This window comes from Sturnus vulgaris, chromosome 1, assembly GCF_052056855.1.
Source record: "Sturnus vulgaris isolate bStuVul1 chromosome 1, bStuVul1.hap1, whole genome shotgun sequence".
In the NCBI taxonomy this organism is placed as follows: Eukaryota; Metazoa; Chordata; class Aves; order Passeriformes; family Sturnidae; genus Sturnus; species Sturnus vulgaris.
Genome location: NC_142243.1, coordinates 21,035,964 through 21,154,355, shown reverse-complemented (window position 1 = coordinate 21,154,355; position 118,392 = coordinate 21,035,964). Strand labels below are relative to the sequence as shown.

Sequence of the window (118,392 nt, the reverse complement as noted above, 5' to 3'; positions counted from 1 at the left end):
CGACGCCGCCGCGGGAGGCCCGAGCGCTGCCCCGGCGTGTCCGTCCTGCAGAGCCCCTTGGGCCGGGCCTGCAGCCGCCGGGCCTCGGCGGCATCGACGCGCGTTCTGCCGGCTCCCCGTGTTTCCTTCTCACACCATAAACACTCGGACGCCCAAGTTATTTCATAGGTCTCCGTAGAGCTTTAGTAGTGAGTCAAGGTTTGCTGCTAGATGTAGACAAAATAACCAGTTGCTTATGGCAACAAACTGGAAGAAAGGAAGAGAGAAAGGCAAATAAATTACTTCAGGTGTAGCTCTGCCTTGCTGCTCCCACTACTGTCAGCCACCAAAGAACAGAGCAGTTTCCAGGGGACCCACCACACCACCATAAATCTCAGCTTTCTGCATCTTTCCTCATTATACCTTCCAGGTTCTGTCTCTCCCCAATTTTCCATAACAGAAGTAGTCATGGGTCTTTCATGGCTACACAAAATTAGCCAGTGTCTACAATTCAGAGATGCTTTGAGCCACCTCAAATGCATGTATGAACATAGGTCCAGATGCACAAATGGACCATTGCTATGTTTAACTTTTTCCTAGCTAACTTCCAGAAGAAGCTCCAAGACTTAAAATGAAGCTCTATGAACAAAATTTGCTGCTGGTGGAGGCTGCTGAGGCCACTAGGGAAATCCCAGCACTCACAGCACTTGGTGTTCTCCCCAAAGCCTTTTGTATTTCTACAGACTCCATGCTAGAAAACCTGGAACTGAGTGGTAATGATTTATACCCAGGAAAACAAATAAAGAGCAACTTGTGTTAAGTATTTGAACTGTTGCGATTTCCAGGGTCATACCAAGCTTTCTGAATGAGATCCAGAATTTCTGAGTGCTTGGTTTGGCAGTGCTGCCAAACGCCACATTAAAACATAAGAATAGGGTGCATCAGTTGTAATTTCTCTTTATCTTTGCACCCTTGAAAGCAATTTAACGTGAGGAAACTATTGCTTCCACCCTATTTGATTAAGGTTTAATCTGGATTACTTTTTTCCATTTTTGATTTGAGATGGCATCATACTTTGCTCTGTCGTGTATTGCAGGTGACATGTCAAGTAAAAGATCTCGATGGCCAAGCAGAAGAAAGCTAAATGTCCTTCCAGCTGTCAAACTCTGATAGTCTGTGTACTGAGCACTAGCCTGGGGCCACCCTTTGTCCCAAGGCACTTGGTCCTTTACAACTTTTGAGTTGCCACAGGAACTTGTGATTCAAATGCATGAAATGGAGTTTGTAATTTACATTTGGCCAAGTATGACCTCCCTGTGTCAAGCCGGTAGTAGTTTAGAGGGAAAATGTTTCTATCATGTCACTACATTTTGAAATTACTTTTAGGAGTAAATCTTCATTCAGTTGTAGTGCTTAGGAGAGAAATGACATCTCAAAACAAAGGCACAATACCCAATAGTTTTCAATTAAAAAAAGCAATTGTGAAGTTGTCCTGTAGTCTGGAGAGAAGTTAATCTAGTGATTATGAATTATTTTTTTCCCCTCATAATACTGTGTAAGAGAAAGTGAAGAACAGTATGTCAGTGACTAAACAGCTGTATTGAATCACTGTGTTGGAGAAGCTGTAGATTTCACTGTCTTCTTTCTTTTACCACAATTTTCCTCACTTGATTGAGACAAATGGAGTACAGGAAGCCTGGATCCTGACTCTTCTTGCATTTCATATTGTTAGCTGAAGAGACAATATTAATTTCTCCCAGCAAGCTACCCTGCTAGGCATCTCCCTGGAAGGGGGACTATAGCTGCAGAATGGCTGCTATTCTGTACTTCATAGCATGTGTGAAGAATAACCTTAAGCATAGTGCAGTTGATATCATGAGATTATTATCCAGGTTCAGCCGTTGCAAGGTCAAATGACAGCATTGGATTGTGCTTTGCATTTCATGAAAATGAAACTTTTGCTTATACCACAAGTAGAGAAGTTCACCAGAAGTGAGAGTTAAGCACCTATCCTGTACTGTGGATTTCTGAGGTAGCTTTGCATTTCTGAAATTATGAGATATATTCCCAGTGCATTTAAATTCACTCTGCAGACACTGCTCAGCAGTTACACTACTTGATAGATGCTAGCTATCACATGTATAGTTGTCTTCCGAAAATAGAGCATTGAGGTGAAAAAATGTACCTCTCAATTTCAGGACCCCAGATTCTCAGCCAGAGAGTTATTGGAGTATGTAACATTAGGACAGCAAGCAGCAAACATAGCACCTGCTGTGCCCGAAAAAGTTCCCTGTGGGCATCTGCACTTCCAAGATCTTTGCATGTGGGTATATCCAGGAACCCCCTAAAATGGTTCACACCAGTACTGCAGACGCAAGAGACACACACCAGTCTAAGCAGACCATCAAAAACCATCAGAAGCGTTTAAACTTAACCAGATTAAGAGCTTGTATTTGTGAAAGTGCAAACTTAGTGTTTTTAATTGATAAAAGAGACGTCTTCCTAGGTGTACAGGGAAGATAAAAGCAAAAGCCTTTTATTTTGTGAAGATTGAAAAGAAGAAAGCACAGCCATTTTGCAGAAAAGCTAAAAAATTATTAACAAAGGAAAACAGACTTCCTTTGCAGGAGATACACTTCACTTAATACTAAATGGCATATCATGAAATCAATTAAAATACTTCCAGCATGTCATGAATTATTCATCGGTTGGTTATTTTCATAGGTCTCCGTAGAGCTTTAGTAGTGAGTCAAGGTTTGCTGCTAGATGTAGACAAAATAACCAGTTGCTTATGGCAACAAATTGGAAGAAAGGAAAAGAGAAAGGCAAATAAATTACTTCAGGTGTAGCTCTGCCTTGCTGCTCCCACTACTGTCAGCCACCAAAGAACAGAGCAGTTTCCAGGGGACCCACCACACCACCATAAATCTCAGCTTTCTGCATCTTTCCTCATTATACCTTCCAGGTTCTGTCTCTCCCCAATTTTCCATAACAGAAGTAGTCATGGGTCTTTCATGGCTACACAAAATTAGCCAGTGTCTACAATTCAGAGATGCTTTGAGCCACCTCAAATGCATGTATGAGCATAGGCCCAGATGCACAAATGGACTTTGCCATTGCTTTGTTTAACTTTTCCCTAGCTAACCGCCAGAGGAAACTCCAGGACTTAAAATGAAACCCTACAAGCACTGAAATAGTTTGGGCATCTTGATGGCCAACATGAGTTCACAAGAACCCCAGGTTACTGAGGGAGGAGCCATCTAAGCTTGGCATTAAGAAATACTGGGGATTGGGAAGCCTAAATTCCCAGGACTAAATTCCCATGAACGATCAGGTGAGACTGTGCAGTACTTGGGCAGAGTTGTACCACGCTTCTCCTCGCTCTTCCGTGACTGAATAAAGGCAGCCAGGCACAGATACTGTTTCCCTCAAGCAGACAGGCATAGCCCAGTCTTGTTTACCTGCCTAGCAACACATATTACTTACATCCCAGTGAGCTGCTGATATGTAATCCTGCACTCAGGCTATTGGCATCATCTGATTAGTCTGCGAGTCTTGAGTATTAAACACTGCAGAAGAAAAACATCTAAAATTTTCATGTAGTCATAGGACTGCTCCTACCTTTATACAGCATAGTGAAATATTCATGGCATTTATAATTGAAAATGGATTTGGATTGCAAGCAACAACTTGGTGTAAACATTTTTAATCTTGTAAATTGAAAGCAAAATGGGTCCAATTTGAAAATTAGCTAATATTTTAGCGTTTCCCCTATTTTTCTAATTAACATTTAAATGTTATTGAGCAAATATATTTAGACTTCAGTTCATTCAAGTGTCTATTAGTACTACCTCACATTGTTTTTCTTCTAATTGGCTGCTCCTTATGATGAAAACTTAAATACTATCTTCCTCAATTCTGAATGAGAGGCAAGGATAAAAAAATAAGATTGAAAATAAACAGAAAAATACACCAGAACACTTCTGCATAGTTGTTAACAACAGCAGAAGTAGAAATGGTTAGGGAAGGAAATGAGCTTGTGATCCCATACGTTGCACACCTGTATCCATGTGAGATCACCCCTCTGGTCTTTATGGTTTGTCTCACCCACTCTACCTCTTTTTAGCCCCCCCTGCATACCCTGCTTGGGGAACTGCAGCCTTGCCTGTTCCCACAGCCCTCTTGCTGCTGGCCTGTATTGGCTGCAGTGGTCAAACTGGGCCAAGCACTCTCAAAATATCCCATTCTTTCTGCTGCACTCTCATTCAACTTTTTTTTATTCCATTTTCAAATGCAGCTCATACCTTAACCTCTTCTATTTTACAGCTTACCTTTGCACAGAACCATCTACTTCTCCATGCTGGTGCCTGCACTGGCAAGGGCTGTGGGCTATACACCACTGAAGAGGGTTAGGCATTTACATGCATAGTGAAAATATATCAGAGCATTAAAAAAATGTGTATGATAAACACCAACCTTTGTGCTTAAAGCTGTAAGTGATAATGATAGAAAGACTTTCATCCTGTTATTATTGCTAGTAGAGATTTCAGTTTTCCAAAGCATCTGTTTTTGATGATTGTTGGAAGCAGGATACAAGACTTGCATTAAACACAGGTTCAAACTGGTTCCAGCACTGCTCAATTCCTGCTTCTAGGGTCTCTAGCCCAAAAAGGTAAAAAATACTTCATAATCAAAGCCAACAATTAAATAATTATAACAAATATATAACTGTTTTGCATTTTTGTGTATTTTTATTCTGAAATCCTTCTCAAACTATGTATGTGAATGAGAATTAGTGGTGACAGATTTTTTGATAAAGTGTTGACACAGGTACTGCAGGAGCTGTGACTGATATTCAGCAATTACTTCTGCCCATCCAATCTCCAAATTAATCCAATTTACTCTCCTCAGCTCTACAATCAGTTTTCCCACTAGTCTTTTACACTTCACCCTATCAATGTGCCTGCTTTTTCCTTCTCTTCGCACGGAGACTGCAGGTACAGCCAAGCAGCTTTAATTCCCTCATTCTGGAAGAAGAGAGCAATAGATACATGAATTATTCTTTATCTCTTGAACATTTCAGTAGTTTTTCCAAAACGAAAATTTTTAGAGTTTTCTTTTTGTCTGTTTCATATAGTTCTTTACCCACAAAGAAGAAAGAATTCTTTCCTGTGACAGATGTGCCTTCTGGGTGGTTGGAAACAGATTAACAGCATGGTTCCAGATGCACATCTTTGGCATGAAGAACTACACTGAATTAAGAAGTGTCTCATGGACACAGTGTCTATGAAGACAATGGAAAATCAGACTCTATTATAATGCTTCAATTTCTATGCAGTTCTTTTAGATTTTACTGTAAGATTTTACCCTTCAGAATTTTACAACTCTGCAAAAAAGAAAAGACTCTCTCAAGTGTGCAACAACTTCAGAGTAACTTACTTAAAATATAGATACTAGACAAGCTTTAATCACAAAATTTATACATCAGGTCTAGGCTACCAGGCAAGTGTGAATAAATCCTGTGGAAGTTGGAGGTACAGCAGAAACTCAGCATCAAGCATGGTTTTGAACCTGCAATGTCAGACAAGGACAATTAAGTTAATTAATGCAAGCCTTTATGGGCTCTCATGCTGGTTCTTCCAGTCAGTCTGGGCGAGCGACCTTCACCATTGCTTCATGTTGAAATGCTGAAACCAGTATTTAAGCCAGCTTTTATATTAAATGCACTTCTATACATACATGTGAATGTGTATGCACGTGTGCGTGCACACACACACACACACACACACACTTATGTAAGTATACTTTCAAGGATTTCAAGGAATGAAAGACCAATCCAGATGTCAAGACAAATACATTTCTCATTGGGGGAACTTGGCTATCCGTGTTTTGCTTCTCTCATTTTTATTGTGTTATTTAATGCAGGATTGCAAGGTGTTAAATACAAGTTAGAGCAAATGGCATAGATAGAAAGAAGGCTTGCCCTTGCCAATACTTACCTAAAAGCAGCTTTACTGAAGTCTAATCTTAGGGTGTCACATTTTATGTCCCATTGATGTGTGGCCTCACAGCATGGCACAAAACTGAAATCGAAATTAGGGAGTTGGGTTTACAGAAGAGGCATTCCTTGAAGAGAGGGGGGAGAGAAGCCAAGGCCTATAGCCTCTCTCATCTCCCAGCTTTTTAAACTTCCTACAACCACTAAATCAGCAAAACCCTTTAAAAACAGTGCTTGTAACAGGACCACTTAAAATAAGTTCTTTCTTTAAATAAATTTTGATGCCCAACCTCTCTTGCAGCAGGACCAGCCATTCCTTTGAAAGTGGGATTTCTCATCCCACAGCATTATTTTAAGCACCATTTCCTCCCTTTATAATACAAGACTGTCAGAAGCATTCCTGAGTTGGGTTTATTGAGGAGACTGTCTTTCTAGTCATGTGAACACAAAGTCCTTCTCAGAATTACAAAAATAACCTGTAAACAAGTATTTCATTTGTACCTCTCTGTTGTCATCACATTTTCCTTCCCTGTGGCTGTAAGTTTCTAAGGCAGAATAGCTATTTAATGATCAAACAAACAAACTGGCACTGTTCACTCCTAGAAGAAAAATACATCAATAAAACAAGAAATACTTCAGTTAAGTGTTAATAGACCAGGTGCCACAGTTTGCAAAGTAATTACCTGTGGATACCAAAGGATTACAGCTGAAAAGAACGAGATATCCTTTCTGTTATTACTGACAGATAGAAGACAGTACCTGGTCTCAATTTAACAGTTGGAATTACATGAGTAAATGTAATAAAAAATGCTCCTCTATTCTTGCACTTGACAGCTGCCTGTCAAAAATTGCACTTGACAGCTGCCTGTTTGTTCACCTGAAGCTCCAATTCCAACTGTTTTGGAATGGAAATGAAAATAGCAGAGATGATGAAAATACAGTGTATGTAAGTATCTATAATGGATATGATATAGCATAGTATTATATATATTAAAAATCATGTGTGAGCATATATATATGTATACACAAACACACATAATAATGGTAACGTTTGCATTATGAGTAAGGTTAGTGCTGAACCTGCCAGTTTATCTGTCTTGTAAGTAGAGAACAGGAAAAGAATAATTGAGTTACTCCTATTTTTCTCAACGCTGGAAACAGTAGATAAATTCGGTTTTATTTTATTTTAATCTAAACCCAAGGTGCTATTCACAAGGCAGAATACAGAGCCATGAGTGATGATGAATTTTGATTTGAATGGAGATGTCATAAGCTGAATACTCCCCCATCAAAGAGGCTGGGCAAGGTCTCTCAGCTGACAGGGATCTCTGCACTTGGACTGACAGCCGGCCCAGGAAACAACTGATGATCCTGTGCCAGCTGCCTGCTGGTGTTACTGAACTTGTTAACTGTGCTTATATTGAAGTGATAAACTGCTTCACACACAGAGCACGTCTGGAGAAGCAGTTCACCACCAGGTGGCAGATACCACAACTTGAATTTCAAATGCTAAAGAGACCAAATGGCAGCACTGATTTAGAAAAACCCTATCTGATGCACATGTACTTTAGAGAAGTTAATAGACAATCTTCTTCTTTGACCAAGTCCAAGGATGTACTGCGTGGACCCTTCCATGCAGACTATTGATAGTTGATTATTGTGCTAGAATAAATTTTAATTCCCTGATGAATTCTTGTTAAGAAAAAAAAGCCTTTTTAGTTCACTACAGACCTTCCTTAGAGTAAGAATAAATATCTCATCCAACATTTGCTCATTTATACCTGTACTGTTCTATAGGCTAAACTCCACATAGGATATTGGATTTCTTACCAATTTCAAATATACTGGTTCAGAATAGTGAGATAAAATTAGTCCCTGAGAGCACTCATGGATAGAATGAAGGGCAGAAAATGAAAATATTACCAAGGTATTTCAAGAGTGCCTAATTCACTGTACTAAAGCTACTCAGTCCTCCCTGTAAGAAAAGAAAAGCATTATGAGCAATTTCCAAATGCTGGGCCTTCCTCTGTAATCTGTTCATCTCAGATTAGTACCACAAATTTGTATAATTTGTCTAACATGTTAGATTGCAAATGCTCTGAGGCACTAACCAGTTTTTGTCCCTGTATTTGCAGAGGGTTTAGCACGCTGGTACCCTGACAAAGCACTTAATCGAATGATAATAGATCATTATCACAGTAAGTCAAGGTGCTTTACAGATAGTTTAGTAAGCTTTGAGAAGGAAGTATTTGAGCAGTAACAAAGTGGGAGCTGGGGGACAACCATGAAGTGAATGGACTCTTAATGAGTGTATTAACTCCCAACAGTGCTAACATTTCAGAGTCTGTGATATAGATGAACCTGAACTTTGAAGATTTGTTTCTAGTATTTTTTTAAGACAAACATTTTCGTTACATTTGTAAGCTCTGTCATTACAAACTTGCATTTTTTTCCCCTACTAATATCTGCCATCGTAAAATAAGGAAACAATTGTTTTTTTAGGTGATCTTCTACATGAACTTGGAGCTGCTGATGCCAAGACCTATTCGAGCTATACTTTGTTCTCAATGTTTTATAAGCTTTTTTGGTACTTGCTTCACTCTGCAACTGCAATATACAAAGCAAGAAGATTTCTTTGTATTTTACTGATGTATCTTCCTCAGTAAGTTTTTGAAAATTAAAACATGGGATTTATCACTGGACTTTTCGATTAGGCACAGCATACTCTAATCTTAACTTGTTACCTGATCTGGGCTAATTCTGTTCCAGTTTTATTTAGCATATGGCCCAGGTGTGTAGAGAAATACATTTCATAAACTATATATTTTGCAAAATTAAACTATCACACCAATTAAAAAATGCTATTTTCAAGAAGATTTGAAACATACCCACATTGTATTTGTTCAAGTATATTTGCTTTAAAAGGACCACAAATCATCAAATGAAGTGTTTTGAACATAAAACCAACACAATTAAAGAAACAAACCACTGCAATTTAATAGCAACAATCTCACTTTACAAGATAGCAACGATGGAAACTTTGCAAAGGAATGTGAAAAAAGAATATAATTAAAAATGACAGATTTAAGACAACAGAAAACTTGAAATTAAACAGCACAATAATTCTAGTATGCGGAAATTTTATTCAGAATGTTTACTTATGCAGCATTCTGATTAGTAAGTGACACTGTATTACCAGCACTTACTGACATCTGATAAATACTATGCCCTTAAAGTAGTGTTTTTCTGTTCAGTGACCTTGCACAAACTGACAATAATAAGTAACCCAGAGCCCAAAACCAGTTCACAGGCGGTCAGTACAAAATTCCTAAACAGAACAGGAAACGACCTGGCACATACACAATGAGTAAAATGTAATTTAGTGCTAATATGGTGATTTCAATATTCAATGCACTCCACAATATTTTAGATTCCTTTTACAACATATACCACTTTCAACATGAACCAAAGCAAAAGGTGATCTGGCTTTGTGAATGGAAAGGAGCACTGAGCTGGGAACTAGGAAATCAGGATTCAACTCCTGGCTAGAGATCAGGTTCCCAGGTAACATACCTAGTAAGATGGAAATTACAAGACTCACTTTCTATGAAAACCTTGAAATTTACTGAAAATAAAGCAATGAATGTGAGTTGGGGCTTATTATTACAAATTAAATAGGAACTATATAGCACTTAAATCACTTTGGAGATTACTTATTAACTTTAGTAAGCATGACTGCTGCAAATCTGCATAAAAATAATGGAATGAAACATGATAAACTGAATGTATACAAAGGATTCCAAAAAAGTGGAAGTCACATACTTCCTCTTCTTTGAACCCAATTCATGAAAAAGTGAGAAGAGTGCAGTAAGTGTGAGTACCCACAGAAGTCTCAGAAAGAAAACTGGCCCACAGGAAGTGTGACTCCACAGGGAATTTTGGTGATACCAGGATTTCATTTCCAATGTCTTCAGTGATACTTAAGCAAATCATTACATATTTATCAGGATGCAGAGGATACTTTTCTGAAAAGGGGTCTAAATTTCAGTATTGCTTTAAGCTCATGAGAACTGTAAAAGAAAGTAAGTTACACGAGCATAAATATGCACAGGAAAATAAAACCAAAGTATTTTTCTTTTTAAATAACATGAAATAATGTGATAACCACTACCAGAGGAAAAGAATCCACAAAGATACTTTTTGCAGTTTATTTTCAATTATAATTTTTGGATAACCAAGCAGCTCTGTATGGAAAAAGCACAGAAGAGTAATTCTGGCACTTTTGGATAGTATATTTGTTTTTTCCCCAATTTTTTCTAGACACATTCAGTCCACTTGCTCAGTCGATAGTCCATTTCATATGAGCATGATTAGCCCATGTGATTCCAGAGGAAACTAACAATATATACAGTCAATGAAACTATCTTCTTGGCTACTCTGGGCCCTTTAAAATGTCTTCTAAGTCTATCCTGGCTAAACAGAATCCACAATATACATGATAGCTACAGAATACACGGTATTGAAATGAGAAATGCTCAGCACAAAATGGGACTCTTGGCATGCAGCTTAAAATAAAAGGTAGAAGTTCAGAAGTTTATAAAATCTCAAATGGGGTCAATTAAAAGGACCTAGCAAAAGAAGGGACTGTTCATTGTTACTGTAAAAAAGGCACTTTGAGAAAATGGTACCAGAATTGGAGGAATCTTAGTTGACACAAAGTTCAGTTTGGTTTCATAAAAAGGCTTCAATGCTAAGGGATGCTACTCAAGTTTCCTGCAGTTGTACATTAAAACAAATTGCTGAGTAGTTTATAATAAAGGACATAAAATGTTTACAACCAACTTGTAAAATTAAGAAAAGCATAGTATAAGCAAAATATTACTAAAAGCAGCAATGCATAGCCTTTCATTGAGATAATGCACAATTTTGGACACCATGTGTCAAACTCCTGTTTTTAAGATACTTTCAGTAGCATTATCAGCATAAAATTGGCCTACAAAACAAAAGCTTTACCAGCTCCCATTCATAAGGAGATTGAGGTCATAAACCAACCAAAACAATTTGTCAGTATTTTCAACATCCTGGATGACCAATATCAAGTATATGGAATAACAATCACACTCTTTGTTCAGCTACCTCACTGGAGGCAGCTGTTAAATCAGAGGAATGATTTTAATTCTTTTCTAACATTTACACAGTAATGCATTTAAGTTCTTTCAAATGTTGCTCACCACAGTTTGTTTTTCTCTTTTCTCTCCACAACATAAAAAAAAAAGAAGAAAAAAAGAAAAAATATCAAGCACTTCCACAGAAAGGATATTTGGCAATTTTATACTCCACTGAAGGGTGGATTTTCACAATAGCTCACTTTAGATTGAAAGTCATTAGTGGTCTTTCCTCTCGTTTCTGCCAAGGACTCTTCTTATCTTCACCTTGGTCATCTTCCTCATCCTCCTCATCTTCATCATCATCATCTTGAATGGATGTTCCATGTTCAGGACTAGTTAATGGCTCTGGTTTGGTATCCACAGTTCTGGTTTCCTCCTGCAGGCTGGGCAGCTGCACACCACTTCTCTTACTGGTGCCTTCTAGGAGGCATCGCAGAGCATTGTCCTCGGGGCTACAAACTGCTGTTCCACACTCGCTGCCACTTTGGTCCATATCATCCAAGTACACCAGCTGTGTGTAAGCTGTGCTATCTGAAACCTTCCTCTCCCTCTGCTGGTGCTCCTGCACTGGGGGGTGACTCTGTGGTGCAGACAGATGATCTCCTCTTCCCTTTCGGGCAGATTTCGGTTCATTCATGTCAACACCAGAGTCCAAACTGGCATCGTTACTCCCGTTCCTACCAGCTCTTTGGAGATCAATGTATGAATGTCTAACGTGAGCATTTGAACGCCCATCTAGAGAAACAAACCATGCTCGAGGATGAGGCAGTGGCTTTCCACCTCCTAATTCCATCAAAGCCTTTTCTGTAAGAAGCTGCACTTCGCTATTCATCTGAGCCAGGGATGCATCGTTAAGAGAGGCAGGAATGGAAATAGATTCAGACATGGAAGCATTTTGCTGACTCCACTCAGCTGCACCTGCATCTTGCAAGTGTTGCTGAGATATTGCTTGGGATGCCAACTGCTGGGGCTGCAGCTGCTGGGCAGGGTGTGGGAAAAGCCGTGCGTGAGGGTTAGGAAGCTCAGCCTGAAGTCTTTCTATATCAATCTGCTGGTCAGCTGGGACAACCAGGGGCTGGCTAACAAAAGGGTGTTCTCCAGGCAGCTTCATATAATGCCCTGGGATGACCAGTGCAGGCAAAACCTTTCTGTAAACACTGTCATTGACTTGGTCAACAGAATTGCAGCAGATTAACTGACCTGGTCGAGGGAAAGATGTGGGTCTTTCAAGGTGATCAACTGAACGAGACATCATACAATCAGTAGGTCTGCAGTCCAGCAGCTCTTTTTCAGGGGCTGAAGGTGTGGGGTATATTTGTTCCTGAATATTGTATTTACTTCCAGTAGCAATATGGTTCATAGATACTTGAATTTCTCTCTCTTGCTTTTCAAATAAAGGCTGAGACAGCATAGCATTGTAACTTCTCCTATACTCATCTTTGATAGGGGACTCATAGCCTTCAGCTGTTTCTGTAGATTTTCTTGTCTTTAGAGGAAAACTATCTGCTGACTTGTGGTAGTCTTTTCTTAGAGACCCACTGGGAGTCAGGTCATCCAAGGAAATTCTGCTCTTGTCTTTCTCCTTGTCAGAGAGCAGTTCCTCTCGGGAGCTGAACTCCTGGGAAGTACTGAAGGAGTGTTTGAGCATAGGTGTATGCATATCTGCTTCTCCAGTAGGTGATACCATCTCCATGTGGACAGCACTGATTAATTCCTTTGCCCCTGAGTTTTCAGCGTGTCCATTGCTAGCAACAGACAATCCACCTGGAAATTCTGACTCACGACGTGAAAATATTAAATTTATATGGGACATTGAGGTTGCTTGATCCTTCTTAGAAGTGTCCAGTGCTGTTGCAAGTTGCAGTTTCTTATGATGTTGACGTGGTCTTATGCATTTTCTTCTATAAAAGCCAGTAACAAAAGAAGTTATACATTTATGACTGTTGTACACAGAAACAAGAGAAGCAAGTGTGTCTTAACAGAAGATTTTTAAGCAGTGATTAGTATTAGGGGAATTGAACTTTTATTACATAATCTAAAAATTAAAAGCTTATCCCAGCAGCGAAGATAAAATTAAAGAATAACTAATGTCATTTGGGAAATATCTCAAGTACCAATTACAAACTGGAGTAAATGTCTAGAGAAGGGAAGTATAAAATCACTCATTATTGTAGGCATTTGCTGATAATTTAACATTCATTTTAATACAACGCCAATAGAAAGATCATTTGCAAATGCCTAACAGGTACAGAGATCTTGAACCTATACCCATGTTTGATAGGAAGTTACATGGAGAACACAGGTACAGATGTGTGTGATTCACTCAACTACCATCCTCCCAAAGGCAGGGATTTATATGCTGCATGTAACCAGGAACACAGGAAATTTGATCTCACTGTTCCTTTCTTCTTCAAGCGTTTGCTTGCCTTTCCCGCCCCCTCACAGGAAAAATGTTTCAATATAAAAGCTTTTAATTTCATAAACACAAAAAATTTGTATTTTCAACATGAACTAAATAACTAGGATGATGAATCTTACCTGCAATAATACAAAAGCAGACAGAGCAAGACTAGAAGTATGAGAGCCATCCCTCCTAAAATTGCCAAAAGAAACATTGTGTGATAGCTGGTAATGTCGTGTGTTACGACGGGACCTGGAAGACCAGAAGAGAGAATTTAGACCTGTAATAATCTGCAAATAGGAAGAGGAATAACAGTTGAACAAGGAGAGGGACACCTCCCCTTATTATGAGGGTGCTAAGCAACACTCCTGCTCATATCCCTGGTGCCTACTGAGCAGACCATCTCTGGAGAAGGGAGCAAGTTGTGGAGAAAGCATGTGTTGGTTTTCATGACTGCAAGTCCAACTAGCTCATTCTGTGGAAAAGCAGTTAGTTTCAATGGGAGCATGCATCAGTGAATGCTGCTTTCCAGATCCTGACACTGTGTGCCAAAGCTCTCCCCACTGGAGAAAATCCATCTGAGCATCTCCCAGCACTGTAATGCACAAAGCAACACTGTGGGCAACAACTGCTCTTTAACATCTGTGGCTCCTCACACCAAACAGTACAGACACTGCAGTACAGGATTCCCTGGAAAATGTGTTGGTGCTCTGAAGCCTAGGTTAAACCAAGCCAAGCAGATCTTCAGCAGCTTTAATTAACAGGCCACTAGTGAAAGAGTGTTGTAACTCCAGGTTTAAATAATGCTTAATACATGTTCTAACACACAAAGGAATGCACATGTGGACAACATCTGTTCACAATTATGCATGTGTGACCCAGTTGGTTTGTAAAATCAACTGTTGATGATTTTGAAATAAAGACTCAAATTTTCATCTGCAAGCAAGGAGGTACAGCACCAGCTGGCAGGCTAACATGCATGTACTGTGAAGGACAGCAAACTTGGCCAGTTTGGAGGGTCTAGGTCATAAGGTTTGCAAAAATTCATCTGTGGAACTTGAATGGTCTGTAGAGCCACTGCTAGGAAAACAAAGATGATTTTTGTCCATTTTTGAGATAAAAAATCAAATAGATTCAATTAGGAGATAAAATATGCAGAAATACATTAACTCATTAAAAGTAACATAAATTATATTGCGTTTGGGAAATCTAAATATTTATACATTCTGTCCCACCACTACCATTACATAATTGATGTTACTGTTGCTTTAGGACATTAAGCAAGAAGAAGACAAGATAAGACACTTGAATTTTTCATGAAAATGTTGCTCCCATTGCAACAAAGTTTTAGGAACTCAGATCTAGCCCTAGAGGGAAGGAAAAGGAAAATACAAGTAGAAACTCTGCCATACAAGGTAAATCAAAAGGACAAATAAGCCTTCTCCTGTTAAGAGTTACAGGCCTTGTAACCTCAGAGTTACAAGCACAATTCCATGACTAGTGTAACTTCCTTGCAATTTGGGACAGAGCTGTACTGGGAAATGTTTGGCTCAGAGGAGTTGCTTTTTCTTCAAGAACAATTATTTTGTAAAATTCCATTAAATTCAATATGATAGCTTATTCAGATCTGCACCTGCCTCTGAATTCTGATCAGCAAAGAATCAGCTGAATATCCCAGCATTTATTATCTATAATTTAATAGAACCTCAAATAAAAAGCTTGCATATTATGAAACAACTTCATGATATGCATGAGTAGACTTTAAAACCTGTCCTCTTGTAAAAGTTTGTTTCATTGGTTATATTTCGTTTATTGAGCTTGCACAGCCAAGGCAAGCATGTTTTCATTTCTGTTGGATTAAGTTTTAAGCTGGAAAACCTAATAAAGAAAATCTGTATGAAGTTGTGGGTTGTTTTGTTTTTTTCTGATTGACTGATTGATTGGCTCTTTTATACACAGAGACATCTCAGATTATTGGTGGCTGAAGAGCTAACACCAAGAAATTTGAGGCAGCCACAGACAGAAAGAAGGGAAGAAGTTGCAGCATTAATAATCTCCAAAGCACATAGAATTAATGTCTAGCTCAGAGCCATTTTTTACAGTTATGCCAAGAGGTTTGCAGATGGCAACCTGTAGCTCTGTAGTAATGCCACTCTAATATACCTCCTAGAACTTCTAAGCTAAGTTATTCACAGAGTAAATTAATCAGTCACCAAGATGATGCAAAGCATAATGCAGGGCAAAATGGGCATCTTCAGCACAAAAGGAAAAAAGTGTCAATCAATCAATCAATCAATCAATCCATCCATACATACATTAGTAAGTGTCTAACCCAGGATAATGCTGGTGTTAGGTGAATCCATATCTCTGTGAGTTTCTCTACAGAAACTTCACAGCACCGGTTTTTCTGCGTGCTGGAACATCAACACGCTGATGCTGTGACTGCCATCATTTCCTAGCAATGGCTGTACCAGGCAGTGGTGACACAAATGCATCAAAGCAAGAACACTTTGAAATGTTCCCCATTTAAATGATGCAGGTATTCTGAGTGCCAGGGTTGCCCCACACAATCCTGAAAAGATTTTAGCCTTTTACTTTCAGATTTCTAATAATCCATTATTGATCAAGCTGTGGCATCTCAGATGAGGTAATTCTGAAAAACATAAACATTATATATGATTAAATAATTACTCAGTGTTGCAAATACCAATAAAATGCAATTCCATCTTACCTGGGATAGTAGGTGACATAGCTGCAACCCAGTAGCCCAGCTGAGGTGCAATATAAGTCCAAGTCAACTGACTTCCTTCTTGTTGTACTATGCCCAAACTACTCTTCAGCCATGTCCCTGTAAACGTAGAAGTTGTAGGAAGATGTTACAGATACTCATGCATTCCTCTGCAAACGAGGAAAATCAAGCAGTAACAAAACCTATTCATGTGTGGTAGGGATTGTGTGTGTTACTGTGAAGTGGGAAGTTGTGCCTTCTGGTCACTGGCGTTTGAGAGTGCCCATGGCTTTCTCAGAAGCAAGAAAATCCCAAACCCCAAACCTTTAAGATTAAATAAAACCAGCAAATCTTCAAAACCTATTAGAAGGAGACATTTATTGTCATATTGGGTTACCCTATTTTGAAGATGAATATTCCTGAAGCTGATTATATGTAGACAGCCCACTTTAAAAATGTAGTTCAAGAGACTTCACATCTCAGACCACACTTGAGTTCTACACATCACCTTTCTACCAGCCCTGGCTGTCAACTTCCAGAAGACAGATGAAAATGTTCCCCCAAAATGGTTTTCCTATACAAAAAGCAAGCTTAGTTACTGCCAATGACTAGAGTTACATTGCACCATCACTGTGATTAACTCTGGTAATCTGTATAATACCCCCAAGAATACTGTTTGGTAACAGATTATGTGTTTTTTAAAACATTGTTCTCAAAGGAAACAAAATACTTTTTATTTAGAATTATGAAATGATAATTCCAAAGTAAGTAAGACAAAAAATTTTAAAGCAATATGTTTAAGTTTGCATAACTCTTGAAAACTGAAGTTTGAAGTTTCAGATTGAAAATCTGAACTATTTGAGAGTTTTTCTACTTCCTGAAGATTACTTTTATTCCAAGAGTTGGGTTATGAAAACCTTTACAACTGAATCAACTGAATGCCTTTTTGTTATTCATTAAGCCCTCACTCTGGGGCTCTCACCTTAGTTTCTGATGTAATAAATGCCCAGAATGGCTTCTAGACTGTTCCTGTATTCATCCTCTTTGAACAAAACACAGAACTAGTGGCCTTGACATGGAGTGCCATCACTGAGAGGCCACCCCTGGTGCCAGGCAGAGTCACCCAAACCTGCAGTCCTGATTTGGCATCTCTAGTGGGTGCCATAATAGAGGGCTTGGTCTCCTTAAGGCCTCACATATTTTGGTGGCCACTACCAGGATGCTGCTCTGTGTACAGAGAAGGGATAAACCCCTCTGCATTTCTGTGCTGAAGTGGGAAGAATGCTGTATTTCCCTTACTCAGCTTCAAATGCTCACTTGAAAGGCTAAAGCTGCATCATGTACTTGTGATTCCCCTTCCTTTCAGTAAGTCTTCTGTTTGTAATTCCCAAAATGGTACTTTCCATCAGATGTCACTTAGGATTAAGCAACAGCATTTTGGATGACAGTCATCTGAACACTCAGCAGTGAGTATAGAACACACAGAAGAGGTGCTGGGGCTGGGTTTGTTGTTTTTATAATATATTAAAGATCCTGATGATTTCTTCTGTGTGCCTTGTATTATCCACCTGTGCAAACCCTCTTTTGAGTATTTATTTCCTCCCTGCTACTTATTTTTCCTCTCCAAGACCACTGTCTTAGGCTAATAAAAACCCCACCTGAATACAGTGAAAGGTTTAGAAGAATACATGGTTGAGAGGATTTCTACATCTACGTGACTACTACTGCCAGCTATCAACTGTATTTGCAACTAAACAATTTGTGGGCAACAGGGAAAAGGAATTACTGATGTAATTCCAGTTTTCCAAGTATCATTTCCAGTCTGTAGACAGCAGTAATTATCTGTCATTTCAGAAAGTCGCACAAGTAATTTTGATTTACAGTACTAAAAGGACCAAAATCTGTGTACACAAATTTGCATATGTGGCATTCATAACTGCTGTAGCAGAACATCTTGATGTAGTCACTCATTTACCTCTCTTAGGGAAACATTGCAGGAAAAACAGAATGGAATTGTCCACAGTTATTTGTAAAGTTTCTGGAAAATATAGGGAAAGTAGATTTATTTTTCTCCACTAACATGGCCAGTAACCCTTCAGATTCTCTATCCATGCACTTTCAGGCAAGACATCATACGAATAACTAAACTGAACATAACTAACATAACTAATAACTGAAGGTGAAAAACAGGCCTTAAGGTCACAAATTGCTTTTATCTTGTCTCTAAAATGTCATTTGGTTAAAAAATTCTGTAACCTTGAACCTTGTCGTTTTTCTTTTTCTGCAAGATCTGGATGATGAGAATATGCACTAACTATTGAAATATACAACAATGTAAAATAAAACTTTAACAGAGATACAATGTGCTGATTTAAAAAAAAAAAAAAAAAAAGGAAGGACCTGGATGATGAATACAACAAGTTTCCCATATTTTTCTTATAATCTCTATGCCCTTTAAATTCACACACAAGCAGAACACGGACGTGTCATTTAGCCAAGTTCACTACCTTCGATGTCTATTTCTACAGCTGCCTCCTCGAGCAGAAGCTACTCCTGATGCTCTCACTAGGGGGAACTTGTGTCCAGCATGCCTTACCCACTGGATGCTGCACGCCAAAGAACGCGGTCCTGCTGCCTCCCGACAAGCCTTTAGCTCGGCAATACTCTGCAAAATGCAGCGATCAAGCAGCTCAGAGAGGCTGCAGGCTTATCGCCCATGCTGCCCTCCTGCCAAACCAGCAGCAGCCCAGGATTTTACCAACAACAGAAACCCCCTATTGGCAATGGAAGCAAACCAGAGTCTACTGCACAAGCCTCAGGCAGGTTTCATCCTTGTCTGCTGCTCACTTGGTTCACCCGTTCTTGCTAACCACTGGACATACTATGGGACATGTGCTGGTCTGCATAAACTAAGGAAAAATATAATTCCCTCTCTCTGTTATGGATAGTTAAGAATTTCAAATGCATAAAAGATGTACCTAATACTGATCATCTTTAAACAAAAGTGACACAGCTTTTGTTGACCATGCCCTACAAATTGGGGTATTATGACAGAAAAAAGTAACTTTTAAATGGCTCTGTCTCAAGTTCTTTCATCAAGACGACACCAAGTGTGGGTTCCTGTGAACCATGAGTACAAAATCTCATTGTCAGCCCTTTTTAATTCTTTCATGGTCCAACACTTTGGTGCTAAATTTGCCTCTTAAACTTTCACCTCTCCTACCAGTAGTCCACTAATAAAACAGAGCATCCTTCCACGTCATGGGATGAAGAAACTGAAGAACTCCATCCTTTACAACAGCAGCAACAAAATAAGTTTGAGTGGAAACAGCTGTAAACATAAAGTCCTGTATTGGTTCTTCTGTGATCAAATAGCTGAAAGCCAACCTAGTGTTACTGGAGGGAACTGACATACCTCCAGTATCCTGCAAATCCATCAGCATTTCCAGATCTCTCCTATTTCATCCTTTATAGGTTCTGATTTCCTGGTTGCTTTTCAAGTATCATTAAACAAGCAGTGTTCTTGCAGTTCCTTACAAGCAGTGTACCTTGCTGAAATGACTAATGTTGGACCTTCTATTGAGCAAAACCCAATTGCCTGGTAGTGACTGGCTGTGCTCCCACTATTTCACACTGCCTTATGTGACCAAGAGTTCATTGCAGTGCAGCCTGGAGAACGAATTCCCTGTCCTGCCTCAGATTCCTCCTTGGAGTGGAAAACAAGATGTTTTCCTCCTCTGTGTCCCCACACGCTTGCTGTCAGCAAAGGAGGAGACTGGGGCAGTCAGTAAAGAACTTTGTCCATTTTTATATCCATTCCTATGCAGTACCTGCAAATGGAAGAGCAAGCAGCATTCATTTTTTCTGTGCTGTCAGGATTACAACTGCAGAACTATGCAGGGGGATTTATAAGGGAAGAGAGGTCTTACCTCCCTGTATGCTGTATTCTAATAATTTAATTTGTTATTTCCCAAATATCCTGTAACATCTACTCCCCCCACCCAAATCAGCATAATCAATGAGCTTCACTGCTTATTAATATCTACAATTGATTTGTAACAAATGTTAAGTAACAAGCAATACAGGATTATTATAAAAATCCCCAAACCAGTCAAAAGAGTTGGATAGAATAGAAGTGATCATTTTTGTTCAAGACTGTGTCGTTCCAAAGAAAACTTGTCAATGCCTCTTTGGAGCAGAAACAGCAAGCTCAGTATAGTTTGTAAGCACTGCATGATTTGGGCCAATTCACCATTAATTCTTAAAGACTTTCTGGTGCTTTATGGAAAACTTTTATATATAGAGACATTCTTGCTTAAAGATCATTTATACATTTCTCTTCCTCTTTTTCCTCTCCTACTGCTCAGTGGAGCCAACACGCTGATCCAAGATTCAAGTCAGGGGAGCTGTCTCCTGGCTCAAACTAACAGCAGGGGGAGAACCTAGACACTTAACGCTTTTCTCACCAAAATGATACTGCCTGTTACCAACTTTTGGAATAAATGATATAATTTAACGAATTTATTCTTCATTCCTTCTTAAAAAGCTTTTGAAGCATCTGCCCATCACTCTTTCAGATACAGAACTCAAAAGCAAGGTAAGAGAACATAACAAATATCAAAAATCAAAGCACTGCAAAGACAGACAAATAAAAAAGGATCAGATAAAGAAAGCTGATGTCCATCTGACAGCAAAAATATCAGTGATGTTCAAGATTTCAGCAGAGCAGGAGAGAGAAATTCTGCTAGAGAGAATTTTTGCAGTAACTTTGTGCTTTTTTATCTCAGGCAGCTTTTAGGACTTGCCAACGGAGGCCAGAGGGGGGTTATCATGAGCAAATTTAACAGCAAATGGTTTGCATATTAAATCTCTATTTCAAGACACATTCAGCATTAAACAACACCTTTTTGTAATTTAATTTGGTTTACTTCTGAATCAGACTGAAAAATGGCACTTTCAGCCAGGAGAGCGTCTAGATGGGCAGCTATTGCAAAGAAGCCATTGAAGAACAGCTATTCTAGACTATCCCCCTGCACAATCAGGTCACTGCAGGTATGGCTGGTTTGCGCAGAAAAGAGACGTCCTGTTGTCTTCAAAGACATCAACTATTCGATGTGACAGCTTGCTGGAACCAGGCAGCATGAATGGATCTGCTTCCACAGTCTAGATACATGATGCTTCTGACATTGCTTCCCTATTTTAAAGCTAGACTTTATTTTTTTAAATTGATCTGTAGTGAAATCCAGGGAATCGTATGTCCCTCTGGCTTCCATGAGTGACTGTACATGCTGACAACCCCAATCCTCACTTGCTCAAGCAAATGGCAAACTTCCCATGGGCTCCTGTGAGGCAACAGTGCCCCACAGCACCACCTGTTCTAGGGAGAGATGCATGGGACTCTTGCAACAGCCAAGAAGAAGGGGGACAACCTCCCTTCCTGTGATCTGGCTGCAAGGAGAGTTCTCTTGCTGGCACCCCAGCACAGAGGTTGCCTCTCTGGGAGGATGTGTAATGCTGCTCGCTTCAGGTTTAACTTCCCAAGATGAGAGCCTTCCAGATCACTTCTGCTGACTCTGATATTATGTTCTTTCAATCACTGACCAAAATAGTTTTAGTAAGTGACTGTCAGATGAATGTGCTGCAGCCAGCAGCTTCCCCCAAGGACAGTCATAAAGTCTAAATATTGCTTATGTTTAAATATATGGTAGCCATGATGATTTATTTCCATAAATTACTTTTACATGTGAGCTTTTAGTCAAAAATTCTTCCATTGATGAAATACTGTTTGTTTCTCATTTTGTTTCTTTTAACTGGTAATAGGATCATCCAATCCCACTCAAACAGGGAACCAAAACCATGTTATTTACAACATGAATTATTTGCATCCAAGAGGTCTGACAAATAAAAGGATTTAATTAGTAAGAGAGCAAATTAAACATAATCCCATTATATTAATTTATTTTTAGTCACAAGATTATCTTCCTGGGACAAAGCACTTTGAAAAGAAAAGAAAGGTACTTTTAACTGTACTGCTTAATAGCATAGATGTTTTAAATAAATATTCCTTAATGAGAAGTGCATTTTTTTCAGCATGATCTCTTTTGTGCTGTCTACAATGTCTCATAAGATTGCCCTGCTTAGGCAGAGATTCTTGGTTAAACAGAGATATATGTGTCAAAAGGAATGAGGCACGTTGTTATCAGACAGTGTAGGACAGCAAAGGATATTCAAAACATACTAAAAGTGCTTCTAGAAGTAATTGATTTAGACACTGCAAATGGCAGCATTATTATGAAGAGTTAATCAAGGACAAGTTTGTGAGAAGAACTTCCTAAAGCATGTTATGACATATATAAAGTGTAGCTTTTCATTCTACCAGTTGAAAGCTGCTTATCAGATTTCTTCTTCCAACTGAAAATCACCTCTAATCTGCATCAGGAGGAGAAGTTTTACTAGAGAGGGATGGGATTTTTCGTTTTACTTTTGTTAATTTGCTAAAAAGCTAAAAGCCTGAAATGGAAGTTGAAAATTCCTTCCTGAGCATTGGTGGAGCCAACTCCCCTCCTCACCCTCCCCCCAATACACATGGGTTTAAAAATTCATAGTATATAAGTTAATATTACAATTTTGTTTTCAGGGTTGCTAGGCAACATCAAAAAATAAACGTCCTTGTTCTGAGAGCCCATACCCTCATTATTGTTCCACTCTTACAGAATGTGTTACACAACTCTTCCAAGGCTAAATCCTGCTCCTGTTCTAGCAGCACCACCATTATTTTGTTAACTAAAAGGGAAATATTTTTACCATCATACCTTGAAGATTTTGGCAAGGAAATCTATGAGTTCAATTTATTGTTTGTATCTGAGAAGCTCTGTGGGCTTTTTCATCTCTTCCCATTTTTCCCCTTAAAACACCTGTCAAGTGTTTAACAAAAGAACACACTGGTTTTCATTATTTAGTAATCTTTATATCTGGGTAGAAGGCAGGGCACATTGTACACACAACTGCTTGCATTGCTTTGGTCCCCTCAGTATCTCCTTCCAGAATGCCAGAACAGAATTGACTTATTAAAGAAAATTAATTCCATACATAATTACTGATTAGTAATTGTATTTCAAAAGGAAAAGCTTACTTATGCCTGTTGGACCATCATCCTAGTTACTGGTATACGTGAAAGATACTGCCTTTACAATTTGCTTTACCATGTCATTCATCGTATTCAGTCAGTTACTGACAAAATTATTAGAACAAGTAATAAATAAAAGCACATACACAAAACACTGTATGACTTTTCCTTCCTTCAGCCTCACATCACGCTCACAGTCAGTTTCTATTTTTTAAACGGGAAGTGAAGCAGAGGCACACCGGGATTTCATCTCATATTACAAGGCTGCAGAGGGAGGGGTTCCCAGGTCCTCAGCCTCTTCCAGCCCCATCCAGGCACTACCCACTCCTGCCTGGATTCCCACCAATCTCCAGGTCCTCTTCAACTGAGGCTGTTGCTCAAGCACAAAGGTCTTTTCTCCATTTCTGATGTTTTGATGCCTGCCTCTTCCCACCTTCTCCTGCCATGGCTTCTATAGGTGGAGCTACAGGGCTATCTACAAGATATTACATTATTAAAACCTGCTCCCAAAAGCCAGGGATCTGTTTGCAGTTTTATTTCCTTGACTACATATAAGTAGATTATTTGCACAAAGATGCACCAAGATACACTTTAGCATCAACCTGATTTCTTCAATGTTCATCATACCATACCTCATCCACTTTGCTATAAATGTAGCTTGAATGGTGTATGAGGTAGGCAGAGGATTAGACAATCTATTCATTCCCTTTCATATCTGTAAGCCACAACATCCATTTTGAAAACACACACTAATAAATAAGCATAACTGTCTTCTATGATCCTCTCCAGAGGAATCATGAGAGTGAGAATATACCTCAGTGAGCTATACTGTGAAGCATCAGAGGAAGAGCTGCTTTTCCTTTCAATATTTCAATGCAATGTCTAATACTCTGAAATGGTATCTGCACCTATTATGTAGACATTGTACATGGCAAAAAGATGGGTTTGGAGGCTGACATTTCTATGGCAACACACAAAATATGAAATTCTTTGACAGCAGCTAGTTAAGAACCTGCATTCTTTAGTGTCTTTAACAATAATTTCAGCTTTCCATTTGAGATTATAAAGGAAGTTAAAATCAAATTGTCAAGGAATTTTAAAACTACAGAAATAGCTTAACCCTGAACTTCTGTGGTTTTCACCTTTGCAAACCATCTCCATATCACTACTGAATCTGGTCTAGAACCATGTATTCTGGATCTGGTTATACTAAGCTCAAACCTTTGGGGGTGAGGAATGTGATTTTCTGAGCACGTCCATTTCTCATGCCCACTAAAACTCATGGAGAAGTGCATGAAGCTCCAGGCTACGTGTGCAGCTGCATGCACTCCAAATGCAGACCATCTCTCTAAGGTCAGAGGCACAAACTCACATCCAGTGTCATATCAAGGCTGCAAATGTTTCTGTTAAAGTATTATTTTTTTGTCAGTCACACATGGTTATGAATGTGGTGGCAGGCAGAAATTAATCAAATTCACAACAAAAATAAATGTTTTATTTTTAAACTATAAGACAGTATTTTCTTTGGGTGGATTATCAATGCTACCACATGGAAAGTTTAAATCTGAGGCTTTTATAAATCATCTTATTTGCAAACAATGCACAGTGAATGTACACAAGTACAGTAATCTGCTTACATTTTCTGCCTGACAGTAGCTGTTCACTCTCTCCCTATAAACACTATGAACAAAAAACAAGCATAATTCCACCTCTATGAAATTGCAGTCAAGTTTGAGTAGGCACCAATACTGCTTACACATAAATAAGTATCCTCATGACTTCTTCTGAGCACAGAAAACATTATATTGATTTTGCTGAGGAAGGAACATTTGAAAATTTTGGTTCTACAAAAATCAATACAAATTTTACCACTGACGGCAGAATGCCACCCAGAAAAAACAAGTAACAGACTTTCAAATGCATTTAAAAATCTATTATGGCATGAAATGCAGTCAGAAAGGGCCAATCAAGAAGAGCAGAGTACATAAAGTATTGTTTTTTTATGAAGTTACAAGGAGTTTCCAAAGATACTTTTCTCCATTCTCTGCCATCATTTTACACAAACACATGGCTGAAATTTCAGGCTCTGGGGAAACATCCTCCTCTGCAAAAAAGCCAATCATTTAAAGACAACAAGGTCACATCAAAGATGTAAAACAACAAAGGTGTACAAGTGTCTGGGAAGAAGGAAGAACAGAGACACAGTATCCTAAACTCCATTTACATGTCATGCACAAGAAATAACATATTTTAAGAGGTACAAAAGGGCTAAGGGTCAACTCTTCCACTCCACAGTCCTTTGCCACAGAACTAAAAATAATGTTGAAAATATTTTTCTATTATTTGATGGGAATAATTAACTAGCAGCTGCATCGTATTAGTAAATTTAATTTTCAAAATTATGCACACTGGAATATTTGGTCAAATTTTAGAATCTTTCATACAGCTCCAGATATGGATCTAGAGGTCTAGGTACACATAATGCCGTCATACCACAAGGAATGAAACTGAGGACTTCAAATGGAGAATGCTGGACTTACAGTTTTGCTCACTGAATCCAATGAAAACCAGACACCTTAACATAACATAAACCATTTAAATGGGGCTGAGGAGAACACAGCTGAGCAAGTGCTGTGTTATTCAGTCCAGCTGGTGGGAGCTGGAGATGACACAGGAGGCAGAAAGTTTCATTTCTGCTGGGATCTGTCGTATTTCTGACTGAAGAGGACAAAGCTAAAAAGAAGTTTTGAACAGAAATTTGGTGTCCAAGAATAGAGAGATTAATTATACTGATGTAAATCCTAGCCGACATCAAGGCAAATATACACGGAAGAAGTCATGATCCCAACCATCTGTTTACAGATAAAGAAAAAATGATTTTTTTCAGCTCCCTCAGATTTTGAGAAATCCAACACAGCACTAATTAGGAAAAAAACCACTCAAACCCCAGAAAACCCCACTGTGCACTCCTGATTATAGAAATGAGAATACCTGTCTCTATGTCCAAACCTTTTAAGTGCAGACTGTGAAATAAAACCAGTCCCACAGCAGTGTGAAACACAAGACATGGGTACACCCACAGCACGGAGTGATTAAGTTGCATTTCAGCATGTCATGTAATGCAATTCATGAAATGTCTCTGTAACATCAATGCAGCTGTGTTTATTACTGCCAACACTCAGAAATGCTGCAGGAAACAGGAGTGGACCAACACAAGAGCAAGGTTACATGTATTTGCTTACGCTTAAAACATCTCCAGGGCATTGACAGCTGATCTTCATTTTATTAACTACTCAAAATGGTACTATTGCTTTAATTTGCTTGCTGTGCACAAAAGGCAGTAGGTTTGTTTCATAACGAAAAATCTCATTTGGAACAGTATGAAATAGATGCAGCAGATTGTCTTGTTTTGATGTCAGCCTGTTTTTTCTGGCTGCTTGTTTCATCAGTGTCAGTGGAGCCACTCTCAGCCTTAAGCAGACTATGCTGCTTCTCCTGCTTCTCTCCCAAGGATAGAAAGTGTGGTCATGAAAATACAGATTGTTTATGGTAAACATCCTAAAAAGCCATTAGTTATTTTTGGCTGCCATAAGATGCGAATGCGCCTCATTTTTGTGGAAATTACGAAAATCTCTGCACTTCCAGTCAGATGCCTCTGAGTTCATATTAGTTCATCATGAGCTCAGCAAAACGTATGAGATACTAAGGATTAAAATATCTCTGTAGTATTTCTGTCACTTCTCCACGTCCTCTAAAAGCGAGAAGCACTTCTGCTTTTTAGAGCAGAAATTGTATTTCATGCAGTAATGAAGACAACCACAAGGACTCTAAACAAAAACAACGGCTTGCATGAACAAGTGTCCACTGTACTGTTAATCCACGAGAGAGAAGTGCTGTAAATGCCTGGTAAGACAGTCACAGTTTTCTATCTGTGCATTTACTCACTGTTCAGGTAAAAGCATGAAAATTTAAACCACTGGAAAACTATTAAAGAGAAACCAAAAGATAACCAGCACTGAAAAAAGCAGCCATGAAATGAAAGACAGAATCAGAATAATAAAGTTAGAGGCCCTGTCCTGACAAGGCACAGATCTGGCAATGCAAATGGGTTACACCACCTTACCCGCCAGCTAAGGATTTCTCCAGTATGGAGCCATCCCAGTCATTATCTATCCATCTCCCTTCACAATCCAAGCACAACAGGGATGTGGAATGACAGGATACCACCATGTTCATGCTACATATGGCTAGTTTGACAGCCCTTAGGGTGTTAAAGTAGCTTACACAAGATAGTGTGGCTGCTCTACTTATTAAATTAAGCTACTCTAATTTAAATTGGTTGGGATATGGCCAAAATTCTACTAGAACTGGCATGCTGCAGCCAGGGCTTAAAATGCCTCTTTGTTCAACATCTTTGGTTGCACAGAAAGATGCTTACTTCAGCTGAAGTGTGAGCTGGAGCCTGAGCATATCATCTTCAATACCTTGCTCTCCACAGCTTTGTGAAGCTAAGTGGCCTGACAAAGATGCATTTTGTTTAGCAGTCTTCATGCCTTCTCCTTCCAATAAAACAAGTGCTCCAGCAGTTTGTCATGAATCAAACAAGGCTGGACTTGTCTCAAGATTGGGAGCCTCAAGCCTGCAACACTAATTAATTAACCAACCCCTATTGATCTATACTAATATATATACTGCACACAACAGGGTAACTAGCTCTTAATATACAAAATTAAAAAACGTATTCCATACTAAGAGAGAGCTTTTGTGGCCTCACTGCAGGGGCATGGAAATTTGGCCATGAGAAAGTTCCATAATCAAAATCAGAACCATTTACTTGCAATGAATAACTAGCAATGAGGCAGGCTGCAGCTCTAGCACAGCTGACAGGAAGGACTGGGGGAGAATTGCTTCTTATGGGGAAAGTAAACTCAATCTTCTCTGTTTCTTGGTTTTGTTTTTTTTAACAAGGGGAAACAAAATAGTTTCTAGAAGAATTAATTATTCAGTTTCAGGAAGAATGTAGTGAAACTGATTTCCAGGTCAGTGCAAGAGACGTGTCATTTCCATGGTTAAGGGAAAAGCCAAATCCATCCATTGCACTCTTTTTCTACTATTGCATTTTATATCATATTCAAATTTCCTCTTCACTGAATCGTACTGCTTTACCCTCTAATACAGGAAACTTCTGACAGAAGATTCATGGGTATGCTGTTTGAAAATACACCATTTTTTTCAGCAAACAGAGGCAGGTAATGAACAAAAACATTATTTGCCCCTTCACCTCTCTCTTCCTCCAACACACTGCTTTCATGCTTGTTCCTCTACGTCTAGGTGTAATCATCAGCTGGCTCAAAACATTTGCTTGCAGGACAAACCCCCAATTATTTCCTGCACAGATCCGTATTTCTGGCTCCTTTTTCTCTCATCATCTACCTTTCTCACCTTCCATTCTCCTTTTTCTTAACAACCCTCTGGTAAATACTTCAGAAGGCACAGGACAATAACTGAAGGGGGATCACCAAGACAAGACTTATGCACTCCTTCGCCCTTTCAAATCTGAAGCTGTAAAGAAGGCCAGTGCCAGTTAGTAAAAAATAAAGAAAATAAATTTTAGAAAGAGCCTAAAACATGTATTCCTGGGACAATTTCCGTTCACAATGGCAAACAGTATTCTGTAATATGAAAATGAGTGCATTTTACAATTTTGTTTATTAGTCATTCTGTCCTTTTGAAATATTTACTGAATTTTTCTTTTTAACAATTCATTTAAATCATTTACATGTATTCTTCTGACAGTACTAGTAAATCTCAAAGTGATTTACAAAAGAAGTCAGTACTATATTTCCTATCTGGCAGGCAGGAAACAGAGCCTGAGCCAAGAGGGGGACTCAAGGTCAGACAGCTGGCTGCTGGCAAAGATAAGCCAAGTTTCCATTGCTACACACTTCCAATTCAGTGCTGTAGTGAATATGACAGACTCTTCTCAGTCTGTGGGTGAAACGCATTCCTCTGAAGTTTTCAGATAAAATATTTAATAATTTACATTTACAAAAACTTCTTTAAAATTGGCACACAACGCTAAGTCAAGTATATTTGCATATATACCATATATTACTTGATCAGTAAAACTCAGCTGTCTCTTCTTTTAGACAGAAAACAAAAGCCACCTAGGGAGCCACAATGAGATGCTACCTACCAAATTTTTGGTCGAACCTCCATGCTGGCACGTGTGCATTGTGTTTCAGGTTGCTGTTTGCTGGCAGAGGCACTGTTACATAGATGGGGCCGTTCACGGGGACGGGGGTGCCATCGCTGCTCAGGAGGTGCACGCTGACAGCAGTGACGGGGGTGAGGTCATACCTGGTGCTGTTTCCTATCGAGAGAGTGAATGAACACTGTGACTACAGCAGGTATGGAATGGAAGGGATTCCTGTGTGCTTCAACGCCGCAGAATCAATGTAATTCGCAAGGAATGGCAGCAGCAATTTCCTCCCTGTCTTTACAAAAGAACTTTAAACCAATCAACCGGCCAGCTCTCCCCCTGCCAAAAATACCAAACCCAAGCCACAAAACTGAAGGAAGATGTATATGGTCTATTTTTCACTTGATTTTGGAAAAATGTGAAGACAAGAAGACTACAGTGCAAAAATCTCCAGCACGTATTTTTTTCATGTTAATTCATCTTAAATAAACCTGTATGAGTAACACAGTTTCATGGCAAAAAACCCCATATCTTACAAGTCTTTATTATAACCTCAAATGCTCGTATTATTAACTAACAAACACCAAAATAAACAATGGCACTTCACAAATGACCGGCCACATGTTTAAGAATGCCAGGTTGCATTTCCTTTGGCCTTTCACTGAAAAGAACCATGCTAAATGGATTATTAGCATAACCAATGTTATCTTCTTATCTAAGACAGTAATGATTCTTTATGTTTAAACTGGATGCCAATCAATGTTACTTCATGACAACTTACTTCTAAAAAGCATTATAACCCTTCAATGATTTAATCAAATGAATCAATAACAGATAAAAAATCCCAGATGTGTGAACAGGTGAAAAAAACCCTCTTGAGTTTTAAAACTGAGATCTGCAGCTCAAAGCAATAGCAAGAGTAGTTCAAATTGGAAGAGGTCAAGCTTCCAGTTTTGCAAGGAGCTGGAGCCCCACAGGCTGTAGCTGCTAAAAGCACCATCCCTGCTGCCTCTCTCCTGCTGGCTCCGGGGCTCTGAGGCTGCTCTTGCTGCCAGGGGGCACATCAGGGAGAAGGAGGAGGGATGCCTGGCTGGCAGGGATGGGATACTGCTCCCACTGTAAGCCTGGTGCCTTACTCACACTGCCTGTGAGGGCATATTCACAGCCAGCAGTGGTGGCACACACGTGGCATTGGAGTATCCTCAGGTATCCTGGTGACTGCTCAACAGGATGAGGACACCTGAGGGAATGGTGGGAAAGCACTGAGACCTTTATGATTTCTCATATCTCTGGTTAAATCTCGAGCAATGACCTTTATTAAATTTGGTATCTCTGAGTAATAACTCACCAAATAAAGACATCACCAGGAAAGGGGTTGGGGAAGTGGCAAAGTGAAGGGGGAAAAAAATTTTGCCGAATTTTAAATTCCTTGCATTTTGCAAGACAGGCAAACTGAAAAACATGGAAAATAACCAGGAGTAATGTTGCATGTGGCTCGTTTATGAAAGCATCCAGTCTGATGCACGCTTTGCCCAGGCTTCCAGGTGGTTGTCAGTGTTACACAGCTGATATGCAAGGGACACACACGCTGCCTTCACTGACTGTGTATGGAGGGGTAGATGCTGACCTTACAGAGGGATTAAAGTACTGAGAAAACAGGCACTCTGGAGGTGGCCATGTAGGAGAGACACAGAGCTAACAGATTAAAAACACAAAGTAAGCTTTGAAAATTCAGCCAGGGTGTTGGGGAAGGTTGCCAGCCACCCATGCATCTGTAAACACAGGCTCCAATGGTGCACAATATTGTCCCCTTAACACCTTAGAATATAAAACAGCAAGACAGAGGAAGGAATTGGTGAGGGAAAAGTTGTTTCTTTATTCCTGATCATCCAATACACTGCCTCTACCAGCACCTCTAACTTGTGTCAGATTGATGCTTGACCCCAGGACATGGGCCACTAAGGTTCTCAGGCTGGTATCAGAGAAATTCCTCTTGCCAAGTACTGAGTCTTGATGACATTCTTTTGTATACAATTTCCAAATAAAAAATGGTATAACTTCAGATTTTGGATTAATATAAAGGATTAAATAATGCTTTATATTTTGCATCTTTCTAGATATTGAAAGTTTTGATTTTTTTCTTTTATTACTGTCTTGATATAGCATGTATCTGTAAAAATTACATTTCAGTCCCAGAAAAACATTCTGATGGTGAAATACAATTTTTAATTAAGATGCACTAATACTTTGCTCAGCACTAGACTGAATAATTTATATTTTAAGATGAAGAAATTTCTGAAATCCACTGACCTCTAGCAAGAAGAAATAATTTTCCAGTTTGCCACCTTGTACAGTATGTTAATGCTCATTAAAAAGATAAAATGTTTCTCTTTTTTGTTGTGAAGGCAAATTAAAATCAATGCTTATGAAACTCTCTCATCCTATGAAACTGATAAGCACACACACAGATTAAATGGGAATGGACTTCGATAAATGTCACCTTTCATTTATTTCTTGTCATTTTTGACATCTAGTGACCTGTAAAGAGCTTTAAAAATAATCAGATAAAATTCACTGTCAGTTCAGACATGATGCTTTATAAAGAACCAAGCAGCCAGGAAAAGCAAGAGGACTAATGGTTATCAGCCATCTTGGTCCATTGACGCAGATGATGGAAAGTTTCGTTTAGTTTTAGTTTAGTAAAAGAATAAGATTTTGTGAAACCATCCTCCTGCTCTCCAGCTGGTGATTAATATAAACAATAAGCTAACGCTATACAGGCTTGTCAGTACTTGCAGTGAAATTCTTCAAATTTTTATGTTTACAACATGCTGATTCATGCAATGAATTTTCACTGCTCTGTATTACTAATTCCACACCCAGCTGGGATTTTATGAAAAATGCTGAACTCATAGAGAACAGGTTTTGGCTAAAACCCACTCTGGAAAAATACTGAGGGACCTAAATGGAGGGACCTCACCAAAATGCTATAGACATAGTAAATAAACTGTGAAAGAACAGAAAATTAATTGTGGGGGAAGAAGAGGAGGGAGAGAGGGAAGACAGTGATCTGCGGAATTCCAAAATTACCCATGCAAATCAATGCTAAGTTTTTTTAGAATTCTGAATTTTAGAATTTAGAATTTGTAAATATTCTTTTTTCTCTTGAGAACAAAAACATTAAAATTCTCCAGTAGGTGTTGACCTCATTTTTTATGCTTTCCAAAGTTTTCCAGGCCAAGTCTCCACCACGTTACTTGCAGATGCAGAAAAGGATGTCAATTCAACTTCAGAGTTTTAAAGTTTTATGTTTCCACATCAGGAGAGGCTTCTACTAGAGACAGAGGACATTTCACTTCTACTATACTGCATAATAAAATACATTACATTTGTAGTCTGTGTTACACCAAACTGAATACTACAGTATTTGGAAAACAAGGCTCTTCTCAGTCTCTTAAACACCATTTCTTTGCCAGTCGTTTTGGTCTTTTACAACACAGTTTTACCTGAAAACTAAAAGTCAAATCCAGAATCCCTGTGCTCAAGCATAAACATTTCTGTCATGCAAGAATACAGGAGACTAAAAAACCTAAGGCTGCATTAATCTGTTTTATAGGGAGCTAGGAGGTAAAACAGAAGAAAGACAATACCCTGGTTGTGCAGCTCCCATGAGATGGGATCATATCAAGCCTTGGCAAGACCTGTGATCACTAAATAAATGCAAAAATGGGAAGCTGGGTTGCCGAGTACTTAGGAAAGATTTGGGAAAGAGGAATCCCACACACATCGCCAGCAGTTTGTTCAGTTGGTTTACAGATAAAAAGAAAGGAGATGAGAAAGTAGACAAATGAGGGAGATCAAATGCATTCCTTCATTTTAAAAAAGATACAGAGGTTTTGATCATGTCTGAGTATGAAAAGTCACAGAAAACTGAAGGTTGAAGATAAGAATAGGAAAATGACTGGGAGATAGAATGAGATAGGATGAGATGTACTCACTGGAGCAGACAGAAGGATTGGAGTAAGGTTGCAGACACATTTCTTGTTGAAATAGAAAAGGAGATGTGCAGTTTTGTACAAAGGGAAGAAGGGGGAAGCTAGCAAGCTACCATTTACACACATGATCTAGCATTCAAAGTCACTTAGATCAACACATCACAAGTAAATGAAACAGCAGGGAGAAAGACCTCAAGGGAATATTCAGGCTGCTTCAAAGCAGGCTCAGCTGTGTCTCTGCCATCCTCACAGGTGACTGTAACTCTGTCCAACACCCTCAAACAAGTAATTCTACAGCTTAAACTATCCTCACCATAGCAAGGTGTTCCTAATCACCAGCCTGAATATCTCTTGCTACACTGCATGGCCACTGATATCTTTCTAAACCATTACAGGCACAGAAAACAAATTATTCTCCTTTTAAGAATCTGAAGGCTTCTGCTCTTGATTCTGCTATTCTTCTCTTACCTATGAAACACCAATTATTTCAGTCAAGACTGAATGAAAAGTGGAAAAAGACTAGCAGGCAGTTGCAGTCATAAAAATGTATAACAACTTTGGATTTAACAGTTGTGTTTCTACTATGAATATTCATTGTTTTCTCTTTGTTGCTAGACGAATTTGCACATTTTGGCTATATTCAAAAGTATCAACAAAGCCAATGAACCAACACAGTATTAAATCCTTGATATGTAGGCATTTTATTTCTTTTTAGAAAAAAACATGAAGAATTTTAGGGCATCCTCAAGTTAAATTTTTTCTTGTTTCTTCACATTAATTTCCATCTTTTATGTCTACATGCAGCGTGTTTGGAGACTCAGCTCTGAACTAAAAGTGTGACCAACTCGCCTGATCTCCCAAGGCCAAGGTGTTTCCATCTTTGCTATTCAGTGGCCCCATTTAAGGGATAGCAGATCTTGCCCTCTTGCTCACTGGAGCAGCATATTGGTAAGGCAGTTCAAAGTATCACGTCACCCAAATTTGAAAGAATGTTTGCTGGAATAGGGAATGGAAAAAATTATAGGATCCGAAGTCAAGCCCTGGACCAATATGAAATCAGAGCAAAACCAAAGTAGTGGGTTACCTGTTCCATTTCCATCTAATCCCTGCAAATAAGGGAAACTGTCCACTTCCCAGGGTGAACTGGCTGCAGTCAGATATGCTGTCAAATCACTGTAGCTAGTGTTCTCTGGCAATTTCACAGATCTTCTCTGAAAGTGAACTTGTGGCTGAGTCCGTGCACCTAAAAATATTAAAAGTGACTTTATATACAAGGTGGGCAGAGTATTTTGATGTTCATATTCACAGAAGCAATTTTACATTTTTTTCATTATAAATTGCAGTAGCTTGAAAAGGACCGAGACATCAGAAGGCTATTATGAAAGATGGAAAAACAGCATTTTTACATTTCTTTTGCAGTTTCCATTGTATTTCCACAAGTGTTCCAGAGCAAAATTGTGGAGGCACCTACGGTCAGAAGCTTTTCTGGCTATGTTGTTTTTCCTCCACTTCCATTACATACCTCTTTTTATTAGTATAAGTGAAACCTAAAACTATGTTCAGAGGTAGGGTATGCAAAAGCTTAGGAAAGCATCCAGTTCACCATATTTGTTCAAATTTTGTTTTCCCTGAAATAGCAAGATAAATGTAGTTTATTCTTTTCAAAATTATTTTCTAAGAGGCAGTTTTACCTATAGTTTCAATGAAGTTATGTAACTTCTGTATTTATAATTTGCAAAGCTTTGGTCATGAAAACTAGCACTGAGACCAATCACTATTGAAATCCCTGGATGGAAAGGTTTACTTGACAAATCTTGGTTGAAAAGATTTTCCATATCTTCCCATGCAAAGAACACATCTAAATAGAACCAGATTACTTGGCACGTAAGATTTCTCTCTTTTCCTCTGTCTTGCACAGTACTATCATTTCGTTCAAGCTCACTAGGTGTGAATTGAAGGGTCTTTGCTGCAACATGATTTAAGACTGTTTCATGTACTATGGCATTTCATGTCTCATTTAAATCCCAGCTTATAAAGTCAGTAGTCTTTTTCAAAGGATACTCACCATTAACACTGTTTAGCAACGCACAGCAAGACTCCATCTCCAAGTTTGTGTGCACAACATGCAAATTAATTTTTAAATCAAAAGCTATTGTATTCTCCAGAGCTTATTTTGAATACACACAGAACACTTCCCACACAGCACAAAATCAAGAGGCAAGCAGTTTTCTTCTTAATTCACATTGGACTATGTGATTCAAAGATGTCAACTCAAAACAATTTTGCATCTTTTCCCCCATTAGTCTCTGGCAGCACTTTTAGGTTACATGTAGCTTCACTGTGAGAAAGAATAACGAGCTTGACTTGCTCCTAAGCTTTGTAACTGACAGTGTCATTAACCTAGAGACTGGAATCTTTTCTTGCATAATTTTCCAGCAGGAGCTCTAGCTGTGAGAAAACAAAATAGAACAAAATGTTGTATTGGCCAAGAAAAATGTCTGCGTACAGGAGTAAGCACCTCCAAAGAACTGATCATTGTTTAGCTGCCATTTCTTTGATAACTCTGCAAGAAAAAGCTAAAATTTTTTTTTTCATTTTTTAATTTCTGAAACATTTAAGTGTTTACTGCAGGGTCTCAAGACTGGCAGTATCTTTAAGTGCTTAATATAGTCATTGAACAACACCTGTGTGAAATGGGAAGAAAGCTCCCTTATCTGATTTCTAGATAAATGGAAAAATATATAAAAGATTAAGTTAATTGACTGCGACAAACTCAGGCAGGATTTATCTCCTGTGTGCTCTGCAATACTGTAGCAGTTTGCTGCACCTCAGGGATTGATGTGCTCAGGTACTTTGTAACCCTGACAGCACTGCTGAGTGGGCTCCTACAGCCCATGGGTATACATATCCACAGTAGCAACACAGGGAAAAAACCCACAACTATGAAACTGGCATTAGGGTTATCACCAATAGTTCAATGTAAAATTGTAGGATTTTCTGCTATCTAAATCTCTGCTTAAGATGCACTGTTCAAGTTGCCAAGAACTGGTGGTTTTTTTCCAAAGATACAAACTAAGCAAAAATGAGAAACCAAGTAATTGTTGTTGAGTCTGCAATACAGTAGTTTCTGGGTTTACTATTAAAAAAAATTGATGGATTTTAGCACTAAGAGAGCCATGAGCTGCCAAATTTTAACTAGATAAGGAGGACTCAGAGCCAACCTCAGTTCCTTCAATCCTACAAGTAGTACAGAGCCTTCTTATAGCTGTGCCTCAAACCTGGCAGGAAATCTGAGCAACAATGAATTCAGATATAAGCCTTGAGGGTAAAGAAACAGCTCGTCTCTGACAGTGCATACAGAGACATTTAATAAATCAGTGCAGAGTAGTTAATTCACACCCTAGAAAAACAAATTCTTCCATATTGATGTTCAGTCAAAACCTGCCACTCACCCTGACTCTCCCCTCAGTTCCTCAGTTGGGTCTCCCACACCTGGCAAGAGACTCCCAAGGGGCAGGAGACTGGGAGCTTCCAGAGAAAGGCCTGTGAGGGAAGCAGCTACCAAGGCTTTCACCTTCTGTCACCACCTTGCTGGAAGATAATCCAACGTCCTCCTTTACCAGAGGCCATAGTGGATTTTGGGGCATGTGTCTAGGGACAGATTTATTGAGGGAATTGGAAGTGGTAGAAACTTGTGCTGACCAAACTCTTATTAAAAATATTTTTCAACAAGACATCACTTATCACTGGGAGTGGGTTATTAGTATTGCTTCTATGAAGATACATAGTTTTTACATATAAAATCCAGTTTTTATTTATAAAACCAAAGCACATTCAAGTGTAAAATGCACATGTGAGCTCTTTCCACATGATGTGCACCATGAGGTAAAGAGTGCTGAGCACTGATCTTATCTTCTTTAACAGCCTCTTGTCAACACATCAGCCAGATTTAAATGCTGTCAGCTCCAGTTTGCCAATACACACCTGAGGATGTAACCTCAGGGAGTGCCTGTAAAGCACTTTTTGTCACATTGGATGTGTGACGTGGCACCACACCAGGATTTGAGGTCTAATCTATGTGAAGTAACATCTGAAGTCTCACAATTCATGCTCTGATTGCTCATAGGTCAGAGACAGATAGAGAGTCCCCACACAGCTTCCATTCACTGAACGCTGAAATTCAGCCCATCACTGTGCTGGTATTAAATAACTTAAATGACCCAGTGGTTGGCAAGCCCCATCCCTCACAATTACTGACAGAGCACAGCAGTGGATTGTAATGCCATCATGGAAATGAAGCTGCCTGCATCAACTCAGACAAACTTCTCAACTGCATAATACATCGTCTGCTTGATTAATTATTCAAATGCAATTGGTAACTTAGTGTACCAAGACAGGCCTTTCTTTCCCTTTGGTGCTTCAAACACCAGTGTTCCCAGCCTGTCCCTGGTATAATGAGTTCTGGTTTGCTCTCATTTTTGCACTAAGGTAACTCTTGATCAGCTCTTTTGAAACAGCGTGAGGTTACTGGGAAGTAAATCAGAGAAATAACAGAGAAAAACTAGGTCACAAGGATTTTGGATCAAGACAAGAGAGGCTCCATTCAAATACTGGAACAATGTCTAGGCTGTCTTTCTTTTAGGCTTCATCACAACAGAAGTCCCAAGAAAAGTTATGTGAACTGGACCCATAAAATAGATTTTACTGGGCAAGACTGCGAGTTCAAATCTCAATCCTTAGCATACTCCAGGTACCACTTTCTTCCTTTATCCTTTTTTTACAGCTATCCCAGTAGAAGTAGTGACATTATTTGAATTTACATATATCATTAACACACTGGATCAATTCACTGAAAGAAAGAAGATTATGCTGAAAGTATTTATGAGTCTCACTGAGCTGTTAAATGTCCCTCTAGTCCTTTAGCATCCCCTGTTCTTTTGAAGGAAGCTGTGAACGTGAAAATACTGTTCTTTTTCAGTTAATTGCATAATATTAGCACATTTGCATAAGAATAAGAGCATTTAATACAGCATGATAGTGGAATACTGTTGGTAAACAATGTCTCATGTCTTGCCTAATGGAATCCCTTGTATTTTAACACAGTTCACCGTCCATCTAATTTACCCCATTAGACAATGTCCAGCTCTCAGACTGCAGAATATATGGACAGCAGCTCTTTCTCCAGCTCCTTCTGAGCATTCCATCAGCTACCTAATTTGTTTAATGCATTTTCAGCTCCAGTCGTATCTACTGCTATCATTAATGAAAAGCCTATTTTGTCTGGATGGCTTCTAACTAAAAAAATATGTCAGGAAGGCATAATTGTATTATATTCTCTCACACAGAACAAGGTTATCTTGGAATACTATTGAGGGCACTATTCCCTTGTTTATTAGCTATCCAGTAGAGTTTAAAATTATGGCAAGCATAAGACTTACTGTGAATAAGACACCATTTATGCACTGTAAGAGTGCCCACAGGAAGGATATGGCCTTGTTCTGGATCAAAGTATCTTTAAAATCCTCTGCTTTTTTATCAACAGTTACCTAAGCCAGCACATCAATTGGACTAATTTACGTCAGACCCCTAAGTCAGATGAACATGTTATTCTTCACTGTGCACTTCAGCTCCAACTGATACTCCAGTTATTTTAACATCTGTGTTTGGCCTTATGAAAAGGTTATTCAAACTATATTTTTAATACGGTGGGTTTCAATGTGTAGGACTTAGGTTTGCAGGCAGTCTGACAAGGGGTCCACAGGAAAAGCAAGTTTATACAGGGTATACAACAATGCAGATACAAGAAATACTTCGTTTTTCTATGCCCTAAATATCTAAGTAATTTACACGAAGCAAAATAAAACCAGAGAAAAATCTTAGACATTAAGAACACCAGAAAATGATGGGTAAATGAGGCTAGATGAAAAAACATCCAACAGATAGCGTTAAGAAATTTAATCTCCAGCTCTCAAATGGCACACTAAAGTCCAAACTCATTTATTACCGAGTAACTTGAATTCCCTAGTCACAGTAGCTAGGGATGAATTCAGCTATTAATTTGGTAAAACAATCCCACAGAGAAGCATTCCTCAGGGAACTCAGAACTCCCCATAGAATACCAGTCTTACTCACAGGACAGAGTTCAGAATGCACTGGGCTGTCAGGCTTTTTCTTTAGTGTCCCTCAAATTTCAATTCCAACTTCCCAAAACCAGCATACCTTGAAATCCTGAGACTATCTGGACTACATCATCATAGACCATGAGAGTAGCTGAGCGTTCAGGAAGAAGGCCGAGGCTCAGTGAAGAGAACACTGTGGGAGAGAAGTGGTTTAAGTGGGATATATTTAATTCTTATAAACATAATCCAACAACAACAGCGCTTACTTTCTTCACATTTTTGCAAAAGCAGGCCACCCAAACTATTCAAATCATATTGTATACATGACAGAAACCACATGCATTTTCTGAACCAAACAGTTAAATTGCCAGAGTAACTACTGAACTAAACAAAATGTTCTACACTTTGACTCCTGCACGTCATACATGGTAGCTCAAAGCACTGAAGAGTGCAGTGTAAAGCAGGGTTTCATGCCTTACATGAAGCAATTCCCAGTTCCACAGAAAGACAAGAGAATAAAGAGAACTGAAATGCTAATTCTATCTGGCTGAGTTATTTTTCTGTGCAACAGCTATACTTCTTACCTCAGGAAGATTTTAAATTTAAGTACTTTGAGATGCTTACATAAGTTATACAGAAAGGCAGAGTACGATGAATAAGTCTGAATAATTTTCTTTAAAATGCAGCATGTACTTACTGAGTCACCACCTACACCAGGGAAGTGCTATTTATAGCAGAACTACTGTCATCCTACCAGTGGTGTGAAAGGGGATGGATAAATGGTATTTGCTGCAAGAAGTCTACCTGCAAGGACCTGCCCTTCCACTGGGTACTCACACTCTTGCAGGGGGCTGTGTCAGTATGCACACACATCTTTGCAGAGTGAAAAACAGGATATAATTTCATGCCAAGTTCTTCAGACCCAGAAGACCCAAAATATGGAAGGAATTAGCCACAAAGCCCACCTGCCTCCTGCATCTATGAAAACAGTAAAGAGCACGACTGCCTGCAATCCACATGTGGCTTTCAAAGGTAGAAGGAGAAGACTAATGCAGACTAGTTATTTTTGGTAACTGGGCAGCATCCCATACATGGACAGTACTCATCCTAGTCTGAAGTAAATGCAAGTTGAGGAAGGCATTCCCAGAAAGAGTCAACAGAACAATACAAACTCTTCTGATTATTTGGAATTTTATGCATTTCTTCTGAATTAATACACATTACTTAATCCAAGAGACCATATAGATGTTAGCTACCAACAGAGAGACTAAACTATTTCTGCTTTAAGAAATATATTCTCCTTTTAAAGATGGGAAATTTTAGTGTTTGGGAGAAACGAGAAAAAACAACAAGAAATACAGTGAAAACAGCTACCATCTAAAAGATGGTCTTAACAATATATATAAACATTAAAAAAATAAAAATTAAATATCATGTTATTGCAAGTATAGCTGGGAATTTTCTTTCCAATTCTCATCTTGTGAAACAGGTCTACACATTAGGCAACGTAAGTAAGAAAGCGTAGTGCAAGTAGCACTAAGGCCACACAATTACAAAATTTGTCTTTACTTCAATAACTTAATTTGTATGAAGAAAGCTAATGTAATTTAGACACCCTGGGGAGCTCAATACAATCAACCATGCCAATATCTTCTTCCATATATGCCAGATTATAACGAATATATAACCTCTAAACTTCCCTTGGGCTTTTCTGTACAATCTTTTCTCAGCATGACAAAGACAGAAAGACACAGCTTTTAAGGCCAGAAGGATAACAGTGATGATCCAGCCTTACTCCTGTATAACTACAGCTTTCCCTGAATTAATTATTTCTGCAGATTCAATAGTTGTACCAAAACCTGAAAACATCTTGTAGAAAAACTCCAGTTTTATTTTACAGGTGTCCAGTGGAAGAATGCACCACAACATCAATGTTCTAATAAATAATTATGAGGGCAGTTAAACTATGTGCCTCTTTACCCATCAAAATTTATAGAGGTTCAATTTTCAGCCATTTGATCTTCTTTTTATACAGGCCTGCCAGACAGAAGAATTCTCTCTTACACGTTTCCTGCTCTCTATGAGGGTATTGATAGACTATGATCAAATTACTCCATGAACTTTCTCACTAGTGAACAAAATAAATTAAGCACTTCCAAGTCTTTCCCTGTAAACTGTATTTTCCAATCTTTTAATCATCCCTGATAAAAGCCCACAGTTTTAAACGTTCTTCTTATAGTAAGGATCCAGAGTAGGCCACACATTTCCCTAAATGGCTATGCCAAGGACAAGTCCTGAAATACTATACTCTGCTTTCCCAGTTTTTAACCTTATTTTACAGGTAAACGATTCCAGATGAGCTCTTCTCTCCCAGAAATACCATAAGCATCATCCTAAAGCTCCTAAAACTGCATTTCACCACAGTGAATACCATGGTTTGCTTTGACTGACTGTCCTGGTTTCAGCCACGATGCAGCTCTTTTGCTCTCTGTTGCTGGTACAGTGCAGTGTTTTGGATTCAGGATGAAAATAATGTCAGTAACACGATGGTTACACATCACACATGATGGCGTGGATGTTGCTGAGTAGGGCTTAACCTAAGTCAAGGACTTTGCAGTTTTCCATGCTTTGTCAGTGAGAGGCTGCAGAAGAAGCTGGGAGGGAGCACAGCCAGGACAGCTGACCTGGACTAGCCCAAGGGAAATTTCATACCATGGAATGTCATGGCTAGTATATAAACTGGGGGGAGTTGTCTGGCAGGGGTCAACTGCTGCTCAGGGATGGGCTGGACAATTGTATTGTGCATCATTTGTTTTAACTGGATTTTACTCCCCGCTCTTTTTTTGTTAAGTCTCATTCTTACTCTAATAAAATGTTATTTCAATTATTAAACTGTTCTTATCTCAACCCATGGTTTTTACCTTTTTATGATCCTCCTCCCCACCCCATAGAGGCTGGGGGAGAGGAAGCAGATGGGTGGTACTTAGCTGATGACTGAAGTGAAACCATGACACTGCATCTACCAACGAAGTCTGGACTGTGCTGTCTCAGCAACTCCCTCTCTTCACTGCAAACACTGCTCCAAAAGAAGTTTCCTTTTAAATAAGGATTACCAGTCACAAATGTTTTCTTCCAAATTTTTTACAAAGAAAAATCTAAGCATAGTTAAGAGCAGACAGATGAACACATCTTCCATCATGAACACTTCAACAACTCAAGTGATGTTAAATTAATGAACTGTTAATAAGTGGAGTCATAGTTCTGCTGATAAATATTTTAATGGAAGAAGAGATTTTAAATCTTTTCCTCCTGCCATTTATAACTATGTAAATAAATAATCCTCCTGCTTGAGCAATAAAGAGCTAGTAATTATTTTCGTTAATATAAGAAAAGTTAATTTCTGCCAAATTATAAGAACAGAAAACCCTCGATGTTTACTCCCTGAAGCTACTACAATATGAAAAGTTCAGTGGCTGCACAGCTTTTCAGCATAACACTATTACCAATGCAAATTGCCTGTGGAATCCTGATCCTTTGCAAAGTTCTGCTACAGCACTTTAAACATTACCACTCTTCAGCTTTCAAACCTACTCCCTGCTCATGGTTATCATTTTCCCATTTGAGGTAAATATGGCCATAGTTCATTTACCACAGCACACAGGATGGCACATCAACTTAAACACTGCCCTGGGTGGAATGCTTCTCAGAATGGGGGATCTGCTCTGCAGGGGACAGCTCCTAGGACTGTTGACAAGCATTTTTGGGAAATGAGGATCCAGCTGCATGGGTGTGCCCAGACTGCACACTGCAGAATGAAGATTGAGATATGCTGCCTGTTCCCCATCATTCAAACCAACTTAAAATTAACAACAAAACAACTTGCACATTTCTCCAAAGTTCTATACTGTGCTAGTTGAAAGCATGATAGGCATTTAAATACAAACAGTTCTTGGAAGGTTTTTTAAAAGACTATAGGCATCTTAGTCAATTCAAAATATAAAAACCTAAGTATCTTAAGTTTTATGTCATGTACTTTTTCAGGACTAATTCAAAGAACAACCCTATCAAACCTACACAGGGCATATCGAGTTGTAACTTGTTGTTTCTTTAATCAAAGAAGGGAATAATTTCAAGGTATAGAAAGCAAAAGAAAGTACTTCCAAATAAATCAATGGCAAACTATCTACTAGTTTCAGTGGGGGAGGATCAGAGGTGAAACTAATCTACTTTCTGAGCTAAGCTCATGTTTCAGCCATGGAAAGAAAGATTTTGTAGAACCTATACAATTACTGCTCTTTAAACTTCAATGATCTACTAAAACAAAAGTGCCCTGTTTCATTCCCTTCCCTCAAAATCAATATTTGAGAAAACAACAAGCAAAACACCAGCTAAACAAACTCTAGGCTATGGAAGAGTACATCTCATTCAAAAGACCTAGGGTATGAGTCAAAAAGATGAGACACAAGGCAAGGTTATTGCATGCTTTAATAATTTAAAAGCACATGAAGTATGCTGAGAAAGCTGCATTTCATCTTATTTAAAGAAAAGAAAACCCAAAGGAAATTTCTAAACAGAGTCACAGAAGAATTCTGGCTGGAAGGGACCTCTGGATGTTACCTCTTCCACCAAGCAGAGGTTGTGCAGTTGAGTCCTGAATGTATTTAAAGGTGGAGATATCTCAACCTTTCTGCATGACCTATTCCAATTCTGCTGCTGCTGTAATGAATTGTTGCCTTTTACTTATTTGAAACTCTCCTGGCTGCAACTCTTTTCAGCTGCTTCTTATTCTTTCACTACATCCCAAAGACCTTGACTTAGTCTTTGGTGCAGCTCCATTAAGTAGCTGAAAAACATGGCAGAATACAGTACAGAAAATGTGGAAGAAGTCACTTTTATCTTATCTGAAGCAAGTGAAAGCAGATAAGTAAACAGCATGTTGAAATGCCTAAAGCACAATTCTGGGTTTGAAGAGATTCACGTTCCTTTCCCCTTCTGAAAATACATTTGCTACTTGACCTTGCAGCAAGTCACTCAGTCCTTCTAGCTATGTTGATATTAATAAGTAAAATGGAGCCAAGGCATGGAATTCAACACTGCCCTGGGAACGTATACACTATTTAAATATTACTGCACTTAAAACCTCACATGGCTTTGGCCCTGGCTAATTATCAAACCTGAGGCGTGTGTTATTCAGGTGTGATTTGGGTGTAATACAAGCCTGAGACCATTCCCAAATTATATGGACCTTAATTGTAGCTGAGGATTACAAGAAAGGCAAATGAAACTCAGGATGTGATGTTCATATAGATGTTACATCTCCAGGTTTGAAAGCCACCCTCATTCTGTTCTTTTTAGCAGTACAGAAATAGGTTTCATGACTCAATTTTTCCTCTTGTATAACTAATGTAAGGTTCTAAGGCATTCTGAGAAAAACTAACAAGTATTTTTAGTATATTTGTTTGCCTGTGGAAGAAGCAAACCTATGCTAATTAAGTTAGTAAAAAACCTTACATAGCTGCAGATTAAGTCTGTTTTATTGACATGGCTAACAACTAAAAGACCAGGACTTTTTTGTACACTACAGCCTATGGTGCAACAGTTGTTGCTACACCTTGGAAGAGAAGCAAGAGTACATCATAACTGCTGAAACAAGGTTCTTGGAAACAGAGTTCCAATAAAAATGGATCTGGAATAGATTTCTATTTTCTATGGAGCTGTAGGAGCACTAACAGTTGTTTGAAAACTGATGTAGCACTGTATCTCCAGAAGGAGAGTAAATCTCTGCTCAGCCTCAGTGCAGAGGAATAAATGTTTCTATTTTTGAAATGTGCATATTCTCCTCCTCCCACCCAGGATCCCAAGCATTGAAACACATCATACAAAACTGTGTAGCTTCCTTTAGATGCAATATCTTACCTCAGAACAAAAATAAAGATCTCTTACCAGGCAATCTTACAGGTTTCCATGGTGCAGAATTTGGCACATATGCATGTTTACTAGCAGTCACTATCAGCTGATTGCCCAACTTATACTGAAACTTGAGGAAGGCAGTGCCATCTGCTCCTGAGGTTCCAGATGCAATGGAGATCTGGTTGGTAAAAATCTCAATGAAGGCTTCAGTTACTGGCTGATGGGTGCTGGCATCGCTTACATGGACCTTCAGCGTTACTTCTGCAATGACAAACAACCACAGCAATTATTGTCTGAAAAGTTTCTGTGGGAGGCAGCAGTTAGAACATGCTGACACACCAATGACTAAAAAGACACCAGCTCTGACATTTTCGTGCCACGTATGACTTTTTATACTGGCCTGAAGTTCTCCACCTCAGGCAGTCACTATTCAGAGACACTGCAGATTCTGCTATAAGCCAGACCAGGTCCTGAATTATTGCCCAACAGCTAACTTCAGCTGTGGAGGCATCTATGCTCCTTCTATCTATCTTCTACCTGTGACCCACATCCAGCTGGGCAGCACACCTCTAGGGCAGGCAACACTTTCCTTGAGGGGTAACATATCAATCACAGAATACTGCTGTACTACAGCAATTCTAAATGTGTGCCATCAAACATCTTGTGTTAGTCAGGGACAGCAGGGCATGGAAACTCTCTGTAAGGCCCCTGCCTTGCTGTGCCTCTGCTCCAGCCAGCCTTCTCCAGCAGCAGTGGGGAGAGGAAAAGGCTGCAAGTGGGGTATGCTGCTCACTCCTTCCCAAAGCAATTCTGTGTAGCAATGGAATGGAGGAAATCTGCTGTGACAGAGGCCCAGGAAGAAAGTGGGCAATAGAGTAGGCTGTGCTACAGTTGGATATTTTCAGCTCTGGTGGGAGAGGTTGTCCCAGCTGGCACAGGACTTCCATGGTGATGTCTAACCAAGGTGGAGAATTCCCACAGGATCATGTCCATGTTCTCAAAGCACAGGACAATCAAGTGGGATGCAGAGTGCTAGCAGTGACAGCAGCAGCCCTGACACTACTGTATCACCTATCCCCACAATACTACTGGTGAGAAGCAAAGAAGTGATGGTTAAGGCAGTCAGGAGAATCATACATCCTGCAGATATGCAGTCTGAAGCCAACACAATGGTCTACATTTTTCTTGAGTAATTTGCCATTTTTCCAGAAACTAATTACTAGTTTAAATGTTTCCAGATGTACAATATTTGTGCACTCTGGGCACTCCTATGACTAAACCATGCATTGTGTCACCAGGCTTTTGTTACATAAAATGGAGCGGCTTGTGCAAGACAGTCCCTCTGGAAGGCATTCTTCTGTATCTATGATTATTTTTCTGTGCCTACAATAGTTCAAATGCCTCATGCTCTAAAGCAGCAGCTGTTGCCTTTCTGCAATAACCATGACTTAAATACAATGCTGTGTTGAAAAGACCCAGCAATGATCTACTGCTTCCACCAAGACACTCCTTGAATTCTTTTCACTTCCAGTTGCCTCTTCCTTTTAAATGGACACCTCCCTCCCTCTTTTCTGTCCAACTCTCCCTTTTCTCTCATTTCCATCCTAATGTCTGGAAATTCTGTTGTTCTTGCTTAAAGTTCCCTACCTCAGCTTACCCCATTCCCTAAGGTAGTAGATGGTATTTTGCAAATTCAGTTTTTTTGTTGGGAGACTTCAGCCTTTTGCAAGCAAGATCCTCCTGTTCCATGGGCAAACATTTCTGCATGTGAAGCCCAGAAAAGAGAGCATGCCATCCTGTTAATATATATTCAAAAACATTACAGTGATTTCTACATAACAGTACTGGTGGTACAGTTCTGTTCTATCACTAATGTCTCGTAAGAACTTATTTTGGTGTAAGCCCTGAGCCAGCAAGACACGACACCAAGAAGAAAATGCAGAACTTAACAAAATCTTTGTGGTGAGTTTCTACAGTGAAATGACACAACTGAGTATGCGGAGAAACACAGCAACCTAACAGTTTAACAACCTTAAAGTTTAAAAGGACATGAAGACCTAATACAAAAGTATCAGTACATCTGTCCTAAGGGCATTTCAGCCAAAAAGATCAATATCTTGGGCCCCTTCATAAGCACAGACCTTCTCTCTGAATCCTACAGTACTGAAAATACCAATATAAAGCAGCCCTAAACAAAAACTCCAACAGAGAAATTCATCATCATCACAGTCAATGCTTCAGAACTTGGCAACAGAGGATGCCAATTTAGATGGGATCAGCATGAAATACATTCTAGCTATTATAGATTCTGGACTTCTTCCCAGTTTTGCATTTAGTAGTCAAAGGAAGCAATGTACATTGAGAAGCAGTGTCCACATACTCTGGTGCCCAGTACCAGGGTGTCTCCTTAGAAACCTTGCCTTGACCACCAAGCAACTTGTGACATCTTGTGTATGTGAAAGGCAGGCACATTAATCAATGAAGAAAAAGATATATATTCATGTATTTACAAACATGAGGACAACAAACAGTGTAACTTTCAATGCTCAAAATGGAGAGATATGCTCAGATCCAAAGCCAGATAGCTGTGCTCTTAGCATTTCCCACTTTGAATTTCCTAGCAAAGAATGCAAGAATAGATGAGGTTAAGAATAATGGGTGATGAATTAAAGAAAAAGCAAGAGGACAAGCTTAACATCGCTGTTAGCAACTTCAGTAACATGAAATTTTAGCCTTCTCTAAAAAAAAAACACAGATAAGAAGGAACCAAGGAGCTCTTGAATATTAAGTACTAATTAAGGAAGAGGGTAACAAAACAACAGAAGTATCGTATCAATTAAATTCCTTATATATATCCAAAATTCTAGAATTCTAGAGAGTACTAGTAAAATTGATCACGAGAAAAATACAATAAAATTTTCCTGTATACACAAATCCAGCTTTCTCTTCCCAAATCAGGGAGCTAGCCATAGGTATCTCCAATAGGAAATTTCTTCATCTCTCACTTCATAGCTATATAAGGGCTTTTGTCTGCATACTTCTCTTTTTCTGATAAGGAAGGACAGGGGCTTCCAAAATCCTTCTTCGAAACAGAAATCACAAAGGCAATCACCCCAGACAGAGGACTGATGTCCTGAAAGGCAGCAGACTGGAACTGCTGTTCCAAACCACAGTCCCTAGATCAGACACTAGGCTTGTTTTCTCCTTATTTTTAACATGTTTTTTCCTGAGCAGATAGAGAAAACCCTAGCAGCCTGAACAATCCTAATTCCTTTCCATATGTTATCTTCCCTGACAAACATGTGAAATGTATACAACTTGCTTAATTCAGGGCCTTCTCCCACGCAACAGCTCCTTTTTCTTATCTAATGCAGCAGTGAAGTCACGAACACTAAACCTATATTATCACTGCAATTTCCACAGCAACTGAATGATTAAAAGCTTAAAACTGGAAAGAAATTGTTGAAGAAAACATCCTCTCAAACAGTGATGTGATAAAAACAACCTATAAAAAGAGACAGTAAGTATCAGAATTGATAGAATATATTCAGGCACTTCTTGAGGATCAGGGGAACTGGAGAAGGGAAGTAAGACAGCAGAGTAAGAGCAACAAGTGACCCAGGATCAGTCTGATGTCTAATTAATAGGGAGGTCTTAGATCAAAAGGTATAAGGTATACTAGATGAAATCAATTAGAAGCTGTTTTAAAAGACTTTTAACCAAGGAATAGAATATTTAAAACATCTGACAAACTCTTTATTTGGAACTCTCAGCAAATAGTGGGTATAAAGCAGGTAGATTATTCTTGGGTTTTACAGAGTAGCACAGCAAGGAGCTCACACTGAATCAAAGACACATGACTCAGAGAAGAAGCACAGCTGCAGATGAAGGCGGGGAACTGAAAGCACTGCAAAAGATGAAGTGTTAAAGGGAAGCCTGCTTCATTCTCACACTATTTTATATAGAGTATTTGCTAAGTTCTGGAGGAGCTTTGTTCTGTGCTACTAGTGAGGTCCTGGAGGGAGGAATGGGACATAAAGGTGAAGAGTGCTGATATTTCCTCATTTAAGAGCAAAGCAGAGATGGCTGAAGAGACAGTCCTTGGGCTGATGAACTCACCCAGGGCAGCTGGGGTCTCTCTCACGTCCTCAGACAAGCCAGCCACAGTCAGGACAGGCTATGCCTGAGCCATAGCCCTGTCTGATGTACCTGGCTCCCGACTGGCATGGTGTCAATGTGTCTCTTTCAGACCTCATCTGTCTGGCATGTACTTCCCTGTTGGCTGGTGGCACTGGTGGGCACAGGTTCAGAGCCAGAGTCACTTGTCTGCACCACTAGTGTGTGTCCTGCCATTATATTCTTACAGGAAGGATTTAAGTCCAAAGCAAGAACGACTTAGATAACTGTCATTTCCAGAAGATAAACCACAAACAAAAACACACTTTCTGGATGGACAAAAAGCCTGTGTCCTCGCTGTCTAGAAGTGCAGGTAGGAATGGGCCACTCACAGATGTTAAATAATGCAACACTTCAACTCTGCTTCAAGAATCCCAAAGGAAAGTGGGAAAAGATCAGTGGGAAAAGAAAAAATAAAACCAGCAAATGCAGGGGTAAATTCCACAAAGAAATCAAGGCTGGTATATAGGTATGCTCAAGCAAGTCTAGTGTAAATCTGTTCTTTTATAGTCCTTTGTCTTCTTTTAAACAATAAACCTCCTACTTGTTTTTCAAATGAGTGCAAACCAAAACTACTAGTTACTGTGAAAACAGCTGCTTAAGTGCAGCTCCCTCCCAGTTTTCTAGTACTAAATTTATTGTAAGGTATATAAAAAACTCCAGCATCTTCAAGGTTATAATTTAGGAAAGTAAAAAAAAAGACAAAAAAATACCTAAATGGTAGCATTCCAATCCAGAATCCCATCTGTCTTCTTAATCTTTTTGAGATTTTACTAAGTTTAAATTTTCTCTGAGCAATCCTTCCTGTGCCATCTGCTCTATGAACCCTACTGCCTCGTCTGAAATACAATTAACCTTAAGAAAACTATTTCTGCATTTGTAATCCCTTCTTATACTCACAACTGCTCTTTACATTGCTGTGAACTCTCACTTAGGGAATGGTTTTCTTCAGAACTAATATAATCACTGCTGTCTTCTATAACCAAACTTTTGAAAAGTGAAAAGCATTGATTTTAAGCGATTTGGGTCTTGGTTTGTTTGTTTCTTGTGTTTTTTTAAAGTCAGTAATACAACATACAAAGTAAAATCCTGAGCGACCTGAGCAAAGGCAAACTGTCAGATCCTACATAGTGGAAAAAACAGAGAAAAGTTATGACACAGATTGGATATCAAAGATCACAATCCTATTTAGATCCCAATCCTGCAATTTGGTTTCTGTGCACACACCCCTCTGTCAGGCAGACTCCCACTGACGTCTGCTGGACAGATGATCTCTTTTGGGACACAGGCAGCTGCTTTCACTTAGCTTTTCCTTTGGGGGTCCCTTATCCGTGGACAATGTCAGGATATTACCAAAGAAAGAGATATTTAAATTATCTAAGTTTTGATTAGGAAACTTCCTACTTATTTAAAAAATGCCACTATGAACTTTATGTAAAATTGTGTCCTCAGTTCTGATTGAGGTTACTGGCAACACGCCTAACTCTGAATCCTACGTGCCAAACGGATAAGCCTTTCTGTCTCTTAACCTTTTGCTCATGTGTGAGGTCAATCCTCAGCCAAACAATAGGATTTTCATTTATCTAAAGGAAAACATTTTCCTAGAAAAAGGAGTGTTCCCCATGCTTTAGCCACAGATGACAACTCCAGCATAGCTCTCAAGTAGCACCTCAAATACCAAACTACGTGTGCTTGAACAAGATTCACAGTGAAGATGATGATATCCTCTATTCAGAGCTGATTCTGGCCCTCACCACAGTTAAATCAATAGTGCTACACAACCTTCCCCTCCACCACCTGGTTTCACCTGGGGTGAGTGTCCCCCACTGATGTCCAGAGAACCCAACCATGCAGAGGGCGGGACACAGGAGGTTTGATCAGTGACTGTTCAGCAATGCTCCACATGATACCAAGGCTGCTGCAGTCCCTGGCATCAAGAGAAAAGTTCTACACTAGTCAGGAATCCAGTAAGGACTACACACCACAGCTTGGTTCTCAGACCCAGATTCAGAAGGGATTTAGAAACCAGAGAAGTTCAGAGAAGAGACACATAAAAACCCAGGGGACAGGGAAGCAGCCTTGGGACTGGCATCTGAAGAACATGGCCTCCCCTTCTTGCAAGAAAGGCTGGATCACTGTGCATAACAACAAAACTGCAAAACTTCAAGTCAGCTGAGGACTTTTAGTCTTGCTGACAGAGACAGCCAGCAGCTGTACACTGAACCTCAGCAAATTCAGGCCATTTCTTGCCAACAAGAGAACAGCTTACTAGATAGTAGACTCACTCAGGCTGTGAGAAAAAAAATTGGGTTAGTAGCTTTAATTTTAGTTCTAGGTGTTTAATTAAGGCTTACAATTAATGTTTAGAGTTAAGTGAATTAATGTTTGATCCTAGAACATTTATGAAGCCAGCCCAAGTGGTTGGTTGTGGTGCTTCTTTTTAGCACTGCAATCTGAATTTGCTAAAACTTTAGAGGTCAAGAGGATGACTATCAGTAGGGTCCTCCACACACTGAGTACTTGCAGTGTGAAGACTATAATTAACTCCACACCTCAGAAGTCAAGAGGGAACTTTGTTCCTCAAATGCACAATTGATTAATTTCTGAGTTTTTCTTTTATTCCTCTCTCTTGCTCTTCCTCAGAAACAGTGCAATGGCAACTGCACATTCCACTCTCTTGGCTGACACTAGAGAAGCCCCTATGTGATGCCTGACCAGAGCATTCTGTTCACCTCATCTCTGTGGACAATCAGGATCCAGGATTGTGGAGGAAGCTACACTTGGGTAGCACTTGAGGCTTTTTCACCCTTTTCTGCAGCTCAAGTTGATTCATCCGTATTTCTCATCTAACATTCCTTCCTGCTCCAAGTGCCTCAGGCATTGCTGGCACTGTGGCTGGCTCCCCTAATGCACAAGAATTTAATTTCCAGGGGATTAAAATCGTTTATCTTAAATAAAATAATTAGTCTTAATCCTCAATCTTCAAATAAAGCACAGTTGCCTGTGATACGAAGGTCAGACAGGTGCCCTACTTACCTCTTCAGGTTTAAAATCCATTAAACAAAGTGTTCATAAGCTAAAATGATAAATACATTAATTTATCTCACAATTCATTATCTCCAAGCTGTAATGCACAAAACTTTTAGTAAAATGTGACAAAAATAATTCTACTGTATGAACTAGAGCGATTTATGCCACATATGATGAAAACCAGGCTACTATACAACCCCTGTATTCAAGGGGAGGGAGGGGCAGTTAAGGGATAATAAAATAAAGACATCCATCATGCAACAGTCCAACATGTAAAAGAAGATTTGCATATCCTGACCTGCTAGAGCCTAGAGCATTACCACCATAATTAATTTCTTGGGAAAAAAGGTAGGAATTTGCTTTAATTAAAAGAAGTGGGAGCTATATGCATTATTTCCAGATGAGACTCCGATACCCTATTGTTAAGTGATTAAACAAGCATTTATAATTAACTTGAAACTCACACGGCTATGAAACTCATGAATAGCAATAGTTGCATTTACAGGTCTGCCTTTGATCTCTACAGGAACTGTGCATGACACAAACTAATTTCATTTCCAAACCTTGTCTCTTACACATGGAATTAAATAAAATACTGTCATGGAGCACAGACGGAAGTTGAGTTTCAAAGCTTTAGCTTGCCACACGCATAATGTAGTCTTTACAAGACATGAAAAAGTAATCCTTACTTAAACCCCTCTTTTTTTTATAATAGAGTTCTTTGAAACTCTGTTTGGGGATCAATATGGAATGAGAAGTTAATGCACTGATATTTTCCAGTTGCTCAGCATTAGAGTTCTCCATTGACTTAAGACCCTAGCTCATTTTGTGACATCAGCTCTGAGGATAACACCACACTGAGCTCAGCCATTTGGGGTTTTAAGCCAACTTTATACCTACTGCACCATCAGCCTAGTTTGGGGAGGGCAGAAAGGGAAAGCTTGGATTTGCTTAGCCACAAAGGCACGTGTTACATTTTCTCAGAACAACTTTAGCCTAAGTCTATCAATAAAAGCATGCATCTGATGAAAGCAATTTAAAGTAGATGTATTCTATGTTTAAGCGATCCAATGTATGTTCAATGGGGCAGTGAGGAGACAAGCACTTTTTTGTTTTTTTCATTTTCAATCAGCTTTAATCTTAGGTTTAATCTTTAATTTCCAAAGCCTGTTGTGAAAGCAAAGCCAGATATCACTTTGGAAGAAGGTATTTTTACTTGGGTTGTTTTTTTTTAAACAAACCACTTTAACAATTCAAACAAACCCATCTCAAGGGCCTCTCTACATTCCCATTGCAGCCTGGAGTGCAAACTTCCACTTTCATCTCAGTAATCCACTGACGTAAGCTCAAGCACATACAGAGGCGAACTAGTGAGCTAAAATTTTATCTGGGCACTTGCACGTTCCCTTTCTTCAAATAACTCGACAGTCGATTTATAATTGCTTCATTCCCTGAAGAGGTTATCCCCAGCTGGCAGACAGGAAAAATCAACTGTAGGTGAAGCTACACATGGTAACCATCTCATTCCTCCAACCCAGCCAGCCTGAGCACAGAGCTCTGCAGAGTGATATGGAGTGCAGCACTGCTGTTCAGCTACTCCACAGCAAAACCAGGAGCATCCCTTCCCTCCCCACCTCTGTGGCCTGGCTGTGGACTCTTGCTCCTTCCCTTGGGCTACTCCACTTCTCCTTGGACCTGCTGCTGTGTTGGTTTCCATTTACCATCCCAGCACTGCACCAGCCTAACAAATTGAGTGGCTCAATTCCAGGTTATCAGGCTGAACTGCTGAAGCAACGCAGCCCCACGTGCCAAAATCAGCAGAACAAGCAGGTGTGGGGGTGGAGAGTGGTGGCCAAGTGCAACACTAGCAGAGGAAAAGAAAGGATTTGGGACCACCCCTGCTAGTTCACAAGCAATTCAGTCAGCTCTGCTGCACGCCTATGGTCACTTTGGAAGGGTACCTGCCCATCTCCTGACCCAGGCAAGCTTAAGGTCAGTATTTGGCACGTACAGTTGCAGCAATTCTTTATTCTGCATTAATTCTAAATCCCATTCTGATTCTCCAGTAACTTCCCAACCTCTACCACTGCATATTGGCACCACAGCAGTAAAATCTCCTGGCTTGGTAAGGACAGGATGCTTGTGACAATGCCAGGAAAGGGTTGGTATGGAGCAGCAAAGACTTTTGCACAGGCATTACAGAGTGTTTACAACAGCTCTTGAACACCCAAAAACCTCTACAGTCAGCTGGTATTTGCGACTGGGTGGATGGAGAAGGTTACTGTTGTTTCCTCCCGACCCTAAAAAGCTTCCTTTTATTATCATCTCTACATGCCACTTCCTGTGACTTCTGTCACAATAGTACTAAGAGTAAATGCCATCCAGCTTGTCTATAATAATATTCCTATTTCCTCATTTGGAATAGCTTAAAAATTTAATTAACCTGTGATCTAGGTCTTCCTCTAGATAATAAATAAAAACTTTAAATAAAATAGGACCCATTTAGTTCTGGATCAGATAGTTCCCTTTATCCTAACACTGTAAAGCAACACCAGCTTAATACATTGCTATTACACATTGTTTTCTCTTTCATCCAATCTCAGTCACATAGAAGAAGCCTTCTGATCCAAGTCAATTAATTTTTCAATTAATATTTTTGAACCAGGCTGCTGTACTGTCTATACTTCAGTTATGATGACTGCATATATATGCAGTGCATACATTACTGACTCAGCAACCAAAACTTGTGCCAGTTTAAATTACTGTAATAGCCATGGTGATCTTAATTCTTGGCAGGGGATTAATTTTTAGGGCCATTATAATTTCATGAGAAAAATAATTCTGATCAGATTAAAACTGTGAATTTTGAAAAATTACTTTCTATTCCCCTACACTAGAAGTCAATTATGTAAATCAGAAGTTATTGGCTCTTCCACAAATTCACAAATAATGGAAAGGTACAATTACACTTGCAACATTCATCTTTCTAAGACTCACTTTATAAAAAACCTCGATGTGACAATCGGGGTTTGACATGCTGCTCACACGCCTTATCTTGCCTTCCAAGATGGGAAGAGCACTGGAGAATAGCTTTGTATTTCTTGGTTGCCTTGCAGCTCTGATTCCCAGAGCTGCTTATCACAGTCACGTGATTACCACTGTAGCTAGAAATGAAGGTTAGGAGGTCTACAAGCCAGGTTTTGGGAATGGGTGAAAGTAACTTGGGAGTAGCCTGTTTGTTTAGGTAGTATTTATAACTGCCTATCTAAGGGGAGGTCTCTAAAAGGGATGACATTCTGCTGAAGGACTCCTGGGGTTCACAAATCAAAATGCTAAAAACCAACGAATCACAGCTTATCAAGCAGATCAGTGAATTATCTGTTCTATTTAGACATCAATCTTGATGTAAAATGCTGTGACTGGCCAGTAAATGGCAGAGGAAGGCTGAGAGGAGATGGGCAAGGGCTATGTGCCCTGAAGCTCGGGAAATAATGCAGGGTGGGACTGACCACAACTGCTGCAAACAGGGCTGACTGTATCTCAACACAAATGGCACCCGAGGGTGGCCTTTGTATCAGATGAACAGCTACGTCATTTGACTGAATCAACTGACCACACCACTGCTGAGCAGATCAAATATTTCTCCAAGTTCATTAAAGAAGTGAGAATGTCTCCCAGACTAGCACAGGGAAGGCATACATACATGGCTCAGACCAGCAAAGCATGTAAGAACTGAACAATTAGCAACATAAATAAATAAATAAAATCAAAGACAGTTGTGGGCCAGTTTCAATCCATGTATTCCTTCTCAGCAGCTGGTGATGGCAAGCATCATGATGTGAGCCTACTACAGAGACCAAGAACACGTACCACATATTGGTGCAGTGACTGAATTATTATTGTTGTTAATGTATTTCATATTAACAAAGTACAAATTACATTGGCATTGTGATTTTGGTATATTTTTTATCATTGTGCTAAATAAAAAAGCGTAAGTTATAAGTAAAACAAGTAAACTTGGTATTACACACATGGCCTACCTAAAAGAGCTCAGTCAGAGCATACAAGATCCTGGCAAATGCTCACATTATTTACTAGTTTGTCCATTTGACAACATAGAAAGAATTACTACTTTTACTCTGGCATAAGCCCATTCCAGATATTTACAGCTGTAAACAGCACTCTGCTCAAGCTCTTTCCCTTAGCAAAGAATCCCTCAAATTCTTTCATTTTACCTCGTCTGTTTCTTATACTTGTGTTACAAAACACACATCTGCTTAAAAGTAACACCATCACACAAGGCTGTTGGTGTTTTCAGTTTCACAAATACAGCCCCTTTCCCATTTACAAGCATATATGCAGAACTGAAAACACTCCAGCGGCGTGCTCTGCTTCCTTGGCACAGACAGCAACATGAATATTTTTTAGGCTACTTAGTATATGCATTAAGCAAGCATTATAAACTATTATTATACTGGTTTAAACAAACAGCTGTATGTCTGGAAAGTGATCTACTGTGTGCAAACAATGCTTACAGGAGAAGCAGGAGGAAAGCCTTTCTAAATACCCAAATCACACAGACACTAAATTAATACACAGAAGTTGCACTAGCAGGATGTGTTGGGGAAATTTGCTGGAATGCAAATGAAAAAGGAGATAAACGAGACCAATAATCAACTTTTAAAAAGGTAAAATATGCTCTATTATACGCTGTGCCCAGAATGAATATAATGTTAGCACTTGGGGACATGGTTTTTTGATGAACATGGCAGTGCTTGGTTAATGATTGGACTTGATGATCTTACAAGTTTTTTCCAACCTTATAGATTCTATAATTAGCAGATAAAAAGTTCATGTATGTTATGCACGTATGTATGCATGCTAAGTTAAACTGAAGCTAATCACACTAAAAACAGCTAATCACACTAAAAATGACAGCATTTACTTAAAAGTTTTCTTGACAGTACCGGTCCTTATCACCTCTCTGAAACCCATTCAAAAATCAAGTTTACAGACACTTTCTTGAAGTTAAGAAAATATGTATTTCATGCATGGATATCTCGTCTCTGGACATTTGTATGTATTCTGCTCTCACATTTACAAAGGAACTGCTAAGAAAAGTTACAGTATTCAACAGTTAATAATGACTTTAAAGGAACTAGCCCAATAAACTTAAAACCTATTTTACCATACTTAGTCACAAACACAATTCCAGTGAGTAATACCAGAGTGCTAACCTTCTAGTAAACATGCAAAATAGAGATACAGATTCGTCATCTTTCCTTCTCGAATTTAACAGCTGTAGGAAATCTATAAATACCAATTTTTAGCAACATATTCAGTGTCACTTCATGCTATGTCTTATTTTGACATTCACTTCTCTAAATCACTATACATTTAATTTTAAAGTTCGCATAATTTCAACATGTCCTGAGATGTGGGAAATTAGCATTCCACAATAGAAATGTAGGGTATTCTTTCTGTTTCCCTGAGCATATGTTCTAAATCAAAATTGCTCCTTACTTTTTTTGCCCCTCTTCACACTAAGACTCTGAAAAAAAACCCAACCCACATAACTCAAAGGATGTGTATATGTATATACACTCACAGTCTGCAGCACACAGTTGTACAGGAAGGCTGATTTATTTATTTCAACAGGTCTAACAACACAAGTGGTCAGTTGTTCTCTTGAGGTGGCAAAATTACTAAAGGGAAGAGGAAAAAGGACAGTAGATTGGAATTACTGCTCAAAGCCAGCCTGAATTCCCAGCTTGCCTTGTGCTACCATAACACAAGGGAGACTTCAAGCCATCAGCTGGCTAAGCACAACATGCACCGCTTTAAAGAGCACAGAACGTGGACAGGTTAGGAAACTCCACAGCACCCGTTCTGTAGGAACCAGAGGACTACTGCAAGAATGACAACAACCAGTTCAGTTGGCTTAAATGTTTATAAAGACAAAAGGACTCTGGGTTCACTGCTTTACTACAGGATCAGCAACAAATACCACAGCAAAATTGTGACAGTTCTATGTACTTACAATAAATTATACAGACACATTAACGTCCTGTACCCACACACGTGGATGCAACATAGGAGAAACAAAATAATTAAAACTGCAATTGCATTAAATGGCAACTTAAAACAGCTTATCTGCAGATTCAAGTTTCTCAGAAAAATGGCGGAGTTACTCTAATGATGAGAGGTTCAAAGTGAACAAGAAGGATTTTAACTTCAGCTTTGAACCATTCAATCAGATACTCCCATCTGAGTTGGTAGCTAAATAAAAGAAAATTGAAGCAAGTAAGAATTATTACCTGCTAATTAATATTTGCACTTAAAATTCATCTTTCTAGCCATTAAATGAATATTAAAATTAGGCTGAAATTATTTTGTAGTTACATTCACAAAATGCTTGAGCAAATAGCACATAACGGCAAGATAATAGTTCAGCTAAGTACAGCAACTCATAGGGCATAGCTACTCTTTTAAAACATGATGATTCTCATGTCAGCTGCAATATCAAAGCCAAGCAAAATAAATTTATTCTTTTCCATGAGTGTGCTTGCATATAAAACACTACTGCCTACTTTGGAATTTGGTTTAGAAATTCATTTTTGTTGCTGCCATGCTAAAACTGCAGTGAAGTGGGTGGAATTTCTTAAAATCTCTTTTTAAATAGAAACCTCAGCCAAAATGTTTTTGAGAGCCACTGCTCCAATTCCCTTGGTAGAAAGGACTTTTAGAAAATCAAATAGGTAACTGTGAAGCAGAACGGGTGAGATTTCATGATCCACTTAGGGATGCAGTGCTAAACTCGCTGTCAACACAGACAGTGGTAGAAGCAGATGGCTCTGCAGGCCATAAGCCACTTTTGCACCATGCCTATCCTTTTCCACAAATTAAGAGGGGTTTCCTGGCAAAATGCCCTGGGGACTGCCTGCTACATTAGCAGTAACAAAGCCTGGACTCTGAAGATGTGACTTTCACCTTGATAGCGCTCCTGCTGCCCAGGCTACATCACGTGCAGAAAGGCTCTGTGAAAGGGAGCTGCACTCCAAGCCAGGAATCCTCTCTGTCAGGCAAAGCCATTGCACAGCATCTTCCCAGCCTGGGTCCCTGGAGCAGTGTAAGAATGTGCTCAAGCCTGAGGGTCTCACCCAGGACTCCTGGTCAGGGCTACTTTCTGCTCTTGTGCTGAAGACTCACTCACTTGGCTTAAAATCTGCCACCTCTTTGGCTTGATGACCTACTGCTGAGATAACTTCGTGAAGATGACATATTTAGACCCTCAGCTATTAAGTTTCAGAACTGCTTGTGAAACACCTCACCTCATATTTAGCTACCTTTGTCCTGCTGTCCTCATGTTCCAAGATTCCATCACTTACTAATACACATTTTTCAAAAAAGATAAACAGAGAAAGCTCTGTTAAATACAATTAACTGTAATAACCTGAAATAAACTGATTTATACTGGAGCAATATGTCTTATTTAAACTTCATTTTATTTAAGTAGCAGTGGTAGCAAATATATTTAAGTAGCAGACCTGCCACAGTATAAGAAACAAAACAACAAAACACATGTACTTTACTTTGGCTCTCTCTACAACAGTTTAGGACAAACACTTCCAAGATTCACATGAGACTGTATCAACATGCAGAGGGAAACAGGCTTCAGAAGTTCATTTTACAAAATGTACAGGGAATTTAAAATTACTTTCTAAAAGAAGAGTTTTCATTTTTCAACAGCTTCATTACAACCCTTGCTACATTGCTCCCCAAAAGTGTCCTTCTGAAAATATGCATCCTTTTTAGATCACTTGCAGTGACAGCAGGCACACTGATTTCAGCAGCTATAACAGCTCAGTTGTGAAGTTACAAACCTTTCTGCCAAATCAATCAAACCCAGTTACAAGAAGCCCTAAAGCATGCAGAAAAACACGTTGAATATCTGAAATGTAGTATGATCAGGAAGGTCAGAGCAGCAGGAAGGCCCCTTGGTATAGCAGAGTCCTGGAGCACCTTCCTCCAGGGTGAGGACGCAGGTTGCAGCAGACTCAAACAAAAGCAGCATTTTCCTGTCATTTTGTGTGGGCAGCCCCAATTGCTCTTGCCTATGACTCAATTGCAACAGTTAACAGATGGGACTTGATCTACTCCCTTTTGAAGAAAGCCATCACCTGCCAGTCTGTTTCGCTTTTCCCCCTCCCATGGCAGTTTTTTCCAGGCTCCATACAAGGCCCTTGAACGTATAGATTACATCAAGAGTTACGAATGACACCTGAAAAAGAGCAAGTCATGACGCTTGCCAGAGTTATACTGCCATTTTTTCTGTTCCTGGATTTTAAAATATATTTTAAATAGGATCCATAAAAGCAACAAGATTAATAAATACTGGTGAATGATGAAGGAAGTCTATTAAGATGGCAGTGGGGCTGCTTCTTGGTTTAGGGTTCTTAGGAAACAGTCACAGACTATTTAGATAAAGGAGCTCTGAACTCAGGGAAAGAAAACTAGTACAGTAACACAGTTGTTGGGGTTAGCTCCAATGAAATTGCAGAGGATCATGGCTTAAGGCTGTGGGAAAATCTTACAGTAGGAGTGAGTAAAAAATCACCCCCAGAATCCTCCAGTTCCAGTACGTTGATCATTGCCAGAAAGTTCTCTGCTTCCCTTGTTATCATTGGTTCCTTTTTGCTGCAATCATTTTAATATTCCTAACTGCCCTTTCCTATTGGACCCCCTCCCTAAACTCCACCCTAATTCCTCCCCTCCCCCAAGTTTATAAATATCCCTGCCATGCCCTAACACCTGCTTTTGCCCATTTGCCCTCGTGCATGGAACTAGTCTCCCTGCACCATCTTTCTGAACGTTTGTTCAGTACAAACTGTTCAGCTTGCTGTTTGTTATTTCCTAGTATGAATGTTTTTTAGTTCCCAAAAAATTTTCTTTCTGCATAAAATCGCCGAGTTCAGTGGAGCCACCGACCCTAACAGCCAGGCTAGGATCGGTTGGAGGCTACAGAGTGAAAATGTAATGAAGAGAGGGCAGTATCTAGATTTTGTATAAGTTTAATGAAAGCCTATAAATAAATTTATTCTAACAGTTTTTTAGCTTGCAGAGAATGGACAAAACGTTTCACATTCAGTGGGACTTTCCCCTCCTATTAGATTAGATAAAAAAAGATGAATGAATGTATCCTTGTGAAAGGCAAGGTCTTTGGGCTGAGCTGGCAAGAGTAGTAAATGGACCTTAACACCAGAGGCATACAGGTGGGAGCCTGCCTGCTTACCTGCCGTGTCTGTCAGCCTGGTTAAAATGGGAGGGAATAGGAGGACAGGGAAAGAGGTGGATAAACTCCATTCACTGCAACAGGGAAACTAGAGTGAGGAGAGACGTTTACACAAAAGTCACAGGTCCACAGATGTTGTCCCTCCATCTTCCTGAAGTTGAGAAAAAAACCTGTAAATGGGTTTTCCTCCTTGAACATCAGACTCTCCTTCCTTTTTAAGTCCTTATCACATTCCAGTAATTCCAGTCAGCTCTAGATTGACTGTTGCTATTTGCTCTTACTTAGACTGGCCTTAAAAGTGACTCCAAAGTGTTCAGAAAAGCAAGGTGCAAAGAAAGTTTTTACTGCTGCACCAAGGAAAAGTTAACAGCTACATGATGCCACAGGCCCTGCTCGCTGATACAGCCATCTCTCCATTTTTCCTGATGTGCCAGGTCTCTGGGATGGAGGTGTAAGGCAGCAGGGGCAGCACACAGCTGTGCTGCCAGCCAACAGCCAGGAGCTCTGCTGGGGAAGCTGCCCCATCCCCCAGCCTTGGGCCTGCGCACTTCATTGACATCATCCAAGATTCACTCCCCTTCCAGCACATCCACCCTAGATACTGACAACATCTGCTTTAGGCCAGAATACCCTCGCCTTTTGACTCCCATTGCTCCTTTCTCTTTGCAATCGTTTGCTATGTTTTATTTATTACAGCAGCTGGATGTTCAGGTTTAAGATCCTCCTGTGCATGTGGGCTTTGTATATGCCAAGTATCATCTCCCCTTGGATATGGGGGTGTTGGGCAGAAGAAGGGATGAAAAAGAAAAGAAGTTGAGTATTTCAAGCCACTCCCTTTGATTTGCAGAGTAAGTACATCACTGCTGTGTGCCGAGACACTTCAGTCCAAGGGCTGTACACAGCTGTCATGGTGCCAGGTCACAGAACCAGGGCAGCTCCACTCCAGCCCTAGCATATTCTACACACTTCTGCCTCTTCCCTCCCACAGACACCACCCTCAGCCCACCACCTCAGGGCTGTCAGCCAGCTGGCAAGGAACCGAGGTAGGGAGGGAAGACCCAAGAATCACAGGCTCTGCCTTCTCCTGTCACAGCAGTCAAGACAAGCTGAGATACGAACTCTTGCCTACCCACAAATTGTGCTGTGATGCTGCTCAGGGCTTGCAGGACTATTACACTCATCCCCTCACAGGCACACAGTGACTCACAGCAGCACTGACTTCACACCCTGCAAATATCAAAACCAGCAGCAGGGTATTGGGGGCAGGGGAAGGAATATTGAACAGCATGCTCCAAAGCCACCCGAGCCGTGCAAAACAGCAACTCCAGTCTTGTGGGATAGGACCCAGGGAAACCCTATGGCTCTGGGATCTGTACACACTGCTCCAACAGATCCCAGGCCCATGCTGGGAGGACACCTAGGAGCATACCATCCCTCTGACTTTTGCAGCTTGTTCTCCACAAGATGAATTTTGAAATGCTGTAACCCATCTGGGTCCCACCCTAGCGAGGACTGCAAAGCACATGGTGAACCCCTTATCCCCCTCAAGCTTTGGCATAGCATGTGTGAGAGCACTCAGCATCTGGGACACTTGCAAGATAAAACTAGAGCACACTGCAATCAGAAAGGCATCTGACACTAGCATGGCTCTTGCAAACACTTAAACAAACCACAGGTTAAGTAGCGACATAAGTGCTAGAAGATGATCTGCACACTGCAGAATATGGAAAAAAAAAGTCAAATGGAAAAGATTTGTCACTCAGGAGAGATGAACAGTGGTGGAGGACATCTATACACATCAGCAATCAGATACAAAGCAATACCTAAAAACATCCAAAGGGAAAACTAGTAAAATAGTATGCTTAAATGCAGTATGTGTGTTATAAATGCATTATGTCATATAGATGCTTTTTATATCCTGCCTTGCCTCCAAAATCTTTGTGGGTACCCTTTAAGTTAAATGTCTACAGATTACTTTTATTTTTTAAAATCAGTTTAATTATGTTACTTGTGGACAGTAAAATATTTGCAATCTTTTAGACAAGAATTTTCCAATAGTTTTATTTGGAATGCTCACTGCTTTTGCAAAGGACAGCTGTAGGACTCTCACTTGCACATTCAGCTACTTCAGAAACTGCAAGCTTCAGCAAGTCCAGAAAACGAAGTTTTCTGAGTAGTCTGTATATAACTCAATGATTCCAAAAGGCTGTAAGGATTCATGCTCCTGTGATATTAGCATACCTTGGATAAAACGTCAAGCAACATTTGGAGTATAGGTCTAGACTACTTTTGAATGCTCTGCCTTTATACATCTAACAAACTAGTTCTAAATTGTTGAGAGGTTAGTACAGGAAGAAAGTAGTTAGTTCTTAACACTAATACAATTTCACTTTGAAGTAGCAGAGATCATACAGAAATAAAGAGAGCTTACCAGGCAACTGTTTGGTTCTGTACCCTACTTATGGTCCAGCTGACAGACCACAATAAAATGAGCACCCAGAAAAGCAAATTTTTAAAGGTTCAAGCACATAGACAACACCTCCAAAGCCAATAGCATCAGAAGTGTGAATATCATATCTACCTTCTACAGACTTATAAGCTGCCTTTGAAGTATTTTGGCTTTTACTATACTGGGATTTTTGGGAGATTCACAAGAGCTATTGGTGAGGAGAGCTTATTAATAAAGAGATTATTCAAGTTTTATATACCACAACATGAAGATTTAATCAACATTTGTTTTTAAACAGAACACACACAATAAACTCATAGCTTACCAAAGAACTTCAAAACCCATATAAAACAGGTATTTAGAATTATTCTTACTTACATCTGGTCTAAAAAATTCTACAATAATTTCTTCACTGAATTGATCTTTATAAAATAGTTACAAAAAAACCCCTAAATCATCGGATGTGTATGAAACTTGATTCCAAGAACATCACTTTCACAATAGTTTTAATGCAGTAAAATGGGCTGTTCAGGTCACCAAGTGACCAGACCACTCCCATTGTCAGCCTGCATCCTGCCTAGACTTGGAACCAGAGGCAGGTAGGAAGGAGACTGGCTGAAGTTTTGTAAGGAAGAAAGGATGACAAGCACTCCTGGAGTTTGAAGGAATAGACTATAGTCAAGACATGGGAATAGTTTCTCAGTTCTCAACGCTCCTCATGCCAAGGAAACTGGCATGTTTAGCCAAAGTCCTCTTTCCCACATTGCTCCCCTCCAGGGAAGTTTGACAGATGCTACAGGAAACTGATGTTTCTATTAACTTCTCCTTTTTTGTTTTGTTTTGTTTGGGGGTGGGGTATTTCTTGTACTTCAAAAAAAGAGATTGATAAGAACTTGGTATTTTGTGAGCTGTGTGGTGACCACATAGAAGTATTTCTTCATTGTGCTGAAGGGAATACTGACTCCCTGGCAAGTACGTTCACAATGCCTCTTTATTCAAAGCCAGCTCAAGAGGGCTCACAAAGGGGTGAGTGGGCTGACGATGACAACCTCTGCAGAACAGGCAGGAATCTGGTGACGCACTAATCGCTGCCTTGTTTTTTTCACTGCAGAGCCCCTTGCGTGCCTGTTTCAGAAGCCAACTCTCACCCTGCTTTGCTGCCACAGCAACAGAGAAATCATCATGTGGGAGTTCTGGAAACAGTATTACCAAAACCAAGAGATCTGGCAGTAGGTGAGGAAGAACCACTTTTACCATCTTGTGGACTCATCACACTCAAGTCTCAGAGACAAAGCACAGTTTGAGGCTCTTCCCCTCATTCAGTCTTCAAACACATGCACACACACTCCTGCCTCCACAGGTAATACTAGAGAAGAAAAATACTCCTAACTTTTCCTGTTCTTTGAGGAGATGACTGTATTCTCAGCCTAGCCTTGGGCTGACTTGAAGATCTACAAACCTCCAGAGCATCTCAGTAGAAAACAAAGACTGTTACTGGGATTCGGGCTTGTTTGCAAGGATGCTCTTTTCACATTAAAGAAAAAAAGCACAGCGAAGGAGAAAGAAAGGCTGTGCAGATCACTGAGACATCTAATTACACTTTGCTTTTTTAACTTCGGGTAGATTTGCAGCTTTTTGACAAGTCTATAATGATACAGTTTTTCATTCTGCATTATAAACGTTAACAGTCAATACCCCGACAGCTACTGAAACAGATAATAGGTCGCTGAAATTCTGTAAAGTAGAAAATTCCATCTGTGGGTAGTGTTTTAAAAATAGTAGTTTCCCTCCTGTGCTCATAGGGAGGTGAAGGTAATAGCAGGACACTCACTAAAAGCCCACTGCTTCTCTCATGCTCTATGCTACAGACAGAGCATAACTTGGCCACCACAGGAATCCAACACATTTTATCACTACACACCCTCACATAGCTCACAGCTATCAGTGATACTACCACATGGCCTATCTTAAAATTGCATTTTCATACAGGAGAAGGAAAGAATGTTTAAGATGAGACATTTACTTAAAAGGAAACAGTTAAATGGGAAATTTCTAATTTCCTTCAGCCAAGATAGAATTGAAACACATGAAAATCAGAGTACCACTTAATTTCACTTCCCCAGTGTATTCTCTTACTTGGGTGACTATTTTCCTACAAAATTTTGTGGGGTTTATGCATTACACTTCTTATGCATTCCCTCTTTAATGGAAGTACTGGCTCAGAGGCCACTAACTTCCTTGCAGTTAAATCAAGAAATGAGAGTTTCCACATCACGTGGGCTTTGCTTCAGGGCTGGAATAATCCATCATATGGTATTAATACTGAGCTAAGAAATCCAATCAGAAAGACCTTAATCATACTACAGTCGCAGGCACACTTTAGTTCAGCACCGTTCAATTTGGTGGTTGTTTAATTCTAAGTGGCAAGTAAAAACTTCTTGTACCTCATATTCCGCCTAGAAGATTCCAGCTGTAGCTCAAAACCAGGAAGGAATATTTATTTATCACCATAGGAACATAACATGTTTAAGAATTGAAGTATGTCATCTCAGAAGAGATACAGTACTGTGGTGTGGCTGCTGGAATCACCATCTATGCACAGCATGCCCATTGATAAAAAAACTACTTTGATGCAAAATGTTAGTGAGAGAGCCAGAAGCAGAACTCTGTGAAGATTCTCCTTTTCCCCTGGCCAAGCAGACACCACATCCTGGTGATTGTCAGACAGTGCTGGGAGCAGGATGATTGTACCACAATGGTCTTTGGTGACCTCCAGGTCCACTGAGGTCATTCCCCATGACTGGAACTCCTCAGGGGCTCTGCAGGTTTCACTACCACAAGAAAGCAGCAGGACTGCTCCATGCAGAATTGCTACTCCTAACATTTGGCTTGCTTTTCAGATCTTTCATCTTACTTTGACTTCTTTTCTTCATGGATCTAAAGTGCTGCAATTATGAGACCAAGCTCCACAAGTGTAAAAATGCCACACTGAGGGACATAATGAGAAATTTTATATGACATGTTTTATGTTGCCAGAAGCATTCAAATCCAACAATTCAGGGAAGGTCAATATTTCTCCAGTGACAATACAGAACACAGTATGCTTTTTTTGGTACTTCTATTTGCAAGCAAGTTATACACCCATACTAGCTTAAAAGTGAGATGGAAAAACATTACATATACCTACATAAAGATTTATGGAAAAAAATCATAGAGCAATTGGAAAAAAGTTTATGGTCAAACTGTCTCTCCAAGGAGTACTTGGAATGTAAAGGGAAAAGGAGACTGATGGAGCAGCATTTCCTTTAGTTAATTAAGTTCAGCTATATTAATTTATTAAACAGATGTCAAAGACAACAAATCATTATTTGTCAGTTTAGAACAATTTCACAAAGCAATCTCCCTTTGCTTTCTGAACACTACAAAGCTGCTAAAAATGCAATCAATCAGCCTGCTATCAATGTTGATACCACTTTGAAGGTGAAAGTGCATAAACTGCTTAGCTTTCTACGAAAATTATCCAAGGCAATAAAATTAAGCAATACTATAGTTTTCAAATGTTTCAGTTACAGATTTCCTGGAATCTCCATGAAATCAATCCAAAACACACTGGTAACAATAAAACCTCCTTAGAAAATTAAGACTCCTGCATTTGATATGCTCACCTCACCTTTTAACTACCCCTAAAAATGAAGAGGGTTGAGATTTTAATTGAGATGTTCCATGTCTTCTCACTGTATGTTTTTTTTTTTGCCCACTGTCCACTGTGTTTAAAAGAGAAAGTAGAGTGAATGTTGTACAATTTTATATAGCAAGAAACATGCCTCATACAAATAGGACTAAATTATTCTAAAACATAGTGGAAGAGAGCTTGCTGAGAGAGGTACTTTAAGAAAACATGGAGAGAGAATTCCATGGAAAAGACAGACACTAAAGCAGCCTGGAAATTGATATAAAAATGCAATCTGTTTTTTCTCCAAACTTAACAGAGAATATCCTCATCAAGCCACTTTTTCAAAACAATTGGATTCCATTTCTCCTTTGAGTGCTTTCATTCCTGATGCCTCCTAGTGACTGCACCTCAATTTCCTTTGACACTTAACCTGCACTAAATACTAGCTGAAGGTGAAAGTATCTTACTTAACAATTCCTATATATGAAAATAAAGGATAAATCACCTGAATTACAGCCAATCCCCTTCCCAAAAAACAACCAAAAAAGCCCAACCACAAGCAGAAGCCAGAGCTGTAACAGTGCATTAATTTACCACAACGTCATAAACAAAGGACAGTAGCGGGCAAGCTTTCAAAGTACAAATTTTTCTACTGTGAGAGTCCTCCTGTTTTCAATCTGTTACAGCTAAATGCCCATGCTCATTAAAAGCATGCTTCACACAAATAGGCCTTAAAGAGCAATGAAATATTTACTTTCAAGTAAAAAATGTGGTTGCCCACAAGTCAACATGATACAAGAAAGTAAGATGCAAAAGCAGTATCACTTACCTGTCAAGAATACTATAAATCAAAAAAACCCACATTGTTCCATTGTATTTTTTCCAGTACTACCTAGAATCTTTCACTTTTAGCCAACTTAAATTGGCTTAGATAACTACCATAGTTTTTGTGTCCTTAAGGTTCTTAGCCAATTTAAGCATTACAATAAATTATCAAAATTTTAGTAATCCATAATTTTGGTAATTATTTAAGAAAGTTATTCAATGCATGCTTTCAATTAGATCTCCTTGATGAATGTAGAAAAGGCTTACTACCTACCTTAGTTTGCATTTATAAAATACACAGTACACATGACTTCAGACAACCTACTTATAGGAAACAGAGAGGGGAAAAACTACAGGAGTGAAAAAAAGAGCAAATTTAAATCTTCAGAAAATGTCCTCAGTTAACTGCATGAACATTTGGCTGAAGGGATGTTTTTTCCTGAGTATCCAACATACAAGAATATGGAACCCAACCCTTACCATCATCTGCCTTTGTGCCTTGGGCTGGGGAAGGGGACAAAAGGAACAAACGTACACGGTTTTCTTCTGAGGATAGAAAGCTCCTCTGGCACACACCACTGGAAAACAGCACTGATGCAATTATCACATGGAAGCAAAGCACACAGAATTTCAAAGTGCAATTTAACCACTTTCCCATTTTTTAAAATCACTTTTTTTCTCCAAGATACTAATTTCTGGTAAGTACAAACCTAATTGGCATTATAAGCACGTAAACTTGTAATGGACAGAAGTTCACATTTAGTTGTACCAGAACTGTTCTGAGCTCCTTTAGCAATAGCATATTGATGCCACCCATTTTGGGACTCTGGATTAGGCAACACACCCCACAGAAAGGATAACATTACAGAAATTAACCATTAAGGGGCCCTTTTCTCTAAAGGAAGCTTGGTTAGAAATTCTGGAAGGTCTGCAGATTTGTCCATTCAGTACCTCTCTTGGTCTTTATCAGTGCCACTGGAATATGACTATAATGTCTGGATAGGAGGGGAAAAACTCTATTAAGAATGTTAATACTTATGGGAACTTGAAGCAAAGACATTTACATTCTTAGTAGCCTCATGACCCTGTGTAACAATTCTTCAACTTTACAGGAAGTAATGCTACAAGGAAAGTGTTCCTTGGATTCAGGAATGCTGGTTATTACTTTCTCCAAGCCTTGGCTTGTTGCTAAAAAGAGCGAGTGTGAGCATATGTCTGTGTAGGGGAGGAAAGGAGGGAAACCTGCTATAAATACTGATGCATGATGACCTTCAGAAAGTACCAGATGATATTCTAACTTGGTCTAAAACTACTTCATTTTTTCTCAAGAGAAAGATATATTTCCTCTCTCTTCTTGTTCCCAACTATCAGCTTTTTGTCCCTCTACATCTTAGCAATATCATTTACATTAAAAAGCAGCAAAAAGTCAAGTTCTTCTTCGGTTTTACTCAGATTGCTGCTTCCCTGGTGCTGATTGTACCCATAGTCTTCATGTGTCCACTCTATAGATTTACGTCTCTGATAAGTCATGATAGCTGCTTTACTGTCTTTAAACATCAACGTTTTCATAATCCACGTATCCTAATTATCTTGCCAGTGAATCTATCTGCAGCAGGTTGGGAAGAACACAAAACGAACACAATTGCTAGTATAGAAAGACAACCAGACATCACAGTTCCACTGAGACAGAAGGTGGTTGTAGCCACTTAAGCCATAAGAATTTTGAAAAGTGCTTTTCCTCAAGATAAGAAAACTATCAGAAGACTCTTCTCCAGGCAGTTCTAGGAGTGTCTGAAATGAAGTTCAATGTAAGCCACTGTCAAGCATGGTTAAGTTATATCTTGACAGCAAAGGCAAAATCTACAATGGAGCATGAATTACCATCAACCTCCTCAACTAACCACTTAAAATCAGAGAGCCTCTTAAACGGCCACCCATTTTATATTAGTTAAGATATCAACAGAAATTATGCATAATACTAGAAGTCAACCAATTCCACTACTGAATGAACTTTTTTGAAAAACAGGACTGTATCATCCTGAAAAAAACCAAACATATGTCAATTATTCCCCCACTACAATGCAGGGTATGGTGTCCTTTAACAACAAGTGAGGCAGAGAATTGACTAACCCATTGATTTCTGTCTGTGTGTTAGAGATGGGTTTTAGCCACACAAATTTAGGGTTATCCAGAGCCAGAGGGTAGGTACAGCGTACCTGATAGATTCTCTGTGACAGAATTCAGTCAGTGCTTTGACTAAAGCTAAGTATCAACGCTGGGAAATGAGGCTGAACCACTAAAATGTGCCTTTAGGCAGTTTGGGTGGTTTTTTTTAATGGCAGCTGAAAATGTTACTTTACAGATCAGAGACTCCTGAATGATGTACATGGGCTGAACTCAAACCAGTGATCCTATAAACTGCATTATCTTTTGCTGTGTTCTGCCATTTATTAGTGTGACTACTGAAATAATTAAACCTATTCACCTGATTAAACCATTATATTGACATTCCCAAAGGCCACACACCCCTTATACTTTTAGACACAGCTTAATCTACACTCAGCCTCAAAATACACAATTATTATAAATTAGCAATATTTTACTGTGGTTTGGATTAAGTTAATCAGACTTTAAACTAACAGATATATTAAAAAGAAAAAAAAAATTAAAGAATGAAAATAGGATTTGCCACACCAGATCAAGCCCCTACTGTATCTAACGTGGTATTTGCCTTCAGCATTGGCTCGATACTGTGGACTGGCAAGCAAGTGACAAAGTCAGTCTAATTAGAAAAAAAAATTACATAACATACATATATGGAAGTAAAAGAATAAAGGATAGTGTAAAAGGCAAAGTGTATTGTCTTAGATAAAATCGTGTAATACATCATGCATTTGTCCAAGACTTAATTCACTGTTCAAGGTTATAACTCTGCAAGCAGTCCAAGGAACAATTAAGAACAATGTCAAAGTACTCTCACAAGCACTGCAAGCAAGAGCAAATTTAGAAATACAACAGATAATGGTAAAATGACAGATGGGGCTCCGTCTGTCAAGCACTTATATTTGATAAAGTAATTTCAAAAGAACTAATGGAGATGAAAATTTTCCAGTGGGTGCAAGAAGAGACACTCTTCAGATGTCATCCCAGAAGAGACTTATCCTGGATATAGTTGCACTTGTACATTTATATATATATATGGGTATATATGGGCTGGTTAAAAGACTTTAGCTAAAAAAATTAATTAAGAAGAGAAGAATAATTTCTTTTTTTAACCCAAATCAAGTCACTGACATGGTGTGATGGTGGGCAGTGATGGCCTTAGTACAGCCAAATGCTGGTAAAGGCATATGAGTGACTGGGGCCAAGAACAGTGGAATTGTACCCTGATTTTCAAATTTCCAGAAGTACCAGTATATTAAATTTTCTTATGTAGTTTTGCATTGTGTAAGGTGAGAATAGTTGCTCACAATGTAGAGACGTTAGGATGTTTCGTGGTTATCAAGCAACTCTCCATTAGGGGCTTATTTAGATCATCAGGAAACAACTCCTATATCCATGTTACTGGAAGGGTGTTTTTCTGGCAAAAAATTGCTCAGTTCAGACTGAATTAGGTTAAAAATCCACATTTCTTCTAGACAGACACAACAGCCATTGGATGGCATAGTATGGCCTGTTAAGGACCAACAAAATTCTTAAGTAAAGGATAAAGAGAGAAGAAAATGAAACCAGGAAAAAAACCCTCAATCCCTTCCCCTGTGCCACCTCTTTCCCTCTCCCCTGACAAAAGAAAAATCTAGGAAAACACTTGAGAAAACTAGCCAGAAAAAGATCAGCTTGCCACTTAAGCCATAGTGGTATAATATGTACCACACTGGAGCAGTAAGCAAGGCACAGGACAAGGCCACACAGCAGATTGAGAACTTGTGCCTGGTATCAACTTTTATTGCCATTTCACTTTGAAGGGTTTCCAACTAACAACCTAACAACTAACAACAACAAAAACAAATGTAAAAACAGGACAGTCTTTGATTAAAAAATTGCTAAAGCATTAAATATTATTGAAAATAGTTATTTGCAGTAAACTTGGACAGACTTAGCTGTGTGGGGTGACTTTGTGAAGAAGGATATTCCATAACCCAAAACATTCTCACAAAATTCTAAGGTACAATTTCCACTAAGAAGCAGACAGAAAAACTGAGGTAAAATAAAATATTGAAATAAAGGCAAAGGAACATGCAGACGGGATTGAATTTCCCAGGACAAGGTACAATATACTAAACAGAAAGACTGCCATTAGCTATTTCCAAGATCATGATTTTCCAAAGACAAAATCTAGAGGTTTCTGTTGCTGTCCTGTGAAACTCAGCAATATGATGTACCCAAGTGAATACCTGTGCCAAGGTCCCATTTTTGGCACTATGAAAGGCAAAGAAAAAATTACTATATTCTGGCAGCTTTATGAACTGCTTGAAACAAATCAGACCACTTCCTTTCCAAAGCAATTTGATTTGTATACTAAATGAGCTGAGATTCATTAAAACTTTATAGATTTTGCACAAAAAAACCCCTAATGTTTCTACAATTCTGAATTACTTGAGTTGTTGGTCAAAACACTATAGCCAAATATGACATAGACTAGCTTATCTCTGTTCTGCAAGAATACGTGGATAGTCTTCTTAAAGCTACCACTTATGCTGCTTTATCATCCAAGCCTTTTACACTAAAAGGAGCACACAAAGAAACCCACAGGCTAAAGTTTTGCAAGCAGATTTGCTGGAGAACACAGGCACCATTAAATACATTTCACTCCAACTCAAAAGGCAAGGTGTGCAGAAGTCACATCTTTATGTGTTCCTAGAATAGGCACTTAACAGACATTTAACTCTTCCCAAAATTAGGAGCTAGATTTGCAAGTTTCCTTTGCTTTTCAATTACTCTTGCTATCCAGTGGTGGTTTTGTATTAGTGTTTAACAACCGAATCCACCACAAACAAGAAAATAAATTCTTCCATATTCAATAGTCATTCACATCAGTCTTGAAATCCACTTACATGTTTTGCCTTTCAATACCTTATCTAACATATTAATTACTTTCCATGTACACTGAGAATAAAACTGTAACTACTTTCAGTGGAGGACAAGTTCTTTTGCAGGAAGAATGGAAAAAATTACTTCGAAAATAGTAATCTGTATAAAAATTATCAAGGAATACTAACATACAATTCCTAACTGCAACACAAGAAAAAAGAAACTGTAAATCTCAAGAAATAAGAGTCACTTTTTCCACTTCTTGTGCTGACTTTAGTTTATTATTTAAATACTGAATCACCTCAGGCCATTTTTAGAACAGGGGTTCAGCATTCCACTGAAAAGCAAAAACTAAAAACAAAGGAAAGTATTTTCGCTGGACCTTCACTGTACTATTGCCTTTTTTTGTGTTTCTATTCTTCTCACTTGTTCTTAGTAGAAATGTTTTCAATTAGAATAAAGAACATAAAGGAAATCTTGTGGGTAGTCAGATACTGGCCTCTGTTACCAGAAGAAACACGCATCATACAAAAAGTCAAGATTTTCAAGTTCTGTCTTAAAAAGAGGTAATTACTTATCTTCTACACCCACACAACTGGCCGCCTTCCAGAACCCCACTCCTCAATTGCTACTTTTTACCTGCCTATTTTTCTCAAGGCCAAACTGTCAAGTCCTATTCCTTCCTTAAACAGGTCTTTCTATATCTGCAGAGAGAATCACTGTTCATGTTTATAACCTGTGATTGACCAACACTCTTGTGTCTGTTTCTCCTCTGTAACTAAGAGCTAGTAAGCCTCCAACTTAGAAATTGTTATTGATCCCTAAATAGACAAATTTATACTGTAACATAGTTGTTTCATTTTGTAAAGACTGTTATAAAAATCAAAGCTTTATAAATATTATTAGAAAGGTGAATGAAAACATACTAATATAAAAATTCAGCATCTGTTCACAGGCTACTGTGTTTGGTCACATAGAAATACTTTTACAATGCCAGAAGTTAAGCAAGATCTTTATGAAACACTACTAATAGCTTTATTACTACAGGTTTGGGGACATAATCTGAAGAGGAACAACACTTATCCCATTCAATACTAACAGGAGCTTATGTGCAATGTTAATATGTTATAGAAAAAAGATCCAAAACAGCTTCTGCAACAGTCTATCAAAATTTCAGCTCTGTAAGAAACAACAAACAGTCCTGAATGTTCTTTGCAACAGCCATTTCCCACCCCTTACAAATAAAGAACAAAAGTAGTATAAAATGAAAGCCAAATTCCCTAACAAAACAGTCAAGAAACATGAACAAGAAATCCCAACATTGAAATGCAATTCAAGCAAGATAGGGCAGCAGGTCATATGGATTAACCTGGGGATGGCAGAGTCTGGCCTTCAACCAACCAGCTTGATTAAGAAACACCAAGAAATCTTCCCCAAGGCCTCCCTCCTCTTCCCACCCCTCCCCCTTTCCCTTCTTTGAGAGTTTCACAAGTACCGGGATGAAGTGTTAGGTCACAGAAAGCTGAAATTGAAAACACAGCAATCTGTACTAGACAAAAACTAAGTTAATTATGCCACGAGTTAAAAAAAGGCATGACTGAGCAAGTTCATGTATAGTTCAAAAGCTAGGTAGGAATGAACATTATACAAACAAAACACAACGTTTAATAATTCATTTATCATTTCCAATCATCACACAGTGATGTTTAGATGAGTATTCAGGGCCTGAAGTGTCTACTTCCTTCTTTCTGGGAAAAGACGAAAAAATTGAATGCAAGGGAGCTGTGCCAGGTGGCACAAACTGATAGCAAGACAATAAAACAGTCCCACAGGGCTTCATCAAGCTGGGAGCTCAGGCTAGCTATGACAACCTTTTCTGTACAGGTACATAGCATTCACCTCTGATTAAGCAAAGAGAAAGACTGCTGTTTGACTGGGATCAAATACTGCTAGAATGACTGCTCACCACAGATACTGAAGGTGCAGGAAACTGTAATCAAACAGCAGCAGCAGATGAAGATGCTCATGCTCAAACTGCATAGCAACATCCCTCATCTGATGATTATTCCACAGCTGAAGGACTGCAGAGTGCCATGTGAGCACACCTCATCCCAGTCTGTGCAGCCAGGACAGTGACTCCATGCACCAACATTGCTCAACAGTTTTGGTGAAAACCAATTGGAGTTATCCCAGGTGTGGAACAGGGATCTTGCAGTAACTGCTGCAACAGCCAATGCTGACTATGCTAGATCTGAAACGAAAATACAGTAATATTTTAAATTTAAGGAGGAAATAGCACAAGGAATATGTTATAAAACTGCTTATCAAATAAAATATAGATGCCAACACATATGGCATTAAAAGCATACAAGGCAGGGCACTACCACAGCTCAGTATATATTAAATTCTATATAGCCAGAGCACTGAGTATACAGATGAAGTGTGAAATCAACATCCCTAAGACCACAGGCAAAGGTAAAACATCCAAAGTTTCTGGCAGTTCACCTGCAATCGTTGCTGTTCATATTTTAACAACAAATGCTATGAAAGCAATACAACTCTACTCAAAATAACCTGGCATACTGTATCCTTCTTGGCTGTGGTATGGAATTAATTTTGAGGAAACATGCAAGGCTTGATTTCCCAGACAGGTATCCTTCTACTGAAAAAGCAGTAAGTAAAAGTTTGACAATTTTCTTAAACACAGAAGTCTTTCCACTCTTTCTGGTCTTAACAGTAGCAGCACCTTCCAGCCAAATACAACTCAGAAAAACGAGCTTTGACTGCGACATAATAATGATATTACCACATGTCACAGGTTTTCCTCACTTCCTACTTCACTGGGAAGAGGATGGAGTCAGGCTCTTTTAGTAGTGCTCAGTGACAGAACAGAAGTAGTGGGCACCAACTGAAATAAAGGAGGCTCCCTATGAACATCAAGAACCACATTTTCACTGTGAGAGTGCCTGAGCACTGGCACAGATTGCCCAGGGAAGTTGTGGAGTCTCCATCCATGGAGATTCTCAAAAGCTGCCTGGAAATAGCACCAACTCTAGATGGCCCTGGCTAAGCAGGGAGATTAGATTGGACCAGAGGTACCTTCCAAACTCAACAATGATGTGATCCTATCTTGACACTATTTCAATGCCTACCTTTCCCCAATTTGATGGATCCTTATTTCCCTCCTTCTACTCACCTCAGTATTAACTTAACAAAATTAAACTCAAAGCAATTACACTAAGGTATATGCAAGTTGAAAAACTAACTTTGTCAGAGAAATGGATAAAATCTTCATGCCTGCAAGCTGCTCTCTTTTTCAATTTTCCAAGGTGGTCTAAAATATTATTGTTCTAAGTAATAGGACCATGTGCAAGCTACATTCATTTCACCAATACTAGAGAAGGAAAATGTAAGGGATTATCAGGTTCTAATTATCTTACCACCTGAATAAAATTTATCTTACCATACCAGCTGAATAAAAATTAATTGGTTTCTTTTCTGAACACATGACTCTGTACTGCTAAGTGTTTTCAGCATCTCTGTTGGTAATGACCCCACGTGCCCAATCTTTAGCTTATAAAATTTTAAATTTAATTTTTTTTTTTAAGTGGGTATTTGTGCAACTGCAGCTTTCACTGAACTCAACCAGATGGATCAAGCTGTTTGGTTACAACCCTGTCTATCCAAATGGCAGCAAAATACCATATTTCATGGACTTTAATATTTCAGTTGCTCTGGCAGATAAAAAGTACTGAAAGTACTGAAAAATTTGCACAATATTACTAATAACAGTGAAATCCTTGGAAACATACTCTGACTCACAATGGTGAAGTCAAGCAGAACTCAGTTTTAAGATGAGGTCAGTAAGATTCAAAAAATGCTTACAAAGTATTTGCTGAAGAGATGAAAATCCAGTCTGTTCCAGTACCACCCTCCTACACTTTCATAGGATTCATGATTCATATTCAGAACTGTGCTCCAAACATAGAAGTTAACATATTGCTGCACTTCATTATCTTTCTCTACAAAGTGAGTTGTGGGCACATCTTGCACATCACCTGTAATTTCTGCAATATTACATTCACAGATTGGAGGGCAGAAGGGCCACGTAGTATGATCCACAACATAGTACTAAGGAATTTCACCTAGTCCCCACTTCTGTTCTACATACAAGCACCAACTGCAACCATACAGACCAAGCTACTCACTCTGGAAACAACATGCAGTCATTCTGCACACCAGAAAGAAGAAATAACACAGCCTCCCTTTACTTTCAGCTCACAAATATTTGCTTTCCATGTTCAGCAGGTAACAATTATCCTGCTCCAGGCTGAAAGCAAAGCAGACAAGGTAGACTTATAAGACCAAAGCAGTGGGGAAAAAAAGAGATAAAAAATTTAAAAAACAGTAATCCAAAAATCAAGTACAGGCTATTGCTGGTGACTATAATAGCTTTCAGAAAGTCAAATAAACACAGATGACTAGCAAGGAAATCTGAAGTTTATGTAATACACAAAATCTCAAGACTATTAGCAAAAGTTAAGTGTTCCAAAGTCTGCAAGTGGCTCCTGAGGAAATAATTCTAAAATAATAATAATAAAAATTAACCAGAAATCACAAATTGCATTTATTCTGGCATAAGACCTGTATATTTCTTGGAATTAAATATCTGTCTATTAAAAACATCCATGTCTGTTCATGCTGGGTTTAAAACATAACCGGAAGACATTTGCAACATTAACACCCTTACTATCATGTTTTAATCCTTTTAAGATTCACACATCTGATTCTCATCAGTTGACAGTAAGGTCAATTTTTTTCATTAAAAAAAAAAATTAACTTCATTCCTCACTCATAATATAAACCAAGAAAGAAACGAAGGAGTTAAAGCTGTTTGGCAGCTGTTATTTAAACTCCTTTGGGTTTTGTAATTTGCAGAGCATGTCAATTCCTCCACATTGGAACTTTTCTAAAACACCCAAGCAGAGGAATGTCACAGCACCATCATCTGCTGTAAGTACAACAGTCAGAGATATGATACAGCAGAGGACCTCCTCCTCCAAATCTGTCACTTGTAATAAATTATGGTGTAGCCAGGAGCTGGTTGAGACCAGACAGACAGAGAAATCAAAATTAAGAGAATATGTACAATCAGACATGACCTATATAGAAGTGACGGGTAAGGCTGAAGAGAGCAGTATGATTTCTTAGAGGGAGAAAATATGTATGGACGAGAGACAAGGACAGAGCCAATGACTACTCAGTGAAAAGGACAAAGCAGCATAAAACCTTGAGTACTGTTATTAAAAAGTAGCAGTTTGAAGCTGTATTCAAGCACACAACACACTGGATTCTTGCTAAAGGCGCTCAAAAAGTAAAGTCCAAATATGGCACTAAAACCCAGCCACAGCACATTTAGCTCAGAGACAAGGTCTGCATTGCAAAACCTGCTGGGCAAGTGTCACACAGCAATCAGATACTGCCTTGGACCAGAATACCTAGAGCAGAATGTTTGCACAAGTAAGAAAAAGAAATGCTTATGTTTATAATGCTTCAAACAAATGCCCTTTTTCCCATAAGCTCACCTTTTCCACACCTATTGAGAAAGGCAATGACACAAACATCCATTCACTACATCAAGTCCCTACATCTGGGCAGTAAAAACCCTCTCTCAAAGAGATCCAATGTGAATTGAAAAAAGAAGTTAGCATTTAAAGATAGATAAAATGCTACCCCATCATTTCATAACCTTGAACTAAGTTTACTTCCTCTATTAGTATCCACTTCCATTAAGTCCAAGCTGTCAACACGAACTAGTAAACAGTAAACTACCCTCCAGTTTATACTCAGTACCACAGGACAGCAGTTCTGAAGTGCTCCAGAGCATGCCAGCCTTTGGCAAATAAGGGTGGACACCTTCACTTACCAGCTTAGAACAAGCAGGCAAAACCAGTAAGACACCAGTAAGTATCTTCCACATTTTCTATTGTGCTTACCTCTTTCAACTATCTGCATCTTCAGATGAACATTTTTCCTGTTTCTACATTACTTGCTTTTCTCTGTCACACAGCTTACAGCGTTAAAAGGGGTCCAAAAGTAGAACTTCTAGTATTTAGCTTCCTGGCTATTACTGTGGCTTTAATGAAGGGATGGGACTATGATTGGGCTAAAGATGATTTATTGCTCCAAAATGCATCAGACTTGAGGTCGTGAGGTTTAGAGAAGCAAGAATTCAGCCATAGCTAAAGTAGTCACAGGTTTCTTCATTACAAGGCAATATATAACATTTGAATCCAATAGAAAGTTGCTACGAAGTTTATTTTGCTTTTGCAACCTATCACCTTTACTTAATTCTGCCACATTGTGGATACTTTTCTCTAATAAGCTACTGTCACACGTACACACGTACTTCCATTATAACACCTAAACTACATTATGAAACTCTTCACCATTTTATCTAATACAGTTTCTTACTTACTTAAGGCATATTCTTACTTACAACTACAGAAACATAAGCCTATAATTTTTCTACTTAATGTCTGTGTACTTTTATTTTTACATCAATCCAAGTTTCCTCCAAAGCTGTAAATCAAACCCTTCAGTATCTGTGGAAGTTTCTACCTGTCCGTTCCCCACACCTGGCAATGGAAAACATTAAAAGCCACAACACCTCAGCAGATTACAGCCCAGCAGAACCCCAGTCACAAGTTGGGCCCTTGTGCACTACTGCTATCTACAGGTATCTAACAGCCAAGGAAGAAGTTACAACAGTGATAAGCAGTGAAAGCCCAGCATCTGCAAGTACTGAGAGCAAAACAATGAGACATTTGTTCCAAGCTCACACAGCAAGGCAAAAACAACTGCACAGCAGCCACCATTCTTCTGAACAGGAGCCAATAAGATGAACATTTCTTCATTTTCCCCAATGAGTTCACAAAATGTTTGTAAGAATCATCTTTTTATTTTAATTATTGCACAGATCCATACAATATGGATACTTTTCCAAAAAAGCAGCAGCAGTGGGGAGTGGATGAGGGTAAAGAACAGGAGCACAGCCTGCTCACTGCTCTACATTCAGCCACACCAGCCCACACCGAAGACGCTGCAGTTTAGGAACCTCAGCTGACAGAAACCCAACACAACAGACCCTTTAAGTCTGGATGCAACATGTCAAGAACACAAAGGACTGGCCAACATAACAGCAGTTGGTAGCCATGAGATACTGCCACGGCTGTCAAGCTAACCAAGCTTCCCTCAAGAATGAACAACAAAGAAACACAGTGCTCACTACAGCCTCATCTCTGCACATCCCTCTGTGTGAAGGTCAGTAAAATGCCTCATTCCACCTACACATTAAACATCTCTGTCCAGGAACTACTGAGCAACCAAATCATTCTCAATCTCTTCTGATGGGGATTAAGAATCTGGGAAAGGAACAAGACACATGGATTAGGGTCCTTCAGAAGCTAAAATGCAGTTATATTTCAAGCAACTGGAACAACAAGTTGAAACATTGTCAAGTTGTCAGAGACTTGCATTTATCAGCAGAGACATAACTAAATCCTTCATGAGATGTAGATGTGGCACTTAGGGACATGGTTTAGTGATGGACTGTTGTACTAGGTGATCTTTTAAAGGCCTTTTCTAAATGATTCTATGATTCTTTGAGTAAACATCCAGGTGAGGGAATTTCTGCAACACACAGCTGGAAACACAGGTCAGAGGCAAGTTCAAGTGAACTTGATAATGCACAAAATGTCTCCAGAATCAACAAAAGGATGTGTCTGGACAGCCTCCAGAAAAAACAATCAGGAAATAACTAAACAACTCTTAGCAAAATTCCTTGATAAACTACTTATTCATCTCCTCCCTACTTTGGCCTGAGCATGCTCCTTGCTCTAAAATAGCAGCACACTGAGGATGACACATGTTCGTCTCCTTTGAAAGTCAACGTCATCATAACTATGATGTGGCCACTCCACAAGGTGATTATCTACACCAGAACCGCTGGCGACTGAAGTCCTCTTGTCAAAAATTACAGGTATGGCAGAAGATTCCAACTACCAGACATATTCTAAAGAGATGGCTTGGAGTGCTTACAAACCATCAAAAAAAAGTCAAAGTACAAGACATACCATGTTACCTAAACATGTATCTTTTTTTTGGTTGCTTTATAAGTCCTGATAGAGAAAAATGACAGCATATCAGTTACAAAGAAGTATATAGGAACAGTTAGAATCCAAGGACCTACTATGACTACCAAAGAGAAAAATCCACCAGTACTGACTTTCAGTAATGTAATTTACAGAGTAAGACATTTGATTCAGCATCTGGTCAATATTTAGGGTATCATAACCATCTTATGTATCCTAATACATATAAAAATATAAACAGTAGGTCAGTTCTCCATTGTAATGCTAAATGTATTTGTGTGTCTAGAAAAGATAACTTTTAATAGTATCAAAGGGACTATCACAGTCTAAAGGCTGAATTGTCTTGAGCTACTAGAACAAGAGAAAAAAATTCTAAGTGCTATAGCTTTACATAAAAGATCTAAAAGTCTAATATTAAAATTCACTTTTTCTGATAAAGTTAGAAATTTCTAAGAACTCCCAGCAATAGTATGAGATACCATGAAAATGGCAGAAAAAAAAAAAACAACCAGGAGCCAGCAATGTTTAACTAGAGGTCTCCGATTGTTTAAAAATCCTGAACAAGGGAGTACATACACTCATACACTCAATTAGTTCACATGCTTTCTATCTGCTAGCAAGGGTTTGTTGCAAATCTACTGCCATGAACAAGAAGGAACAAACACATCTGTATGCATTTGCAAGCCAAAGCTGCTTTGAACAAAGCCAGTGAGCAGAAAAGACGACACAACTTCTGGTGTTATTGAAATATCCGCAGCAATCCAAGGACAAAATTGAAGCTAAGTATCCTGGAGAACACATTAATTTCACAGAATAATGTCCATTTACAAAGGACAATCTCTGGAAGTTGTTCGAAGTACAGAATATCATGCCATGAACACGTAACTGAAAATGGTGGAAAATGCATTACAGTTTTACTACAGTGAGGTAAGCTTTGATTCATACCATATGGCCTTACAAGACAAGCATATGTGCACATCTGCACATGTGTACATGAAGGCTGAGGTCTCCTACCAACTGCAGCCATCTCAGTTTCTTAGTAGAAGTAAGAAGACAGAATTCCAACAAATACGTAGTTTTTCAAGAGTTATTCAGAGAAACTAATCCTATTGACTCACAATTTTTGTCTCAGAAACCTGGTAATTAAGACAAGCTGAGAGAAACTCGGGTGTGAAGATAACTAGGTATTATAGTAATACTAATTATTATGCTCATATTTGCCTTCCTCTTTACCAGGCTTAAAAAAATCCCCTAACAAAAGCAATCACGCTAATATGTGAATAATTCATGACAAGGGAAGAGATCAATGTACTTACAATTAAGTTCTTTTCTTTTTCCCTACTCTTTTTAAGGCGGTATAAAACACATAGTTTATTTCGCCCTCAGGCAAGGTCCAATGAATACAGAGCTACCTCATAAAAATCACAGGTCATCAGTTTGGGTTTAAAGTAACAAAAATGTTAAACTAAATATTATACTGTAAGCATGGAGAACATTGAAAAATGCAACTGGTTATCAGCAAAAATCCTGAAATTCACATTTATCACTGTCGTCTCACTCTCTGAATTAAAAATTGCTTCCTATGTTATTTTCTGTGTTGTAACTACAGACAAGTATTGACTTTTTAAAAACACCTTGAATTTGAGGTGTTTTATCCTCCTGCTGCTTCAGAGCATGAAATGAGATTCTGATGTTATCTGCAATGTCAAGTTTTGTGAGTATTTTTGAAATACAAATTTGTTTACAAGACTATGTTTTAAAATGTAGGTTATCTTCTGTCAAAATGAAATAAAGTTAAAAATTAAGCTCAACACAGAAAGAAAGGGAAGGTGAAGGGAAGTGCAAGAAGAAAAGGAAGAAGGATCTTAGTACTCATAGCTGGAATCCATTCAAACTTCATTTCCTATGTAGGAACTTTCATGCCTTCCTATCACCTTTATGCTTTATATTTTCACCCCCTTTTTAAAAACCTTCTTAGTTTCATATATGTTTACATACATATATTCAGAAAGAAAACTTGCCATTCATTTTGAGGACAAGTTTCTGTGTAAATAAAAAAACCCCTCAGATTACATTAGTGTAACAGGTGAGGACTCTCTGCCTTCCCAGGAGGCTGAAAGCGAGCCCAGACTGCTGACACACCACTGTGCTGCCCACTGCCAGGCAACTTTCTGGCTTTTACTCTTTACACTCATGAAAGTGTGACAAAGCAAAGCATGGAACTGTAAGGAGAGGTGGAATAAATCTGAACATTATTGCACAAGGGTTTAAGCAGAAGTTTTATTACTAAATATCACTTAATTCATTAAAAGTTCCCTAACCACTGAAGTAAAAATGGCATGAATTAAGAAGAAACCCTTGTGTGGACTTGATTTACTTCCCAGCCTTGACCCAGACAGTGTATCATCACGGTCACTGCACTTTCTCTTTAACTCCTGACCTTATTTTATGCACAACAGGCATACCCTCCTCATCCTGTGACTAGAGAACAACCAACGAGCCTTCCTTTTGCAAGGAAGATAGACTCTTTTATTAATTTGAACTTATTACTTTTATTGTACACTCAAGAAGCTTTAAGACTAACTTAAAAATTGAACTTAGCAAGAGAAAGTGCTATTCTTTCTGGCAAACATACCCATCGCCTTCAACACCTTTGGGCTGTTAAAAGCTCTTCTGAACTTTAATATTTGGAGTAATGAAGGCTGCATTCTCCTATCTCCATGAAGACACACCAGAAAGTAAGCAATGACCTGCAGTCCAAGAATGTCAGATACCATTTGTTTATAGCCAGCTCCTCGATGCACCAAGGCTCTGTCAGAACGGACTGTTTCTAGTATATCCTTACTAGCTGTTAGCCTGTACAACAGTAGAATGGTATGAAGTTAGAGTGATGCCATGAGATTTTCTGCCCCGTGTCAGCATCATGGCAACGAAACAGTGCTGTGCATTTACTTTTCCTCCCATTCAATACATTCCTCTCTTGGAAATGCTGACATCACCATAGGCACGCAGGTTACCTGAGACAGCTTGGCCATAAGAATTTAAGCTTTAATATTTTCCCCCATGCAGTCAGGCTAGGGGTAAGGGAAGATGACATTTGATTACCCTGAGCAGCTAACCGATGCAAGACTTGATCTTCAAATGCATCAGATATTAAAAAGCATCTTTGTTTACGTGCAATTATCTATGGTAAGCAAAGATTCTCTACTGCTCTGAAGGAACCTACAGGTCTATCATTTATTAATGAGTTTCCCCTTGAGAGCTTATATAAATTTTTTAAAAAAAAAATTTCACCACAGAAAAATGAAAGTACACTTTAAAGCATGCATTAACTTGCACATGGGAATAACTATTACCTTTCTAGGAGCCTACCACAAACAGTGCTCTACTCTGTTTGCCTAGCCCCTCACCCCTCAAAACTCAAGGCTACTTTTCTGTACATAGAAAGTCTTGAGACATGACACTACTCTGACCCACTCTCTAATGACAACATCTGCTGAGAGGGCTCACTCAGCTCTTTATGCAGCAATAGAAAACCATGCCTTAAAAAAAACCCAAACAAATGAAACAACCCCTCTAAGATTCTCTGAAAGATTATATACAGGTAAAATTACTAATTAAAACAACATCTTCACATAGACTCTGAACACAGCTGAAGAATGGCAAGTAGTTTTTGCTGAGGTAAAGCTTCATAGAGCAGGTAAGTATTCATATCCAACCTTAAAAAGCCGAATCAAATGTCTGGAAAAACGAATGGTTTTCAACAAGAACTTTAGTGTGGCAGATACTCTTGCTTCAACAACTGATTTTTAAAGCACTTTTACTAATTTAATATTCTAAAGCACATTGCAGTTAGAGCTTACAGCAATAAGCAAACTTGAAATTCATCCCATTTTAAGTTCTAGCTCCTACTGCTTCAGGCTGCTTGAAGCAACTGATATTTAATTTTCATGTAACATGCTAACAACAATATTTACATTGACTAAGTTTAATGCCATAGTTCCCTCTAAAAAGTTTCAACTACCAGTATACTAAAGAATGAAATAAAAATTCCTTTGTTCTTGTAGGATAGTTAACTTTTGAAGAAAATGAGTGTCTTTAAGATTTTTACAGTAGGGAAAATGTAGTAGTCCCCATACACAGGTTCACCACAAAACAATGAAAATACAGCTCCCATTCCAAACGTGTATTCCTGGGTCCTGTAAATCATACCTCATGAACTGGCCCAAGCTTAAGTTATTTGCCAGGACTCCAAATGCTGACATAAGCTGTGAATATTGCAAGAATGTTCTGGGTACCAGCAGTAAAGAAAAAAGAGTACGTATATTGCTGTGCTATACTGTGTCTGTCAATGTTTGTTATTCCCTTACCCCTAGCCTTTTTAACTACAGGTCAGCATACTACTCCGCAGCTTTCAAATCGTGCCAGGATCACAATGCAGAGAGAAGTAAAGAAAGCTCCCACGTTGAGCTGATGGCTCCCATTCTGCAAACACCATGCAAAGCCTGGACAAGTTTATCCCCTCCTGCCCAGCGGCGTGCTCCTGCCCTCACCCACCTCACCCCCCTGCAGACTATCAGCCCCGTCTCCAGAGCTCCTGGATACATTTATTTCCCTAGCAATGCTTGCCCAACTCAAACAGAAACAAGAAAAGGCCATGAACACTCCCTAGCACACTTTCCTGCCTGTCATTAGCAAAAACAAATCAAGCCTTTCAAGATACAGGAGGGCCAACACAGGGACACAAGAAGGAAGGGTAGGATAAAGATTTAAAAGTTCTTATCTCTCAGCAGACAATCTAATCTTGGAGACATCAATGCAAAAGTGCAGTAACTAAGGAAAGTAAGGCAATTAGCTGAAGGAAGGTGGGAATCACTCTTGGAAGGCAGACAGATCAGAGAGGAGTGACCAGACACTACCAGGCATCATGGCTAATCATGTCAACTCCTATGCTGACAACTTGCTGGCAGAAGTTACTCTACCAGAAGACTATGGTGCCAGTACTGCCCCCACGATTCTTTATCATTCAAATGAACTAAAATATATAATTTCCTCTCAAGCCGTTTAGAACATTCAGAAAAAAGATGACCCAGGTACTAACTCACCTGTTGCCCTACAACTGGAAGAAAAACTTGTGAGACTTGAGTTGTCATAGTGCATGTCACAGTACACTTGAGCTGAAACTGTTTAAGCTTCCATGCAGGGTACAAACTGAAAATCCTAGGCAGGGACAAAAACCTGTTCTGACAAGAGACAGCTACAGCTGAAAGCGCCTCAAATCATCCACAAGCACCCAGGTCCAGATCTGCCAGTACTAACTGTACAATGCAGGTTATTTTCTACTGTAAGCAAATTGGTTTTTCAAAAAATTCTTTATGCTTTTACTTTGAGCAATGGGACGGCATTACATTTCCATATAAGAGCAGCTTCCTTTAAGTAGTAACTTTTAAAACAGTTACCTTTCTAAATGCTGTGCCTTATCTTGTGCTTTAGCTCTACAAAAAAAATGTAATCCTGCATCAACTGGCACTGCACCCATGACATCCTTGTTTTCCCTTACCAGCTCCTCCCAGCCCTTTCTGCTGCACCAGCAATAGCATTTGTGTAATTTCTGATGAATTTAGTAAGGGAAATGATCCAGGTGAAGACTGAGCTGATGCACACAGAAGTTTTCAGTTGGATAACTTCCTTGATTTGGTTTACATTGCTACACAAAGGCCAGTGTGAGAAAACAGACAAAGATGAGAGTAACGATGCAATTTAATTCAGAATAAATCAACCCCTGGGAATACAGAGCTAATTAAACATGGCAAAAACATATAGGCAAGTCCAAACAACTCTACAAGCCTCCTTACTTGTTTCTGAACTCTTCTTCTTGTTTACTTACTCTTGGGAACAAAACACCTAGGTTCATAAGCATAATGCTACAAAGACAAATGGTTTAAAATGTAAATACACAATAACTCTTGTCTGAGTCTTGCTATGAAAGGCACATAACCCAGCCAAGTAATCCAAGAGTATGTTCCTTCACATAGTTTATTACACTGTATATATTCAGTAGCTCAAGGCCAAGCCAGAGGGCAACACTGAGGGAGGCAACAGTGAGGGAGGATTCATCTGACTAAATGGAAACTCAAATAAGTGTTGTGTAGGCTGCCATGCTTGTCAGTGGAGATTCACACAGTGGATATTCATCAACCCAAATGTGCTCACTCCAGGTGACAGGAATGATACTTGGCTCCATTAGCTGAGATTAAATCTTCTTGTCTGTAAAAGGTCCGTGGGCAAGTCACTACAATGCAGACACCCAAGTCAGACGAGATGCCTCCTACCCTGGATGCAAACTGCATATCCCTCACATGAGGAGTACCTGATATGTACAGGCTGAGATATGAGATATTTGGATCTTAACCTTTCACAACTTTTCACAGTATGTGAAGAGCAAGAGGGCTGGACAAAACTGCTGATACATTAATTTCTTTGCAGCACCAGTACAAATGCAGCTTTTACCTTAATTTGGGGCTGTTTTCTTAGCAAGTCTCACAAAATCATCTGAGAAATACTTGTTGCTGTGTTGCCTTTGCTTATAAAGGATGAAAGACATCATGTTTCCATACAGACAATCACAAACGGGGGGATGAAACAAGAGGAAGAACTCAATACCACTACCACTTCTGTTAATCAATGCAGGAAGAAGAGCTATGTTTTCTTTAACAAAGCAGAAGTGCTTCATCTACCTCTACCTCCTATTTATCTCAGCATTCACGGACTGTCAAGGTGAGCTCCCAAGAACAGTTACTGTATTATACCTACCACAAAGTACAGCAGCTCTCAGCAGTCCTGCACCTACAACTAACTGGAAGCATTATGTACCTCATTGGATTCAGCTTCTTTGTTGTCCCCAAGTTGAAAGGATGCTGCTACTTCCTTCCCCTTGGCTTCCGCTCCGTGCTCCATTTCCTCTCTGCTAACTTCAGCTGCCACTGTGTCTCCTCAAAGCCCTAAGGGCAGAGAGGCTGAGGGTGGCCCCTACAAGTGACTCCAGCTCCAGCAAGGCCTTTGTGGTGCCTTCTATACTGTTACGTGCTCTTGCTTCTCCACCTGGAAAGCACCCATGACAGCAGCAGTTTGCCATGGTGCACTGCCCACTCACGGCAACAGGGAGGCTTCACCTGCCAGTGCGTGAGCTGTACAGATAATGAACAAAGACAGGAATTCACTCCCTGGGATGCCTCCACTGAATGGCACAGGCAGGGACAGCTCACAGAACTGTGAAAAGTAAGAGTAGGAACAATTAAAATACAATAAAATAAGCAATAGTTTCAGTGTCAGATTTCCAGGGACTTTTATGCCCTGCGTGCACAGACTGCTTCTACTCAAAACATACTTTTATATCCACAGTAGCTCTGTTTAAATATACCTAGTGATGACCCCTAACTAATAGGGAGTCAAATTTAGAGACTATACTGTACATAAATTAATTTTTCCTTCAGTTTTTCCTGAAGATCTGTTGCTCTTCAAGCGACCAGGAGTGGCACGGGTATACTTGAATCAGAACATTAGCATTTTACAGAAATGAAAATGCTCCTTTCAAGGGCTCAGACACATTATGTCAACTGCGATTCTGTCTTACCATTTTAAAGTGGAAGATCCAATGCACTTAGAAAAAGCAACAAGAAACTACAGTATGTTCACATTCTTATGGCTCTGTATTAAAAAAGGCATACATATTTTCCAGTTTCTAATAAAACTAAAAATGGTATTTGTAAAAAGCATGTGTTTAATGCTTATTACCCATGCACAGCAAGCCAGATATTACATTAACTGAAAGCTTAATGTAAACCAGCCTTCAGGATAACGTTTCTGGAATTTCTGAAGGAAAAAGAAAACAAAAAAAAATCACTCAGTGCTCTGTGGCACTTCCTAAAACAAAATGTTTTAGCGTACATTATTAACATGTATTATATTAGTATTATTACACTGATTTTTTCTAGTAAATACAGCCATTTATACAGACTTCTTGCTTTGCTTATTTTCGCTCCCTGGCATGTATATGGTAAAACCATTGGGACCTGTGGGAGAAGCAGAATACCAACAGCACAGTTCTCTCAGGAGCTGCCTTTCTTTGTATCTAAAGGCAGAACAGATATATATACTGGAGTAAGGGTAAATTGATCTTACCAAAAATGCAGCTTGCATAAGGTAATAAATGTATAAGCCAACAGAAATACTGAAAGTCCATTGTTTTGATTTCAAGTTGCATGTATTTCTGAGAGATTACTTAGTTTGCTTTTGGTTGACTGGAAGAAGAACACTCTCTGAATTATAAGCCTGAGGTTCACAACTGTGCTCCATCCAATGTACTGGAATTTGAAATGTGGAATAGAAGCATCACTCCCAACCACACTGCTATTCAATTGTGAGACTTTAAGCAGGGCTGTTAAGAAATGCCATTTAAGCTGAATCTCCAACCTGCCAGGTACAGCACATTCCTATAATGACATGACAAAAGCATAGCATTTCCTTGGCATGCATTTTCTTCTTGGTTTTCTTCCTGTGCCAAACCTAGCTTTGCCCACAGAAGACGAGAGTAAAAAAACTAATCTGAAGTTTGTAATAACAGGAAGTGGAGTGATATTTCTGTTTTACCATTTACCAAAACCACTGGAGATTTCTGATATTTTCCAAAAAATCTAAAATGCACAATTCTTCTTCCTTCCCAGCACACAAATACATATAGCCAAGCTTCTGTTAACTGTTATAATTAAAAATTCTAAAATTGCATTTCATTGCTACCAGAAACTGCTATTTGAAACCATTCACTCAGCCAAAAGTCAACACAGGCATCCATAAAAGCTTCACAAACCCATTTTACTCTCAAGCAGAAAAAGGCATCAATGTGGTGCTAAAAAAAAAAAAAAAAAAGACAAAAATAAGAAGAGAGGGAGAAACACATGGCAACTAACAGTATCTCAAGACACAAGTGGGACTGCAGGGAAAGCCAGCATATGAATTTGTCACATCACAAGTGCATATAGGCATTATTAAAGGTAAGTTGAATCACTTAGTGCAAGGTATTACAAGCCAAAAGGGTGAACACAAATGCTCAGGAGAAAAAGACTGCAGTTTTAAATCCTCATATCACCTAGGTAACTTGTTCATCTGACTGAGGGAAATCAGTTACTAGGCATTTGCAGGCATTAGTAGTTCAAGACAAACATGAAAAAATCCAACCAAAACCTAGTGCTTACTTGGATCTGATAATTGATAAAAATCAACAAACTCCTCATCTTCATTAACATTTTACACCACCATCTAGTACTGAGTAAACAATTGGCTCCTCCACTAAAATAAAGCAACGTCTTTTGTACTGCTTTACAGCAATTTAGCTTCTACTCTGAGGATTCCATTTGTGGTCTCAATGATATAAACCTTCGGATTTGATGGTCATTAGTAATTTGCAGCTGAATGAGAAGAGACAGTATGGCAGTGCAAGAGGAAAGAGAGAAAGACTAAAGACTATTCCTGCAGCATTTAAACTTTAGCATCATTGTTAAAACTGCAAGCTTGAGATAACCAGTTTAAAAATAAACCAAAAAAAACCCAGCATAGAACTGGAAGGTCTTCTCAGAGCTGTTACTGTGCTGTCCAGAAAAGCAGACTTTGCAGAATGTCCAGCTGAAATGGTTGTGAAGTTAGCTTCCATGAAGTAATGGAATGGCTGCTTGCAAGAAGGCAATTTCAAACAGCAGCACTCAAGCACCAACCCTCCTGTCCTCCATGCACAGAAAGGGGAAAAACACAGCAGATTCCAACTACACAGCAACATCTGAATTTTCATTCACCGTCATACTGGAAAATAATTATCCATCTAATCTCATTCTGGGATTGTGAAGGTGGGATACCCTGAGCATATTCATCTATTAGTAGGCTAGTATTTGCTATTTATTATTCAAATGTTATTCTATTATTCATAACTTCTTAATTTTAAACAACTAATAAAATAGGAAGACCAACTGAAATACCAGTTAGAACCAGTACACACTGCAGCAGACAAAAACAATGCCAGATTTCAGGTCTAAAACAGAATGTTCTAGGATTTCTCTAAAAAGACCTCCCTAGTAGCTACAAATGAATGATCCTCATCTTCTACTGAGAAGCAAAGTTTACAGGTGAAAAAGAAATTGAATCCCTTCCCAAATTACACTGATTATGCTTACATTCTCCCTGGGTTAACGTGACAACTTCATATAACTCTTAAATTTCGATTTGCCAGGGGTCTGTTGTTAGTTTTTACACGAGTCCTATTCATGTGAAAAACATGCACCGTGTATTTTATGTACTCACCAAACAAATCACTAGTGCCAATAGGAATTCAGCTTAAGGGTTAGTTGGGGGCTTGTTTGTTTTAAAATTTGCACACATTCATTTCAGCACTAACAGAAACTTAAGTTCTGGAATACCTGTTGGAACAATTAAAAAAACCCAACCAAAATCCCACAAAACCATAATTTAGTCCTCATCTGCAATACCTGTCAGGTTTTATGTACTTGAGAGAAGTTATAGAGGTAAAGGTTCTAAAGGGTACCTTCATGGACATCTAACAGCCTCACTGCTGGGGTTCCAACTTTTCTTGTTGACAAAAGCAAACAACTCATCAGTGAGAATTTTATTTAATTTTATTAAAGCAAGTAAGTTACTGAAACTTAAAGGGTACCTCTGTGACCTTCAGAGGCCACGAGAGATCTGCATAAAAAAGTCAGTTTTCTAAATATGGCACTAAGTGCAGAGCTTAATAACCAGTACTTCCATATTCACAAATTATGTAATCAGTCTGGCTGCAGAGAATTTGAAGCTGGGACTGTCTGAACATATGTCTGAGACCAATGAAGGAGAGAAACGCTTGATGCAAAGCATCCCTCCTCATCCCTTCCTTAAACAGAACACTGACTGGAAATCCCACCTCTAAAAAGCTCCAAATCCAAGACCTATTTACTTGGCTTGTTAATACAGACATGGAACATCTTAAGACTTAACCAAGTCTCGTTTGATCTGTCCCACCATGAGGAGGGTTCTCTACCCTAGTCTCATGTAACCTGTCCAACAATAAATACTGCAGCTTAAGCAATTATTCCCTAATGGCAGGCTCTGGCTTTCTAACCTCTACCTTTATTTCAATCACTTGGTTTTTAACTAGTCCATTCACAGCCACAAAGGGAAGGACAGCCATCTGCAAACATCCCTGAACTTTGGCAACGGCCCTTTACTTATACCTACAACAGTGACCATGGTACTAAAAGGGCAAGAGGGAAAAACAGCTAGTTTAGGTTTTACAATGATTTACAACTATTTACTGTGCTATGTATATATAAACTGGGAATGTACCTGGCACTAAAACTCTTCTCCCCAGAAAATCATCACACCTCATGTTCAGGAAGTTATTCAAGGCTACAAGCTGGCATCACTTAAACTTTGAAAAAAAGATTTACAGTAATGAGGTGGCAATTAGGAAGCAGAATACACTTTGATGTAAGATCAGCTCTAAGTATCCCCTTGTACCAATGCACATGTCCAAAGAGTAAAGACTGAGCTTGCAATCAGGCTTTGGAAAGTGATATTACAAAAACTCAGATGATCTTACATGGTAGACAAAATTAGACATTTCTATTTTGATAAAGATGTTCTCAACTCACTGACATAGCTATTATTACTCAAATAATCAGCCATCAGTCTTGATGTGGATGTAGCAGCTACAGACAAGCCTTTCCATGACACCTGAATTGGGCTTGACAAAAGAAGACAAGTTCAGCAGGGCAGATGAAAGGCACTAATTCTGCAAATACCTTACCACTTTGATCATATGAAGGAGATTTTCCATATGATACAAAAATTATAGCAGATTTTGATATTACCTTGGTATCTGAAGTGCTAGCTTCAAGGGCCACACACAGCTCTGGTTTTCTGGCATGCTTATCAATAAACTCAGTATATCCTGAGTTTAGTGGCCTTTGAGTTTTAGTTAGTAGTTCTTGCTCCAGAACAGCTATTTTTATTTGTCCTTTAAAAAGGCAGAAACTGGTATTACATTTGATGTCAGATTACCTGGTGTGGTAGGTTTTCCTACAAGACGCTTTTGCCTTTTGACTACTCTGTGTGTGAACACATGCCCACCCAGATTCTACTTAGTGAACCTAAATACAATCATGATAGAAGGAAATCAAAAAGGTTACTTTTAATGCTTGACTTCTTACAGATGGCATTGCTCACTGATTGTTACAACCTGTGTGAGATAAGGAAAGCTCTGAGGACACAGAGCAGAAATGCACCCTTCACATGGTGCACATCCACCCCAGCGCAGCGGGAAGGATGCTGCCAGCCCGCTGCCATGAAGGCTCAGCTGCTGTATGATCGCTCATCCCAGATGACACATTTAGCCATTTGACAATACACGCCGCAAGGCCAACGCTGACCACACGGGAGGATGCGTTTCCTTCTAACTCGTCTTGTACCCCTATGTACACAAGTTTTCTGTACCCTGACATACCCGTGGTCCCGGCAGGCGCGATGCAGCATCCCTGCTAAAGCCCGACGGAGAGGTTGCCCTCCTGCCACCAGACGCAAGGCCAAGGGCGAGGAGAGCACGGCGGCGTCTCCCCCCTCGCCAGGATTCCACACGGGGGAGGGCAGCAGGGCAGGTGCACCCCGCCGGCCGAGGGGCTGCCACACCACGGCAGAGGTGAAGATCAGGGCTGCACAGCCCAGAGCAGGACCCGCAGCCCGGCACAGGAGCATCAGAAGCTGCTCCAGGTGCCCCCGGGGCGCTCGGGCACTGGCTCGCTGCGGTTTCTGCGCCCTCCCGGGCGAGGGCGGAGGACGACCGTACCCGGCCGGGGAGCGTCTCTGCCCGGCTGCCCAGGGGCAGCGGTGACAGACCCCGCCCGGCCGGCGGGAGCCACCGCGCCGAACAAAAGGCCGGAGGAGGCCCGGAAACGTCCCGGGGCCGCGGCCGAGCCTCGCCGTCAGCCCAGGGGGCGAACCCCAGCCCGGCGGCCCCGCACGGCCTGCGGCCGCCGGTGCCCCCCACCCGCCTCTCACCGCCGCGTCGGGCCCTGCAGCGGGCACGGTGAGGAGAGGGGAAACCGGGGGAAAAGGACGCAATGCAACAGCTCCGGAGGCGCCGAGGGACGCAGGGAGGAACGGAGGGGGCAGCACAATGAGGCCAGCGCAGCCCCTGCCCCTGCCAGTAACAAAAGCTCCCGAGCCGCGGGGCTGCCTCTGCTTCTGCGGGCTAGGGGGTCTGCGGCGGCCGCTGCAAGCCGGGAGAGGTCTCACATCACCGACCCGCTTCCCCGCCATACCCTCGGTCCGGCCCCCCGCACAATGCAGCCCCCGCCGCCCCGGGAACCGCCGCACAAAGCGGGCCGGTCCCGCCGCCCATCCCGCACCGACCTTGAGCCGCCTCGGGCGCCCCTAAGGTTTTGGTCACCGCCTTCCACACGTTGCAGCCCAGCAGGCAGAGGAGAAGCGCCGCCGACCTGCTCATTTCCACCCGCCGCCGCCAGCCGCCGCCAGGGAGAGAATCGCCGCCGGAGCCGCTGCCCGGAGGAGGAGGAGAAAGAGCCGCATCAGGGGCTGGCCCGCTCCGCGCCTCCCTCCATGTTGCCGTGCGCTGCCCCTCCTGCTTTCTCCGCCTGCTGCATTGTCGTCCCGCCGCTGCGCCCCGGCTCCGCGTCCCGCGCTGTCCCCCCGGGCGGGCGAGCGGCGGAGGCGAGGGGGAAGGAAGAGGAGGCGGGAGAGCTCCGCGGCCCCGCTGCCTGTCCGTCCGGGTTTATTCTTCAATTCTGCTCCCGTTTATCCCCCCGCTCGCCCCGCGGGAGCAGCCGGGGCTCCCCGCCCGCCCCTTAACCCTTGGCGGCACCCCCTGCCCTGCCCGCGCCCGGCGGCGCAGCGCCCCCTGCCGCCCGCGCCCCGCCCTGCCCCGCCGCGGGGCTCCCCGGCAGCGCCGGTGCTGCCCCGGCCCGCCCGGGGCGGCCGCACGTTCCGCCGGGCAGCCCGGCCCGGCCCGGCCCCGCTCACCCCGCGCTCACCTGCCGCGCTCACCTGCCGCGGGGGCCGGGTCCCGCCCGGCCGCGCCCGCCGCCCGCTCTGCCTCCCTGAACGGCTGCAAAATGGCCTCCCCAGCCGTGCCGGCCCCGCTCGCCTCCCACCGCAGGCAGCGGGAGGGACGAGGCGGAAGGCGGGCGCGGTGACCTGCTCTGGCACGGCTGGGATGTGTCGGGTCGCAGGGTCTCCCCCGGCCCCGCTGCCACGCGTGACCTCTGCCGGGCCCCTGCCGCTGCTGGAGTATTTAAAACGAATTCTAGAAACAAAACGAACCAACCAACCACAAAGCAACAGCAAATGCGCCCATCTACTGGTTTTAATACAAAATAGTTTTTTAAAACGCTATAGCAAACTGCACAGGAACGGTGAACTCCGGTCTGGAAATCGTGGCATTGAGACCGGGCACGGTGCCTGCCGCCCCGCCCCGTGCGGAGCATGGCAAGGGTAGCACTGGGGACAAGGTACTCTCCCCGGGGGCTCCCTCACTGGGGTGGTTTGCATCTGCCCTAAGAGCATCTCTCGGCTTGCTTTCCTCCAGGCTAGCCGAGGCAGAACACAAGGGCACAGCAGTCACTCCTCCCTTCCCGGTCTCTGCTGAGCATTACGCGTCCTCAGGGAGCGAGAACAGGCGCTCCTCATGTTTCCTCCAGCACGGAGATTGCTGCTCCAGACAGCTATTATGGCAAGTCTTTACACAGCTGTGCAAAGCAAAGCCTTTGCCCCACTGCCTCACGGATTTCCCACGATCTGCTCCCAAACACTGCCAGTGCTTCACTTGGCCTCTAAGACTGAAGTTTCTATACCTACAAATTTAATCTCTCACTGAGGTGTCTTAAAGTTTCAGGATTTATTTGTAAATCTATTTTTAAATAAAATCTTCCAATAAAACCGTGATATGTTATAGATTGATTTTTAGAAAGCAGTACAGTTGTTTATTTTGCCATTTCAGTATTTGACCAGAGTAGCTACATCACAAGCTACAGGTTTTATGAATTTTGTGAAATTCTGCTACCCCAGAAGTGTTAAAACTGATTTAATATATCATTTTCAGAGACACTCCAGTTGATAACAACATATTTCACTTTAGTTTTTCTGTTTTCAAATATATTTTCTGAGAACTGATAAATACTGTGTAGACTCAGCAACTTTATCCTTTTATCCTGAGAATTTGGAGGATTTATTTGTAAAGTTCAGTCCCATAGGAAACCTGAGTACAAAAAGGCTATTCAGTTCACAGAGAAGACTAAATGAACAAATACAGATCATGTGATCTTACTCCTGCTTGTCAGGATTTCAATATTGTAAACTCATGGCATGTCTTAACTGTGAGGCAACTTGTTCCTAAAGAAAGGAGGTTGGCCATGTGGCAAATAATATAGCTTTTTTTTTTTTTTTTGAGATCCCATTTCCCATTTTTGAGATCCCATTTTGAGATCCTATTCTCTGGATGTTCATGAACTTAAATTAGCATAGGATGAGCTCAGAGCTAGAAACTTACATAAAACCTATTTCTGTCCATAAGGAGAGGTAGAGCATTTTATTACAAAGAGGAAAATGCATTTTCCTGAATATAGTTGTATTATTTTCACAAAAACCAAACAGATACAACAATTCTTGCAACATCAGTGGATAACACATGATGACTAAGGCTGGAAAGAAATGAGATACTGCACAGAGAAATCACAGAATTATCAAACGGTTTGCCTGTAAGGGACGTTAAAGATCATCTAGTTTCAATTCCCCTGCATAAGCAGAGACAGCTTCCACAGGTTGCTTAAAGTCTCATCCAATCAGCTTTGAATACTTCCAGGGATGGGGCATCCAAAACTTCCCTGGGCAACCTGTTCCAGTGTCTCACCATGCTCACAGTAAAGAATTTCCTCCTGCTACCTCATCTAAATCTGCCTCTTTTGGTTTAAAACCATTCTCCCTTGTATCACTACGTGCCCTTGTAAAAAGTCCTTCTCCAGCTCTCTCTAGCAGCTCCCTTTAGGTACTGGAAGGCACTATACAGTTTCCCCAGAGCCTTCTCTTTTCCAGCTGAACCACCCCAGCTCTCTCAGCCTGTCTTTACAGGAGAGGTGTTGCAGTCCTGTGATCATCTTCATACCCCTCTTCTGGACTCCTAATTTGGGGGCTCCATGGCTATTCACAGTACTCCAGACAAGTCCCATGAGAGGAGAGGGCAGAATCACCTCCCTCACTCACTCTCCTGGTCACTTCTTGTGATGCAGCCCAAGGTACAGCTGGACCTCTGAGCCGCAGATTTGGGAAACACAAGCTGTGTATAGTACCATGCACTCCCTGCGTTTCTCTATATTTCAGCCCAGATATCCTTACAAACTATGCTGGGCACACGGGGCTTGTCTCTTACCTGAAAAGGCTAAATTTATCTATATAATTACATGGTAACACTCTCATAAATGCTGCTATTCATGTAATGAAACTGAGCTATTCCTCCAGATAGCTTCTCTTGAAATTATCTTTTCTTTGTTGCCCCAGTGAGCACTGAAGCATCTAACACTGACACACTGGTAATGCCATTGATTCCTGGATGAAAATTCCCTGTGACTCAAGGGATAGTTGATATCTTATAGCTCAGTTCAAATCCTCTTCAAACTTAAGCAAATACAAGTTATACCCCAGTCTCGTTTCCATGCCTTGTTTGCTGACACTCATTGGCTAGACACCCTTAAGGAAAAAAAGGACACAGTTTACTGCAGCCTGAGTAAACATTACAGGAGAAGTGTCAATAAATAACATTAATACAATAAAATTACCTAAGTCAGGCTGTAGTGAGTGCTTAGTCCTAATTTGGGTATACATGAGCCAGCAGAGTGCTCTTAGAGCAAAGAAGGAGAATGGTGTCCTAGGCTTCATTATTCAAAGCATTGCCAGCAGATCAAGAGAGGTGATCCCTCTCCCCTACTCAGCACTGGTGAGGCCACACCTGGAGTGCTGTGTCCAGTTCTGAACCTCCTCAATCCAGGAGAGACACAGACACACTGGGGAGAGTCCACCAAAAGGTCATGAAGATGATAAAGGGACTGGAGCATCTCTCTTATGAAGAAAGGCTGAGGGAGCTGGAACTGTCAGCCTGGAGAAGAAAAGGCTCAGAGGGAATCTGATCAATGTGTATAAATAGCTGGAGGGAGGCTGCCAAGAGGATGGAGCCAGGCTTTTGTTGGTTGTGGCCAGTGACAGTACCACAGGCAATGGATACAAACAAATGCAGGTGGTTCCCTCTGACCATCAGGAGCCACTTTTATTGTGAGAGTGACTGAGAATTGGCACAGGCTGCCCAGAGAGGTTGTGGAGTCTCCATCCATGGATCTATTCAAAAGCCATCTGGACACAATCCTGGGCAACTGGCTCTATGAGGCCCTTCCTAAGCAGGCAAGTTGGACCAGGTGACTTCCAGAAGCTCCTTCCAACCTCAATCATTCTGTGATTTCTTTTCAGAAAGAATACTTGAGCCCTAGCACTGGAGGTGCAGTGGTGACTAGATGGCTGGGCCTATTCCTAACCCAAGGTGGATATTTTTCCTTTCCACAGCATTTCCTATTTGTCCAGTCCATGCTGATGCTATACACAATATATTTTTACATTGTAAAAACAATGTAAATTGTATTTTAAATTGTAACACATTTTCAATTAGTTGACTATTCAAGTACTAACATACTTAGAACATGAGTTTTAAGTATATAACCTATTAATGTGGCTCTCTGTACCAATCATTAGTAGACTGACACATTCAATGACTGCCTTGGAGACCATATGAATTAGTTTGCAGGTATCCCTACAGTTAAAATTTCCAATTTTTAATTCTACAATATTCAGACACCCTTGAAAGGTATGCTGAATATGCTTAAGCAAAAAGTTGGGCTAATTAGTTCTTTTCTGTTCTTTCTCACAATGTCTACTACCATATTTTTTGTGATATTATTTCCACATAGACAAATACAAGTTATGAGAGCAGTGCTCAGACAGCCAATGACAAATCTATAATGGAGGATTAACAGTTAAATATTTCATGTATGGCAAGTGAATTCAGTGAACCAGAAGGTGCAAATATTTATGATAAAGACATAGCTCTAGAAGGCTGTTATCTAGTCTTTCTGGTTGGCAGTAGCAGTGTGTGCATTTGAGAATTGCTTTGAAGTACTTTTATAATTTCTAGAAGAGTCCTTGTTTACCAGTGCACAAGTCACTTTACATATGGAAGATCACAAAAACCTAAATCTAAAACAAACAAACAAAAAATGAACATCAGATATAAAGCCCTGAAGATTATTTTGCAGTGCTCTTGGTAAATTGAGCCAGCTACAGATTATGTGGTATTAAACATTTTACATAAAAATTATAGAAGCTCTTTAGTACTGGATCTTTCAAAGAAAAAAGCAAAGTTTTATGACCATGACAACAATTATTTCATATCCTTTTGAGAAATCTAGCAGTGATTGAGTACTACTGTTGTTTTAGTTGTAGCCATGCTGAGCATGGATACCAAAACATAATGCTGTCTTTGGCATAAATACCTTTCCCCCTGAAGATCTCAGATCATTTCAACATTGACATACACATGCTGTGCTATTAATATGAGTCTCAACTACTGCTCATAAGGTAAAGAAATGTTTGGCTCAGCAAGACCTTAGTACATGTTTACATAGGGAAACCAGTGTGAAACAGTTATGTGTGAAATACATCCCCATACCTGACTGCACATTAAATCCCTTAGTAGACAGCTGGATGTGGACCAGCTCGAGACTTCAATAAATATTAGAGCCAAAAGTAGCTTTTACTGCCCTATTTCTGTATGAAATAAAATTATATTTATCTTATGGGAGCTGCCAGAATGGGACTAGGCTGAGATTTAAAAAAAAAATATCTGTAAGCATTGTATGAAGGTCGCAGAGGAAAAGCTGGCAGGGAGTCCTGAAGTTAATTATGAGGGTTTTGGAAGCCAGGCTCAGCAGCTGAGAAGGGACTGGAAGATCTGAAGCAGGGATGAAAGGATGACCAAGGAGTCAGTGGGTTTGGGGACAAGGGACGGAAGAATGAAGGAAGGGTTGTATGGGGCCTCTGGAGCTTTTGGGAGCTATGGGAAATATCAGAACATTTTGTGACAGGCAAGGGGGTTTTTCAAACTCTAAGGTAGTCCCGTTTTCCAGATTTTCCTGCATTTCTGAAAGGTGAGTTTAAAACAAACAAAAATATCTGAAAATCCCAGATGAATCCCTGACTCTGAGAGTTAAGGATTTAGTAAGAACACCAACATTCTGAATAAAATAAGAAAAGGTGACAACACTCATACTAAGGATTATTATAAGGTTAACATAGACTATAATTAAGAAGAAGGTGTTATTCAGCATTAAAATCCTTCTTTGCCCTTTTCTGTTATTTATGGCTCCATTCAGATGAAAGGATGTCTGTCATTTGGACATCAGCTAGGCGAACATAAAACTTTTTCTGAAGGTTTGATTTAAACTCTGCTGGATATTATTTACATGATAGTCTGAGCTGCCACAAAACTCTTATGATACAACAAAAAAGTCAGATTAAAACAAACCAAACTTTCTTTAAGCTACACCAAGTGACAACAAAATATACCAGTAAAATAGAAGCTTTCTAAAGTATATTTTCATATAAAACCACTGTCTTTCCTAAAGCTCTTAATAACTAAATCTAAGAGCCTTTCCTCTCTGTTTAATCACTTTGCTGAGATACACTCAAAGCAGTTTAGATCTGAATTCCTCACCACCAAGTCACACCGTTGCTCTCAGTTCTCTCCTGGAGGCCACCACAGCACTACAGCTCTTGTGGAAGTCGATAGCAACACGAGCACCCATCCAGGCACAGCTCTGTTCACAGAGTTTGTGAGTGTTTCTGCTTCCTTGTGCCTCCTGATGACAGTTCATTTGAGTCAGCAAATATAAAATGCAAAAGAGTCATGCTTAATGGCCTTGAGCTGTCATTACAAGTCCTGGACTAAAATCTTTGAGGGGAAAACAAAAAGAAACCACTTTATAAATCAATAGAAAACTGGCAAACATTGTTCTCAGAAGCCATAATCTTACTAAGATTTTTTTAAAATATTTTCTCTGAAGTTCTAAAGTCAATTATGTTTTTCTCTGGCTCCTCTTCCTCTTCTCTGCTTGTCACCTCTGCTTTCACATCTCCTGTCATCCAGGACATTTCACTTATTCTCATGGTTTCGGCTACTGCCTATATTAGCCAAAAGCTGATTTATCTTTCTGCTCCAAATATTATTTACTTCAAACTTCAGTTTCAAGGATATCAGTTTTACAATTGGAAATTATAGCATTCTACTCAAAAACTTTGACTTTTCTTTACCATTTAAGACCTGATTATTGTTCCTTCTCACCCAAACTTCTAAACAGCACTTGCTTTTTTTTCTTTGTCTTTTCTTCCAGTTGTTTTATCTTATGCATTTATACCAGTTTATATTTCTGAACTTTGCCATACCTGCTGCCATAGTCTTGTTGAAGCAGTTTCATGTAATCTCTATTACTACAGGTACTCCCACCTTCCTACTTCAACCTCTTTCCTCCCTTAATGTAAATTGAGGAATAGGGATTTTTTTACTTATCAGAACCCATCCCTTATCTTTGGTTGGTCAATACACCTGCTGAGTCACACAGATAATTCTGCATCAATATGAATCATTGTTTCTTCATTAGAGGTGGAGACTTGCCATTTTGAAAGCTCAGGGTTTCTTTCTTCCAAATGCCATTATGCAGCAGCTTTTAAATAGCTCAAAGTTATTGGCAATTTGCAAATACCTCTGTTCCAGAATAGACTAGAATAGGATATCCTAAGTTGGAAGGGACCCACAAGGATCATCAAATCCAACTCTATCTAAAAAGTTCGAATTATAAAACATTTCAGGTATTCCTGAGATAATATACAGTATTTCACTGTATTATGCCACCAGTTCTCACTGGAAGTAATTTTGGGAATATTTTAACTACCTAGTTAAAAACCCCAAAACACTGTGGCACTTATTGATATAATTTTTCTCAGACGACTGTTCTGCTGCATCTGACTGCCACACACATCCCATCACGCCTTAGTAATCCCTTCGACAGCTACAGCTGTGCCAGCAAATATAAGGAGTGTCTTAGCTCCCAAGGGCTCATCTTTGAATTAGCAAGTGCTAAACACTGTCCCTCCCACAACAATTTATATAATGCATTTTGTGATGGCTTTTGTTTTCCTTCTGTCACTAAACTCAAGCTCAGAGTTTGCAACCAAGCTGTTTTCGTGTGACACATAAGTAGTTAAATTCTACAATATTAGTATGTGGAAACTGCTTGGCTTTTCATGTGTTTATGCTTATAAATGGCTCTGATGGTTTCTTTGCTACTATTCTGAGTCTTACGGGTCCCAGGATGTCTCAATGTCTCAGGAAGCATCTTGGTGTATTTGTGCTTTTTTCCTTGTCCTGCCATCTCCCAATATTTTGGAAATAACCAAAAGCCAAATCCAATCTCCTTAAGATTTTTATCATTCCTTGCAACCTTTGTTCCTGCAACAGTCCTGCTGTTTTCAGGTTGCTGCTGAAGACCTGGAATGCACTTGTTCTCTGTGCATAGCACAGAGTGGGGGAGCAACAGAAATGAGTTTCTATATGAAGCAAAGTATCAAAGGAGCATCTGACAGGGAAGGAAGGAAGACAATGTCAGAAACCTGTTGGAGGAAGGTGACCAAAGGACCAAGGGATGAGCAATGCAAATGTTTTTGTCATCTGGGGGAGGAAGATATGACTATGTTCTCTATGCCAGAGTTTAGGAGAAAATTAACTTAGTCCCTGCTTATATGAAGAGGAGATGGCAGATCTTTCTCTATGCATTTAAAATACAAATGATAGTATTAAAAACAAAGGATGTGCACCTGAAGACTAAAAGACAATTTAAATACTAATCTCTCTTTCTTTCTTTTTTTTTTTTTTTTTTTTTTTTGGCAGCCCATGGCTTTTCTTTTCGGAGTGCACTGAGACAGACAGAACCCTATTCTATTCTATTCTATTCTATTCTATTCTATTCTATTCTATTCTATTCTATTCTATTCTATTCCATTCCATTCCATTCCATTCCATTCCATTCCTGAATAGTCTGTTCATTTTAACTGTGATACTTTTCACAGTAAGTTTGTATTATTCTTGATATACAGTAGATCATACTGACTGAAGACATACTGACAGAACCCATCCCTGACTTCTAATTAAACCTGATATCTGTGCTGTTGATTACAGATATATTAGAATGGAACATCTGTTGAAATTTTTATTAAATTACATTAAAAAGATAGGAGAGTGGTTCTTGTTTCAGTTGCTATCTGAGAATCATCTCTTCCCAACTTTTTGGAGGACTGTATATCTGAAATATATACAGATTTCCAAGGGAGGGGAACAGGAATGAGAGAAGGACCATCTGCAGATGGTTTTGCCTAAATTAATCATCATCTGAAAAAGACAGCGCTTAACTAGTGGAAAACACAGTGAAATGTGACATGCTGAAATGATGGGCAGGACTGTATTATTTGTCTCATGAGTGAATAAGACCAGGCATGGTAATTAATCAGAAATAGAACTGGCTGTGAAGACTTGTCTCATGACTACTTAAGAAAAAATTGAGGCTTCCTCAAGAGGTACAAGCCTCAAGAGATGGGGGCTGAAGTGTTGTGAAATGCTTTTGTCTCTGGCATTCCAAATCCTTTGAACACCCATGTGAGCAGGCCTGGCTCTGGGAAAGGCAAAGTGGGTAGCTGTCTATTGGAACAAACTCCTGTGAGCAACAAGCTGCTGCTGTTCACTGAAGCAGAGATCAGCTGCTTCTAGGTAAGGCAGCAAACCTCTGGTTTTCCCAGGCCCTTCCACTTAGCTTGGCAAACAGGCTTTGCCTGATCTGTTGGTATTTCCCACCATGCTGACACACCATATGCTTACTTGATTATGGATTACCCACTTTAATTTTACACCAAACCCTGTGCTGCTTCCTGAGGAACATCCACTGAGTGCTCATACACCTCAGGATGCTCCAGGAACAGTTGCCCTGCTGAATGTATGCCTTGTATAAATTAAAAATTAATTAAAAAAAATGTTATTATTAATTCCTGCATCCAGCACAGAGAAAACTAAGGCAAGAGTGTTTGTGGCCCTATGTTGGGTAGACAGGATAGAGACCAACAAGGTATCTAAAAATGTGGTGAGTTTTTTTCCCCAGGATGGAAGAAACTTATGGGTCTGCTGAGTGTGGAATTGTGGAATAATGTCCATAGATACAAGCCAGGCTATCCCTGTAGTGCAAGGCTCAAAGACACAACTCTTGTACACTGAAAAGGAGTATGGGAGACAGGAACTGGGAAAATTTATTGAGATCACTTATTGACAAAGGTGGTATGGCCATCAAACAGAGTACAGAAGTATTGTGCCACAAAACCCAGGATGATGGCAGTTTCTGTTTTTAACTGAAAAAATTATGGAAATAAAGACTTTAATTGCAATGTGCTCTCCAGAGTACAATGAATGTAGCTTTTTTTGGGAAACCTAGAAAATGAGAGGTGAGCTCACTACATGTATCTTATGGTGCTGTGATTTTAGCTTGAAGCTTGAGAAAATGAAGGCACAAATGCATGGGTTTGACCCAGAAAAATAGTCAGACCCCTAAGTGGGTCACATGCTTGCAGAGAGAGATGCTCAGGAAGCCCTGCATTTGGCCTGTTGTAGGGACATTATTTCAGCATGAGAGTGACTCAGACTAGTCCCAGAAGTTAATCTGTCCAAATGTACATTGAATTTGTCTGCCTCTGCTTCAGACTGGCCTAGCACTTGGCAGCCTGCTTTTGAGATGTACTCGCTTTGCATTGAAGGAATTCAGTACCTCCATCAGACACAGTGTTCACAGGAATATTTAGACACACAGTTCCTATTGAAATGAAGGACTCAGGCTAATGAACACTAACAAAATGTTCCCTGTTGGAAACTGAAATTCTTCAAATGTTAGACTTAACCATGCATGCATGCATATGTGTGTGGATACACACAAACTACTGAAAATGGAAATCCAGTAGAACTAAGACAGAAGTTGTAAAATTTAAGCATGCTTTTCTTGAATTTCCTTTCCATGAAAAACATTTATGTGTTTACAATGCCACCATGAAAAATTGTCCTTTTTCAATCTTTCTGTGCATATTATAAAACAAAATGTAGCTATATATCAAGACATAAATACATACACCTAGGCATACAAATGTACCTGTGCATAGTAGGTAAATATAATATATATAAACATACAAGGGAAGTATTAACTGAGTAAAAGACTTTTATTCTTTGTTTAGTTTAAAATCTCTGGAGTTAGTATAATTATTTTAAAATTTCTATACTGTGTAAAGGCACAAAAATACCACACATTCAGCAAAAACAGCTTGACAAAACAAAAGCACATTGGTACAATCTTAGAGCTCATGTTCTTACTTTCCAGTCACTAAGGTGTGCTTCAGAATAATGACATTAGAGGCTAAGAATGGCTGTGACTGAAGTCAGGCTAGCAAATCCTGCTGGGATAATTAGCATGACTTCCCTACTATTGCCATTAAGAGACATTAAAATGAGGGAATGTACAAGGAGTAAAGAAGAAGTGGAAAGGACCAGCCAAAGATGAATTCTAGGGATTGGGAAAGTGGAGAAGGTGGTTGCATGGAGTTTCAGCTACAAAAATGTTGGGAACAATGGTTTCATATTCTGCAATATGGTCTAATGGTCCCAGCTGGTCTTAAACCCGATGAAAAGGCTTTGTTTTAGAACTATAAAAACCTTCATTTTTTTTGTAAACTCTGAGTAATCTGGGAAAAGAGAGACTTTGTCTGATCTGAATGATGCGGTCTTTGTTCACACTGTATTCCTCACTGAATCTAGGGAACAATATGAGAGCCCTCCTGTGGCCAGCTGAACACCTGTAAATTCCCTTGATTGCAGTCCAAGACAAGACAGACCACTAGATCATTACCTAGTGTCTGATTTCTTGCTCAATGGGAGTAAGTTGTTATTACCACACTATTTATTGTATAGAGGTGTTCAAGGCTTTCTCAACAGTAAATCAAAGGCGACTGTCCTCAAACATGGATGTTAGAGCATCTAAGAGCACAGAGTGAAGTGAAACACAGAGGTAATACTAGTACAGAACATAATGATTTATTATCTACTGCTCTAAGTCAGCACAACTCCACCAACACAGACAAAAGAAGATAAGTGGATTGAAGAGGTAGCCATATGGAACACTTTAACAAAAGGCAGTAGACTTGAAGTGGAAAGGATGGCTCTGAGTGCCAGTCTGTGTCTTCATTCACAATGCACTGACACTTACACCAAGATGGAAAAGATGTGAAATCCTGTGCTCCTACTGGGTATTTTTGATATTTCCTTTCGAAGAATGTAGCTACTGCACAAGCTACTCAGCAGGATTTTTGTTAATAGTGTGCCACTTCTAGACAACTTGGACTCTACCAGGTTAATCCTCACTCACATCAACTTGGTTTACAGAAGTATTAGAACAAAAGGATTCAACAGCATAAGAAAGGCCGAGAGATCACATTTTCAACATCCATAACTTTTCCAGTAAAAAAAAATACTTCTAGTAAAGGGGCAGAAAAAGATTCTATGCAGCCTCTCAAAAAAAGTGGAAAAGTAAGTAGCTGGTCTAAGTACATATAGACCTTGAAAGGTTAGGAAAAGAATATGAACCAAAATAATCCCTTTAAAGCTAAGACATTTGATACCAATTTATCCCTTTAATAACTACAAAAATGAAATAATCTTTATTTTATAAAGTCAAATTCAAGAGGACAGCTTAGCTCCTGTGAACAAATATGCTCAAAGCTTAGCCTGAAGAACCAAGTGTGTGCCCTATGCAATGCAATGCATTATTTTACTGAGCTCTTTAAATGGACACAGGCAACTTTGGGAGAGTTGTCAAGGGTAATTTATACAATATTGGTGATGATTTTCATTAGCATGAGTAAAAGTGGAGGAAAAAAGCACAGTATTTTATCCTTTCAGTGCAACATTAATCAGCGTTGCCTACCATCAGGTTACCAGTTTTACATGTTTTGTAAGTCAGAGCAAAATGCTGTTCAAATAATCTATATCTGCAGTTTTCCCAGGAGCAGATCAGCATTACCCAAAACCCCTAAATAGTTGCTCCCTGAAATTTTTTTTTGGTTTTATGATCCTTCTAGACTTCTAAATTTAGCTGTCTTTGCTCTCCTTGTCAGGCACGTGCAACACGTGACAAACTCGGGCTCAGTACAAGAATTTTAACTTGTGAATTAAAATCTGCAAATCCAAATCGGTCCAAGTGGGGGCCTTTATCTCTTGGTAGTACAGCCCATTGATCAGTAGATGGTGGTGGTGCACTGTCACCTGATGCAGCTGCCCGACGACAGTAACCAGCTGTTAAACCATTTTTATCATGGGCAGTGAGCAGACCAGTAACAGTCTTATACATGACTGATTTGTTAATATATCAGAACATTAAGAAACGAGAAATACTATATATATATGTGTCTCATAAACGAGGAAAAGTTGTATTATCTTTTCTGTTTTTCCCCCTAGACTCCTAGAGTTTCAGCAATCTTCTAAACTTCCTTTTCCTTATCCTGTGTTTTAATTCAGTGAGAACAGAGTCCTTTAGCTTTTGCTAAAGTTTTCATATACGAAATATAATTCTAGAAACAAGGAGAAATAAAATGAAGAGTGGGAAGATGCCTAATGAAATTGTCAAACTCCAGAAATCCTTTCAACATGGTTATTTGCCGCTTTCCCTCCCACATTGACTTTGCCATAGCAGCAACTCTCTGGCAGTGAAGAAGGGACAGAAGGAGCTGGTTTAAGTTTCCTTTTCCCAGACAGGTAAGAGGGAGAGGATGAGCACTGGGGACATCCTTCACCTGTTCAGATACAGGATTCTGGCATGCCTTTATTGCCGAGTCATGATCTGTTTGCACTGCTGTGGGTATTTTAGGGCTTCTTTCTGGGGATATATTTGCCATTATGCACCTGAAGCCAGGGTGCTTGTCATGGGCAAGGACTGTATTGATCTTGGGGCTTCTACTGAGGAAGGAAGGAATGAAGTCTTGGAGCAGGACCACAAATGAGTGAATTAGAGCTATCTTTCTGAGCAGTACGAGGGCTGAAGCTTTACAGCAGGACCTCTGATAGGAGTGACATGCTGAAAGCAGTTAGGAAATGTTGTAGGCTGGGAGTCCCATAGCAGGGGCAGATCAGATTTCCAGTTAAACACGTTTGCCACCCGCTGGCCAGGCTGCAGATTTGCTGCTGCTGCAGTGGGAATTAGCAGCTTGTAGTTATCAGTATTTACGTGTGATGGATGATTAGGATGTAGAAAGCATAGTTTAACAGCAGAGCATAATTGAATATTTATAGGCTTTTGTTTACAATTTTAAATGTAATGACTCCAGCACTGGGCAGTGACAGGGCCATATTAATCCTTTTAATTTGCAATTTGCTTCTGCCATTAAAAGCAATACTTTCTCAGTTCCTAGGTCATACTTCCTAGGCTGACTGACAGATTATGTGCATGAACAATCAGAGCTAAAGGAGCAATTTCATTTGGGCCTTGCATAAAACCTATTATGAAGGTAAAATCAAAAGTTAGTTCAAAATTGAACTAGTACTTGAGAAGAGGGTGAGAAAGCTGGTCCAAACTGTTCCTTTTCCTCAACTATCTGGTGCCAGAAGAATCTGGTGTCAGAAAAGAGAATTGAGGGGGAAGTCCAAAAGACTTGGCTGAAAGTGTCTTCCAGCAGAATTAGTTCCTAATCAGTTTTGGTTTTGGTCCTATTTTCATCCAAAATCAGAACTGCATTGTGGGGGTGGATGAGTCTTTACCTCATCTCAAAAGGACCAGTACAAGCTGGGCAGAGAAACAAAGAAAAATGTGCCCCAAGGCTAGCAGGCCAGAAATGAGAAATCACCTTTTCAGATTTACCTAACAACATGAGTCAGATTATTTTTCTCCTTTCCTCTCTCCCTACTTCACTGTAATTTTTCTATCACCTAGAAAGAAAAGCATGTTTAAAGATGTAATATAAAAAGTAATTCCCATGCTGCCCCTTTTGGATTTGAAACCTGGTAAGAATTTATTGCTCAGTAACTTAAACCTGATACTGTGACATTTCTAAGGGCAATGGTTATGTAAATACATCCTTATACTATCCCTGGGGTGCCACTGCAAACAAAAAACACAGTCCCCACAGGGTAATGATATCACCTTTACATGACTGAATATAGAAAATGGAAGACCATAAAAATAATCTTCTATGAACAGTTTCTCTTTTATTAGGTCCTAGAAAAATATGTATTGTTTTAAAAGAAAACAAACTAGTGAAGGAGTGAGAAATTTAAACAATTTTTCATGTTACTTCAAATATTAAAAAGGGAATACAATAAAATACAAAGAAATTAATAAACTCTGATTGCCCAGACATAGTTAATTTTGCAGTATGAAGGTGTCAGTGCAGAAATATTATCCATGTCAGAAAAAAAAATCAAATCTCAGGATAAAATTAGTATCTTAAAGAAAAATCATACCCCAGCTTGTACATTATGGCTTAGTTGTTAGTGAAGTTATTTAATATAAGTGTTTCATACAGTATAATTAAAAGAATAAGTTAACCATAGTCATGACAGTTCTTCCTTGATTGGTGTATATTATTCTTATATCAATCTTAGAGTCGCAAACTTTTGGTAAATTTGGTCTGGAATCTCCGTATGGATTCATGAGGGTTGCATGCAGATAGAACTTCTTACCCTAAAAAGACTGAAGAAAATTTACCTAAACCTAAGTATCTCCAGTAACCAGATGGAGCAAATAGTCCTTTAAGGCATATGAAAGGCATATATATATATATTTGATGTAGTGTTATATTAGTAGTGTTATGTTAGTTATCACATCTGTCCATGTAATGTGAAATCTCTATTTTTCTTACCTAGATGCATGACAAAAGATTCAGGGACAAGGTAATACCTAAAGAAAAATATCACTGTCAACACTGCTATAAAAAAAAATCCAGGTCCCTCCGTTCTGTCCTGTGTTATAGGGAATAGTACTGCAATCCCTGATTCTGTAGATGATGCCTATAGGTAAAAAAAGGCAGACAATAGAAGTCAAAATTCGGTCTTTGACTTGAATGCAGTAATTTATTTTGTGCAGACTATTACCTCACTGAGACTGTTTCCAAGAAAGCAACATTTAGGATTAAAGCTGAATTTCATGCTTTCCAAGACATGCTGTGGGAACTTTCCTGTTGCTTGAAGAGCTAATGAATTTTTCAAGATGACATGCCACTCAGCTGATTACCTCTTTTTACTGCTGTTGATAGACTTACAAGCAGTACTGGGAAGACTTCCAGTTCTGGGAAGAACTCTTCAAGGTTGCTCTTTCCATTCTTCTGCCTTAGGCTACACTCAGTCTCTGCAGTTCAGCCCAGTTTTCCAGACCATGTGTCCCAAGCTATTCCCCAGGGAAGATGATTCGTATGCTTCACTGCTCTGCCTGTTCAGAAACACTTTCTAACATCTAACCTAAAACTCCCTCCGTGACACATAAAGCTGTTAGGTTTTTATCCTGCACAACATGAACATGGCAAACAGATTACTTCCTTTCTTTTGCAGCAGCAACTTTTTACAGGTCAGAAGCTTATGTCTGTCTCCCTCCCCATTCTTCCCTTCTTTTGGCTGTCAGTCTTTGCAGACAGTTAATCATTCTTACTGCCCTCCTTTGGACCCTTTTCAGATCATTCACATCTTTTCAAAAATAACTGGAGCTGCCAAACATCCCTTATAATGTGGGATTTCCCATGTATAACCCTCAAATCTCACATGCCCTATTAAAAATATGTGAAATATTGCCTGCTTGAATATTTCCTCTTTATTTGAATAGGTGACATGGGTTCTGAGAAATACAGAAACTTGCAGCTGCTTTCCTGCCCATTCTTCAGAGCTGCCTTTGGCAGCACAGAGCCGTGACTTGGATGTGGCTGTGACAAAAGTAAAAACCAAAGTGTCCCTAAAGGAGCTGGGGAGGTCTGAAGAACAATGCACACCCTGAAGCACCAGGAAGGTGTATCAGTGTTTTAAAATTCAGAACTCACCAATTCTGAGATGCTGCCCTGCATCAGATGTAATCCTTCACCCAAGGACTCACCAACATAATAAGAAAAGAAATACTCCTAGGTTTTGTAGACAATGCTTTGTTTATACATCTCATACATTTTAGGTCCCTGACTTCTGCTTTTCTTGGGATTCTCCATGCTCTGTTCTCTGCAAAATGCTGTCCAGCAAGTCATGCTTCATCCTGCATTTGCTCAGTTCCTTATACCTGATTACCTAAGGACCTTGTCTTCACAGTACTTTCTCTTTTTCTTATCAGAACACTTTTTAAATTTGCCAAGGTCATTCTGAGTTTTGGTCCTGCCCTCCATTACTCTTGCTGTTTCTCCCTGCCTGGTGTCATCCGTGAATTTAATGCCTGCTCTCTTTTCAAGTGTACAAATTATTTTTAAAAAGCCCCAAACCAAAACTATAGCCAGACCTTGAATAGAACTTTATCTGATGTATCTTTAATTTCAACAAAATCATCTGCTATGTTATTTGGAGCAAGTCAGAAGCAGAACAGACTCTACTCCCCAGACACTATTTCCATGGATACGATGCAACACAGAGGTATGAGTTTCCTTCTTCCACTTCCAGTCATTCAGAAGTACTGTGTTGTTTGTAGAAGCCAGTATCAGCTCTTGTCTCTGGAAGGAAAGACTGGAGAGTGACTCTGAGTGTCCTTAGCCCTGTCCACTGTGGGAGAAGCCCCGTTTCAGAGATGTGAGTGCACATTTAGCTGGGGCAGAACATGAGATCAACCCAAAGGAATAAACATCTCCTTTCAGAGCTAAGAATACTCCAGTGCTAAGAATGTCCTCTGCAAAATATCTACTTCAGCAAACAGGAATGCTTTTCTTGGAGTCCTTAGGTAACTGATAATAACAAGAGAGAAAGTACACCTTTTTCAGGCTCTAAGACCTGTGACATTCAACTGCAGCAGTGTCTATCACCACTAAAAATATAAACTGTAGCAGATCCCTATAGCATGAGAAGAATTTCCTTCAACATCATCAAAAGCTCTAGGATCTCTCACTTCGTGAAGAGTTTTAGAGGAAACTTTTAATAATTTTCTGTGAATATGAATTAATCTTTCCGGTCTGAGCCTATCAGAGGAGTGAAGCTTGGCATTTAGGAAATACTTGAACCCAACTCACTTCATTTTTTTCCCCAGCACTCTGACTGATGACATTTCAGTGTAAAAGAAGGCTTCACAGCTGACCTTTCTATTCCTGCCAGAGAGACCTTACAGGCAGTGGCAAATTCTGTCATTACCCAAGGTGAAAAAGATCTTATTCATCACTATCCACTCTGGATATCTTGGCAGGATTGGAAATATATTTCTAGTTAATTTGGTCCCAGTGCAAAGCTTTCAGTGACCAAAGTGGGTGAAAGGGAGTGAAGAAAAGCAATTAGAACTAAGTTTGAAAGTTAATTTTGCTCACTTATGCTATTTCCAACGAAATTTCTAACTTTCAAACCAATTTTTATTATTTTCCAGACCATTAAAAAATGAATTCCTGTTGAAAAGTGAGATGGTGGTTTTTACCATCCACTCGCCAACAGTGAGAGTAGAGGTGGCTGGAAAGATATGAAATGTCTAGCCTGTGCTGATAGAACATGGGTTCACAGGATTTATATGCACTCAGGGACCACTTACAGGACTCTTTTGTGCCTGTGTGGCCAGCCGTGTGAATGTCATGGGCTAGTTTTTCTTTGCAATGATGCAAGGAGATAATAATTCCCACATTTTTTCTCAGTGAACAGGGGAAGGTAGCTTTAAGAGCTGGAAGGCTGAGGACTGGGACCTCTAGTTTCTCTAAGGTGATTTTAAAAGATTCTGTAACCCCAGACACTTCCTATTACTAAGGTCCTTAAAGATTTATGATGTTTATGACAATCATTTTTCCCTGTGAAATTTCCTTTCTGCTCAAGTATTTACAGGAAGAAAAAGTTTTCCTTTTTCTCCTGTCAAGTCAGCAAAGCTTATCTTGTAAGGATTTCTGTATGAAAGGGGGAGATTAGTGTTTTAGGAATATACCTTAACTCACTTTAGAAGCATTTACTGGACTTTCTGCCATGTCTCCTATCCAGCTGGTTGGGCAGTCACTGCCCTGCCTCCCTCTGGGCTTCAGCTTTATTTTATTAGAAGGAATTGGGGAAAAAAAAATCCACAAACAAGCTTTGAGATGCTTTGTGTCAAAAAATCCCACTTGGGATATGATTTTTTCGACTAAAGAAGGGAGCTTCACTTAATGGGATTAAGGAAATTTCCAACTGCTTAGAGATCCTCCTTTTCTCTGCCTCTCATTGACAGGGGAAAAAAGTTCAATCATAATTGTATTTCAGGATAATACATCCAGTGGCTTTTGACTCAGTGCCCACAGCTACCATTGCCTCAGCTGTACAGAAGGGAGCCAACTGTCCTCAGGGGTTGTACCAAGACCTATTTCTCACCACGACAGAGACTATTTATTTTGGTCCCTAGATGCACTTTGACATTTATAGAATCATAGAATATACTGAGTTAAAAGGGACCCATCAGGGTCATCAAATACAACTCCTGGCCCTGCACAGGATCCCCCAAGAACCACACAATCTGCCTGAAATTAATAGCCCCTTTTTTATGTCCTGCTCAAGATGTTTGAGAAAAAATGCAAACCATCTTACTTTTTTTTTTTTAACATTAGCTTTTCACAGAAAATCACTTGAAACTAATTTTCTTTCCCACATCTTTCAGTTTTGGAGTATGTTTTGCTGTGATAATGATGGACCTGCAGAGTAGGATCACACAGCTGTTTTGTTAAGACAAAGTAAGATGCAGAAAGACAGCAAAATACAGTAATCAATCTTCAAAATAATGACTCCCACACCACTGCACAAATTACTTACATTATGTTTTTGAGATTAGCACAGTGTGCTTCAGAAAGTCAGTTACCCTATCACCCTACTCTACAAGTTTATCTACCTTCATTGAGCTTTGTTTCCTCAAAATATTTAGAGGGGATATTAAAAAGGGGCTTTTTTGAGATTGAGAACTACATGATCAATATGCTGTTATTGGGCTTTTTCTTTTACAGTGTAAGTAACCCTTAGTTGTACTTTTGACATGTATGTTTTGTTAATATAATTGTACCTGGCAGTAAATCCACAGTTAGAAAAATAGCTCTATCCATAATGGTTTCTAAAATCAAACCAGTCTTAGAGGATGGTGTAATTTTAAAAAGCAGATCAGTACAATTATCTGCCCAAACATGTGCCATTATTTAAGTTATTTGGTATTTAATACCATCAGTGAATTTTTGTGAGGGGAAATTAAAATTCTGAGCCCTAAGGAGCTTGTGAAAGGTTTCATCAAAAGAAAAAGGTGCAAATATTCATAACTATGCCTGGTCCAGTTTGAGGCAGAGAAAATATGTGTGACACTTTATGTACTTAGAAATTATCTACTTTGTCTTCTACTGTCCAAAATCTGCTTTACGTTTACTTTTCTCTATCAAAGTCTGTTATGCAGGCCTATGCCAGTGACAATCTCTCTGCATGAAGGAGTAGAACCAGCCATGCTGATCATCACCAGGATGCCAAACACACTTGGTGCAGGGTGTGGGCAGGGTGTGAGTGCTCTATGCCCTCCTCCCTCTCCTTCATCTATGGGCCTCTACACAAATATGCATGATTTCTGTATGTGTGTTTTATCTTTGATATTTAATTCAATACATGAAACTATTAAACAAATTCAGTTGTTTTAACGAGTACACCAGCATTTTTTTCCTAGATGGATTTGAAGAGAACTTGGTAAATTTTATTTTTACTTTAAACATTTTCAATTGAAACTTGTATTTTCAAAGGAACTTTAAAGCTTGCAGAAATTCTTCAACAAAGTGAAGCATTATCTTCTAAATATTTTTTCATTTTTTCCTAAGAAATCCAAAATATTTGGAAAGTTGAAATTAATATTCTTTGATTTTGCTGTAAGACTTGCAAGAAGCCTTGAGGATTTTTATTAGGAGGTCTGTCACCTTAACTATAACATTTCTTTATGTAAATGAAGCTCTTGTTAAATGCTAAGTAAGGTTAAATCATGCTCTGCTGAGATTGCTAAGAAGTTTGACTTAAATTGTGCCCTCCTCTTGATTATCTGATTTTCTTTGGAATTCATAATTTCCAGTTGCCATGGAACCTAAACAACTTATTGAAATGAGCCAGAGTTTTTAAAAAAACCCCAAAACTGCAGAGAAATAAAACAGTAGCAAGAAGAGAAAAGGTTTTGACTGCTAGGTAGGAACAAAAATTTAATAGTGTATTCCTCAGAGTGTGTCTCACTTGCACATCATTCTTTTAATTAATCAGTGCTGTAAGAATATCAAGAAAAAATAGCCAACCTCCATATTTCTTAAAAAAGAAATATACAATATTACATTACTTTTCATTAATATGTTACTTTTCAGTGCTGTCTCTTCACCGTTTTTTTCACCATATTCTCCAGCTTTCACCACAAGCCAGCAAGAGGGGCCTCAGGGCTCCAAAGTACAGCTTGAATGACACATTAATCACTATTGGAAACTTACAGACTTCATACTCACTTGGTTCCTTGGTACCTACATTATTTAAGTACATTTTTAATCCAAGCATCTCCTAAATGAAGCCCTCCACAGATTACATGCTTCCCAGAGGAGGAGGTTTGTTATTTAGTTCTTGCTAAGGACTGTGGACCAACAGGAAAATGTATATCTGAAAACCTTAGGTTATGTCCATATGGACAGGTTGAAAATTTGATTAAATATTAGAAAATAACATATCCAAAGTGTTCAGTTTCCATATACAGCAGGGTCATGCCCAGTATCTCCAGAACACCAAGAGAGAAAAGACGCAACAGTAGATTTTTTTTATGTAGAAAAATACTTAGCAAATATAGAAGCCTGCTGAAATATTGTCTGAGAGGCTAAACAAATTTCTACTTGTCATTCTTTTTTTGCTCCTTTAAGATGGTATTTTCTCCGCTAAAGACAATGTTGAAATTCTACTTTTAGTATGTTTATAAAATGAAAATTACATTTTCAAAACTGAAAAAGAAGTCTCTGTGAATAACTACATCTCGAGAACTATAGCTACAGAGCTGCAGATACAGGCATTATACCACTCAAAAGTTTCAAAAAACACAGTGTTTGAGCTTAATACAGCCAGCATCACCTGCAAGCCAGATTGGTAAAAGGGTATGGTCTCCTGCCAAACTTCAGGGAAAACTCGTATTTTCAAGAGTTCGTAACTCAGTTGTAAAATGTTAACAACTGTTTTCCAGACTTCTCTTTAGTACACAAGTTTCAGTCCAGAAATCCTTCCAAATATAGTTCACGTTAAGGGACAGAGAAACTAGCATTGAATCTTTTTACAGTGTTTTGCTTATATCACTGAAGTTTTACCACTGGGAATCAATGTAAGACATAGAATACAAACAATTGTGTTTATTTGTAAAAATTGAAGGAACAATGTTAATTACATAATTACCTAGTTTTGTGTACTTCTTTTCAACAGTAGATTTCATGAAGTCGGATGTCATACTCATGTTAATCAGATGAGCACCTATTTTTTGCAGTACTTTTTACCAGCAGTTGCCAAGAAGTCAGGATTAAGGCCTCTGATCTACAATCAAAGACACAAGTTGAGTGACATAAAAGCTGATCTACCAGATTGGGAATTGAGGTAGGAAAACCATCTGGGGATCTTTACTCCTAACTTGGCCTGCTCACCACAAAGCAAATTCCATATGCAGTAAAAAGTACAGTGCACTATCTTCACACACGAATGTGTATTACAAAGCCAGGTCTGTAACAGGCTGTTCACC

At 39.6% G+C, this 118,392-nt stretch overlaps 1 protein-coding gene across 2 annotated transcripts; it reads right to left on the bottom strand.

The window, feature by feature from the left end:
* Nucleotides 1–8,949: 8,949 nt before the first annotated feature.
* FAM171A1 (family with sequence similarity 171 member A1) lies at nt 8,950–96,157 on the bottom strand. Of its 2 annotated transcripts, none has more exons than XM_014875637.2 (8): nt 95,705–96,157; nt 45,660–45,887; nt 39,817–39,909; nt 34,682–34,840; nt 29,597–29,773; nt 16,278–16,394; nt 13,684–13,798; nt 8,950–13,046 (listed from the first exon to the last, which is right to left on the bottom strand). In XM_014875637.2, the coding sequence occupies exons 1-8, from the start codon at nt 95,796–95,798 to the stop codon at nt 11,342–11,344; spliced, it is 2,688 nt and encodes an 895-aa protein (XP_014731123.1). In that variant the 5' UTR covers nt 95,799–96,157; the 3' UTR covers nt 8,950–11,341. The 2 variants fall into 2 exon arrangements, with proteins under 2 accessions (XP_014731123.1, XP_088017323.1); XM_088161197.1 differs by having other exon boundaries at nt 45,633–45,887; nt 95,705–95,819.
* Between the last annotated feature and the right edge of the window lie 22,235 nt (nt 96,158–118,392).

What these genes read in the sequence shown, in the direction of transcription:
- FAM171A1 (XM_014875637.2), bottom strand. Translation starts at nt 95,798, where the DNA reads ATGAGCAGGTCGGCGGCGCTTCTCCTCTGCCTGCTGGGCTGCAACGTG. An exon ending in ATTAGATGGAAATGGAACAG is followed by an intron (nt 29,774 to 34,681) that starts GTAACCCACTAC and finishes CTCTCTCGATAG; the next exon opens with GAAACAGCACCAGGTATGAC. An exon ending in GAGGTTCGACCAAAAATTTG is followed by an intron (nt 16,395 to 29,596) that starts GTAGGTAGCATC and finishes CTACGTTTACAG; the next exon opens with GGACATGGCTGAAGAGTAGT.